This window comes from Saccopteryx bilineata, chromosome 4, assembly GCF_036850765.1.
Source record: "Saccopteryx bilineata isolate mSacBil1 chromosome 4, mSacBil1_pri_phased_curated, whole genome shotgun sequence".
Taxonomy (NCBI): Eukaryota; Metazoa; Chordata; class Mammalia; order Chiroptera; family Emballonuridae; genus Saccopteryx; species Saccopteryx bilineata.
Window position 1 is genome coordinate 262,188,564 of NC_089493.1, and position 144,179 is coordinate 262,332,742.

Genomic DNA, 144,179 nt, shown 5'->3' on the forward strand with positions numbered 1-144,179 from the left:
TTTGGTATGGGCCTCTCTGGGCTCACCTTTTTGGGATTCTCTATGCTTCCTGGATATGTGTATTATTTTCTTTCACCAGATTACGGAAGATTTTAAAAAAAATTATTATTATTTTTTTGCTCTGATTGGGTGTTTTCTGCTCTCTTGTCTTCCAAATCATTGAATTTTCTGCTTCTTTTAGCTTGCTGTTGATTCCTTCTAGTGTATCCTTCATGTTAAATATTGTATTCTACATTTCTGACTGGTTCTTTTAATGATTACTATATATTTTTTATGCTTTCTATCTCTTTGTTGAAGTTCTCACTAAGATCCTTGAACTTCCTTATAACCATTGTTTTAAACTCTGTCTGATAGCTTGTTTGCCTTCATTTCATTTAGTTCTTCTTCTCAGGATTTTTCCTGTTCTTTCCTTTGGAGCATGTTTCTTTCTTTTTTTTTACCTCTTTTTTTTTTTTTAAGATTTTATTTATTCATTTTAGAGAAGGGGGAAGAGAGAGGAGGGGGAGGAGCAGGAAGCATCAACTCCCATATGTGCCTTGACTGGGCAAGCCCAGGGTTTCGAACCGGTGACCTCAGCGTTCCAGGTCAACGCTTTATCCACTGCTCCACCACAAGTCAGGCTGGAGCATGTTCCTTTTTATCCACATTTTGGCTGTCTCTCTGTATCCGTGTTTTGTATTACATTTATCTGCTATGCCTTGATATGGTTGCCTATGTAGTAGATGTCCTGTTGAGCTCAGAGGTGAAGTCACCCTGATTGTCTGATCTAGGTGCTCCAGTAATGTCTCTTGTGTGGATTATATGAGCAGTCTTGTTGTAGCTGAGTCTTGATTGCTGTTGGCCCATCATGGTGGGGTTGCCCCTCTGGTTGGTATGAGAGTCACCCCTGAGTACAATGTATAATTTGTTGAAGGACTGACTCCACAAAGCTGAATTAGCCCAAAGAGGGTCTTTTGTCTATCAAGATCTCCATTTTAGTGTGCTATTTGTGGAGCTAATTGGGTTGTGTTCTGATGTAATCTGAACCACTGGGTATGTTGGTTCTTTGGCCACTTAGGAGGAGACTCAGTTGCTTGTCAATGTCAGGCACTGCCTGTGACCAGCCTTGGGCTACTGGTTTGGAGCTACAAAATGATCCACAGTTTGTAGCTGCCTCTGCTAGACTTGTGCTTAGGAGGAATGTAGGTGCATATCAAAGCTGGTTTATATCATCTTTGAGCCTGGGGACAGATTAGCAAAGAGTCCAAGGCTCCCCAAGATATACCCTCACCTGTTAGTTTCCTATTAGCCTCAGTTACTGGAAGAGCCTCTGTGGTACTTGAATTGCATGAGGGAAGCTTTCAATGAGTCACAAGGTAGGGGTGAGTGGTGTTCACTAGACTGATATAGATTCAAATTTGGTGCCAGTGCTGGGTTTGAGGCCACTCAGCAAGTGTCTAAGGGTATACCACGGTCAGCTGCTACCAATCAGGTGCTAAAGCATTTGTGATGGGACAGGGTCTTAAGTATTCATTGGGTAAGGCCAGCAGTGCTTATCAGGCCCAAATAGACCAAGATTTGGCCATTTGAAAGCAGGGCTCTGTATAGGAATGGTAGCATCAATCTGGCATGCAAGAGAAAAATGGCCTTGCCCAAGAGCCACAAAACTCAGTTTTCCCCAGAGTCTGGCCTTATCTCCTGGACAGTCTTTTGCACTCGGGGACCAGGTTGGCCACATCCTGCTGACAATATTGCCATGCATAAGCTCAGCAGGGTAGGGCCACCAAGATTCAGGAGGGTGTAGCTATTGGTTCTCCTTTGGTGGGCTAGTGCATCTCTAGATAGGGGCAAGGTGAACCCTGCTCTAGCCCATGAGGGACTGGGAGTGCTTCTCTGGCACTTCTGGTGCTGTGTGCAGAAGCTCTGGCCTATGGTAAGTGGGGTGCAACTTCTTAGGCACTCTGAGTGGGCATGGTGCAGCTACTCTGGTCCATGCAGGGAGAAGGGGTGCTGTGTGTGGTGTTTCTGCTCTAGTATGTTATGGGGAAGAAGGGGGGAAACATCTTCCACCCCAGAGCCACACAACTCTGTCTTTGATTCTCCTTAGTTTGCCCTCAAGATCCCTACAGAAACATCTATACCATACGATTAGGAAGCAGATTTGTCTGTAGGGCATTAGCTCATCAGAGCAAGGGAAAAGGGGTCAGGAAGGTAGGATTTGTGCAGTCCTTCCAGGCCAATGTAGTTTTAAGGGGAGTGCTTGATTGAGGAAAGATGGCTTTTGTGAGTGGCACAGGAGAGGGACTCAGCACAGGGACCCTTGTGGTTGTCCCTCAGCTCTCTCAGAGCCACACAACCCACACCAGCTGTCTACCTGGGATTCCAGTCTGCTACTAGTCAATACTTCTTTTTTTGGAGCCCAGAGTGAGTGGCTGCAGATGAGATATTGTATACTGACCACTTAAGAGGGCACCTGGGTTTCTAGCAGACTCTCATCTCTCCTAGCATACAGAATCCCCACTGATTTGTACAGCCAGATGTTATGTGGGTTTCTCTTCCTGGCTCTGTTGCTCAGGGCATGGCAACTAGGCATAGAGTTGGGACCCCATGTTCCTCAGTGGGGACCTTTGCAGCTGAGGTATATCCCTCTGAGTTCTCAGTCACTGTATGTGGGAGCAGTGCTAGCCCTTTTCACATCTCTGCACTTTCTTCCAGTCTGGATGTGTTTTTTCTGAAGATCCTTGGTTATAAGGCTTCTGTTCAGATACTCTTCAGTTAGTTATGAGGTTAATTGGTCTACAATTTAGTTGTCATTCCATTTTGGGCCTGGGACGAGGTGATTGATTCTACCTACTCTGCTGCCATCTTCTCACTCAAAAATAGCAACTTCTTAAATAAATAAAATCCCATCAATGAATTTATTTTTGCTGTTAATAGAAATAACATCATTACTTGGTTTTGTCAGAAATCCTGCTTATGAAATCCTAAATGAAAAGTATAAAATTACTGAAAAAAATTAATTATTTTTATCCCTATGAGACTGCATGAACTGACCAGATTTAGTGGCAGCAAGGGGAGTGGGGAAGGGAGAAAGCTGGGTTCACAAGCTGGAGTTCTTGACCTTTAGTCAGAACGTGGGTTCCTTTGATAATCAGTTAAAAGTAATGAACAATCTCCCCAGAAGATAAACAAACACTCATTTTCTGTGCAGATCATAATGGTTCCCGAGGAGATATGTCACCACGCTGCCTGCCAAACCCACTGACTTTTGCCAGGGGTCAGCCAAGTTCAGTCCTCTCCTGAGGTCCGGCACAAGATGCCCTGTTTCAGTCAGTCACAGGTTATCCCCAGAGCCACGGGCCTTGCTTATCAGTTTAAATGGGGTTGTCGCTGTGCCTGGTGTTATGATGTACATGGGACAAAGAGCAAACAAGAACGTCACAAAGGTGTTTATGCAGAGGACCTAGGTGGAGTGCTCCACTGCAAGTAGATACCTCCAAAGGCATTGGGAGATTGAGGAAAGCAGAGTTAAGGGGGATCTGGAGCAACCTGGGTGAGGGACTTCCCAGAGGAGGTGACACTCTGGTTGTACTACCACAGATAGAGGAGTTTTCAGACAGAAAAAGAAAAAGAGAGAGAGCACTTCAGGTTGTGAGAAAGACTTAGCTTACCATCTTTATCATTGTTGATCGTGTTTACCTTTTGTTAACTGAAAAGTACAGTGTCTGAGTCATGCCAACTTTTATTACTGCTAATAAGAAACTAGTCAGTTCACAGGCAAAGCTGAGGATCATCTGTTTCTAGGGTCAAGGGTCAACCCTGGATCAGACAGTAGGGTGCTGAAGGCTGAGCAGATCCTCTGGAAATAGCTAATGGGCTTGGCAGGCCCCATGTTGATGTGTATTATACTTATTAGGGTGCATTTCTGGGATTGAAAAAAAATGACCGAGGTAAAATCCACATAACATAAAATTAGTCATTTTAGAATAAACAGTTCATTGTCTTTTAGTGCATTCACAATGCTGCACTGCCACCACATCCCTGTAGTTACAGAACGTTTCCATTGTACTGAAGATCAAATCCTGTGCCAATTGAGCAGTGCCTTTTGCTTTCTGCTCTCCCAAGCCCCTCACTACTAGCAATGTACATACTGGCTTTATGGATTTACCCCTTTTAGATCAATGTAATTATGTATATGTGGCTTCTATATCTTGTTTCTTTTATTTATGGTAAAATTTTCAAGGTTCATTCTTATTGTAGCACATATCAGTACTTCATTTCCTTTATGACTAAATACTACTAAGTTGTACATATATACCACAATTTGCTTATCTAGTAATTCACAGTTTTATGCTGTTTTCACCTTTTGGCTTCTTTAAACAAGTGAGTACATGTATTTGCCTGAGAAATCATTTTCAGTTCTCTTTAGGTCTATACCTGTAAGTGAAATTGTTGGCTTGTCTGGTAATTCTAACTTTTTGAAGAACTACCAAACTATTTTTCACACTGGTTACACCAATTTACATTTCCACAAACAACGTACAAGGGTTTCAGTATTTCCAAACTCTGACCAACACTTGTGGGGGTTTTTTCTTTATAGCCACCTTAGTTGTTGTGAAGTCATAGTTCTTCTGGGATTTTAACTTTGCACAACACATTGGGTAAGAAACTCTGAGAACATACCAGATAGAGGGAGACAAGGAAAAAGTGTGGTGAGAACCTGGCCTGGTTGGCCCCTGAGCTTTGTATGGACTGCAGGAACATGTATGATGTGTGTTCTCTGTTATTTAAACAGATGGCTAGTAGGCATCCACCAAATGTGACTGATATGCAGTACGATAGGGGTTAAACAGCTTAGCTTCATAAAATAAGCATTAATAATTATGTCTTTCCTTTGCAAAGGAGCTCTTACCAGGAATGATCCTGATTTGTGAGCTGCAGCAGCTTCAGGCCTAGATATTAAGTTTGGCTCATGAAGGCTGTGACCGAAGAGAATATATCACAATGTTCAGCCAGATATCTGACTGCTGCAGGATCATCTAGAAATATCCACCCAGGTGAACTCATAAACAGTTCAACTAGTGTCAGCAAGGGACAAAAGTTAAAGAGTAATCCCAAATTGTGTAATATATTTTCTTTTAGCAAGAAGAGGAGACATAAGTTCAAATATTAGTAGAAAAAAATTATTAGAATGTTGGGAGTTTGCTGAACATGAACTGTTTGCCTTTCCCCACATCATTCATTATAGTTCAATGGCTCTTTTTGGCACAGAGTAATGGGTTCGATTAAAAACGAAGACACAACTATATACTACCTTCAGGAGACTTATTTCAGATACAAAGACAAAAGGAGGCTTTAAAAGAAGGGGTGGAAGATAATATTTCAAGCTAATGAAATCAATTTTGTTTTATATAAGTACTGTTACAAAAAGGTAATAAAAGACAAAGATAGACATTGATGAAAAAATTTAAGATAACCAGGCAAGAGGCTCAAAATATTGTTAGAAAATGTTTTTTAGTGCAGTAGTATAAACACTCCTCCATTACCAAGATGAACAAAGGCAAGAGATTAGGACAGCACAGTAATGACCTATGATAAATAGATGTTACTAATATTTCTACTTTTAGAAAACTATCTTCAGAGAATGACGTCACAGTGATGGCGCGGTAGGAAGCGATACCGAAAATCTCCCCATAAACTCAACAAGTACTTCAACCAGAAACAGAAAAACCTATCCTTGGAGTCTTCAGATGCTTCACAACACACCCGAAGGTAGGATCAAGCGAAAGATTGGCTAAATATATGGTCAAACTTCGGGGGAAATAAGGAGTAAGAAATGCTCCGCCTTCCTCTCTAATCCAAACAGGATGGCTTTCACTGAGAACTGAGAATATAGAAACTAAGGCGGGCGTAGGGAGTGAATAGTTCCAGGCTGCGGTACAGCCAAATCAGGCTGTGGCACAGAGATCCAAGCCGTGGAAAAACCTGGGCAATTCAAGCTAACACGCGCGCGCCAAACCCAGACAAAGAAAGACAAGTGGGGCAGCCATTTTCCGCATCTCCTGGTTGGCATGGTTAGTGGGCAAAAGATTCCTACGAACACTTCAGGGGTGGGCGCCGCCTGTGCTAACCCACAGAGAAGCAAAGTCAGAGGCCTCTGTGTGGGCAAAAAGCAGCATCTCCTAGGAGCCCCAGCACCCTGAGGGGACCGGGCACAGGGAGGGAGCTGGAGCCAACTCCAACGGCGGAACTTTTCTGTGCGGGAGGAGGGCTTTCGCGGAGCGAGAGGCGTCCCGTGTGAACCTCATAATCTGGTCAGTGCGCACGCACGCAAAGTGGGCAGGAGATTCCTCCGAACTCCTCAGGGGTGGGTGCTCGTGTTTTCTCTCAGAGGAGCAGAATCAGAGGCCCGTGAGCGGGCCAGGAGCAGAAGCCCCAGCGCCCTGGGAAAGCCGAACGGGGACAGAGCGAAAGCCAATTCCAACCCAGTAACTTTTCCGTGTGGGCAGAGGGCTTTCTTGGAGTGAGAGGCGTCCCGGACGCCTAAGCCTCAAAATCTGGTCAGTGCGCACGCAGGAAGAGTGAACAGGAGATTCCTCCGAACTCCTCAGAGGTGGGCACCCGTGTTTTTCCCACAGAGGAGCAGGTCTGTGAGCGGGCCAGGAGCGGAATCTCAGGCAGCCCTAGCCCCTTGGGAAAGCCGCACGAGGATAGAGCGAAAGCCAATTCCAAAGCTCGATCTTTTCCATGTGGGTAGGGATTTCACTCGAAGTGTGACCTGTCTGGCTAGAGATTCCTCCGAATGCCTCAGGAGTGGGCACTCGAGTTATCCCACAGAGGGGCAGAGCCAGAGATCTTTGAGTGAGAGGAAGCCACGCCTGATTATGCTGGCAGATCTGACTGACTGAGCCTTACTCAGAGCCCTGTGCTGAGTGGGAGCAGAGTGGGGAGTTGCCAGCTCTTTGAGACTCTTACTATCCAGGCAGAGGCAGCAGCAACCCCATAGCTGGATTATCAGGCTTCTAATTGTGGAAGGAACGACTAGGAGAGAGGCTCCAGGAACACTCTCACAGTGAGAGATCCTCTCTGTTGGAGCCTATAAACACTAATGAACCTTGGCTGCCAACGAGACTGAAGCCCAATACATGACATTGCCATAGAGAATTATCAACTGCAAACCTCTTCCAGAGCGTGCCACAAGGGCAGAACCCGGGGTACAAAGTCACCGACCAGAAAGACAGAAAAGGAAAAGCAAGACGACAACCTCTCAAAATCAAGAATAATCTCCAGATTTTATAACCTATCCCATCTTATTATATTTGTTCGTCTGTGTCTCTTTTCTTCATTCTTGATTTTTTTTTCTACTCCAATTTGGTCATTTAATTCTCTCTCAGTCTTACTCTCACCTCTCTTTGAACTACACTACCCATAAGTGTTACATCTCACATTATCTTTTCTTTCCTCCTCCTTTCTCTCTTTGAGGGTTGCAATCCAAAACCCCTAACTCTCTCTTTCTCTCTCCTCCTTTTTCTTTTTTCTTCTTTAAGTGGTTCCATCTTTTCTCTCTCTCTCTCTCTTTTCTCCCTCTATATTAGTCTCTTCCTCTCTCCTTTACGTCTTCTCTCATTCAAACTTCAATAACGAACAAATTATCTTATCTGGGACTCAAACTTAAGTTTGTGGCATTTTGGAGGGTTTTTACTTCACCTTTTTAACACATTAGCAGTGCTCCCATCCCTGGCTCTCCATTTTATCTAGTTCTTATTCCACTAAATACAATAGTAATTTTTTAATTTTCCACCCTTTTTTCCTGTTTCCCTCTTATTCCTCTCATCATATCTCTGAGTCAGCCAACACCTAAAAGCAAAACATTTTATTCTTGACCCAAATTTTTTCCTAATTTGCTTTTTGTGGGTCTATACTGCTCCCCCCTTTTTTATATATAAATATTTTTTTCTTGTATTTTTTTTTCTTTTTTTTTTTTTTTGTTTTTTCTTTTTTTTTTTTTTCCTTTACCCCTATATTACTTCTCCCCAATTCAGGCCCTCCACTACAGGTATTGTTTGTTCTATTTAGTATAATATAATTCAGAGGTCATCACAAGATTTTCTCAAAAAAGAGGGGAGAGGAGAGGAGAGGAAAAAAGGAGGGGAAGGAATTATTCCCTTTTTTTCCCCTCAAATTTTTATCTTATTTTATTTTTCTTTATTTAATGATTAATTTTTAAAAAACGTGCAATTTTTTATTTTTATTTTTATTTTTTTATCCTTTTATTCCTTATAAAATCTCATTAATACTATCAAGAAAATCACCCTCAGATGCCATTAAAGAAGAGAAAATCAAATATCATGGATACAAAAGATAGAGAGGTAACACAGAGAGATGAGGAAAAATCTATGGAGAAAAAATTTAAGATATTGGAAACCTTGGAGTTAAACGACAGAGAATTTAAAATAGAAATTCTAAAAATACTCAGAGATATACAAGAAAACACAGAAAGGCAATTTAGGGAGCTCAGAAAACAACTCGATGAACACAAAGAGTATATCTCCAAGGAAATTGAAACTATAAAAATAAATCAAACAGAGATGAAAAACTCAATTCATGAACTGAAAAATGAGGTAACAAGCTTAGCTAATAGAACAGGCCAGATAGAAGAGAGGATCAGCGAAATAGAAGACAAGCAACTTGAGGCTCAACAAAGAGAAGAAGAAAGAGATTCAAAAATTTAAAAAAATGAAATAGCCCTACAGGAATTATCTGACTCCATCAAAAGAATAACATAAGAATAATAGGTATATCAGAGGGAGAAGAGAGAGAAAATGGAATGGAGAACATACTCAAACAAATAATAGATGAGAATTTCCCAAGCCTCTGGAAAGAACTAAACCTCAAATTCTAGAAGCAAACAGAACTCCAAGTTTTCTTAACCCCAACAAACCTACTTCAAGGCACATCATAATAAAATTGGCACAAACCAACTGCAAAGAAAAAATTCTCAAGGCAGCCAGGGAAAAGAAGAATACAACATATAAAGGAAGGCCCATTAGATTATCATCAGATTTCTCAACAGAAACTCTACAAGCTAGAAGAGAGTGGACCCCAATATTTAAAGTCCTTGAAAGAGAGGAACTTTCAGCCACGAATACTATACCCATCAAAGCTAACCTTCAAATATGAAGGAGAAATAAAAACATTCACAGATACAGAAAAGATGAGAGAATTTATCACCAGAAAACCCCCACTCCAGGAAATACTAAAGGGGGTTCTCCAATCAGATACAAAGAATTAAAAACAACAACAACAAGCCACAAGTAACAGCTCCAAGAAGAACATAACAAAACCAACTTAAACTGTGACAACAATAAGAAAAGGGGAGGAGAGGATGAAGATTAACAGTAGCAAAGGCATGATGAGTGCAGAAAGTACTTATAAGATAGGGTACTACAATGAACATGGTAGGAACCCTTTTATTACTTAATGGTAACCACCCTTAAAAAAACCACCACAGAAAACACTTGACTTAAAAAAGGTAGCAACAGAGGAAAGATGTATGGAACACAAACAAACAAAAACAAATGATAGAAAAACGAAAGAGAAGAATCAAACTAGATACAAAACTAACAGAAAGCAATCTTATAAAATGGCAGTAGGGAACTCACAAGTGTCAATAATTACACTAAATGTAACAGGATTAAACTTACCAATAAAAAGACACAGAGTAGCAGAATGGATAAAAAAGAAAATCCAACTATATGCTGCCTACAAGAAACTCATCTAAGTAACAAGGATAAAAACAAATTCAAAGTGAAAGGCTGGAAAACAATACTCCAAGCAAATAACATCCAAAAAAAAAGCAGGTGTAGCAATACTCATATCGAATAATGCTGACTACAAGACAGGAAAAGTACTCAGAGACAAAAATGGCCATTTCATAATGGCTAAGGGGACACTGAATCAAGAAGACATAACAATTCTTAATATATATGCACCAAACCAAGGAGCACCAAAATATATAAGACAGCTACTTATTGACCTTAAAACAAAAACTGACAAAAATACAATCATACTTGGAGACCTCAATACACCGCTGACGGCTCTAGATCGGCCATCCAAACAGAGAATCAACAAAGACATAGTGGCCTTAAACAAAACACTAGAGCACCTGGATATGATAGACATCTACAGGACATTTCATCCCAAAGTGACTGAGTATACATTTTTCTCCAGTGTACATGGATCATTCTCAAGAATTGACCATATGCTGGGCCACAAAAACAACATCAGCAAATTCAGAAAAATTGAAGTTGTACCAAGCATATTTTCTGATCATAAAGCCTTGAAACTAGAATTCAACAGCAAAAAAAGGGAAAAAATCCCACAAAAATGTGGAAACTAAACAACATACTTTTAAAGAATGAATGGGTCAAAGAAGAAATAAGTGCAGAGATCAAAAGATATATACAGACAAATGAAAATGATAATACGACATATCAGAATCTCTGGGATGCAGCAAAAGCAGTAATAAGAGGAAAGTTCATATCACTTCAGGCCTATATGAACAAACAAGAGAGAGCCCAAGTGAAACCACTTAACTTCACACATTAAGGAACTAGAAAATGAAGAACAAAGACAACCCAAAACCAGGCGAAGAAAGGAGATAATAAAAATCAGAGCAGAAATAAATGAAATAGAGAACAGAAAAACTATAGAAAAAATTAATAAAACAAGGAGCTGGTTCTTTGAAAAGATCAACAAAATTGACAAACCCTTGGCAAGACTCACCAAGGAAAAAAGACACAGGACTCATATAAATAAAATCCAAAATGAAAGAGGAGAGATCACCACAGACATCATAGATATACAAAGAATTATTGTAGAATACTATGAAAAACTTATATGCCACCAAATACAACAACCTAGAAGAAATGGATAAATTCCTAGAACAATACAACCTTCCTAGACTGAGTCATGAAGAAGCAGAAAGCCTAAACAGACCAATCAGCAGGGAGGAAATAGAAAAAACCTATTAAAAATCTCCCCAAAAATAAAAGTCCAGGCCCAGACGGTTATACTAGTGAATTCTATCAAACATTCAAAGAAGACTTGGTTCCTATTCTACTCAAAGTCTTCCAAAAAATTGAAGAAGAAGCAATACTTCCAAACACATTTTATGAGGCCAACATAACCCTCATACCAAAACCTGGCAAGGATGGCACAAAGAAAGACAACTACAGACCAATATCTCTAATGAATACAGATGCTAAAATACTAAACAAAATACTAGCAAATCGAATACAACAACATATTAAAAAAATAATACATCATGATCAAGTGGGATTCATCCCAGAATCTCAAGGATGGTTCAACATACGTAAAACGGTTAACGTAATACACCATATCAACAAAACAAAGAACAAGAACCACATGATCTTATCAATAGATGCAGAAAAGGCTTTTGATAAAATACAACACAATTTTATGTTTAAGACTCTCAACAAAATGGGTATAGAAGGAAAATATCTCAACATGATAAAGGCCATATATGATAAACCATCAGCTAACATCCTACTAAATGGCACAAAACTGAAGGACTTTCCCCTTAAATCAGGAACAAGACAGGGTTGTCCACTCTCTCCACTCTTATTCAATGTGGTACTAGAGGTTCTGGCCACAGCAATCAGACAAGACAAAGAAATAAAAGGCATCCATATCGGAAAAGAAGAAGTAAAGGCTATCACTTTTTGCAGATGATATGATCCTATACATCGAAAACCCAAAGGAATCCACAAAAAGACTTCTAGAAAAAATAAAGCCAATACAGTAAGGTCGCAGGATACAAAATTAACATACAGAAGTCCATAGCCTTTCTATATGCAACAATGAAATATTGAGAATGAACTCAAAAGAATAATCCCCTTCACGATTGCAACAAAAAAATAAAATACCTAGGAATAAACATAACAAAGAATGTAAAGGACCTTATACAATGAAAACTATAAACCATTGTTAAGGGAAATCGAAAAAGACATATGAGATGGAAGAATATTCCTTGTTCTTGGATAGGTAGAATAAATATAATCAAGATGGCCATATTACCCAAAGCTATATACAAATTTAATGCAATTCCCATCAAAATCCCTATGACATTTTTAAAGAAATGGAGCAAAAAATAATCAGATTTATATGGAACTATAAAAAGCCCCGAATAGCCAAAGCAATCCTAAGAAAAGGAATGAAGCTGGGGGCATTACAATACCTGACTTCAAACTCTATTATAGGGCCACGACAATCAAAACAACATGGTATTGGCAGAAAAATAGACACTCAGACCAATGGAACAGAATAGAAAGTCCAGAAATAAAACCACATATATATAGTCAAATAATCTTTTGATAAAGGGGCCAACAACACACAATGGAGAAAAGAAAGCCTCTTCAACAAATGGTGTTGGGAAAACTGGAAAGCCACATGCAAAAGAATGAAACTCGACTACAGCCTGTCCCCGTGTACTAAAATTAATTCAAAATGGATCAAAGTCCTAAATATAAGACCTGAAACAATAAAGTACATAGAAGAAGACATAGGTACTAAAATCATGGACCTGGGTTTTAAAGAACATTTTATGAACTTGACTCCAATGGCAAGAGAAGTGAAGGCAAAGATAAATGAATGGGACTACATCAGAATTAAAAGTTTTTGCTCAGCAAGAGAAACTGATATCAAAATAAACAGACAGCCAACTAAATGGGAAATGATATTTTCAAACGACAGCTCAGATAAGGGCCTAATATCCAAAATTTACAAAGAACTCATAAAACTCAACAACAAACAAACAAACAATCCAATAAAAAAATGGGAAGAGGACATGAACAGACACTTCTCCCAGGAAGAGATACAAATGGCCAACAGATATATGAAAAGATGCTCAGCTTCATTAGTTATTAGAGAAATGCAAATCAAAACTACAATGAGATACCACCTCACCCCTGTTAGATTAGCTATTATCAACAAGACGGGTAATAGCAAATGTTGGAGAGGCTGTGGAGAAAAAGGAACCCTCATTCACTGTTGGTGGGACTGTAAAGTAGTACAACCATTATGGAGGAAAGTATGGTGGTTCCTCAAAAAACTGCAAATAGAACTACCTTATGACCCAGCAATCCCTCTACTGGGTATATACCCCAAAACCTCAGAAACATTGATATGTGAAGACACATGTAGCCCCATGTTCATTGCAGCACTGTTCACAGTGGCCAAGACATGGAAACAACCAAAAAGTCCTTCAATAGAAGACTGGATAAAGAAGATGTGGCACATATACACTATGGAATACTACTCAGCCATAAGAAATGATGACATCAGATCATTTACAGCAAAATGGTGGGATCTTGATAACATTATAAGGAGTGAAATAAGCAAATCAGAAAAAAACAAGAACTACATGATTCCATACATTGGTGGAACATAAAAATGAGACTAAGAGACATGGACAAGAGTGTGGTGGTTACCAAGGGTGGGGGGGGAGGGAGGACATGGGAGGGAGGGAGGGAGAGAGTTAGGGGGAGGGGGAGGGGCACAGAGAACTAGATAGAGGGTGACGGAGGACAATCTGAGAGTTGGGCGAGGGGTTTGCAACATAATTTGATGACAAAATAACCTAGACATGTTTTCTTTGAATATATGTACCCTGATTTATTAATGTCATCCCATTACCATTAATAAAAATTTATTTAAAAAAAAATATGTTACTTAAACAAAAGGGGGGAGAAGGAAGGAGATTACCTCCTAGAATTATGTTACATAAAGCTTTATTTACTTTAAATTTTTTAAATACAGGAGAAGATAATTTAACTGCTGCAGATAGACACTGGACAAAAAAATAATAGTTCTAAAATTAATCAACCTGTGCTTTATAAAGATGAGTTGGATCAATGGGTACCTGGTGTAGTGCAACACTGGGGAAGAGGGTTTGCTTGTGTCATTGCAGAATCCGGTGAAGTCCTTTGGATTCCTGCTTGCAGAATTAAACTAACTATATGAATAAGAGAAATAGATTCTATCCATATTCGCCCACTGTCGAGATGAAAACATTGAACTTCAGAAGAAGAACCGTAAAGATGCTGTTGCTTAGTATTGAAATGGCTAAAATACCAAGTTGCGGTCAACTTAAAAAGCTGACCTTTGAGGGTAAAAAGATGCTACAAGCTACTAGAGAAGAACAAAATGCTACTAATCTAATTTTAGCAGTGATTGCTTTGGCAATGATTCGAGTAAGTAGAGCTGAAAATTTTAGTTATTGGGCATATATCCCTAATCTTCCATTAAGCAGAGCTATTCATTAGGAAGATAGTACCGTTCCTATTTTTGTTAATGACTCTAATTGGCTTCCACAGGGGTCCCCAAACTTTTTATATAGGGGGCCAGTTCACTGTCCCTCAGACCATTGGAGGGCTGGACTATAAAAAAAACTATGAACAAATCCCTATGCACACTGCACATATCTTATTTTAAAGTAAAAACAACAAAATGGGAACAAATACAATATTTAAAATAAAGAACAAGTAAATTTAAATCAACAAACTGACCAGTATTTCAATGGGAATTATGGGCCTGCTTTTGGCTAATAAGATGGTCAATGTCCGGTTCCATATTTGTCACTGCTAGCCTTAACAAGTGATATGACGCACGTGTATCACCAGAAGTAGTACTGTACGTGAGCAACGCCATGCTTTGTAGCACCGCCACATACAGTACTCACTGACCACCAATGAAAGAGGTGCTCCTTCTGGAAGTGTGGCGGGGGCCGGATAAATGGCCTCAGGGGGCCGCATGCAGCCCGAGGGCTGTAGTTTGGGGATCCCTGGGCTTCCAGGACCTTTTGGTGATAGAGGTCCCTTAGTACCTTCAGAAGAAGGCATGAGATTAGAAAATTATACAACAGGAGTTGAGGGATTACCTATATGCATAGGATATGAGCCACATTGTTTAAAAATAGCTCAAGCTTGGCTCTCTATCATATGGCATGGAGGAGGGATGTCACCTCAAGCTCCTCATATAAAATTTGGTTCTATACAATATCCTTTGTGGAAAGTAGCCACGGCACTTAAACATATGTCAGCATGGAAAGGAGAAATCATCCTTCTAATCATACTATTTTAACCTTTAAGAAGAATGAGACACATTTTATATCTGCTTGTGTTAGATTGCCTTATATGTTTATAATAGGTGAAACCAAATAGTTGAAAATTATTCTATAACTTGCAATAAGTGTGCTTTTATACATGTATTAACTCTTCTATTCTTTTTAATAAAAATAGTCAAAGTCTATACATTTTAAGAGCCCGAACAGGAGTCTGGATTCCAGTACAGATGCATCAGATGTGGCAAGATTCCCCTTCTATGATGCTGTTACAACATCTTCTTAAGTCTTTGAAGCGAACCAAGAGACTGGTTGCACTGATCATCACCATCATTATAGGATTAATAGCTGTAAGCACCACAGCTGCTATATCTGGAATTGCATTACATCAAAGCACAGACTGTGGACTTTGTTCAAAAATAGCATGAAGATTCTGAACAACTATGGACTTCTCAACGACGTATAGATAGTAACATTAATGCTAAAGTTAATGATTTAGAACAGACTGTGATTATGTTAGGAGATCAAATAGCCTGCAAAGACAAATTAAACTAAAATGTGATTGGAATGTAACTACTTTTTGTGTTACCCCTAGTCCTTGGAATCATACTTATTTCCCTTGGAAAAATGTTAAAAAGCATTTGTTAAATCATAGAAACTTAACTATGGAAATATTAGATTTGCAAAAGCATATTGATGCTACTTTTAAGGATCAGTTGAAATTAATTGATAGAGAAAATTTACTAACTGTTATTTCTGATGGAATCAGTAACTTGTATCCTCTGAAACAACTTAAGATTTTTGGAGGAACTTTAGGCAGCATTATACTAATCATTTGTTTTATATTTCTTTTATATAGTTAGAAGAGACAATTGACATCAAAGCAAAATAGCCTTTATATAGCATTCAGCTCTAGAAACTAGAAAAGAAATGTATTATAAGTTTTTTAATAGGTAGAAACATCAGCTGCTAAAACTAAATATTTCAGAAGGGATGTTGCTCCTCCCTCATTCACATAACTATAACTAACTAACTCTGTTTGGCCCCTATGATGGCTGGTTAGTCAATGATGGGTAAGATTCCTGAAGGCAGGAACAACCTAAGACAGGCACAGTCAAAAGGGGCCATCAGCAGAAGACTTAAGAACTAGCAAAGGTGAGGCTCAAACCCTCACCCCGGAGTATAGAGGAGACTGCTCTCCTGAAGTACTGGTCATCATCCACTGTCCAGGGCATCTAAAGAGGAGGACTCCATGGAAACTAGAAAAACCAAGCAGCTGATGATAATACCAATAAGATAGCCCTAAAAACCAGTAGGGTTTTTGGGAAATTTTAGTAAGTTTACTAGAACCCTTGTTGCCAAAGGTTTTTTTGCAACCAATTAGAAAAATATTTTGCCAGCAAGAAAGGGATGACTAAGAATAAGTAGAAGTAGTTAGAAAAGTCAGTGTGGGCTAAATAAAAAAGAAAAAAGGAGGATATGTAGGAGACAACTCTGCACCAATATAAATGGTAGTTAACTGCAGAGCAAGGGTTAATTGGAGACAAGAGATCTTGGAGTATATTGGCCATAAAAAGACATTGGCCAGGGTTTCTTGAATGCATGTATGCAGGATTCTTGAAGGAATGCCTCCAAGAACCAGATGTCCTTTGTGATTGATAAGCTCTGGGACTCTGACTCTTCTTGTGTCCTTGTTCATGAAAAGAAACAGTAGACATGCAGGATTGGGGATGAAACAGATGGAAAAAAAGGCTTGTGTAACTTTCTAGTTTTATCTGCTGAGCTATGGCTTTTGGAACTCAATAAATATGCAGTGGCGCAGTTTCTCGGGGCTGATTCCGCCTAAGAGTTTCAGCCCTCTGCCCACTTATTTGAATCTAGTGTGTTTTTTGCCTCGTGAGTCTGAACCGTAAAGAAATTCGTAACAGTTTGGTGGTATTTCATACTTCTTCGAACTATGTGTTTCAGTATTTTTTTTTCATGGGGGGTTACCAGTAAGTTATTAACAGAAGAGTTTTTATATATACAAAAGTCCTTTTGTCTTATGAGTGCTTCTGTACTCCATCCTCCTTTGCTACTGCAGATTTTTATCCTATCCCTTTTTATGTTATTGTTGTCACAGATTATCCCTGTTTTTATTTTAACCTTGTTGGAGCTTTTACTTGTAGTTTTATTTTGTTTTGTTCTTTGTATTCAGTTGAATAACCTCCTTGAGCATTTTTAGTAGTAGGGGTTTTCTAGTAATAAATTTCCTCAGCTTCTGTATGTCTGCAAAAGTTGTTATTTCTCCTTCATATTTGAGAGTAATTCGATGGATATAGTATAATTGGCTGGTAATTCCTCCCTTTCAGTTCTATGAATGTTTGGGTCCACCATCTTCTGGCTTGTAGAGTTTCTTCAGAGAAGTTTGATAATAACCTAATAGGGCTTCCTTTATATATAGGTTCTTCTTCTATATATAATAGGTTCTTCTTTTCCTTAGGTGCTTTGAGGATTCTTTGTCATTGATTTTTGACAATTTTATTATGATGTACCTTGGAGAAGGTCTGCTTGGGTTGAGGTAACTCAGTATTCTGTTTGCTTCTTGGCTATAAGAATTTAACTCTTTCTATAGGCATAGGAAGTTCTCATCAATTACTTGTTTGAATAGGCTCTCCATTCTCTTCTCTCTCTTCTTCTTCAGATACACCCATTGTTCTTACTTATATTGTTCTTTCTGATGGAGTCAGATAATTCTTGTAGAGCTCTATCACTTTTTTTAAATTCATGAGCTTCTCTCTTCTCCTCTCTGTAGCACCTCTAGTTGCCTGTCTTTGATGTCACTGTTTCTCTCCTCTATCTGGCCTGTTCTATTAACTAAAGTTGCTACTCATTGTTCACTTCATGTATTGAGTTCTTCATTTCTGTTTTTTAAGTTTTAATCTCCTTGGTGAAGTACTCATTTTATTCATTACTTTGTTTTTTGAGCTCATTAAATTTTCTATCACTATTTTCTCACATCTCATTGAGCATTTTAAGAACTTCAATTTTGAATTCTCTATTGTTTAACTCCAAGGTTTCCATGTGATTGAGATTGCTTTCTTGAGATTTTTCATTTTATGAACTATGTCTCTTTCTTGTGTAGCCATAGTATTTGTTTTCTTCTTCCTTGATGACATTTGAAGGTAATATTGTTAATAAATCTAACAAAAAACAACTAAAAAGTTAAAAATTAAAATAAAAATACAATGAAAAATTGAAAAAGTTTAAAAATAATAAAAAGAAAAAAGGAAAACTACAAAAAAACAAAGAATGAAAACCAAAAACATAATTTAAAAAAATCACAAAATACCCACAAAAAAAGTAAGAATGAAAAATATATAAATGAAAGAAAATGAAGTTCAAAAGAAAAATGAGATTTCAGTTTTAAGAGGTTTTTGTTTTCTTCCAGTAGGCAGCACTATATTACAAGTTTTAGCTTGGTGAAATTCCTGAGCTGACCTTTGTTAAGATGTTGCTGTCATAATGATGTGGGTGCGGCTGCAGTCCTTATGGTGCATGAGTCATGTTGAGGGCTTTACAACTTTTGTAATGGTGATCTCAGTCTTCTAAGGGCTCCTCCACACATCTCAACAGACCAGGACACCCAGACACAGCACACCTCTGTCCTTCAGGAGATAGAGTAGCTCTGTAGAACTAGCTGTGGGGTAAGTCTCTACCCCTCTCTGTACCCGTGAGGTGAGGGAGAGGGATCTGGGAGGCTGGGGGGAGGGCACACTTTGTTTTTCTGTCCTGAGTACAGGCTGCCTGTGGTAACACTGGCCAAGATTTCATTCTGCCGTGCTTTAATTTAGTATTCTCTGCACTGCCCCTACATCTCCCAGCTTCTCCCAGCAGAAGAAAACCCACTCACTTCTGGTTTCTCCCCTCTCTGGAGATGAATGTGTTTATCTTACCTTTTGCCTCATGTCTCAACCCTTCCCACCTTTAGTTGATTCCACATGCAGATCTTTTTAGGCAAGCCTGTGTGTGATTCAAGCTGGCATTCTTTTACTCTGTTATAGCTAATCAATTCATTGAAATTCAAGGGGAGAGATCAAGGGTATCTCTCATGTCACTATTACTCTAATGTTACCCTTCAGATTTCTTTCTTTTTTTATGACCCTGTAGTATTCCACTATGTAAATGTACCACAGCTTTTTATCCATTCATCTATTGATGGGCTTGGGCTGTTTCCAGTTCTTGGCTATTGTAAATAACACTACAATAAACATAGAGGTTCACATAGTGTTTCAAATTAGTGTTTTGGGATTCTTAGGATATATTTCCAGAAGTGGGACTGCTAAGTCAAAAGACAATTCCATTTTTAATTTTTTTCAAGCAAACTCCATACTTTTTCCACAGTGGCTGCACCAGTCTGCATTACCACCAAAAATGTACCAGGGTTTTCTTTTCTCTACATTCTCACTAGCACTTGTTTGTTGATTTATTTATAACAGCCACTTTGAAAGGTGTGAGGTAATATCTTATTGTGGTTTTAATTTGCATCTCTCTAATAATCAGTGACATTGGGTATTTTTTTTAATATTAATTTTTTTAATTAAATTTAATGCAGTGACATTGATAAATCAGGGTACATATGTTGAGAGAAAATATCTCTAGATTATTTTGACATTTGATTGTGCTGTATACCCCTCCCGCAAAGTTAAATTGTCCTCTGTCACCTTCTATCTGGTTTTCTTTGTGCCCCTCCACTCCCCTAACCCCTCTCTCCTTCTTCACCCCCTCCCCCCTCCCCCAACCCCCCCGCCCCTGTTGCCATCACATTCTTGTTCATGTCTCTGAGTCTCATTTTTATGTCCCTTCTATGTATGGATTCAAATCAAGTATTTTTTCTGATTTACTTATTTCACTCCGTATAATGTTATCAAGGTCCATCCATGTTATTGTAAATGATCCAATGTCATCATTTCTTATGGCTGAGTAGTATTCCATAGTATATATGTACCAAAGTTTTTTAATCCACTCGTCCTCTGACAGACACTTGGGCTGTTTCCAGATCTTCGCTATTGTGAACAATGCTGCCACAAACATGCGAGTGCATTTCTTCTTTTCGAGCCGTTCTATGGTGTCCTTGGGGTATATTCCTAAAAGTGGGATAGCTGGGTCAAAAGGCGGTTCGATTTTCAGTTTTTTGAGGAATCTCCATACTGTTTTCCACAGTGGCTGCACCAGTCTGCATTCCCACCAGCAGTGCAGGAGGGTTCCCTTTTCTCCACATCCTCGCCAGCACTTATTCTGTGTTGTTTTTGTTGATAAGCGCCATTCTGACTGGTGTGAGGTGATATCTCATTGTGGTTTTAATTTGCATTCTCTAATGATTAGTGATGTTGAGCATTTTTTCATATGCCTATTGGCCATCTGTATGTCCTCTTTGGAGAAGTGTCTATTCATCTCTTTTGCCCATTTTTGGATTGGGTTGTTTGTCTTCCTGGTGTTGAGTTTTACAAGTTCTTTATAAATTTTGGTTATTAACCCCTTATCAGACGTATTGTCAAATATGTTCTCCCATTGTGTAGTTTGTCTTTTTATTCTGTTCTTGTTGTCTTTAGCTGTGCAAAAGCTTTTGAGTTTGATATAGTCCCATTTGTTTATCCTGTCTTTTATTTCACTTCTCCGTGGAGATAAATCAGCAAATATATTGCTCGGAGAGATGTCCGAGAGCTTACTGCCTATGTTTTCTTCTAAGATGCTTATGGTTTCACGGCCTACATTCAAGTCTTTTATCCATTTTGAGTTTATTTTTGTGAGTGGTGTAAGCTGGTGATCTAGTTTCATTTTTTTGCAGGTAGCTGTCCAATTTTCCCAACACCATTTGTTAAAGAGGCTGTCTTTACTCCATTGTATTTCCTTACCTCCTTTGTCAAATATCAGTTGTCCATAGAACTGTGGGTTTATTTCTGGGTTCTCTGTTCTATTCCATTGATCTATATGCCTGTTCTTATGCCAGTACCAGGCTGTTTTGAGTACAATGGCCTTGTAGTATAACTTGATATCAGGAAGTGTAATACCTCCCACTTTATTCTTCTTTTTTAAGATTGCTGAGGCTATTCATGTCCTTTTTTGGTTCCATATAAATTTTTGGAATATGTGTTCTATATCTTTGAAGTATGTCATTGGTATTTTAATTGGTATTGCATTGAATTTATAAATTGCTTTGGGTAATATAGACATTTTAATGATGTTTATTCTTCCTAACCATGAGCACGATATATGCTTTCACTTGTTAGTATCTTCCTTGATTTCTTTTATCAATGTTTTGTAATTTTCCGAGTACAAGTCTTTAGGGTCCTTGGTTAAGTTTACTCCTAGGTACTTTATTTTTTTGGTTGTAATTGTGAAGGGGATTGTTTCCTTAATTTCTCTTTCTGACTGTTCATTGTTGGTGTATAAAAATGCTTCTGAGAGTGACGTCACGGAAATGGCGCCGTGAGCAGCGCGTCCGACAGCTCTCCCCTAAATCACAACAAATTTATCAACTAGAAACAGAAAAATTTATCCTCGGAGCATTCCGGAGTTCCACACAAACTGATAGCGAAAGGACTGTTATCACTTGAATCTGAGAGACGAGGGTGTGGAGAAATCTACCACAGGGACGTTCTTTCAAACCGCAAGGAAGTGCGCCTGTGGTGAGTCAGCCCATATACTTGGGAACCGCGAGCCGCCACCGCGAGCCGCTGCAAGCCGCCGCGAGCAACCGCGCGCGCGCCCGGTCCGGTTGAGCACCGCTGACGTTCCCAGCGGCCCGCACACTGCGAGTGGGGGTCGCCGGCCACCGGTGCCCGGAGCGCCCCATTCGCGTGCGTGCCTTGGGCATTCCCCGCGCCCAGGGCGCCCTGCTGGCCCGCACAGCCAGGGGGCTCCATTATCCTGCACCTGGTGCGGTCCAGCCGCCAGCGGCGGGGCGAACGGGAGAGGCTTGGGAGATTCTCTCCGTGGGCGGGGCACCTCACCCAGCCATTCAAGCTAACAATCAAGCATTGGGGGAGGGGCGCGCGCAGGCAGCCTAAAATACCTTCGGAAACACAGCTGCGACCCAATCACTGAAATTAGCCTAACCCATGAAATCTGCGCACCCTCGGTTCTAATTGATAAGATCTCTCTCAGTTCAGCGATCCAAGACAAGGGCGTGATATTTTTTAGTGCCTCTCGCTAAAGGGGCGGGGGCAACTTCTGATTGATAGAGCCTCCATATTCAGGGATAAACGCTAACAAGAAGGACTTGGCAGATAATAAGGTCTATACTACACTAGTCGTAAGCAGAGACTAGTGCCTCTTCTTCCCAAAAACAGGCTACAAAGTGTGGAAAGCCTGGGTTGAGAGGTCCAACTAAATGATAGGCGCTGATCAGTCACCTTGACAACAATTGACTCCCACCCCCGCCTGATTACACTGGAGGCCCTGACTGTCAGAGCCTTTCCCAAAGCCTTGCACTGAGTGGGGATAGAGTGGGGATTTCCCAGCTCTTTGAGCCTCTTACTCCCCAGGCAGAAGCAGTTGCAGCCTTATAGCTGGATCACCAGGCTGCTAATTCAGAAAGGGGGACTAGGAGAGAGAATCCAGGAAAGCAAACTCTCTCATCGTTGAACCTTGCAAACGCCAACAAGCCTTTACTTCCAGCAAGACTAAAGCCAATTATATGACATTGCCATAGAATCCCATCAACTGCAAATCCCTACCTAAGAGTGACACAGGGGCAGAGCCTGGGGTACAGAGTCACTGACCAGGAAGAGGGAGAGAAAAGAAAAAGGAAGAAGTTAACCTCTCAAAATCAAGAAAAACCCACAGACTTTACAACTTGATCCACTAATTTTTTTTTTGTTGTTGTTGTTTGTTTCTTCTATCTTTTTGCCTTTATTTCCTCCACCTCGGTCCTTCTATTCTCTGCCCATCTTATACTTCCCCTTTCTTAAACTACACTACTCATGAGTGTTGCATTTTATTTTTCTTCTTCATCCTCACCCTCCTTTAAGGTTATACTCCAAAACACTTAACTTCACTCTCTCCTCTTTTGTTTGTTTTTTTTTGTCTTGCTTTATTTTGTTTTTTTCTCTTCCTATTTTATTTCTTCCTTCGTTTTTCTCTTTTTCTTATTTTTTCCTTTCTATTCGTTTTTTCTTTTCTCATTTTACTTTCCTCCCATATAATCCTCACTCACGAACAAATTAGTTAATTTGGGACTCAAGGCTTTTTTTTGGCTTTATTTCTCTTTTTTGCTTTTGTTTTTATTTTTTTTTCTTGTTTGTTTATTTTTGTGGCATTTTGGGTCCTCCCAACCCAAGGTCTCCATTGTATTTAGTCTTCGCTCCACTTAATACAACAGATTTTTACTTATTATTTTTATTTTTTCTTCTTTATTATTCTTTTTGGTCCTTTTTTCTGGTTCTCTCTTATCCCTCTCATTATATCTCTTAGTTGACCATCACTTACAAGCAAATCATCTTATGCTTGTCTAAGATTTTCTTCCTTTTATTTATTTTTATTTTTTTATTTTTTTGCATTTAGTAGGTCCCTACTCCCTATTTTTTTGCCCCTTGAACTCTTCACCTCAAATAAGGCCCTCCATTATAGGCACGATATTTCCCTGAGGAGGGGAGAGGAGGGAAAGAGAAGAGAGAAAAAAAGGGGGAAATAATAAATTATTACTGTTTTTTTTTGTGGGGTGTTTTACCCTTTTTTTTTCTTTTTTCTTTTTTTTTTTTACTTTTTACTCTTTATTAATTCTAATTAGTGCTATCAATAAGACCACCCTCAGATGCCGATAAGAAAGAGGAAATCGAATATTATGGATACAAAAGAAAGAGAGGTAACACAAATAGATGTGGAAAAATCTATGGAGAAAAGACTTAACATATTGGAAGCCTTGGAGCTAAATGACAGAGAATTTAAAATAGAAATCTTAAAAATACTCAGAGATATACAAGAAAACACAGAAAGGCAATATAGGGAGATCAGAAAACAACTCAATGAACACAAAGAATATATTACCAAGGAAATCGAAACTATAAAAACAAATCAAACAGAAATGAAAAACTCAATTCACGAGCTGAAAAACGAGGTAACAAGCTTAGCTAACAGAACAGCCCAGATTGAAGATAGGATTAGTGAAATAGAAGACAAACAACTTGAGGCACAACAGAGAGAAGAAGAAAGAGACTCAAAAATAATAAAAAATGAGAAAGCCCTACAGGAATTGTCTGACTCCATCAGAAAGAATAACATAAGAATAATAGGTATATCAGAGGAGAAGAGAAAGAAAATGGAATGGAGAATATACTCAAACAAATAATAGACGAGAACTTCCAAGCCTGTGGAAGGAACTAAAGCCTCAAATTCAAGAAGCAAACAGAACACCAAGTTTTCTTAACCCCAACAAACCCACTCCAAGGCACATCATAATAAAGATGACACAAACCAATGACAAAGAAAAAATTCTCAAGGCAGCCAGGGAAAAGAAGAGTACAACATATAAAGGAAGGCCTATTAGATTATCATCAGATTTCTCAGCAGAAACTCTACAAGCTAGAAGAGAGTGGACCCCAATATTTAAAGCCCTGAAAGAGAGGAACTTTCAGCCAAGAATACTATACCCATCAAAGCTATCCTTCAAGTATGAAGGAGATATAAAAACATTCACAAATACAGAAAAGATGAGAGAATTTATCAACAGAAAGCCCCAACTCCAGGAAATACTAAAGGGGGTTTTCCAACCAGATTCAAAGAACAAAAGAAAACAACACCACAAGTAACAGCTCCACCAAGAACACAATAAAACCAAACTTAAACTGTGACAACAAAGGAAAAAAAGGGGGGAGAGGATGGAGATTAACAGTAGCAAAGGATGATGAAGTGCAGAAATACTTATAAGATAGGGTACTACAATGAATATGGTAGGTACCCTTTTCATTACTTAATGGTAACCACCCTTGAAAAAACCACCACAAAAACACTTGACTTAAAAAAGGTAGCAACAGAGGAAAGAAGTATGGAACACAAACAAACAAAAACAAATGATAGAAAAAAAAAAAAGAAGAATCAAACTAGATACAAAACTAACAGAAAGCAATTTATAAAATGGCAGTAGGGAACCCACAAGTGTCAATAATTACACTAAATGTAAATGGATTAAATTTACCAATAAAAAGACACAGAGTAGCAGAATGGATTAAAAAAGAAAATCCAACTATATGCTGCCTACAAGAAACACATCTAAGCAACAAGGATAAAAACAAAATCAAAGTTAAAGGCTGGAAAACAATACTCCAAGCAAACAACACCCAAAAAAAAAGCAGGCGTAGCAATACTCATATCTAATAATGCTGACTACAAGACAGAAAAAGTACTCAGAGAAAAAATGGTCATTTCATAATGATTAAGGGGAAGTTGAATCAAGAAGACATAACAATCCTTAATATATAGCACCAAACCAAGGAGCACCAAAATATATAAGACAGCTACTTATTGACCTTAAAACAAAAACTAACAAAAATACAATCATACTTGGAGACCTCAATACACCGCTGACGGCTCTAGATCGGTCATCCAAACAGAGAATCAATAAAGATATAGTGGCCTTAAATGAAATACTAGAACACCTGGATATGATAGACATCTACAGGACATTTCATCCCAAAGTGACAGAGTATACATTTTTCTCTAGTGTACATGGAACATTCTCAAGAATTGACCATATGTTGGGCCACAAAGACAATATCAGCAAATTTAGAAAAATTGAAATTGTACCTAGCATATTTTCTGATCATAAAGCCTTGAAACTAGAATTCAACTGCAAAAAAGAGGGGGAAAACCCCACAAAAATGTGGAAACTAAACAACATACTTCTAAAAAATGAATGGGTCAAAGAAGAAATAAGCGCAGATAAAAAGATATATACAGACAAATGAAAATGAAAATACAACATATCAGAATCTCTGGGATGCAGCAAAAGCAGTAATAAGAGGAAAGTTCATATCACTTCAGGCCTATATGAACAAACAAGAGAGAGCCGAAGTAAACCACTTAACTTCACACCTTAAGGAACTAGAATAAGAAGAACAAAGACAACCCAAAACCAGGCGAAGAAAGGAGATAATAAAAATCAGAGCAGAAATAAATGAAATAGAGAACAGAAAAAGTATAGAAAAAAATCAATAAAACAAGGAGCTGGTTCTTTGAAAAGATCAACAAAATTGACAACCCTTGGCAAGACTCACCAAGGAAAAAAGACACAGGACTCAAATAAATAAAATCCAAAATGAAAGAGGAGAGATCACCACAGACATCATAGATATACAAAGAATTATTGTAGAATACTATGAAAAATTATATGCCACCAAATACAACAATCTAGAAGAAATGGATAAATTCCTCGAACAATACAACCTTCCTAGACTGAGTCATGAAGAAGCAGAAAGCCTAAACAGACCAATCAGCAGGGAGGAAATAGAAAAAAACTATTAAAAATCTCCCCAAAAATAAAAGTCCAGGCCCAGACAGTTATGCTAGTGAATTCTATCAAACATTCAAAGAAGACTTGGTTCCTATTCTACTCAAAGTCTTCCAAAAAATTGAAGAAGAAGCAATACTTCCAAACACATTTTATGAGGCAAACATAACCCTCATACCAAAACCAGGCAAGGATGGCACAAAGAAAGAAAACTACAGACCAATATCTCTAATGAATACAGATGCTAAAATACTAAACAAAATACTGGCAAACCGAATACAAAACATATTAAAAAAATAATACATCATGATCAAGTGGATTCATCCCAGAATCTCAAGGATGGTTCAACATACGCAAAACGGTTAACGTAATACACCATATCAACAAAACAAAGAACAAAAACCACATGATCTTATCAATAGATGCAGAAAAGGCTTTTGATAAAATACAACACAATTTTATGTTTAAGACTCTCACAAAATGGGTATAGAAGGAAAATATCTCAACATGATAAAGGCCATATATGATAAACCATCAGCCAACATCCTATTAAACGGCATAAAACTGAGGACTTTCTACCTTAAATCAGGAACAAGACAGGGTTGTCCACTTTCTCCACTCTTATTCAAGTGGTGCTAGAAGTTCTGGCCAGAGCAATCAGACAAGACAAAGAAATAAAAGGCATCCATATCAGAAAAGAAGAAGTAAAGCTATCACTTTTTGCTGATGATATGATCCTATACATCAAAAATCCGAAGGACTCCACAAAAAGATTATTAGAAACAATAAACCAATACAGTAAGGTCGCAGGATACAAAATTAACATACAAAAGTCCATAGCCTTTGTATATGCAACAATGAAATATTAGAAAACGAACTCAAAAAAATAATCCCCTTCACGATTGCAACAAAAAAAAAAAATACCTAGGAATAAACATAACAAAGAATGTAAAGGACCTATATAATGAAAATTACAAGCATTGTTAAGGGAAATCGAAAAAGATACAATGAGATGGAAAAATATTCCTTGTTCTTGGATAGGAAGAATAAATATAATCAAAATGGCCATATTACCCAAAGCAATATACAAATTTAATGCAATTCCCATCAAAATCCCTATGATTTTTTTAAAGAAATGGAACAAAAAATCATCAGATTTATATGGAACTATAAAAAACCCCGAATAGCCAAAACAATCCTAAGGAAAAAGAATGAAGCTGGGGGCATTACAATACCTGACTTTAAACTATATTATAGGGCCACGATAATCAAAACAGCATGGTATTGGCAAAAAAATAGACACTCAGACAATGGAACAGAATAGAAAGCCAGAAATAAAAACCACATATATATGGTCAAATAATCTTTGATAAAGGGGCCAACAACACACAATGGAGAAAAGAAAGCCTCTTCAACAAATGGTGTTGGGAAAACTGGAAAGCCACATGCAAAAGAATGAAACTCGACTACAGCCTGTCCCCGTGTACTAAAATTAATTCAAAATGGATCAAAGACCTAAATATAAGACCTGAAACAATAAAGTACATAGAAGAAGACATAGGTACTAAAATCATGGACCTGGGTTTTAAAGAACATTTTATGAACTTGACTCCAATGGCAAGAGAAGTGAAGGCAAAGATAAATGAATGGGACTACATCAGAATTAAAAGTTTTTGCTCAGCAAGAGAAACTGATATCAAAATAACAGACAGCCAACTATATGGGAACTGATATTTTCAAACGACAGCTCAGATAAGGGCCTAATATCCAAAATTTACAAAGAACTCATAAAACTCAACAACAAACAAACAAGCAATCCATAAAAAATGGGAAGAGGACATGAACAGACACTTCTCCCAGGAAGAGATACAAATGGCCAACAGATATATGAAAAGATGCTCAGCTTCATTAGTTATTAGAGAAATGCAAATCAAAACTACAATGAGATACCACCTCACTCCTGTTATATTAGCTATTATCAACAAGACGGGTAATAGCAAATGTTGGAGAGGCTGTGGAGAAAAAGGAACACTCATTCACTGTTGGTGGGACTGTAAAGTAGTACAACCATTATGGAGGAAAGTATGGTGGTTCCTCAAAAAACTGCAAATAGAACTACCTTATGACCCAGCAATCCCTCTACTGGGTATATACCCCAAAACCTCAGAAACATTGATACGTGAAGACACATGTAGCCCCATGTTCATTGCAGCACTGTTCACAGTGGCCAAGACATGGAAACAACCAAAAGCCTTCAATAGAAGACTGGATAAAGAAGATGTGGCACATATACACTATGGAATACTACTCAGCCATAGGAAATGATGACATCAGATCATTTACAGCAAAATGGTGGATCTTGATAACATTATAAGGAGTGAAATAAGTAAATCAGAAAAAAAACAAGAACTACATGATTCCATACATTGGTGGAACATAAAAATGAGACTAAGAGACATGGACAAGAGTGTGGTGGTTACCAAGGGTGGGGGGGGAGGGAGTACATGTGAGGGAGGGAGGGAGAGAGTTAGGGGGAGGGGGGAGGGGCACAGAGAACTAGATAGAGGGTGACGGAGGACAATCTGACTTGGGCGAGAGGGTTTGCAACATAATTTGATGACAAAATAACCTAGACATGTTTTCTTTGAATATATGTACCCTGATTTATTAATGTCATCCCATTACCATTAATAAAAATTTATTTAAAAAAATGCTTCTGATTTCTGAGTATTGATTTTATATCCTGCCACTTTGCTGAATTTATTTATCAGGTCCAGTAGTTTTTTGACTGAGACTTTAGGGTTTTCTATATACAATATCATATCATCTGCAAATAATGATAGTTTTACTTCTTCTTTTCCAACTTGAATGCCTTTTATTTCTTCTTCTTGTCTGATTGCTGTGGCTAGGACTTCCAGGACTATGTTAAATAAGAGTGGTGAAAGGGGGCACCCCTGCCTTGTTCCTGATCTTAAGGGTATTGTTTTAATTTTTGCCCATTGAGTATGATGTTGGTGTGGGTTTCTCATAGATGGCTTTTATCATGTTGAGGTATGTTCCTGTATTTTCCACTTTGCTGAGAGTTTTGATCATGAATGGGTGCTGAATTTTATCAAATGCTTTTTCTGCATCTATTGAAATTATCATATGGTTTTTCTCCTTCTTTTTGTTTATGTGATGAATCACATTGATTGATTTACGAATATTGTACCAGCCTTGCCTCCCAGAATAAATCCCACTTGATCATGGTGTATGATTTTTTCCATATATTGTTGGATCCGGTTTGCTATTATTTTGTTGAGGATTTTAGCATCTATATTCATCAGAGATATTGGCCTATAATTTTCTTTCTTTGTGTTGTCTTTGCCTGGTTTTGGAATCAGAATTATGCTCGCCTCATAAAAGGAGTTTGGAAGTCTTCCTTCCTCTTGAATTTTTTGAAATAGTTTCAGAAGGATAGGAGTTAGTTCTTCTTTGAATATTTGGTAGAATTCCGTTGTGAAGCCATCGGGCCCCGGACTTTTCTTTGTTGGGAGTTTTTTGATAACTGTTTCGATCTCCTTTGGTGTAATTGGTCTGTTTAAGTTTTCTGATTCTTCCAGATTGATTTTTGGAAGATTGTACGTTTCAAGGAATTTGTCCATTTCATCTAGGTTGTCTAGTTTTTTGGCATACAGTTCTTCATAGTATTTTCTTACAATATTTTGTATTTCTGTTGTGTCAGTAGTTATTTCTCCTCTCTCATTTCTAATTTTATTTATTTGAGTCCTCTCTCTCTTTTTCTTGGTGAGTCTGCTTAAAGGTGCATCAATCTTGTTTACCTTTTCAAAGAACCAGCTCCTAGTTTCATTGATCTCTGTATTGTTTCTTAGCCTCTATGTCATTTATTTCTGCTCTGATCTTTATTATTTCCTTCCTTCTACTACATTTGGGCTTTACTTGCTGTTCTTTTTCTAATTCTTTAGATGCAGGGTTAAGTTGTTTATTTGAGCTTTTCTAGCTTCTGAAAGTGTGCCTGTAGTGCTATGAACTTCCCTCTCAGCACTGCTTTCGCTGTGTCCCATAAATTTTGAGTTGTTGTATGCTCATTGTCATTCGTTCTAGCAATGTCTTTATTTCTTTTTGATCTCATTCTTAATCCATTCATTATTTAACACCCTGCTATTTAGTTTCCATGTGTTTGAGAATTTTTGAGCTTTTCTGCTGTGATTCATTTCTAGTTTCATGCCGTTGTGATCGGAGAAAGTGCTTGATATGATTTCAGTCTTCTTAAATTTGTTGAGAGCACTTTTGTGCCCTAACATGTGGTCTATCCTAGAGAATGTACCATGAGCACTTGAAAAGAATGTATATTCTGCTGCTTTAGGGTGAAAGGTTCTGAAGATATCTATTAAATCGAGTTGATCTAGTGTTTCCAATAAGTCTGTGTTTCTTTGTTAATTTTCTTTCTGAGGATCTATCTAGTGATGTTAGTGGGGTATTGGAATTCCCTACTATTATAGTATTGCTGTTGATCTCGCCCTTTAAATCCATCAAAGTCTGTTTTAATATTTGGGTGCTCCTATATTAGGTGCATAGATATTTATAATAGTTATATCTTCCTGTTGGATTATCCCTTTATCATTATGTAGTGGCCTTCTTTATCTTACTATATCCTTTGTTTAAAGTCCAATTTGTCTGATATAAGTATTGCTACCCCAGCTTTTTTTTCATTTCCATTTGCATGAAACATTTTTTTCCATCCTTTTACCTTCAATCTGTGTGTGTCTTTTGTTCTAAGGTGTGTCTCTTGTAGACAGCATATGTATGGGTCCTGTTTGCTTATCCACGCAGCTACCTTATGTCTTTTGATTGGATCATTTAATCCATTTACATTTAAGGTTATTATTGATATGTAGTTGTTTATTGCCATTTTCTTCTTTAAAGGTGTATTCCTTTTTCTTTTTTTTTTTTCTGTATTCTTTTCCCACTTTATCTGTTTACACCAGGCCCTTAATATTTCCTGCAGCATTGGTTTGGTTGTAATGAATTCCTTGAGTTGTTTTTTGTCTGGGAAGCTTTTTATTCCTCCTTCAATTTTAAACTATAGCCTTGCTGGATAAAGTAGTCTTGGTTGTAGGTTCTTGTTCTGCATTACTTTGAATATTTCTTGCCATTCCCTTCTGGCCTCAAGTGTTTCTGTTGAGAAGTCAGATGTCATCCTTATGGGGGCTCCTTTGTAGGTGATAACTTTTTTTCTCTTGCAGCTTTTAATATTTTCTCTTTATCGCTTAGCTTTGGTATTTTAATTATGATGTGTCTTGGTGTAGGTTTCTTTGGGTTTCTCTTTAATGGAGTCCTCTGTGCTTCTTGGATTTGTGAGAGTTTTCTCTTGCATTAATTTAGGGAAGTTTTCAGCTATGATATGATTGAACAAAGTCTCTATCCCTTGTTCTTTTTCTTCTTCATTCAGGAACCCCTATGATGCGGATGTTTTTCTCTTCATGTTGTCACAGAGCTCTCTAAGATTTCCTCTGACTTTTTGAGTCTTTTTTCTCTTTTCTTCTCTGCTTTCATGCCTTCATTCCAGTTGTCTTCTAACTCGCTGATTCGATCCTCTGCTCTTTCTATCCTGTTTTAATTCCTTCCATTGTGGTCTTTATTTCTGATATTGTATTTGTCGTCTCCAACTGATTCTTTTTATACTTGCTATTTCTTTATTTAGGTTTTCAAACTCCCCCTCCATTGTTGTTCTAAGATCCCTAAGCATCCTTACAATCATTATTTTGAACTCCGCATCTGGAAGTTTGATTATTTCCATATCACTCAGTTCATCTCTCGAAAGTGTCTCTTGTGGTTTCATTTGGATTGCACTCCTTTGTTTTCTCATCTTCTTCTTCTTTTTTTTTTATTTGTAGAGTTGATTGAGTCTAGGCTTGGTGTTGTCTGCCTCCAGTTTTCAGTTGTGTTATTTTTAGGTCTTTGTGGGTTGGTATCAGCTATTATTTGTAATCCACTTTCGGATTTGGGCAGCTTTGAAGTCTTTAATTGTTTGTTTTCTTAACAGGTGATATTCTTGTTAACTGATCTCAGCAGGGGGCTTCCTTGAAACTGTATCCAGGAATGCTGTGGGTGTAACCTGAGATGCTGAAGGTCTCTTCCTCCAACTAATCTCACTGGGGGCAGGGTTTTTTCTCTCAGCTTCAGTAGGGGGAGGTGTATCTCAGATCTCCATGGAGACCTGAGTTACTGCCCTCCTCCCACTTTTGTTTTCAGCTGTGTCTTGTTGTGCTGATTGGAGCTGGATAGATGTCCGGAGATCTCTGATCCGGAAGCACTTCAGCTCTGTTTTGTGAAGGTTCAGTCCCTCCCCCAGCTATGGCCACCTCCAGCACGAATGAGTCAGCTTTTTTATTTTGTTTCTTGCATACCTTAGCCCCTCACAGTCTGTCCCTCTCCCTGTCTTTTCCACTTGGGAGATAAGCTGGTCTTTTCAACCCATCTTGCTCCCTGGTTGCCAGGTAAGTGGCTGTGAGCAGTAGTTTCTGCTCTTTTTCCTCTGTGAAATCCTCTCTGGGCTCTCAGCCTCACCCCCCTCCTTCCCTTCCTGTAAGCAGAGGAGATTCAGGCACTCCTTACCAGGATTATTGTGGCTTCCTCTTTGTTCCTTGGTTTTTGAGAGCTGTTCTTGCAGTTCAGTGTTGGATTTTCATGCTGATTTTTTCTAAATTGATTTGTATTCCAGTTTGGTGTTGAGAGCTGGGTGTCTGTGCATCCACCTACTCCGCTGCCATCTTCTCTCTCCCCTGGGTATTTTTTTTTTTATACATCCACTCACCATCTTTATACCTACTTTGGAGAGTGTCTATTCAGGTTTTTTGCCCATTTTTAAATTGAATTGTTTGTCTTCCTGGTGTTGAGTTTTATAAGTTCTTTATAAATTTTGGATATTAACCCCTTATCAGATGTATCTGCAAATACGTTCTCTCATTAAATGGGTTGTCTTTCCCTTTGTTGACAGTTTCTTTTACTGTGCAAAAGATTTTTAGTTTGATGTAGACCTATTTGTTTATATTTTCCTGTTTCCCTTGCCTGAGGAAAAATATCTGAAAAAACATTGTTAAAAGAAAATGTCTGAAATTTTACTGCCTATATTTTCTTGTAGGATTTCTATAATTTCAAAACTTACATTTAAGTCTTTTATCCATTTTGAGTTTATTCTTGTGTATGGTGTCAGATGGTGCCTTGGTTTCATTTCTTGGCATGTATCTGTCCAATTTTTCCAAATCCGTTTATTGAAAATTCTGTTTTTCTCCATTATGTTCTTGCCTTCTTTGTCAAATTTAATTGACCATAAATGTATGAGTTTATTTCTAGGGTCTCTTTTGTTCCATTGATTTATAGGTCTGTTTTATGCCAGTACCATGGTATCTTGAATACACTTTACTTCATTACAAATTTTGATGCCTTTTATTTTTATTTTTATTTTTTTCATTTTTCTGAAGCTGGAAACAGGGAGAGACAGTCAGACAGACTCCCGCATGCGTCCGACCGGGATCCACCCGGGACGCCCACCATGGGGCGACGCTCTGCCCACCAGGGGGCGATGCTCTGCCCATCCTGGGCGTCGCCATGTTGCGATCAGAGCCACTCTAGCGCCTGAGGCAGAGGCCACAGAGCCATCCCCAGCGCCCGGGCCATCTTTGCTCCAATGGAGCCTTGGCTGCGGGAGGGGAAGAGAGAGACAGAGAGGAAGGTGCGGCGGAGGGGTGGAGAAGCAAATGGGCACTTCTCCTGTGTGCCCTGGCCGAGAATCGAACCCGGGTCCTCCGCACGCTAGGCCGACGCTCTACCGCTGAGCCAACCGGCCAGGGCTTTGATGTCTTTTATATCTTTCTCTTGTCTGATTGTAATGGCTAGAACTTTCAAATACTATGTTAGATAAAAGTGATGAGAATTTTTCACTATTGAATGTGATATTAGGTAAGGGTTTGTCATATACGGTCTTTATTATGTTGATGTACTTTCTATACCCATTTTATTGAGTGTTTTAATCATAAATGGATGATATATCTTATCAAATGCTTTTTCTGTATTATTGATAAGATCATATGGGTTTTTTTGTTTTTTTATAATTATTAAATTTAATGTAGTGAAATTGATAAATCAGGGTACATATGTTGAGAGAAAACATCTCCAGATTATTTTGACATTTAATTGTGCTGTATACCCCTCCCCCAAGGACAAATTGTCTTCTGTCACCTTCTATCTGGTTTTCTTAGTGCCCCTTCCCTCCCCCACCCCCTCTCTCCTTCCTCGCCCCATCCCCCCTACTCCTACCCCCCCACCCCCATTGCCATCACATTTTTGTTCATGTCTCTGAGTCTCATTTTTATATCCCACCTATGTGTGGATTCATATAGTTCTTAGTTTTTTCTGATTTACTTATTTCACTCCGTATAATGTTATCAAGGTCCATCCATGTTATTGTAAATGATCCGATGTCATCATTTCTTATGGCTGAGCGGTATTCCATAGTATATATGTACCAAAGCTTTTTAATCCACTCGTCCTCTGATGGACACTTGGGCTGTTTCCAGATCTTCGCTATTGTGAACAATGCTGCCACAAACATGGGGGTGCATTTCTCCTTTTCGAGCCGTTCTATGGTATTCTTGGGGTATATTCTTAAAAGTGGGAAGCTGGGTTAAAAGGCAGTTCGATTTTCAGATTTTTGAGGAATCTCTATACTGTTTTCCACAGTGGCTGCACCAGTCTGCATTCCCACCAGCAGTGCAGGAGGGTTCCCTTTTCTCCACATTCTCGCCAGCACTTATTCTGTGTTGTTTTGTTGATAAGCGCCATTCTGACTGGTGTGAGGTGATATCTCATTGTGGTTTTAATTTGCATTTCTCTAATGATTAGTGATGCTGAGCACTTTTTCATATGCCTATTGGCCATCTGTATGTCCTCTTTGGAGAAGTGTCTATTCATCTCTTTTGCCCATTTTTGGATTGGGTTGTTTGTCTTCCTGGTGTTGAGTTTTACAAGTTCTTTATAAATTTTGGTTATTAACCCCTTATCAGACGTATTGTCAAATATGTTCTCCCATTGTGTAGTTTGTCTTTTTATTCTGTTCTTGTTGTCTTTAGCTGTGCAGAAGCTATTTAGTTTGATATAGTCCCATTTGTTTATCCTGTCTTTTATTTCACTTCCCCGTGGAGATAAATCAGCAAATATATTGCTCCGAGAGATGTCCGAGAGCTTACTGCCTATGTTTTCTTCTAAGATGCTTATGGTTTCACGGCCTACATTTAAGTCTTTTATCCATTTTGCATTTACTTTTGTGAGTGGTGTAAGCTGGTGATCTAGTTTCATTGTTTGGCAGGTAGCTGTCCAATTTTTCCAACACCATTTGTTAAAGAGGCTTTACTCCATTGTATTTCCTTACCTCCTTTGTCAAATATCAGTTGTCCATAGAGCTGTGGGTTTATTTCTGGGTTCTCTGTTCTGTTCCATTGATCTATATGCCTGTTCTTACGCCAGTACCAGGCTGTTTTGAGTACAATGGCCTTGTAGTATAGCTCGATATCAGGAAGTGTGATACCTCCCACTTTATTCTTCTTTTTTAAGATTGCTGAGGCTATTCGTGTTCTTTATTGGTTCCATATAAATTTTTGAAATATGTGATCTATATCTTTGAAGTATGTCATTGGTATTTTAATTGGTATTGCATTGAATTTATAGATTACTTTGGGTAATATAGACATTTTAATGATGTTTATTCTTCCTAACCATGAGCACGGTATATGCTTTCACTTGTTTGTATCTTCCTTGATTTCTTTTATCAATGCTTTGTAATTTTGCGAGTACAAGTCTTTAATCTCCGTGGTTAAATTTATTCCTAGGTACTTTATTTTTTTGGTTGTAATAGTGAAGGGGATTGTTTCCTTAATTTCTCTTTCTGACTGTTCATTGTTGGCATATAAAAATGCCTCTCATTTCTGAGTATTGATTTTATATCCTGCTACCTTGCTGAATTCATTTATCAGGTCCGGTAGGTTTTTGACTGAGACTTTAGGGTTTTCTATATACAATATTATATCATCTGCAAATAATGATGTTTTACTTTTTATTTTCCAACTTGAATTCCTTTTATTTCTTCTTTTTGTCTGATTGCTGTGGCTAGGATTTCCAGGACTATGTTGAATAAGAGTGGTGAAAGGGGGCACCCCTGCCTTGTTCCTGATCTTAAGGGTATTGTTTTTAATTTTTGCCCATTGAGTATGATGTTGGCTGTGGGTTTCTCATAGATGGCATTTATCATGTTGAGGTATGTTCCCTGTATTCCCACTTTGCTGAAAGTTTTGATCATGAATGAGTGCTGAATTTTATCAAATGCTTTTTCTGCATCTATTGAAATTATCATATATGGTTTTTCTTCTTCTTTTTGTTTATGTGATGAATCACATTGATTGATTTACGAATATTGTACCAGCCTTTCCTCCCCAGAATAAATCCCACTTGATCATGGTGTACGATTTTTTCCATATATTGTTGGATCCAGTTTGCTAATATTTTGTTGAGGATTTTAGCATCTATATTCACCAGAGATATTGGCCTATAATTTTCTTTCTTTGTGTTGTCTTTGCCTGGTTTTGGAATCAGAATTATGCTTGCCTCATAAAAGGAGCTTGGAAGTCTTCCTTCCTCTTGAATTTTTTGAAATAGCTTGAGAAGGATAGGAGTTAGTTCTTCTTTGAATATTTGGTAGAATTCATTTGTGAAGCCATCAGGCCTAGGACTTTTCTTTGTTGGGAGTTTTTTGATAACTGGTTCAATCTCATTTGGTGTAATTGGTCTGTTTAGGTTTTCTGATTCTTCCAGATTGATTTTTGGAAGATTGTATGTTTCAAGAAATTTGTCCATTTCATCTAGGTTGTCTAGTTTTTTGGCATACAGTTCTTCATAGTATTTTCTTACAATATTTTGTATTTCTGTTGTGTCAGTTGTTATTTCTCCACTCTCATTTCTAATTTTATTTATTTGAGTCCTCTCTCTCTTTTTCTTGGTGATTCTAGTTAAAGGTTCATCAATCTTGTTTACCTTTTCAAAGAACCAGCTCCTAGTTTCATTGATCCTCTGTATTGTTTCTTTAGTCTCTATGTCATTTATTTCTGCTCTGATCTTTACTATTTCCTTCCTTCTACTACATTTGGACTTTACTTGCTGTTCTTTTTCTAGTTCTTTTGGATGCAGGGTTGTTTATTTGAGCTTTTTCTAGCTTCTTAAAATGTGTCTGTAGTGCTATGAACTTCCCTCTCAGTACTGCTTTTGCTGTGTCCCATAAATTTTGAGTTGTTGTATGCTCATTCTCATTCATTTCTAGGAATATTTTTATTTCTTCTTTGATCTCATTCTTAATCCATTTGTTATTTAACAACCTGCTATTTAGTTTCCGTGTGTTTGAGAATTTTTGAGCTTTTCTGTTGTGGTTGATTTCTAGTTTCATGCCGTTGTGATTGGAGAAAGTGCTTGATATGATTTCAATCTTCTTAAATTTGTTGAGACCACTATTGTGCCCTAACATGTGGTCTATCCTAGAGAATGTACCATGAGCACTTGAATAGAATGTATATTCTGCTGATTTAGGGTGAAAGATTCTGAAGATATCTATTAAATCAAGTTGATCTAGTATATCCTTTAAGTCTGCTGTTTCTTTGTTAATTTTCTTTCTTGAGGATCTATCTAGTGATGTTAGTGGGGTATTGAAATCCCCTACTATTATAGTATTGCTGTTGATCTCGCCCTTTAAATCCATCATAGTCTGCTTTATATATTTGGGTGCTCCTATATTAGGTGTGTAGATATTTATAATGGTTATATCTTCCTGTTGGATTGCTCCCTTTATCATTATGTAGTGGCCTTCTTTATCTTTTACTATATCCTTTGTTTTAAAGTCCAATTTGTCTGATATAAGTATTGCTACCCCAGCTTTTTTTTCATTTCCATTTGCATGAAATGTTTTTTTCCATCCTTTTACCTTCAATCTATGTGTATCTTTTGTTCTAAGGTGTGTCTCTTGTAGACAGCATATGTACGGGTCCTGATTTCTTATCCATACAGCTACCCTATGTCTTTTGATTGGATCATTTAATCCATTTACATTTAAGGTTATTATTGATATGTAGTTGTTTATTGCCATTTTATTCTTTAAAGGTGTATTCCTTTTTTGCTATATTTTTTCCCCACTTTGATCTGTTTACAACAGGCCCCTTAACATTTCCTGCAGCATTGGTTTGGTTGTAATGAATTCCTTGAGTTGATTTTTTTCTGGGAAGCTTTTTATTTCTCCTTCGATTTTAAACGATAGCCTTGCTGGATAAAGTAGTCTTAGTTGTAGGTTCTTGCTCTGCATTTCTTTGATATTTCTTGCCATTCCCTTCTGGCCTCAAGTGTTTCTGTTGAGAAGTCAGATGTCATCCTAATGGGGGCTCCTTTGTAGGTGATAACTTTTTTTTCTCTTGCAGCTTTTAATATTTTCTCTTTATCGCTTAGCTTCGGTATTTTAATTATGATGTGTCTTGGTGTAGGTTTCTTTGGGTTTCTCTTTAATGGAGTCCTCTGTCTTTCTTTTTTTCTTTTTTTTTTTAAGAGTATATATGAGGATCCAATGAGATTTTTTTTTTTTCATTTTTCTGAAGCTGGAAACAGGGAGAGACAGTCAGACAGACTCCCGCATGCGTCCGACCGGGATCCACCCGGGACGCCCACCATGGGGCGACGCTCTGCCCACCAGGGGGCGATGCTCTGCCCATCCTGGGCATCGCCATGTTGCAACCAGAGCCACTCCAGCGCCTGGGGCAGAGGCCACAGAGCCATCCCCAGCGCCCGGGCCATCTTTGCTCCAATGGAGCCTTGGCTGCGGGAGGGGAAGAGAGAGACAGAGAGGAAAGCGCGGCGGAGGGGTGGAGAAGCAAATGGGTGCTTCTCCTGTGTGCCCTGGCCAGGAATTGAACCCGGGTCCTCCGCACGCTAGGCCAACGCTCTACCGCTGAGCCAACTGGCCAGGGCTCCTCTGTCTTTCTTGAACTTGTGAGAGTTTCTCCTGCATTAATTTAAGGAAGTTTTCAGCTATGATATGATTGAACAAAGTCTCTATCCCTTGTTCTTTTTCTTCTTCTTCAGGAACCCCTCTAATGTGGATGTTATTTCTCTTCATGTTGTCACAGAGCTCTCTAAGAGTTTCCTCAGACTTTTGAGTCTCTTTTCTTTTTTCTTCTCTGCTTTCATGCCTTCATTCCAGTTGTCCTCCAACTCGCTGATTCGATCCTCTGCTCTATCTATCCTGTTTTTAATTTCTTCCATTGTGGTCTCTATTTCTGATATTGTATTTGTCATCTCCGACTGATTCTTTTTTATACTTGCTATTTCTCTATTTAGGTGTTCATAATGACCATCCATTGTTGTTCTAAGATCCCTAAGCATCCTTACAATCATTTTTTTGAACTCTGCACCTGGAAGTTTGATTATTTCCATATCACTCAGTTCATCTCCTGAAGGTTTCTCTTGTGGTTTCGTTTGGATTGCACTTTTTTGTCTTCTCATTGTCTGTGTTTGGGTGTTTTGTTTGTAGAGTTGGTTGAGTCTAGGCTTGGTGTTGTCTGCCTCCAGTTTTCAGTTGTGTTATTTCTAGGTCTTCTTGGGTTGATATCAGCTATTATTTGTAATCCACATTCGGATTTGGGCAGCTTTGAAGTCTTGATTTGTTTGTTTTCTTAACAGGTGATAGTCTTGTTTACTGATCTCAGCAGGAGGCTTCCTTGAAACTGTATCCAGGAATGCGGTGGGTGTAACCTGAGACTCTGAAGGCCTTTTCCACCAACTTATCTCTCTGGGGGCAGGGTGTTTTCTCAGCTTCAGTAGGGGGAGGTGTATCTCAGATCTTTATGGAGACCTGAGTTACTGCCCCTCCTCCCCACTTCTTGTTTTCAGCTGTGTCTTGTTGTGCTGATTGGAGCTGGAGAGATGTCTGGAGAGCTCTGATCCAGAAGCAATTCAGTACTGTTTTGTGGGGAAAGATCAGACCCTCCCCCAGCTATGGCTGCCTCCAGCACGGATGAGTCAGCTTTTTTTAGGTCGTCTCCTGCATTCCTTAGCCCCTCACAGTCTGTCCCTCTCTCTTTCCTTTCCACTTGGGAGATAAGCTGGTCTTTTCAACACACCTTGCTCCCTGGTTGCCAGGCAAGTTGCTGTGAGCAGTATTTTCTGCTCTTTTCCCTGGAGTGAGATTCCCCCCCACCCCGTTCCTGTAAGCAGGGGAGATTCAGGCACTCCTTACCAGGTTTGTTGTGGCTTCTTTGCTCCTTGCTTTTTGAGAGCTGTTCTTGTAGTCCAGAGTTGGTTTTTCATGCTGATTTTTCCTAAATTGATTTGTATTCCAGTTTGGTGGTGAGAGCTGGGTGTCTGTGCATCTGCCTACTCCACTGCCATCTTCAGGTCTTCGATCATATGGTTTTTATCCTTTATTTTTAATGTAGTATATATTACAGTGGTCAATTTGTGTATGTTGAACTATTTATGCCTCTGAAATGGACCCCATTTGATCATGATGTATTCCTTTTTTTAATATATCATTGTATTCAATTTGCTATTATTTTGTCTAGGATTTTTGCATCTGTATTCATCAGGTCTGTAGTTTTCTTTTTTGTGTGTTATTCATTCCAGGTTTTGGTGTGAGGCTTATGTTGACCTAATAAAATGTGCTAGAAAGTACTACCTCTTCTTCAAAGTATCAAATCTTTGAATGTTTGGTAGACTTCACTAGTGAATTTATCTGTCCTTATGGGAGGTTTTTGATACTTGTTTCTATCTTTTCATTGTTGACTGGTCTACTTAGATTTTCCAATCTTTTATGATTCAGTTTAGGAAGGATATATATTTCTAGGAACATATTTATTATTGAATTTGGTGACATAAAGCCTTTCATAAGTTCTGGCTGGTTGGCTCAGTGGTAGATCATCAGCCTGGTTTGTGGATGTCCCAGATTCGATTCTCAGTCAGGACACACAGGAGAATTGACCATTTGCTTCTCCACCCTTGCCCCTTCCTCTTCTCTTTCTCTTTCTTCCCCTCCCATAGCCTTGGCTCAAATTTCAATACATGGTGCTGAGGATGGCTCCAGGGCCTCTGCCTCAGGTACTAAGAAGAGCTTGATTGCTGAGCAACAGAGGAACACCCCAGATGGGCAGAGCATCACCCTCTAGTGAGATTTTCAAGTGGATACCAGTTAGGGCACATGTGGGAATCTGTCTCTGCTTCCCTTCCTCTCACTGAATAAAAAAGGACAAAGAATTATTTATTGTCAATATGATGGGTACAGTACCAGAAAAAAATGTTTTTCTCAGTAAAAGCTCTTTGCAGTTAGTAAAGTAACCCAAATGTGTCACCCCAAAACATTCCCGACATGTTATTTTGAGCTAAAGGCAATTAAGAACCAGGAAATCTAGGAAAAGACCTCCCCTGTTGGGCAAACAAGTGTGTTACGCTTGCTTGCTTGTACTTTGACTGATTGGTGCATGAGCACGAGGCAGAACCACATGTGTATAGTCTATGTAAGGCTGCAGATGCTTGCCCTCAGGGTGGCAGACTGTAGATTGCAGATTGCCTGCCACCATTGGAAGGGGCCATTTTTTGCTATTGTTTGCTGGAGAAGGGTTTTTTTTTTATCCCAGCCTATTTGCTTATCAGCAGAGAGAGAGAAACCGTTTTCCCTGCCTGCTTGCTTGTCCACTGTTGTGAGACTAGTAAACTGAATGGCCCACCATTTTCCAGCTCCACAGTTCTATTACAGTCTGTCCAAATCCAGTGTGAACCTGCATGGCTATGACCACCATCCTTACATCTGGAGTAGTTGACAGGATTTGGATTCAGATTGGTATGGAGCCGCCAACACCCTTGAAGGGTGGAATAGAGGAGTGGCTGTGCCCTATGGCTCTCCTTTTGGGGACTGTGGGCTGGGTGATTTTACAACCCTGTGAGAGGAAACCAAGAGTTCTGTGTGTAAGGCTGCCCAAGGTAGAAAGTTCCAGGACGAGTTGCAGACTAAGCGGCAACAATGGCTTGAATTGGAGCAAGTGCTGCAGAAGGAGGCCGACTGCTCTCAAAAGCTGCCATGTGAGATGCAGGCTGAATACCAATGCTGCCTGGAACTGGAGCAATCCCTGGAGGAGTTACAGGCTCATGAGATCCAGTTTGCCCTGGAAGCAGAATGCTGACACTGACAGTTGGTGGAGAAACAACTCTGGGTTCAAAAGCTAGAGTCTTAGCTTTAGGCTGAGAGCTGGCAGTCACAGAAGCCAAAGCAGACACTGAGGATGGAACTGCATCTGAGCCAGCGGAGTGGCTCTGAGCCAGTGGGAGCAGACATTTCTGACTCTTCTGAGTTGGAGGTTTGGGGTAAAGCTGCCATCCAGTCTCAGAGGCCAGCCAGTGGTAGGCCAGAAGGTAAAAACCCAGCAGCCAAGAGTCTTTCAGGGGCAGGTACAACCCTCTCCGCAGGTGTTGGGCCACTATGTGGTCTGCCCTTATACTCAGACAGAGCTGATTGAGTTGGGGGTGCAATTTAGGCAGAAACCTACCAAGCCCCTGGTAGCCTGGTTGCTGCAGTTGGGGGACATAGAGATGGATGGCATCATGCTCTCCAGAACAGAGATGGAGATACTGGCTGCCATTACCATGCACTCTTTCTTAAAGCAGCATCTTCAGAACTGCCATGACAACCCAGGAAATCATACCCTATTAGAATGGGTGATGGCTGCCATTCATACAGTCTGGCAGAATGCTGGAGATTTGCCAGGAGCAGAGGGGAGGTGTCATTGCTATAGTGAGCTAGTAAAGTTCCTTTAGGAACTAGGTATGAAGAATTCTGCTTTCAACCCAAGCAAGGTCCTGTGGGTCAGATGAGGAAGTATTTACAGCAGGGATGAGGGGGCTTATTCTCTGCAGTGCCCCATCAGACCCTTTTTTCATTACTAGTGGCTATCTTGGGCCCCTATGTGGGGCAGCCCATCAACATGGTTACACCAATGGTAGCAGATTTGGGGGAGCTGGAGGCACTACAAGATCATAAAGCAGTGAGGGCTGCTGCCCATGCTGCTCTTCCCGACTAACAAGGGAACTGGGCCTATAAAGGTTACCCAAACACAGATGTGGGTAGATTTTATTGCAGCTGGGGCATATAGGGAGAAATTAGATGGCAAATCTAAAAAAGTTCTTTTGGAGCTTTGGCAGCAGCTTAAACCAGAAAAGAGGTTGCATCCACTGAGATGAAAGGCCCCAGCAGCTACCAATAAAACGGTTGCTGCGCAGGCAACACAGTTGCAGGATTATATGGTGGAGACAGCTGTGGGAGGGGAGGCTTGTCCCCAAGACCCATTGTTCCAGTTTGAACTGGGAAAAGGTTGAGAGACCCGCCTAACAGGAGTGGGCAAGGAGGCCTGAGACCCCATGTGAAATTGATAATCCATTGATCACCTTCAAATGTGCAGCAGGTATTGGCATTAGAAGATAATAGGTGCTTTATTTATTTTTTTTTTATTTTGTAATGACAGCAGCAACAGATAAGAGAACTATCAAGGTGGTACAGGCCTTATACGTGTTTGACTCCACCAGGCCCTGTAAGCTTGCTGAGGGGTTTAGGTGAGGCTTGTGGCAATGGACCGAGCACATATGGGAAGGCACTGAGGTCTGTTAATGAAGAGCTATATGCCTAGTTGCCTGTAATGGACCTTTACCTTGGTGATTTGCACAGACAGCTGGGATGTCTATCATGGACTGATCATTAAGCGGTGTAATGGACTTTTGGACTGCAACCAGAGGGATGCACTGGCTCCCTTGTTTAATGGACATGCTGCTTTCGGACAGTATGAGAGACCCTGATGGAGGGGCCAGCTCTGGTGGAGGCCCTCCTGCACCAGAAAGCTACTCTCATCCAATTGCACAGAAGCACCAAGGACAGTTTACAGTTTCATGGACACAGGCCTGGACTATACAGGTCCTCCCACCTACCACGGGGTAGGGGGCTAGAGATGGGCCTACAGTTAGCACCTTGGGCAGAGTGTTCGGGGCGACATTGTGAATGGCACCTTTATAATTGTAATTGTATAACTTGTGTTGTTGCTAGTCTATTTCTTTATGTAATGTACCTCACTCCTTGCACAGGGACCATCATGGAAAATACCTAGCATTGTAGACTGTTTAGCGAGCAACCATAAAGGGGTGGAATGTTGGGCAAACAAGTGTGTTAGGCTTGCTCACTTGTACTTTGCTGATTGGTGCAGCAGCACAAGGCAGCACCATGTGTGTATAATCTATATAAGGCTGCAGGTGCTTGCCCTCAGGGCAGCAAATTATAGATTGTGCATTGCCTACTGCCATTGGGTGGGGCCATTTTTTGCTATTGTTTGCTGGAGAAGGGGTTTTTCCCAGGGTCTGCTTGTCAGCAGAGAGGGAAGCAGTTTTCCCTGCCTGCTTGCTTGGCTTCTGTTGCGAGACTCTAATAAATGGAATGGCCCACTGTTCTCTGGCTCCACAGTTCCTATACCATCTGCCTGAATCCAGGGTGAACTTGCATGGCCACATCCACTGGCTTACTGCCCCCCAGCCCCTTTTTGCCTAAAGGCAGGATATAAATTCCCTTTACTGGAGACAGACTTTTGGCCAGACACAGCACCAGAGGAATGTGCAGACAAACTACTCCATTAGTTTCCTCACATATATTTACCTTCCCACAATCTGCTGCCCTGTCAAGGTAAAACTGCTTTCCTTTGTCCTGTCATTTCTCCACAAACTTATTGTTCTTTGTTGAAGACACTATGTAAACTAGAATACTAATCCTCCAATTGAAGCTACTCTTCATTTTGTTTTCCCAAGTGGTCGGTGCTGCTTGTTAATAAACTTTTTCTCTTGTTGAAAAATATTTCTTTCTTAGAATCCCATCTGAAACCATAATATCAGTAAAGTTTTACCTCTCCTAGAGTGGTACAAAAGGCAGCTCATGAAAGCTTGGGAAAAGAGGAGGAAAGTTTGGAATCAAAGGAAGTCAAAGGATGAAAAATAAGTTTGTTTACCAAGCAACTGACAGAGCCCTCTTGATGTCAGAGCAAGACCTTGCAGCAAAACCAATCAGCCCGGTTCAACAGCCCAAGTTGTGGAGGAAAGGTATATAAAGTTCCCCAAAACTGGATATTAACAAGGTGGACACTTTAAGTCCTGATGGGACCTATAATTTTCTAGGGTTGCCATTAAAAAGTACCACAAATTGGTTGGCTTAAAACCACAGAAATTTGTCTCTCAGTTCTGGAGGCCAGAAGTCCAAAATTAAGGTGTTGGCCGGCCACACTCTCAGCTTCTGGGGTTGGACCCTTCCTTACCTTTCCCAGCAACTAGCAGCCCCAGGCATTCCTTGGCTGTGCTAGCATAACTCCAATTTCTCTTATAGCCATCTTCCATGTCTTCACATGGCATTTCCATGTGTGTGTCTATATATACATATTTCCCTGTAATTGTAAGAATATCAGTCATTTTGAATTAGTCCCACCCTAATGATCTCATCTTAATTTCCCAGAAAGGTCGTATTCAGTTAGAACTTCAAGCGATCTTTTTGGAGAGCACATTCAACTCATAACAGCAAGTACCATATCCCCCATGTATAAGATAAACCTTTTCCCCCCAAAATGAGATTTAAAGAGTGGGTGCAGCTTATACAGAGGTTGTAGATTTTTTTTACTTGCATTTGCCATTTTGCGCTTGTTTTTGCACTCATTGTTGAAGACAGTGATTTGTCATCAGACACAGATGAGGACAAGCTAATGGATGGGAGTTTTGACAGTGGTGAGGAGTTGTATGAATTTTATGATGAATAAAACGAGTTCAATAACTTTATGTAATACATTTCTTTCAAATTTCAGGCCCCAGCCTGACCGGGCGATGGCGAGTTGATAAGAGCATCGGACTGGGATGCGCAAATTTTGGGCCCCAAAATTAAGGTGTGTTTTATACATGGGAGCACCTTTACATGGGGAAATACAGTACCTTGGAGAGTTAGAGAACTCAGCAGAAATCACCGCATGAGGGGGCTGCTCTGGCTGACTAGGAAGACAAGCCAGAAGGGCTGGGACCCAGGAAGGGGAAGTAGGGTTTGGGAGGGTGCTGGAAGGTTTGAAATAAGCTTGTTAAATCACTGCCAGAACATCTACTGCAAGTCTGGGCGGAAACATGAAAATGTTAGTAATGGAGAGATCACTGATGACTTTAATTTTCTTTACACTTTTTGTACATCCCAAATTTTCTACAATAAGTACACAACTTTTATAATGAGAGAAACAAATCATTACTTTTTTTTTTAACAAATCATTATTTTTAAGATATCCAGTGACCTTGACAGTCCTCTTGAGTGCATACAATCAATAGTAGAAAGGAAAAGTTGAAAAACCATATATAGGATAAGAACATGTAAGAAAGGTAGAAACAAAGATGATACTGACCTACAATCTGTATTCACTGAATGCTTACAAATAAATGTAGAGGAGAAAAAGTGTAGGCTTTCATCCCAAACCGAGTTGGATTTTTATCCCAACACTCCCATTTGCCGGCCAAGTAATAATGAGTTATTTTGTTTTCTCACTTGTAAAAATAGGATTTTAATTTCAATCTTATGAAGCTGTTATAAGAGTCATAAATACTGCTCACAAAAATTAGATATTTCAAAATGAGTATGAAGCTATAAAATATCCCCTAATTTTTGTGAGAGTTAAAAAGCATTATGTGAAGATGTTAGCAGTGTAAATACTTATTTTTCAACATTTTCAATATATTAATAAACCTGTCTGTACAATATATGAATTTGGCAAATAGCATAATGAACACTGGAAGGCTGAGACCTGGTCAGTGAAGAGGAGTGACAGCATGGGCCCAGTAAGGGAAGAGCCTCTAAATTAGTCAAGTTTCAGAAAAGGTGAGATAAGCCTAAAGCGGGGGTGTCCGTGCCATGTGCCCGTAGCACCGGTTAGGATGCTTCAGACTGCAAGTGACCAAAAAGCATCTAAAATTGCCTTATACAAAAACAGTGAAATAATCCCAGCTGATGAGAGGTATGGGATTGGGGAAATTCCAACAGTTTGGCTATGCTGACAAAGACCATTTTCTTCTTCCTTTCCACTGTTACTGTACTCTCCTCAGTTCTAATTCAGCTGCTAACATCAGAAAGGGGGCTGTCTTCCCAAATACCGCTTTTTAGAAGCTACAAATACATTCCCCAGAAAGTTTCCCCAGTTGAAAAATTTCCCAACCTATCTCGTTGGCCAGACTTATCTCACGTGGGACTGCTTCTCCAGAAGCACATGGAGGGACATACCAAACAGTTCAGTTAGAAAGGACCAGAGGAGCAGCACAGAAATGGGGCAAATGGCTACTGGAAATGCAACTATCAAGGTCTGCCCATCTGTCTACGCACAGGACGTACAGGGAGTTGAACAAAGCATGAAACTGGAGTCTGAATGGATAGTCTGAGGTACTACCAAGAGTCAATATGACTGAGGCCAAAGAAAAGGATCAAGAAATGGATGTCCCTGGGCTGGGATAGACACAAGGATTCTTGGGCAGGGAAAGAACGGCCTCATTTCCCACCAGTGACTGCTGGGATGACTAAAGATGCTAATGGGCTCAACCAAAAAAACGGCCGGAGACGTGAGTCAGAAGAACAAGAAAAAGTGTGTAGGTGCATTCCATCCACAGCACTGTAGAATGAGATCTCCCCAGCCCGCTGATCTAGGAGAACTCCTACCCGCTGAAGAGCTGGCTCTGGCTTAGTAGGATTTACAGGGAAGCCTGTTAGGGGCCAATAACCATCAGAACTCCAACAAACAGCCCAGATGCCCACATTGGGGGACATTTTTGAACCAACGGCAATCCCCATGATGTCCTCCTGACATACACCCACAGCAATCTCCAGTTTATCTCGGTTCTCAACTTCCCAGTAATGTATCCCTGAAGTGAAAATGTTTTTTCCCAAAACACAAGGTACGTGTTGAAATCTCTCTACAAAGTGCGTGGGCTTCTGAGGATTCCTCCATCCAGCAAAGTAGTTCCATGCTGTAGAAACTAATGGCCACGAACTGGCTGGTGCTGCATTTTTCACGTACTTCCCTTCCTGGGCGAACACAAGTTTGGGATGAGCCGTGCCTTCAGCTAAACGAACAGCCACTGCAGAGAGAATGAAAGCCGAGATAAATAATGCAATAGTTGACACCAGCCATCTTCCAGAAATACCCATCCTTTCCAGCTTCAGTTCCACCCCTCTCCTCCGAACAATTTACTGAGACTCCTCGTTGCCTCTCAGCTGTTTCTCAGGTGGGCCTAGTGGACCATAGTATGGCCTGTAGCAACTTGAAACCCTCATTTCCCTTCTCTAAAAGACTAAGATATAGAAATTGGGGAGCTAATTATTTCATAGCTCCAAGTTTTCAAAATCAGCATGAAATCTGGAGAAATATTAACAAGTTCTAACTTGTTGAATCAGAACTAGGCCAAGGCTGTTGACTGGTTCTTTTGTACAGTACACATGGATGTCATCATTAAGGTTTCTCTTCACTGGTTCCAGTTGTTCACTGGGCATCTCCACATGTCCCCAACAGGTAACTTATCCACTGTGCCACTGCCTGGTCAGGCATCCAACAGGTAACTTAAAACAGAACTCATTATCCTAAGTCCCCTTCTACCCACTTGGGACTAGTCTCCCCACAAACACACAGACATCACTGTCTTCTGTTTTCTAAGGTATAGAGCATTACTTCTACCAAAACACTCACACTTTGAAATCTTGAGGGTTTTCTTCTTTTTTAGGTTTTATTTATTGATTTTAGAGAGGGGAGAGAGAGAAAGGCAGGGGTTGAGGGGAGGGGAGCAGGGAGCATCAACTCATAGTTGCTTCTCCTATGTATCTTGACTGGGCAAGCCTGAGGCTTTGAACCTGAGACCTCAGCATTCCAGGTCGACCCTTTGTACACTGCACCACCACAGGTCAGGAGAAGTCTTGAGGTTTTTGGACTCTTCTTTCCCTCTGACCTTCAATGACTAATTAGTCATCTATCAACTCTACCTCTGAAATAGAAGTCAGGTTCTTTTCCCCCTTTCCATTCCCACTGCGACTGTCTGCACTCAGACCTTCAGCATCATCTCACTTGAACTCTGTCTGTAACACCCTCCCTGGACTCCCTGCCTCCAAATTCTCTTCCTTCCCACTCTGTGTATCCCTGGTTTGTTTTCTTTTCTTTCTTTCTTTTTTAAGTCAGGAATGGATACTAGGTGTTGACAAATGCTTTTTCTGTATCTACTGAATTGATCATAGTTTTTGTTTTTTAGTTTGCTAATGTGGTGAATGAATTTGTATTTCAAATGTCAAACCAACCCTGTTTTTCTGGGATAAATCCCATTTGGTTGTGACGTATTACCCTATTAATATGTTGTTTGATTCAAACTGCTTAAGACTTTAGAATTATTCTATATTTATGGGAAACATTGATCTATAATTCTCTTCTCTTGTAATGTCTTTGATTTTGGTATCAAGGTAATGCAGGCCTCATAGAATGAATTGGGAAATATTCTTTCCTCTTTAAATTTTTTCTAAGAGTTCAGGTAGAATAGATACTTACTTCTTTTCTTTTCTTTTTTTTTACAGGGACAGAGAGTCAGAGAAAGGGATAGATAGGGACAGACAGGAACGAAGAGAGATGAGAAGCATCAATCATCAGTTTTTCATTGAGACACCTTAGTTGTTCATTGATTGCTTTCTCATATGTGCCTTGACCGCGGGCCTTCAGCAGACCGAGTAACCCCTTGCTCAAGCCAGCGACTTTGGGTCCAAGCTGGTGAGCTTTTGTTAAAATCAGATGAGCCCGTGCTCAAGCTGGTGACCTTGGGGTCTTGAACCTGGGTCCTACACATCCCAGTCTGACGCTCTATCCACTGCGCCACCGCCTGGTCAGGCTAGATACTTATTTCTTAAAAACATTTGGTAAATTCACCATTGAGGCCATTTGAGAAGGTTTTTAACTACTACACCAATATTTTTAATAGAAATTAAGTTATTTCAGTTATCTAGTTTTTTAATATAATTTTATTTAGAAAATTAAATTTAATGGGGTGAAATTGATCAGTAAGAGTACATAGGTTTCAGGTAAATATTTCTATAGCATTTGAACTGTTGATTATGTTGTGTGCCTGTTGGGGACTGAAAAGCCACAGGGTTTTTGCAGTTTAGAGTTTTGGGAGACAGAGGTGTGGGGAACTGGCAGTAAGCTGACAGTCTGCCAGCCCTGTTCTTCAGTTGATCTGTGAAGTTACTAAACGCTGTTAAGCTGTGGTGCCGAATTGCTTATACTCATCCTACTCCCTGTCTTCTGGAAAGACTGGAGGCAAGTTTCTTCTATTCTTTATTTTGTGTGAAGTTAAGATGTTATGTATGGTGAGGGTTTCTGCACTTGGTAAAATTCTTGGATTGCCTTGGAAAGGTGATTAGAAGTCTCATTGATTTGCTAATGGCCCACTTTGCCCTATAAATAAAGCAAGAAATGGGCATAGAGCACTCTCTCTTCTTGCTAGCAGCAATTGCAGAGCCTTCCCGAACCCATCCTTTTATTTCTTTAAGCATATTTTCTTAATTTTCAACCGTTCCCACTCAAGGCTTGGAATTACTAGCCGCGCTGGTTCGTGGCATGTGTCCATCACCCAAGGTCAAATTATTTCCCATCATGTATACTTGTCCCTCTTTACTCCTCCCTCCTCGCTCCCCTTCCCCACCCCCTCCCTCTAGTAATATCCAAACCACTTTACTTTTATCTATGTCCATGAATCCCATTTTATATCCCACCTATGTTTGAAATCATATAGTTCTTAGCTTTTTCTGATTTACTTATTTCACTTTGTATAATGTTCTCAAGGTCCATCCATGTTATCATTAATGGCAATGTCATAATTTCTTATGGCTGAGTAGTATTCCATTGTATTTGCTCTTCTTTTTCCAGTGTCTTAACACAGAAGCTGGTCACTGATTTAAGAACTTTCTTCTTGCCTGACCAGGCGATAGTGCAGTAGATATAGCGTTGGACTGGGATGTCGAGGACCCAGGTTCGAGACCCCGAGGTTGCCAGCTTGAGCGCGGGCTCATCTGGTTTGAGCAAAGCTCACCAGCTTGGACCCAAGGTCACTGGCTTGAGCAAGGGATTACTCAAGTCTGCTGAAGGCCCACTGTCAAGGCACATATGAGAAAGCAATCAATGAACAATTAAGGTGTCACAACGAAAAACTAATGATTGTTGCTTCTCATCTCTCTGCGTTCCTGTCTGCCCCTATCTATCCCTCTCTGACTCTCTCTCTGTCTCTAAAAAAAAAATATATCTTTCTTCTTTTTTAATTGACAAGGTTAGTGCTATAAATTTCTCCTTAAGGATTACTTTAGCTGCACCCCATATATTCTGATATGTTGTTTTCCTTTTCATTCAGTTCAAAGTACTTCCTGTTTCCCTTTTGATTTCTCCTTTAATTCATGGGTCATCAAGAAGTGTTATTTAGTTTCCTAAGATTTGGAAACTTTCCAAGGATATTTGTTACTAATATCTAATGCATTATAAAAGACATACTTTGTATAACTTGAATTCTTCTGAATTTAATGAGATTTGTTTATGGCCCACTTTGGTCTATCTAGTGAAAATGTTCCATCTACACTTTTTTAAAAATGTGACTTATGAGGTAAAGTTGATTAGTGGTCTTCAAGCCTATTATATTCTTCCTGATTTTCTTGTTCTAAAAATTATTTTAAAAATCATTATTAAAAATTGCAACTATAATTGTGGTAAACTATTCCTACTTGTAGCTCTATTCATTTTTGCTTAATACATTTTGAAGGAATTATTAAGTATAGAAATGTTTAGAATTGTTATGTCCTTTTGATTATCCCCTTTATCATTAGGAAATAACCTTCATCTCTGACAATATTCTTTGCTCTGAAATCTTTGATATTAACATAGCAACTCCAGATTTCTTTTAACTAATGTTAGCGTGGTATATCTTTTTCCATTGTTTTACTTTTAACATATATGGGTCTTTATATTTAATGTATTTCTTGCAGCATAAAGTTGAGTCTTACTTTCCTATCCAATCTAATTAGTCTCCATCTTTTAATTAGGATGTTCAGACAATTTATATTTAATATGCTTAATAATATGATTGGGTTTGTATCTATCATCTTGTTATATGTTTTCCTTTTTAATTTTACTTTTCAATTACAGTTTGCATTAAATATACTTCTCACAAAAATTACGGGATATTTCAAAATGAATATGAAGCAATACAATATCCCCTAATTTCTGTGAGCGGTATATTATTTTGTATTAGTTTCAGGTGTATAGCATAGTGGTCAAATAATAATCTACTTCACGAAGTGTTCGCCTTGGTATTCTAGTACCCACCTGGCACCGTTCATAGTTATTACAATATTATTGACCATAATCCCTATGCTGTACTTTACATCCCCATGACATTTTGTAACTATCAATATATACTTCTCAATCCCTTCACCTTTTCGCCCAGTACCCCAACCCTCTCCTTCTGGCAACCATCAGTCTGTTCTGTGTTTATGACTCTGTTTCAATTTTGGTGTTTTTCTTCTTTAGATTCCACATATGAGTAAAATTACAAGGTATTTGTCTTTCTCTGTCTCACTTATTTCACCTAGCAGAACACCCTCTAGTTCAATCCATACTGTTGCAAATAATTAAGATTTTATTCTTTTTATGACCAAATAATATCCATTGTATACATGTACCACTATTTTTTTTATCGACTTATCTACTGATGGGCACCTGGACTGCTTCCATATATTGGTTATTGTAAATAATGTTGCAATGAACAGAGGGGTGCCTATGTCCTTTTGAATTTGTTTTGGGTTTCCTGGAATATACACCCAATAGTGGAATTACTGGATCATAAGACAGTTCCATTTTTAATTTTTGAAGTTTCTCCATATTGTTTTCCACAGTGGCTGCACCAGTCTACATTCCCACCAGCAGTGCAGAAAGGTTCCCTTTTCTCCACATCTTCACCAACACTTGTCATTTGTTGATTTATTAATGATGGCTTTTATGACAGGTGTGAGAGGGTAGCTATTGAGGGTTTAATTTGCATTCCTTGGACAATTAGTGCTGCTGAGCATTTTTTTATGTTTATTGGACATTTGTACAATATGTTTTCTTTGGAGAAGTGTCTATTTGTGTCCTCTGCCCACTTTTTAATTGGATCATTTGGGTTTTGTTTTTATGGTGAGTTATATGAGTTCCTTATAAATTTTGGGTATTAACCCCTTATTATATGTATCATTGGCTAATATTTTTTTCTATTCAATAGACTGTGTTTTTGTTTTGTTGATGGTTTCCTTTATTGTACAAATATTCTTTAGTTTGATATAGTCCCATTAGTTCCTTTTTTTTGTTTTCCTTGTCCACAGAGATATATCAGAAAAACTATTGTTGAGATATCAGAGATTTTACTGCCTATTTTTCTTCTTGGAGTTTTATGGTATAATCTTATATTTGAATCTTTAATCCATTTTAGTTTATCCTTTTATATGGTATTAGGTGACCCAGTTTCATTTTTTTATCATGTATCTGTCCAATCTTCCCAGCACCATTTACTGAATAGACTGTCTGTATCCGATTATATGGATCTTACCTCCTTTCTGAAATTTTAATTGCCCATATAAGTGTGGGTTTATATCTGGGCTCTCTATTCTGTTCCATTGTGCTATAGGGATGTGTACAAGAATTGCCTGCATAACTTTTACAATATGTACATGCCTCGGTACTTCCCTAGTGATCCAGTAAGTTTATCTTCAACCTTTCTCACACTCATCTTCTCAGCCTCAGTTCCTGCCTTTCTCCACAATGCACCTTATGGCTTATTTACACTGGCTACCCTCTCCTCCATACCTTTAGCTCATATTGCTGTCTCTGCTTGGAAGAGTAGACTCCATTTTCCCATGTATTTTCCCATGTTGCAAGCTCCTACTCATTCCTCAAATCCCAGAACCATCACCTCTGCTGTGAAAACTTCCCTACTTCTCTCCAACAAAGCTAGCTCTTCCTCTGTACTTCTGTAATATTTTATTCATACCACTAATAAACACTGAATCCTATAATATTACAGTGATATGTGTCTCTCTAATTTGCTTATGAATTCTTAGAAGGAATAGGTCCTTTTTTTGTATCACTAGTGCCTTATAACACATACTGTGTTAAATAAATGTTTCTTCAATGAAGCCTATATCCAATTACAGGTACTGATCGACTTACGACCTATGCAACCTACGACCATTCGACTTTACGACCACAATCGCTAGCCACGATTGCTCTGCGTCTGGCAGTGCAAGCGTTGCCCAGCTGGGCGAACGACAGTGCGACTCAGCTCCCGGCAGCACTACCATCTCCACGTGCACCATTTCAACTGTTATCCCAGACTTGGTACAGCAATTTGTGTTTTGTTTCTTGGATATTTTTCATCAAACCCCTCCCAAGATATCTACCAAGAGGAAATTGTCTTTGTCTACGCCTCAGCCTGCCAAGAAGGAAAGAAAGGCCTTCGATCTCATCACGAAAATGAAGGTAATTAAGCAGTATGAAGGAGGAAAGAAAGTGAATGTGATTGCACGTGATACGAAGTTATCACACTCAACTGTGTTGACGATTTTGAAAGATAAAGAATTCGTGAAGCTGTGAAAGGTTCTGCATCCATGCAATCAACAGTTATAACAAAGCAACGAAGCGGGCCCATCCACAAAATGGAGAAATTGCTATATATTTGGATGAAAGATCAAATGCAAAAACGGACACATTAAGTCTTTTTACTGTGCAGAAGAAGGCGAGAAGTCTATTTCAGACTCTGAAGGAGCGTGCTAGATAAGATTACAGTCAAGAATTTGTAGCAAGCACTGGCTGGTTCCAGAGATTGAAGAAAAGATTCCAAATACATAGCGTTCGAGTGACTGGAGAAGCAGCAAGTGTGGATGAGGAAAGAGTACGTAAGTTTGTTGATAGTCTGGATGAATTAATTACAGATGAGGGATATCTAGCAGAACAGATTTTCAATGTTGATGAAACTGGTATTTTTTACATCTGTATTTTGTATTTTTGTATGCACCTGTATTTTGTAATTTTGTATGTTTTGCAAATATTAAACCAGTTGTACTGGTAATGCAGTATTTTACTTAAACCTGACGAATGTAAAAATAAGAAACAAAATGGTGTAGAGATGATAAAAATGGCATAAAATGAACAAAGAAAATTATGATATATAACAATAATGAAAGAAAATTATGATAAAATATGACTTCAAGGTTTTTATAACATCATTTCACAGTACTGTACATATAGCCTACTCAACTTATGACCAAATTGTGTTACGACCAGTCTGTCGGAACCAATCATGGTCGTAAGGTGAGCACTAACTGTATTCCTAAGTAGTTACCATTTTTCCTGACCCTCCTATTAGCTACAGACGCTATTTCCTCATTGTTTTCCAGACTTCGTTCTGTTTATTCTCTTATTTTAAAGACTTGTAGGGAGCTCCAACCCCTAGAAATTCTGCTCACCTTGGAATGACTTCAGCATTTCCTTCATCACTGGCATATGGCACACAGTCTTCACCTTTAGAACCTCAAGGGAATAGCTTACATCCTGGTTCTCACTCCTAAAAAAAAGTACAAAAGGCTGTTCTTCTTAGGAGACAACTAAGCCAGCTAAGACCCCAACTCCCATGTGAAGGTTCCAAGCCCAAAGCTCAGACTTCTCTCCTATTCCTCCTTGAAAAGTGAACAGAATTCTTCCTCCACAATCCCTTCAGGATATGCCCAGAATGATCTATGGATCCCCTCTGCTCAAGACATATCTTTACCATTCTATTCAGGCCCCCATAAGAAAGAAAGAGTTCATACCTGGTCAAAAGATCTTTTGGATTCTGTGAAGAGAAGAAAGAGGTAAGTTACATACCTTCCTCCTGATATCTGACACTAACTTTGTGAGCAGCTATTTTTCTGTCAGTTGATTTTATGTCACACATGGTCTCCTGCTGCCAAAGCCAATGAACTAACACAATGTAGTCATTTTTTAATGTGATCCCTCTGTACTATTTGACAATGTCAATCAGTGTCTTTCTTGAAACCCTATTCTTTCTCCTTTAGCACTATGACATTAACTCTCTCCTGGCTGTTTGCCAATTTCTTCATCTATTCTCTTTCAATCACAGCTAGTAATAAATCTTGGTGAGGACATGGTGGGAATATAAAATGGCTCAGCCAATTTGGAAAACACTTTAGCAGTTTCTTAGAAAGTTAAATATAAATATACCATACAGCTCAGCAATTCTGCTCCTATATCTACTCAAGAGAAATAAAAACATGTATGTCCACACAAAGAATGGAAGACAAACCTTCATAGCAACATCATTCATAATAGCCAAAAAGATGGAAAAACCCAAATGCCCATCAACTGGTGAAAATATAAAATGTGGTATACACTACAATGGAAGAGTATTTAGGAATTTAAAAAGGAATGCAAATGCAATACTAATATATGCTACAAAACATTTACATTAGATAAAAGACTACATACACAAAACACCACATATTGTATGATTGAATGATAGATTCAAAAAAGAAAAATCTGTACAGTCAGAAAGTAGGTTGTCTGAGGCTGAGGGTAGGAACAGAGATGAACTATAAACAAACATAAAGGGATCTTATGGAAATGCTCTAAAACTAGATTGTGATAAGGACTGCACAAATTAAAATTATAAATATCATTCAATTGTACACTTAAAATGGGTGAATTATATCTCAAGAAAGCTGTTTTTACTTTTTTCTTCTTCTTCTTCTTCTTTCTTTGTATTTTTCTGAAGTTGGAAACGGGGAGGCAGTCAGACAGATTCCCGCATGCGCCTGACCAGGATCCACCCGGCTCGCCCACCAGGGGGCGACGCTCTGCCCATCTGGGGCGTCACTCTGTTGCGACCAGAGCTATTCTAGCTCCTGAGGCAGAGGCCATGGACCCATCCTCAGCGCCCGGGCCAACTTTGCTCCAGTGGAGCCTTGGCTGCAGGAGGGGAAGAGACAGAGAGGAAGGAGAGGGGGAGGGGTGGAGAAGCATATGGACGCTTCTCCTGTGTGCCCTGGCCAGGAATTAAACCCAGAACTCCTGCATGCCAGGCCAACGCTCTACCACTGAGCCAACTGGCCAGGACCCCGTTTTTACTTTTTAAAAAAGGAATATATCAAAAGGGTACTCACTCTACCTCTTTGGTCATTAAATGCCATCTACCTTTCAGGAGGAGGGATGAGGTGCCGATTGAGGACATGAGATAACATTATACATCATTGAGGATGGCTGAAATGAAAGAACTGACAATTCTAAGTGTTGATGAGGATATAGAGCAACAGGATCTCTCACACATTGGAGCCATGTTGTAAACTGGTACAACTATTCTAATCAGGAATTGCTCTCATTGATACATAACTGACAGAAGATGTATACATATGTGCACCAAAAAAAAATCATGTTAGAGCATCGGCCTGGCGTGCAGGAGTCCCAGGTTTGATTCCCGGCCAGGGCACACAGGAGAAGTGCCCATCTGCTTCTCCACCCCTCCCCCTCTCCTTCCTCTCTGTCTCTCTCTTCCCCTCCCGCAGCCAAGGCTCCACTGGAGCAAAGATGGCCCGGGCACTGAGGATGGCTCTGTGGCCTCTGCCTCAGGTGCTAGAATGGCTCTGGATGCAACAGAGTGATGCCCCAGAGGGGCAGAGCATCGCCCCCTGGTGGGCATGCCGGGTGGATCCCGGTCAGGCACATGCGGGAGTCTGACAGCCTCCTAGTTTCCAGCTTTGGAAAAATGAAAAAAACAAAACAAAACATGTTTATAACTGTTTTGTAACAGTTAACACTAGAAACAACCAAATTTTGCTAACAGTAAAATGAATACTGTGTTTCCGTATATTGATACAATGGGATACTGTTACCCCCTCCATACCCAAAATTCTGCATCTATAGATTTAACCAACTGCAGATCAAAAAGATTTAAAAATATGTGACATTGTTGCTGACTGTGTAGTTAAGCCTACCATGGTCACATCTGTACTAACCCTTTACATTTTTTTTCTTGTCATTATTCCCTAAAAATAAATGGCATGACAATTACTTACATTGTATTAGATATATAAAGTAATCTAGAAATGGTTTAAAGTATACAAGAGGATATACATGTCATATACATATACCATGTCATTTTATAATAGGGACTTGAGCATCCACACACTTTGGTATCCATGTGGGAAGGGGGGCACGCCTGGAACCAATCTCCTATGGACACCAAAGGATAATGTACTGTACAGCAGTTTTCAAGTTCAGTACTTAGGGCTGGAGGAGTCTGTGCTAGGAGCTGAAGGGGAGGCATGTTCTGCACATTACAGGATGTTTAGCAGTATCCATGGCCTCTACACACTTGATGCTAGTAGTAACCATCTCTGAGTTGTGACATCCAAAAAAGTATTCAGACTTTGCTTGCTGGGGGAGCAAAATCATTGAAAATTACTGCTATGCAGTGATGAAAACAAATTATTCACTGCTACCTACAACATGGATTAATCTCACAAACGTAATGTTAAGCAAAAGAAGCCAGACACACAGAAAAGTGCACATTGAAAGAATCTTATTCAAAACAGCCAATACAAAACAATGTGAGAAGCCTGAAAGGAGACTAGCTTTAAGGAGGAGAGAAGGGATACTGACTGGGAGGATGAGAGGGGCTTCTGGGATGCTATTCCTCTCTCCTAGACTGGAGTGATAGCTACATGGGTGGGTCACTTGGTAATAATTTGTCAAGCTTATGATTTATATATTTTTCTCCATGGATTTTATACTTAAAATGTTTCTAAACATGTTTATTTTACTATAACAATAAAATATTGTCAAAATCTGTGAACACAATTAAGCAATACTTAAAGTTGAAAGTACAGCTTAAATATATGTACAGTATCTAAATGTAATGATTTCCAAGAATTGTCTAGAACTTTGACAACTTGCTTGAGCAATGCAAGTTCCAATTACATATCCAAACATTTACTCTAGCAGGATTTTTGAAATAACACATTTAAACACTTTTTAAAATATAGATTTAACATCTAGTTAGAGTCTGAAAATTCAAAGATACACACATGAGCTAGCAGAGTGCTTATAAAAAATGTATCAACCAATATAAGTGTGTGTGATGTTAGGCAAATGAGTAAAGAAGATGAAATTGGATATTAGAATCTCAGAGCCTCAGAGAACTTATTTTACTGATCTATCCATCCTTCCACCCTTCTATGTTTTTCATTTATTCCTTCACTTTTAGCTCATGATTCATGTCCATTCTTCTTAGAAACACAGGAACATTGAAAATAAAAATATTCTATTGTTTAATTTTTATTTCTTTTAATTCTTTTAATTCGAATGTGTTCTTGCAAAATACAGTGTATTCCTTAGGTTTATGTATCTTTAATTTATGCAATGAATTAAAGAGTCCTTGATGTATTCTGTTTCTTGCTTTTTTTTCCTTAGGCATTATGTTTTTAAGATCCATTCCATGTGCCTGCTTTTTGCCAGTTCCCTCTTTCGGTAATGGATAGCGGAACTGTCCCCAACACCATTACCAGTACAAATAATGCTACAGTGAAATCACTACCTCCTCGTATCGTTATTCTTTTCCTTACTAGTTCTTGAGTTTGCTCTGTAGCTCTCTCCTCATCCTCTTGAGTTGGCATGCTTAGCTCATTTAGATTTACCCTTTTGTTTGCTGGCAAATACAGGGTGTATTTGTAAACCTACAAAGTAGGTTTACAGTTATGAGTATGTGAAAAACAGAATTTATTCTTGTATTATTATTTATTCATTATTGTATTTTTTCCACATGAACTGTAAACCTACTTTTGCCCCACACTGTATAAACATAAATAAAACAAATAGAAAAGTTTTCAGATCCTAGATAAACTATTAGACCAAGTGAAACATACCTACATTTTACATTTATTTCTTTTAAATAGGAAATCTGTGACTCTTTAATTGTGTAATGACAGTAGTAATGCATAATCAACAACAGAAAACATTCTTCTCTCAAACCCACTCACTAAGAAAGACATTCACCACTAAAGACGAGTTCAGTTACTGATGTTACATAACTCCTCCCTCACCTGTCTCACCTGAAGCAACTCTAGGTTGGGGCTCTGGCTCTTCTTCTCAACTTCTAAGATGAGCTTCTTCAAGGAAATGATTATTTGATGGAGCCTTAATGTATTCTCAGTTCTTTTCTTCTTTGTCTCTTCTTCTTCTTCGCTCAGCCTCTGAAGAAGCAGTTGCTCTTCTTCTTCTAGGAAGCGGTGCATCTTTGCAAACTCTGCACTCACTGTCAATCGCTGCTTCTTCATCTTGTCCTAGAGCCACAGGAGATGTTCAGTCTTGGGTTCTGCTTAGCCCATACACCTAAACTCCTTGCACATAACTGCCCAATAATCCACGGTCCTTCCATGTTGATAACCACCTCCAGAAAAGCTCCTGCTCACCCCCCACAAATTTCTACTACTCTGTTTACATTTACTTGATATATTTATACTAGTCTTTGTAATATTCTTTGTAACATCTGAGTCTCTACTATTGCTAGCAATACCTTGCTTGTATACTGTTTAAACTGAAGAACACTTTCACATCTACTGTTTAGTTTAGCTCTCAGAACATCCACTGTTTAGTTTTGTTAAATCTTCAGGTACGTGTGCACATACACATCATGCCTCCCAAATAGATCAACATCACAGAAAGCAAATTCCATTTACTTTCTATGATGCCATGGATGCAAACCTACTCCAATCTTAGGGAAAAGTGGGAAAGAAATGGACACTACTTTAGCCCTTTGAGTAGTATACATACAAATGTTCATGTACGTCCTCGTACCTCCTGACCATCCAGAGTACGACTGTACAAAAATTTTTGTTTTAAAAATGTGTAGGCAACATTAAAAAAAGGCAAATGTATGTTCTTCTTGTTTCCGTAAATTGGTTATCAAACAAACATGATTTTAAGTTAATAAAACTGGAACTGGAACTAATTTCATTTTTTGAAAAAAAAAAACCAACTCACTCCTGGGGGTCGTGAGCGTGAAAAAAAACTCACTACTCAAAGGGTTAAAGTAGAGATGGGGAAGAAGTGTATGGAACTCACAGGTCAGTAGGGGCAGATATGTTCTTCCTGTTCTATCACCTTGTCTGCAAGGGACCTGACAGCTGAGCTGATGGCATCCGACAAGCTCATCCCAGCCAAACTACATAAGCAGCCTCAACTTAAAGGGCCACAGAGGCAAGAAATGTCCAACCATTTCTGCTGTTACCTTCCACTCTGTAAAATTTTTCATTTCGATTTCCTGTAAATTCATGGCTGTCTTCATCTTGTCCGTTAGACTACATTGAGTGTTAAGAAGTTTTTCCTGCCAGAAGAAACATATTGTCAGATATAAGTCATCTCTCTAAGCACTTTTCTTGTTCAAGAGCTAAAAGTCACCTAATCCCAATAGGAAATGATATTCAAAAAATGCTGAAGATGGTCACAGGCCATTTTCAGAATAAGAACTATTCTGGTTTTAAATTGTCACAACACCATATAGAATCTGCTTATTAAGTTGGCAAAAACTAAAAATTGTTAGAGGATTAATAAATACCCAGTATTAGCAGGGGAAAGTCTCTGGCACCATAATATGATAATAAGAAAATATAGAGTTGCCATCTTTTTAAAAGCAATAACAAAATTTAACAAAAGTTAAAATGTGTAAAACCTGCCCTGGCTGATTGGCTCAGTGGTAGAGCATCAGCCCAGCGTGCAGATGTCCTGGATTTGATCCCCAGAGCACACAGGGGAAGCGACCATCTGCTTCTCCACCGCTCTCACCCCCATCCATCTCTCTCTCTCTCTCTTTCTCTCTTCCCCTCCTGCAGCCATGGCTCGACTGGTTCAAGCAAGTTGGCCCCTGGCACTGAGGATGGCTCTGTGGCCTCCACCTCAGGCACTAAAATTGCTTGGTTGCCACGCAACAGAGCAAGGCCCCAGATGGGCAGAGAGCATCATCCCATAGGGGGTTTGCCGGGTAGATCCCAGTAAGGGCACATACGAGAGTCTGTCTCTCTGCCACACCTCCTCTCACTTAATTAAATAAATAAATAAATAAATAAAATGTGCATAATCCTAATTCTAATAATTATTAGATTATAATCTGTACAACAAAACACTAGCTAAAATAATCAGTATACATGAGAAAGTTAACTGTGGCATTAGTCATCATCCATCAATGACAAATTATTAAATAAATTATGCATTCATACTCTATATATATTTCAGGTAGCTCTCTATATATTGATGTTATATTAAGTTAAAACTAAGCTGTAAAACAATGATATTTTGCTTTGCAAAGAATGTGTATGTTTGAATAGAAGGAAAATATGAGAGGATGAGAGGATAGACACCAAAGTATTATTAACACTGGTTATTTCTGGAGGATAGAAATGGCTTCAGAGTTGGAAGAAGGGGAGGCTAGCTGTTTTGTTTGAATTTCTATAAGAGGCATATATACCATTTTTGTCATTTAAAAACCTAAATAAGCTATTAAAAAATAAAACAAGGGAGGAGGTTTGGTGGAAGAGAGTATGGGGGAATAAATGGTGATGGATAAAGACTTGACTGGGACGGTGAACACATATTAGTACAGATGGTGTGCTGTAGAATTGTGTGCCTAAGACCTGTGTAATTGTTAACCAGTGTCACCCCAATAAATTCAATGAAAAAGAGAATAAAAAAGTGGGCTGCAGAAGAGAAGCTCTGATAGCAGAATGTCAGGCATGACCTTAGAGACAGAAGCAGGGAGGTTAGAGACACACACAGAGGAAAGCCAATAAGAACTGATCACCAAATATCTGCAGAAAGGAGTCAAGATTTAGCCCCTGGGTTCTGGCTTGAGTAACTAGATGGACTATAGATTATTATTTACCAAATTAGAAAATATAGGAAGGCCTTGGCCAGTTGGCTCAGTGGTAGAGCATAGGCCAGGCATGTGGGTGTCCCAGGTTCAGTTCCTGGTCAGGGCACACAGGAGAAGCAACCATCTACTTCTCCACCCTACCCTCCCTTCTCTTTATCTCTCTCTCCCCATCCCGTAGCCATAACTCCCTTGAGGCAAGATGGCCTCGGGCACTGAGAATGGCTCCATGGCTTCGCCTCAGGCACTAAAACAGCTTGGTTGCCAAACAATGGAGCAAACGCTCCAGATGGGCAGAGCATCATCCCCGTCACCCCAGTAGTGGGGCTTGCCAGGTGGACCCCAGTGGGGGCAAATGTGGGAACCGTGTCTCTGTCTCCTTACTTTTCACTTAAGGAAAAAGAAAAAAAAAAGAAAGAAAATATGGAATATGAACGGTATGTAAATGAAATAAAAGAAATTCAACTTGAATAAACTGAATTTGAGATAAGTGTGGGACATCCAAGTGGATACAGTGAGCAGTTCCAGAATCAGGCAAGCCCTGGCCAAAGAGCTCAATAGGGTAAAGCATTCTCCCAAAGTGCAGAGATTGCCAGTTCGATCCCCGATCAGGGCACATACAGGAACAGATCCATGTTCCTGCCTCTCTCTCTCCCCCTTCTTTTCTAAAATCAGTAAATTGGGGGGGGGGGGGAGTCAAGAAAGAGATCTGAGCTGCAGAAGCAGATTTAGGTGTCAGAGCACAGGGAGCAGCTGAAGCCCTGCGTGTAAGTAAAATCAACCAGTAGGATTCTAGAAAGTAAAAAAAAAAAAAAAAAGATCGAGGCTAAAACTGGAAACAACTACAGGGATCTGCAGGGAATGGAAATCATGCAAAGAAGCTGCAACGAGTGATGGGTGCAAAACCATGAGATAGTGGTTTCTTATACATAAAGGAAGAGAATATTTAAATTAAAAACCAGCTAAACTGTCAAATACTGAAGATTGGTAGGGCAACTTTCTGTAAGTCTGCATGTTTGTCAAAATAAAAAGCTTAGAAGAAAAAAAATAAACAGAACAAAGAAATAAGCAGTATAATTAATTTTTTAATTCTTCTCTAGGAGAATAAAAACTAATAGGTATCACTTTTCTTCCAATCATTTATAAATGACAATGCTTAAAGTTAGATAATTTTAAACACAACACCCAAGTTGGCAGGGATGTGAAGCAATCAGAACTCTACATCTGTGGTGGGTGTATGAAATGATACAACCACTTCAGAAAAAGTTCTAGCATAAAACTAAACATACATCAATCCCAGAGTCCAGCAAGTCTACTCCTCATCCCAGGAAAAACTGAAAGATGTCTACAAAAAGAGCTGTATCAGAATAGTCTTAGATTTAACTCAGAAGATTCAAAAACTAGAAACAGCCCAGGTATCCATTAATAGGAAGATGGAGAAACAAACAGGTATGGTCATATGAGGAATACTATTCATCAGTAAAAAGTAACAGACTACTGATATGCACAAAAGGATGAATTTCAAAATCAATATGCTTAGCAAAAGGAGCCTACATGGTAGAGCACAGACTATATGATCCCATTTAAATGAAGTTCTAAAACAGGCAAAACTAATCTGTGATGGAAAAAACAGAACAGTGGTTGCATGGAGTGGGGGAGGAAGCAGGGACTGACTGGGAAAGTACAGAGAGGGCTTTCTGGGGTGATGACAATGTTCTTTATCTTGAGAAGCTTTGTCAAAGCTCAGCAAATGTACACTTAAGATGTGTGTATTTAATTGTATTAAATTTTACTGCAAAAGATACCATAAACACACGTTAATTGTGATTAATAATAAGTATGCTAAAATACAGGAGGAAGTATATTGTCTGCAATTATCTTTAAAATGATTCAAAAAGAAGTAGGAATAGATGGATACAGAGAGGATAGACATAAATAGGTGATAAATAAAATAAAATGTTAATGGCAGAATCTAGATGTGGGTATACTGGTGTTATTATAAAATTGTTCCAACTTTGATGTATGCTTGAAAATTGCAGAGTAAAATGTTGGGGAAAAGTAACATTAGGTTATAAAGGGATTTGTATAGTACTGTTATATGCCACAAAACCACCTGTGCTGTTTTCGCATTATAAAATCTATTTATTACCCTGAGTTGTTCACTTAAATAGGTATATAATCCTGCTGTTCAGGAAGCTAAGTATTTATTTCAAGTAATTTTATTCCTTTATTCAATTATATAATGGTCACTTTGTGATCACTGTCAAATTTCATGTATATGTGAGGCTTGTTAATGAGATAAACAGCTAGCTCCTTTGAAGATTTTTTTAAGGTTTCACTTTCGCTTGATAATTTAAAAAAATTAGATAATCTTTTTAACGCATTTAACAATTCTAGTAAGCATGAGTTATCCTGTATTGTTGGTTCTATTACCCAAGACTGACTCTTTCTGAATCTTGCCACGGTGGGTATATAAACAGGGTCCCGGAGTAAACTTGGGAACCCTTTGGGGAGATGAGAAAACTCCTTCTTTTCAAAAACAGAAACTGCCAGGAGGTGGCAAGAGAGCGATATCAAGCATTTTAAAGCAGGCTAGTTTTTTAAAAAATCATTTTCTCTTCATTTAACATCATAAAATTGTATGTATAGAAAGCAATATGTATAATAAAGGTGCATACACTTAGAGAACGAAGATATTTGCGGCTTGTGGTCATGTATTTCAAATAACATTAGACTTCAAATCAGATATGAATTTCAGTCCAGACCTTCCCAAACTATACTGCTCACAAAAATTAGGGGATATGTCAAAATGAATATGAAGCGATTAAAAAAAGAAGCATTTGATTTTTTTTTATTAAACAGGAATAAAAGTACATCAGAAAAGCAAATGACAAGTCAAAGAAAGTTGTGCTTTTACACAAATGAGATGCAAAACCAACTTTTATTTCATTGGTGAAAATGCACTATACAAAAGGCTGAAAGTACTGGAGTATCAGCATGTGTCCTGATCCCTAATTTTTATGAGCAGTGTATTTACATATCTGATGAAGTCAGCCTCACACGTGTCCTGGATCTCAGCTGCAGACAATTGGATTAGAAGGTCTCTTAAATACCAGCGCAGCTCTTAGGGTCTGTGCATTTCAGTCAGTGACCTCTGCATTCAGTCTAAGCAGGTAGATGTACCTCCAAAATATACATCAAATCAGCCCACTTACTGTCCCCACTGCCACCCTCTAGTTGAAGTTACCATTGGCTCTTGTCTGGATATCTGTAATAACTCCATGACTGGCTTCCTACCAATCTTGTCCTTCTCTTATCTGATATCCACAAAGCAGCCAGAATAATCTTTTTAAAAACAACCAGCTCATGCAGAGGATTCCAGGTTCGAAACCCCGAGGTCACAGACTTGAGCACCGGCTCATTTGGCTTGAGAATGGGCTCACCAGCTTGAGTGCAGGGTCACTGACTTGAGCATGGGATCATAGACATGAACCATGGTCACTGGCTTGAGCCCAAAGGTTGCTGGCTTGAAGCCCAAGGTTGCTGGCTTGAGCAAGGGGTCACTCGTTCTGCTGACAAGGCACATGTGAGGAAGCAATCAATAAACAACTAAGATGTCACACACAAAAAAACTAAAAACAGCTCATGTCACTACCCTCCTTAAGATTCTTCACTGGCTTTCTTCAGTACTAGCAAAATTCGAACACCTTATGATGACCTGATATTAGCCACCCTTGCCTACCTCTCCCAACTCATCTTATGCTCCTTTCCGCTTGCTCATGACACTCCAGGGGCCTAGACCTCCTTTCAGCTCCAGAAATATGTCCAGCTCTTCCCAGCCTCAGGATCGCTGCATTTGCTGTCCACTGCCTGGAGTGTTCTTCCCACCATTCCTCAGATGGCTGGCTCCTTCTCATCCATCCAGTCTCAACTGAAATGTCATCTCCTCAGAGAAAGCTACTCTGTTACTTCTCTGGCATGGTGTATTAGTTCTTTCAAAGCGTACCACAATGTTTCTTTCACCACATATCACAATCTGGGATTATTTCCTTTAGTTGTCTATCTATTCTCCACTTCCGCCCCCAGCCCAACTAGACTATGTGCTCCATGGAAACAGACTTTACCTGTTCACCACTGTGTCCACAGTGCTATGTCTGGTACTGCAGTACAGTGTCTGACACAAAACAGATGATTAAGAAACATTTATAAAATGAATTAATAGCAATGGAGGGATTAGCTCTGGGAATCAGCAGACGAAATACCGGCATGAGGTTAAGTAAAGCAGTGCTTGGACACCATTTCCGTGCAAATAATCTGCTCCCTCGAGTTTATAAAGCTTTTCCTTTCTGTTTTCTCCACTACCACCAATGACTCTCTTAAAAACAACTTGTGTTCTACAAGACTTTTTGAGATTTCTCTCTGGGAGAGCACTAAGAAAATGTAGGTCTATGGTTCTCTATCCTACATGAACATTAGAATCACCCAGAGAACTTTTTGATGCCACCCTGGCCAGATGCCTCAGTTGGTTGGAGCACTGTCCCAAAGCACAGAGGTCCGATTCCTGGTCAGGGCACATACAGGAACAGATGTTCCTGTCTCTCTCTCTCTCCCTTCCTCTCTCTCTAAAAACCAAATAAAATTTTTAAAAAACCCAATGATACCAAGAGCCATACCAAGTGAATCAAAATGCTTGGGGCAGGAGGGTAGGGAGAGGAGCCTGGCTTGGGTACTTCTTTTAAATGCTCCCAAGTCATCCTATTGTGTATCCTGAGTCACTAGTATGGCTCAAGAGCAAGCAGAATGGACTACGACTTCATCAAAGCCAGGTTCCTGACTGCAATGCTCAGAGCTTAGATCCGGAGAGGAAGCATCTGGCACACTGTTTGTAGGGCTCAGGTGTAGGCATGGGATGGAGATATTTTCCATGGATTAAGGAACTCCAACTTTTTTTTTTTTTTTTTTTTTTTAGGAACTCCAACTTTTAAAACACAGTCCACCCATCTGAGTACATGCTGGAAATGGTATGCTTGGAAACTGGGTAGCTCCACCCATGAGCAACTTAATGTTTTCTAACTCGAGGTAAAGATGGAGCTGTAGATGGCTAAATGGAGCAGTGGCTAAGCAAAGGGTGCAGAGTAGGACAGATACCAGGGAATTCCACCTAATAATGTGACTTCTGAACACCCACCCAAGTCAACCTTGTGATAGGCCATCCCAATGTTACTCTTACCTACTCACTAGCCATCTGTTGAACATATTTAATCCTGAAATCCCACCTCTTCTGAGAACTCTTCTTGGCTAGATTAGATGTGGCAGGGTGAAAAGTGCAGTGGACTAGGAGTTAGAGAACCTCATTTAAACTTTCCTACTTCATAGCTCTGTAACCTTGGGCAAGAAACCACACATCTCTGTGCCTCAGCTGCCTCATCTGCAAAATGGGGACAATAATATCCATCTAATAGGTTTGCTATACGGATTAAGAATTACTGTATGGAAAATGCTTAGAACTGTGGGTGGTATATAATCAATAACTGATAGCTACTACTAATAATTATTATTGCTGAAGATTTAAGATTTGCGGGCTATATCCCCCTTTCATACCTATCCTCTTTATTTGCCTCAGCCCTCACCTACAAATGTATCTTCCCTCCCATTTCTCTGATGGGTCCTTTCAATCTCTTTTGCTGGCTACTAAGCACTGGTATTTCCCAAGCTTCTCTTTATGCCCCCTTTTTCTTACTCTCTATGTGGTTACCGTAGGGAATCTCATCTGCTTATTTTTGTGACTTCAAGGATAGGCTTACAATCCTGAAATAGCATGTTTCAATGCTCTGAAGCCCCCTGCCTCCTGTCCCTCTTCCTTGGACTTCCTGTCACAGTTACTTCACACTCAACATGTCCCAAAATGAGCACTAGAAACCTGGACTGACGGAAGACAATTGGACTTTGGGTGATGGGAATGCAGCATAATCAAATGTCAGAATAACCTAGAGATGTTTTCTCTGAACATATGTACCCTGATCTATCAATGTCACCCCATTAAAATTAATAATAATTAAAAAAAAAGAAACCTGGACTGCCACGCTAGACTCCTCTCTCTCCCTTACCCCCCAAACCCAATTAGTCATCAAGTCATTCAACTCCATCATCTCTTCTACACTAATTCCCTTACTGCCTCCTGCTTGAAATGGTGCATCAGCAGTAATTGGTCTTCTCCATCCACATAGATAGCAAAGCGACTTTTCTAAAACAAAAAACTGATGGCGTCATTCCCTGTCTTGAAATCCTTCAATGACTCCCCACTGCCTCAAAGAGAAAGCTGTGAACAAGATCCTTCATGACATGGTCCTTGACTCTCTCTTCAAACTCAACTCTCACCATCCTCCCTCCCATGTTCTACACGCCAGTAGTACCAATGATATTCCATGCTGCTACACTGAATATGCGGTTCCTTTGGCTTGAATATCCTCTCCCCTCTCAGACTGAACTCATGTTTACCACCTCTGTGAAGCCATTCCTCACTCCTCACTGATCACTCTGACCTCAGACCTTCTGTGTAGTTGGTACAAACTTGGTTAATTCTCACACACTGAAATTACTGGTGTACACACTTATCTACCCTACCAGACAAGGCCTATGTCTTTCTCATTTGTTTATGTCCAGATCCTAGAACACTGCCTGGAAAATAGTAAGCATCAATAAATGTTACTGAATGAAGGAATTAATGTATACTTCATTGTCCAACTTCACATCTGTTGTTTCCTGTTTGTAGTCAGTTGATAAAACTGTTCAGCATTTAATAGTTTACAAAAACACTTTTACTTGTATATTAAATTAGTGCAATCAACCAGTACTTACTAGATACCAATTCTGTTGGAGACCACTGGAGCTACACCATCAGTAATGGAAGGGGGTAGGGCTATTCTGGAAAGGATGGTCAAGGAAGGTCTTCAAGCTAAAAGTAAATGAGATCTAAAGGACGGAAGGTGTGAGTAGAGAAAGAGAACAGCCTTGAAACAAAAGCAAGAAGGCCAGTGTGTTCGTGTTGGTGGCAGAGTAGGATAAACTGATTAACTCAACTGAAGCTTCGTTAATGCGTGATAGAACCTACATTCAAACATTAAGTGACTTCCCAACTGATGACGGAAGTTAGTAACAAAACCCAGCCTCCTCACTTCAAAGCATGCATTTCCTAAACCATCAGTTGTCTATGACATCTATAGCAGTGGTCCCCAACCCTGGGCCACGGACTGGTACCTGTCCGTAGGTCATTTGGTATCAGTCCGCAGAGAAAGAATAAGCAACTTACATTATTTCCATTTTATTTATATTTAAGTCTGAAAGATGTTTTATTTTTTAAAAATGACCAGATTCCCTCTGTTACATCTGTCTAAGACTCACTCTTGACGCTTGTCTCTGTCACGTGATACATTTATCCATCCCACCCTAAAGGCCGGTCCGTGAAAATATTTTCTGACATTAAACCGGTCAGTGGCACAAAAAAAGGTTGGGGACCACTGATCTATAGGATAGACCTGCACTGTCCAATATAACATCCATTAGCCACATGAGCAACTAAAATGTGGCTAATTCGAATCAATATGTGCTGTAAATAAAGTACACAGTTTTTAAAGACCTACTGTGAAGAAGAAAAAAAAAGTAATGTATCTCAGTGATAATTCTTCATGACAATGTTACACAGTATTTTGGATAATCAGGTTCAATAAAATATATTATTAAAATTAAATCACTTGTTCTCTTTTACCATTATAAAAATGTTTAATTATATATGCGGCTTGCCTTATGTTTCTATTGGACAGCACTGGTGATGCAAACACCCTCTCCGAGTGTTTCTCTTAAACTAGAAGTTCCCCAGGGCCAGTTCCTCGAAAATTCTGCGGCGATGATGACCCTGGCGCCGCCCCTCCCCACTCCCCGTTTTAACTTCCGCTCTAAGATCCGCCCGTAACTTCATAAGAGCCTCAAGGGGTCTCCAGGGTCTTTTAGGAAAGATAAGTAAACGGTAGACGTTCCCGGGCAACACCGGCGGCCCCTACCCGCCGGCTCACCCGGTAGCTCTCGAGGGCCTCGTCGATGGGCGCCATGGTGTGGCCCTGGTGCTCCCGGGACTCCCGACACACCAGGCACACGGGCCGCTGGTCGTCCTCGCAGAAGAGCCGCAGCGACTCCAGGTGGCGGCTGCACAGGCCGGGGGGCACGGGGCCCTGGTGCCGGCGCCGCGCCTTGTCGGTCAGCCGGGCCAGGGCCCAGTTGGGCCGCAGGGCGGAGAGCGACGACAGCTGCCGGCACTCGGGGCAGGGGAACCGGCGGCCGGGCACCGTGCTGCTGCGCAGGCAGCCGCGGCAGAAGTTGTGACCGCACTCGATGGACACCGGATCATCGAAATAATCCAGACAGATGGGGCAGCTCAGCTCCTCCTGGTAGTTCTCGGCTTCCATGGCGCTTCCCTTCCGCAGCCCCGGTCGGTCTGCAGGAGTGGCCCGCAGGCTGCGGTCAGGAAGGGGAAAGCGCGTCTCACTTCCTGGGCGGGGGCCTCAGGGCGGCGGCCCGTCTCCCCGCGGGTGCGGCGCGGCAGCGGCACGTGGTCGCCGGAGGCGGGGGTTTCGTGCAGCCACCCGGCCTGCACAGCTGGCACGACCCGACTGCTCCTCTGATCAGCAGTACGGATGAGGAAGCCGCCCCCTCCGCCCCAAGCCTAGATCTGGGAGGCCTGCCTGGCATGCTCACAAACTCAGAGGCCAATCAGAACCACTTAGGATGTGCTAAAATGAAAACTTTCTAATTAAAAGCAGTTCATGCTGGCAGGTGGGTATTCTTCCCTAACAAAGGCCAATCTTCACTTTAACTGAGCCCGTGGGAACCTGCATGGCCACACCTACCACCCGTACACTGAGGAACATCCACTGAAGCTTTCAACAGATAATGTGCTTGTCTGTTTCAAGGAATTATCTGTTTCTCTTCAATGGGTTTTTGATCTTGTGTTCCTAAGGTGCTTTATTTTTTTATTCTTCTCCCTTTGTTTCTTTACGCATGAATGAAGTCTTTAATTTTTCTGTGTCCCAATATCAAACACTGCCTTTCCCATAATAGGCTCAATGAGCATTTACTGAATGTATGATTAAATGATTTGGAAAGGAGGTTTCAGCAATTTTTGTTTTGGGGTTTTCTATAAAAGTCCCACAGAATATCCAACTTTAAAATGTTTAAATTATACAACTAAGATATGCTTTCTTTGTAAGTTGAGATCCTATACTGAGAAGGAATCAGTCTTAACATGGACCAGGGAGGAAGAAGTGGTCTTATCAGTTACTAATGGTTGCCCTGAGTGTTTGTGGTGTATGTGTCTGTTTGTCTGCATATGTATTGAGTGACAGAAATGAGGTCCTATGTCTCATTAAGTTCATCATGTCTTCAATCCTGCCATATTCCTAAGATGAATGTCCTTTACTGAAAACACTGAGGCTCCCCATTTCCCAATTTTATTCACCTGGAGGAATTTCAGGGATCACAAATAGCCAAACAATCTTGAAAAAGAATAACAAAGTAGGAGGATTCTCACTTCTCGATTTCAAACCTGTTACAAAGCTACAGTAATCAGAACATATATAGTATTGGTATAAGGATAGACATATGTATCAGTTAAATAGTGTTAGGAAAATTTCCTGGGGCCAAGAGGCTGGAGAAAGAGGCAGAAAACTCCAGCATTACAAAAACAGCTTATTAAGGGAACTTACATGTGAGACTTGTCTTGGGCAGCAGTGAGACAACATGGATATCATCCATGCCACATGGCAAGTACTAAAGGGTCATAAAGCACAGGGCAGGATGGATAGTGGTACAGGTGTGTGACCAGCCCCAGATAAGGGAAAAATACTTGCATAGGGCAGAGCAAAGACCTGTTTCAGGAACCAGCACACCTGGGGCTTGATAGAATCAATCGGAGTCCGAAAGACCACGGAAACAGGCTTTAATGAAAGGAAACCTGCCCAACTGTCTCGTAAGGGAGAGCAGCCCTCGGTTCTCTAATAGGTAGGGTTAAATAGGGAATTTGAGGGTGGGGGCTGGTAATCATTAAGGAAAAATGTATCTTTCACCGATTTATGTAAGATTAACCATAAATAAGCTAGGGGACTTTCCACACCTGGGTTAGTCTCCCGGATACCTAGTTGGGAAGGTTATCTGGAACATCCAGTTTGTCAATGTCCCTTTGTCCTCGAGGAGGGGGTCATGGCCCCCACTTGAAATCCTATCAGGGTTTAGGGTAGCAGATGATCAGACATTCGGGGGGGGGGCGGGGAATTTATGGGAAGCAATCTCTGTTCTGGCCCAATCTAGCTGGATCTAGCTTAAGGGTCCACAGCAGTCACATCATGGGACAGTCTCTCCTCCACAAATAAAATGGACTGTCCAGAAAAAGTGCCATACGTCGAAAAGCAGTTGATTTTCAACAAGGGTGCTAAAGCAAAGTTTGGGGGCTATAGGGTTTGGGGGTAATAACTGAGGGTCATAGGGTTTCTTTTTGAGTTGATGAAAATGTTCTAAAATTATTTGTGTTAATGGATGCACATCTCTGACTACTAAAGAGCATTGGAATGTAGATTTTAAATGGGTGATTACATGGTACATGAAATATATATATATCAATAAAGCTATTTTAAAAGGGATGTTATAAAGGAGGAATTTTGAATGATGACATTTGCTTTTGTCTGTCCTTATCTCTTGGCTCTGGCTATAGCAGATAAGGGATTCTTTATGAAACACTTTAGTAGAAAAAAATTTTATTATTTTACTAGTTGTTGCCAAGGTGTCTCTTGGGGAACCAAATATCTTTCCTTAGGGATATACTTTCTTAATATTCGGGAGTAATTTGGAATTCAGAAAGAAAAAACAAGACTAGGTCACTGTTCTTTGTTTAGAATTTGAGGGCAAGAAAGAACTGGGGAGAAAGGTGTTTCTGCAAAATGGGGGAGGCTAGACTTCTCTTGGATGGAAATGACTAAGAGACTCAGGAAAAGGGAAACTGATACTCAGCTTTAAACGATCTCCCCAATCACACTTAAATAAATGCCCCTTATGGTTACCCCTGCATCAGCAATACAACTCTACTGTCATTTCTGTGGTATTGAGGGCTATGAGTTTAAAAAGTAGGGACTTAGCCCACGTCCTGCAGCAGTGCCGGAGCCAATGGAGCAGCTGCCGTGAACCAAGAAGATGATGAGAATTGAACAGAAATCAGAGCTGTCGGTGGTCCAGGGATATAAGCCTCTGAATTCACAGTAATCTTCCTAAAGGATATGGTCGGGTGTTTGAATAAATCTAATCTATGTATTAAAGGACACTGGATTATATAACTTGGAAGGCCAGAATTTCTGAATAAGATATACTGCAATGCTGGGGGTATTCAGGGTTATAGGACTTTGAAGTTGGGGAAGCAGAGAATGTGGAACAGGAGAGAAAGAAGTAGAGTCACTGAGACAGGTAGGAGGACTGTCTTTAGCAGCAAGAATGCCACAACAGTAGTTGATCTTTATTGCGCAGGACAAGGGTGAAGCATGGTTTTATGGAGGTTTCTGCTGGCTGACTCTGGAACCAAGCCCATGAAGACTGTGATGCTTTCACCAGAGAATTCTAGTGAGGACACATGCAGGAGTTCTTCAAGGCAATGCTTTAGGCAGCACGGCCCTTAGAGATGTTCCAACAGCCTCTAACTTGTCATGGAGATTAATCCCCCCCCACTCATTGGATGTTGGGGAGAAGATCCAGGCATATGGTTTCCTTCAAGTTGAGCCAGGTGTCTTTATAACTCTGCAAAGTAGAGAATCAAGCAGAAGCTGAGACTTTTTTTAAATGGGAAAATCTCAATAGAAGGACAAGGAGGTATAAATGACTGAGCATTCTGATCCTGGTTATTGGAAGGAGTCATCAACTTGATGGGGATGGGGGTTAGGTTGGGAGCAGTGGTCAGAACATCTACCTAGAACCTGGTTTTCTACTTTGTAACACGTGGGCGTTGTACTTCCCAGAGAGTAAGGGACCTGTCAACAGGGGATCATCAGGACAAAGACATCAGGCAAAGAAGATGGACATCAGTGTCCTCACCTGCTTCTCGGAACTGCTCTTTTGACTCCACCACTGGAAAGTTATCGTTTGGTTCCTTGTGTTTTCTGGTTCTCTCTGAAGTTGAGAAGCAGTTAGAAAAGGAAGATTTTTGCTTCCAGGTCCGCCACCATCTCACGATGCTCAGGAGCACAAGCTCCAAAAGAGTAAAGAAGAGACAAAACCCACTGACCCCAAACATGGTCTTTAGGAAGATGGTCTTCTCAGAGGGGCGGGACAGATTACAGGTTATACTACCAGGGCAAGGCTCTCGGCGACATGCAAAGGAGCTGGGCACCTTGAACCCATACAGATAGTACTGCCCTCCCAAGGCTGCCCCCTCAAGGACCAGTCGAACCCCTAGCTGTGCCACATAGGCCCAGAGCAGCCTGGGACTTTTAGCTCCTGAGGCACCTGTGCTGCCCTGTCCTTGTTGGACCAGGGTCTCCTCTTCCTTCTTTACCTTTCCTGGCTCTTCCCAATGCAAGATGCCATGATATATGGTGAAACCCATGTAGAGGGCACTGGGCACAGCCACCAACATGACCTGGAAAGCCCAGAAGCGCAGTGGGGAGAGAGCGTGTAAGGCATCATAGCAGGCAGCCTTGCAGCCTGGCTGCTGAGTGTGACACACAAATTCACTCTGCTCATCATTGTAGACCCCTTTCCCACCGGCAGCCAGCAGCACGAGGCGGAATCCCAGGAGCACCGGAAGAAGGAGACGCCCTACGGGGGTGGAGTACCGGCTCTCTTCAGCCATCAGCCACCTCAGGAACCTGCCACACATCCTGTTACAGAGCAGAGGACAATAATGAGCATAGGTGTGTGCTCCTTTAGGGGGAGCTGTAGGCCATCTCTTTGCTCCTAATCCAAAAATGGGTAAAACAAACCTTGTTCCTCTCCAAGGTTCTGGTTGATCAAATACTAAGAGTCTGATTGCACCTATTTATATAGTTAATGGAATCATCTATGTAAAATAATATTAGTAACTGTAAGTGTGCCTCTTCTGTCCCCTGCAGCAGAGAGAAACTCCTAGCATTGGGTAGAGAGTAGTGTCTGTCTTTGTCTTTCTTTCCCTCCCTCCCTCTCACTCTAAATAGCTAAATAGTAAGAAACCAGGGTCCTCTCAAAACTGATACTTCCCCAAGTGATGGCTGCCAGCTCTGGTGCTGCCGTCAGCATCATCTGAATGAAATCAGTGCTGACCTGGGAGTATGAGCATTCTTTTGCTGCTTTCCTCTGGCTCCATGCCCTTGGGTGCTTCCAGGTGTGTCCGGCTGGCCTCTGCTCCCATCACAAAGTAAAACTGAGATGTGGTTACATTAGGGGCCTCCGTGGGGATCAAGTGAAGAGAGTGAGTGGCAAGTCTTGCTTTAGTGTAATGTTCTTTAGGCCCAGGAAAAGGAGAACTTTCTTTTTTTTTGTAAGAAAACACAGCAGAATCTCCTAGTTAAGTGTAATGGTTTTTGCGGTGAAAGCCAGAACTGGCTTGAAAAAAATTTAAACTTTGACTCTCCTTTGCTATTGTCCTTGGTCACCTCTCCCTCACAGTGAGAGGTGACCATGGCCAGGAACAGATTTCAGCAGTTCCTCAAATCCCTGGGCAAAATATCATGCTCTCAGCCCAGTTTGTCATCTTTATCTTTGTCCCAAGTAGCAGCCTTCCTCAATGCCCAGTCACTGTTTCTAACCATCACCATTAAATCCAAACTCTTACACTCCTGCTTCCCCTCATTCTTAGAAGACCACACAATTCTCTTTATTTATTTTTAATTAAGTGAGAGCAGGGGAGGCAGAGAGACAGACTCCCACAATCTCCCCTACCAGGATCCACATGATAACCGCCCTATGGGGGGGATGCTCTGCCCCATCTGGGACGTTGCTTCATTGCTCAGCAACCAAGCTATTTATAACATCTGAGGAAGAGGCCAGGGAACCATCCTCAGCGCTGGGGAGCCAACTTGCTAGAGCCAATCAAGCCAGGGCTGCAGGAGGGGAAGAGAGAGGAAGAGAGAGGGGGAAGAGGTGTAGAAGCAGTTGGTCACTTCTCCTATGTGCCCTGACCAGGAATCGAACCCGGGACATCCACACACGAGCCAATGCTCTACCACTGCGCCAACCAGCCAAGGTGCAATCCTCTTATTCTACAAAGAAAATAGAGACTGTTTGATGTGAAACCTTACAGCTACTACTCTCTTATCTTCAGAGGTACTTCCTTCTACAGCATCTTGGAAAAAGAAGTGGCCCTACACTGTCCAAGGCCCCTCTCCCTTCCAAATCGTATCCTTGGATCTCTCTTTTCTGGCTTTTTCAAAGATTTGATCCCTAGATTCTCTTTCTTGTAATTCAGACCACCCTTATTTCCTCTCTATGAACTTGCTTAGGTTTCTCTCTTTTAACTCTAATAATAATAACCTGAATTTCTAAATTAATATGGCAGCAAACAAAACATGCTTAATTTGTCTCATATCAGCTTCCCAATTATAATACCCATAAAGATACATAAAACAATTTAAAATAGGTATTAGTGTCATAAACTATAGATATCAACAGGCCATATGCCAAAATTAAGCAGAATGGTCACTTCTGTACATTTGGAAGGGATGAATTAAAACACTTCCAAAGGTTTCAATTGACCAGAGAAATATGTTTCCATCCACCAACTGTAAGAAACCATATTTTGAGGCACTGGGAATCAAAAGTTTGAACCTCTGCTTGCTCCTCAGTCCCTATCTTTCTTTCTTTTTAATTCTTTCTTTTTTCTTTTCTTTTTATTTCTATTTTTTGAGAGTGAATTTATTAAAGCTGGGAAGAGCAAAACACATAAGGGCATAGGATAGAAGAAGCAACAGGAGAGAGAGCAGGTGGGGCTGCTTTGGCTCACTGGGAAGTCAGAGAAAAGGCGGCCCTAGGGACAGTTTCAGGGGTTAGCCTGAGACCGCCACCCACTGCTCCCCTGATTACTAGTCTCATGGGGACCCTTAGAGTTCAGGAGATGCATGCCTGTGAGGGAAGAAAGGGGTGGGTGTGCACCCAGGAGGGAAAGTGCTCTGTCCCTGTCTTTCTGCCTTCATCATAGATTGTGAAGACACAGAAGACCCAATGTTATAAATTGAATTAAAATTTTTAGAAGAAACCTATTTTCAGTTTCTAGAAAGATGCAAAATTGCCTTTATAAATAAAGATGGCAAGTTAAAGATATTTATCTCTTCTCATTCCCAGGACTGCTGAAATCTGAAAATAAATGAATCTTTAAGTGTATAAACCCACTACAAATAGAATAGGAGAAAGATGTCAGTAGCCCAACTAAAACTTACTTTGAAGGCAACAGGAGAGATTCTGAGGAAAATCAGATCGCAGTGCTAATGATACATTGGGTAATTCTTCAGAAATAAGGAGAAATGCAAATAGATAAGGAAGCAAAATCTGTTTTCTAATTTGGTAATCAAGACAACAAAAATACAAACTCACTAGCTTATTGGATGAAAAAAAAAACACTTGGTGAAGTGCCTAAGGGGAAAAAAACAGTTTCTCAATCAATGTTTATTAAATTTTGTTTGGAGACATATTGAGCTCCATAGAGGACCAAAAAGAAGGTCAAGTTCCAATGCTAGTTCTGGGTTTCTCAACCTTGGCACTGTGACAGTTGGGGCCTGGTCATTTTAGTTTGGGGCAAGGGAGAGGCTATCTTGTGTGTTGTAGGATGTTTAGCGGCATTCCTGGTCTCTATCCACTAGATGCCAGTAGCACACTTCTCCCCAACACACAAATGTCTCTAGATCAGGGGTCGGGAACCTATGGCTCGCGAGGCAGATGTGGCTCTTTTGATGGCTGCATCTGGCTCTCAGACAAATCTTTAATAAAAAATAATAATAACATTAAAAATATAAAACATTCTCATATATTACCATCCATTCATTTCCTACTGTTCATGTTCATGGTTGTGGGTGGCTGGAGCCAATCACAGCTGTCCTCCGGGACAACACCAAATTTTTATTGGATAATGCATAACGTACACAAGCCATTGTATGGCTCTCACGGAATTACATTTTAAAATATGTGGCGTTTATGGCTCTCTCAGCCAAAAGGGTTCCTGACCCCTGCTGTAGAGATTGCTAAATGTCCCCTGGGGTCAAATTCCCTCTGTTGAGAACCACTGCTTTCAGTAGCACTGGTCCATCACCTTTCCACCCTCGGCTTCAGTCACCAGCCCTATAAAGCAAGACAGCTGTACCAGAGCATCTCAAAGGGCTTTTATTGGGTGGGACATGATAATCTACCCATTTCCAAGCTGGCTGCAAATCCTTCCTCAACCAGCCCCATCTGTGAGGATGCCTGCAGCTCCTCCCTGCCAGCAAATCTAGGGCATCCCTGCTCTGGGGAGGCAGCCCCAGGGCTCTGAGGGTTACTGCCCTGGCTCTCTGCTGAAAAGTAATCGGAATAAATGCTAATTTGGTAAATTCTCAAGTCTTGCTCTCATTCTCCTCATTTCAAAGTGTAGGCCCAGCATCATCTAGAAAGGCTTCTAGCACACTCCCAGCAGAACTGCAATTTAACACAGAGCAGGCCCGGCATATTCAAGTGTTGGAAATTTGAGGAGTTTCCAGAGGCCCTGTCTCTGTTCTCTCTCTGTCCTGTGCTCGCCCCAGACCCACAGCCAGACATCCAAATGTCCTCTGAGAGGCTCAAGGAAGAGAACTGAGAGCTCACCACAGAGGTTTAGTGGTTTGGTATATGTGCTGCCGAAGCGAGTACAAGGTTTAGTGGTTTGGAAGGGAAATCAGAAAAAGGAGGACAAGAGGACTTGCTTGAACACCCCTTGGTTTAGAGCCCCCATATCAAATTCTGAGTCCCCTTCCTGTCCCTTGCCAGATGGCTGTTATCACCAAAACAATGCTTATTCCACACACATTCCGCAGCCTAGTTTTCAGACAAAATTGTGCTTCATCTCCCAAAGTCTGCAGACCAGAGGGAGTTTTCTATAGGTCAGAGTCTAAACACAGTCATCCCTCCTCCCTCCTCCCCTGCTTTCCTGAGACTCTGTGGTCACCCCCCATCTGTTTCAGCCATGCTCAGCCCATCTCTCTCTTTCTCTGAGACCTACATCCTCCTCCTATATACATGTCTGCAGGTTTGCCCACAAGGAACAGACCCCCAGGCAGAGAATTTCAGGACCTGGGGAACTGAGGGCTCGGCATGGCTGATATAGCTCAGCTCAAGGGACACCACTCTGTTTCTAGGACCAGAGAAATAGTTTGCAGGTAAATCTATGTGGAAGAGAATTGGTAGACTCTGAACCCTGTTAAGATTTTCACCAGTGGAGCAATAATTATGAGCTCAACAGTTGGAAAAGAGAGGAAAGCCCAGAGTTTAAGGGATTTTAAAATATGTAAATTTATTTAAAATATATAAATAGATATTTTTAAAATTCCATTATGATTGCCTGACCTGTGGTGACACAGTGGATAAATGTCAACCTGGAACACTGAGGTCACCGGTTCAAAACCCTGGGCTTGCCTGGTCAAGGCACATACGAGAAGCAACTATGAGATGATGCTTCCCACTCCTACCCCCAACACCCTCTCTTTCTCCTCCCTCTAAAATCAATAAATAAAACCTTTAAAAATAAATAAAATAATAATAAAATTCTATCATGATTTTGCTAAGAATTTTTCTAAGCATCTCTAGTCTTTTGGAGAAAAATTTCAGGATTCCATTGGAGGCAGAATCTATTTCAGACAGGTGTGAGTGAAGGGTGTCCACTGAGGACAACTGAGGACAGCGCTGGACCTGGCTCACTACTCCCATCTCACCACACCTGGCCTGGAAAACGTTCTAGATTCTTTTATTCAAAGTATGGTAACAGAACTGGCATTGCCAGGTATGCAGAATCTCAGGCCACACCCCAGTTTAGCTAGCCAAATCTGAACTCTAATAATATCCCCAGGTCATTGGTGTGCACATTAGAGTTGTGAAAGGCAGTTTAGAGCCCCAGGCAGCCCCACCAGCTCAGCCCCAGCCCTGTGCCAGCATGAGCACTCACCTGGCAGCTTTCAGCAGAAGCACCAACAACAGGAGACAGAGAGAAGTGGCCTTAGACTGAAGCCAGCAGGGTCCCTGCTCTCCCCTAGCCCTGCATCTTGCCACCCACTTCCCCCCCTCCCCTTTTCATTCCTGGCAGCCTTAGTGAAGGGTAAAAGAATTGCAGCTGGAGCAAGCAGCCCTGCTGTTAAAGAATGAGCTGTGGAGAATAACCCTCTGTTGTTGAGGGTGAGCAGTATGCCTCCTAAGTGAACTGAAACAGGGATTTTCAGATTTTCGGAAGGGGAGCAATGACTTCAACATGTTTACAACGTGCGGGATTGCCGGCAACAACAATAGAATTTCCTTAAGCTTATCTCAGGATATCCTCTCGTCTTGGCTGGGAAGAATAGTTCAGACTTCTCTCCACAGCACAATGGGCATCTGCTCCAGGTCCCCTCAGCAACTCTGGAGCCCACCTCCTCTCCACCAGGCCCAATGAGTACTGTGACACCTGCTCTCATACCCATTCCTGCCCCCTTTGCTAGAGCCAGGATCCCCTCCAAAGGCATGGTGGAGAATGGGAAGGGGCGGGGCTGGGAGAGCAGGAAGGGCAGAGTAGCTCCCGAGCGCAGAGTGAGAGAAATTTACTCTCTTCTAGTTCCCAGAGCCACCACTGCACTCTCCGAGGAGGGAGGTGGAAGGAAGCCCAGTTCCAGATACCGCCCCTGTGAATATCGGGGCGTCATTCCACTGTTTTCTACATTTAACATTATGGAGAAATCTAAGTCCAGCTGGATAGTCTTCACCGTTTTGTTTGTTTGTTTGTTTTTAACCTTTGAATCCTATTCACTACTCCAGGTGATTCTATTAAGCTCAACATAAAACAACCTCACACTGGCTCTCTCCTGGGCACGATCACATCGGGCCCACAGGAAATAGTTATGATCCTTAGGGCCAACAAACTTTGGGCACGCAGGCCGATTGCGATGCAGCCACAGCTCCTCTGTTCACTTGCTGGGTATCCTATTTTTTGATATTTTGATGTATTAAGCAGGAGTCAATGGACACGTTGGAGCTCCTCTCACTAGACTTGAGATGCAGGAGGCAGCACCCTCATTCCTTTCTCTTGGGGAGAACTAACAGCACATCTCTTTCAAAGATACCCTCTCTCCCAAGTTAATCTTTTTGCCCTCTAATTCCCAACAACTCTGTCACTTTATACGTTGAAGAGGGTGTAGAGTTTAAGAGTGACATAATTTACTTGTTTTTACTCTGAAGTAGTACATCTCAGACTAGCAAATCACTCTAGAATGTCATGTGTTGTATATTCTTAAAACATTGCATCTCAAAATCCAAGTCAGAAATTCCAGTACTTAATAAATGAGAGATATTGTAGTGCTCTGTGGCTATTAACTCATTAATCCCTCATAACAACCTTTTGATTTAAGTACTGTTACAAAGGAGAGATATGAAAAGTAGAAAAAAAGTAACCTGAACAAGCAATCTGACTGCAGGTGACAAACCCTGAACATCACTATACTATTAGCTTCCCATTACCCAAATGACCGGTCTTTAAGAGCTTTAAAAAAAATGTAGATTTACTGTTCCACCCATTTATGCATTCATTCGTTGATTCTTGTATTGGTTGATCAATGACTGGGGATTGAACTCTCAACCTATTGGGATGACACTTTTGATTGTAAACCCATTGTAATTTCATACCCTCAAGAAAATAAAAATTCTCTGCTTACATGTTCCAAATTTAAATGACTAACTCCATCATCCAGCCAAAAACTTAGGTGTCATCACTGACATCTCCTTCATTGACCACATCTTGTCAATCTACTCATTGTACAAATACTGTCCCTTGAATTTAGAAAGTGCCTTAGTTCAAGACTGAATTAATGAAACATTATCTTAACATCCACCTCTAATTCATTCTCTGCATTTCAAAAAGAATATTTAACTCAATTCTTATTTAGATTCTCCAACATGTCTCCCAGTTTCTTTGCTCAGTGCTGCTTCTTTTTCTTTATCGAACTTATTAGGGTGACACTAGTTAACATAATTATACAAGTTTCAGGTACCCAGTTTTATAATACATCTGTGTACACCATATTGTGTGCTCACCACCCCACCCCAAGTCAAGTCTTCATCCATCATCAGTGCTGCTTATTGAATCCCATACCTTCCTTCCAGATTAAATTTTCTTCTTCTTTTATTAATTTTTAAAATTTATTGTGTTAATGTGGATTTAAGTGTCCTACTCAATATAATACCCTTACCCCAACAACATGCCCCCCATTACGCACCCTCTGCCCCATCCCCATGACTTCCTCTCCCACTTCCCTCTGGAGAATTTGCTGTCCTATTATCTGTATCTACGTGTTATGTATATATAATTTGGCTAATCCCTTCACCTTCTCTGATCCTGTCCCCTTTTCCTCTGACAGCTGTCCCTCTGCTTCCCATGACCCCGCCTCTGCCTCTATTCCATTCCTCAGTTCATCATGTTCATTAGATTCCTCATATAAATGAGATCATATGATATTTGTCCTTCTCTGCCTGGCTTATTTCACTTAGCATAATAATCTCCAGGTCCATCTATGCCAGCATAAAAAGTAAGATTTTTGTATTTTTCATGGCTGTGTAGTATTCCATTGTGTATATATATATACCACTGCTTTTTTATCCACTCATCCACTGATAAACACTTGGGCTGTTTCCAGATCTTGGCTATTGTAAACAATGCTGAAATAAACATGTGGGTGCATATCTTCTTTTGAATTAGTGTTTTGGATTCTTAGGATATATTCCAAAAAGTGGGATAGCTTAGTCAAAAGGCAGTTCCATTTTTAACCATTTTTAATTTTTTGAGGTAAAGCCATACCGTTTCCACAGTGGCTGCACAAGTCTGCATTCCCACCAGCAGTGTAGGAGGGTTCCCTTTTCTCCACATCCTCATCAGCACTTGTGTGTTGATGTATTAAGAGTCATTCTGACAGGTGTGAGGTGGTATCTCATTGTGGTTTTATTTTTTTTTATTTTTTTATTTTTTTTAAATTTTTTTTAAATTTATTTATTCATTTTAGAGAGGAGAGGAGAGGGAGAGAGAGAGAGAGAGAGAGAGAGAGAGGAGAAACAGAGGAGAGACAGAGAGAGAGAAGGAGGGGAGGAGCTGGAAGCATCAACTCCCATATGTGCCTTGACCAGGCAAGCCCAGGGTTTCGAACCGGTGACCTCAGCATTTCCAGGTCGACGCTTTATCCACTGCGCCACCACAGGTCAGGCCTCATTGTGGTTTTAATTTGCATTTCTCTGATGGTTCGTGACATTAAACATTTTTTCATATGCCTATTGGCTAACTGTATGTTCTCTTTGGGGAAGTGTCTATTCAGTTCCTTTGCCCATTTTTATTTTTTTAATATTTTATTTTATTGATTTTTAGAGAGGAGAGAGAGAGAGAGAGAGAGAGAAGAGGGAGGAGCAGGAAGCATCAACTCCCCATATGTGCCTTGACCAGGCAAGCCCAAGGTTTTGAACCGGCAATCTCAGTGTTCCAGGTCAACGCTTTATCCCACTGCGCCACCACAGATCAGGCCCTTTGTCCATTTTTAAATTGGATTGTTTACCTTCCTGATGTTGAGTTTTACAAGTTCTTTATAAATTTTGGTTATTAACCCCTTATCAGATGTATTGGCAAATATGTCTCTCATTATGTGAGCTGTCTTGTTTCGTTAATAGTGTCTTTTGATGTGCAAAAGCTTTTTAGTTTGATGTAGTCCCATTTGTTTATTTTGTCCTTTATTTTACTTGCCCATGGAGATATATTGGCAAAAATATTGCTATGAGAGATATTGTAGAGTGTACTGCCTGTTTCCTTCCAAAGTTTTTATAGTTTCGTGTCTTACATTTAAGTCTTTTATCCATTTTGAATTTGCTTTTTGTGAATAGTGTAAGTTGGTGGTCCAGTTTTATTTTTTTGCATGTGCCAGTTTTCCCAACACCATTTATTAAAGATACTATCTTTATTCCATTTTATACTCTTGCCTCCATTGTCAAATATCAATTGACCATAAAGGCATGGGTTTATTTCTAAGTTCTCTGTTCTATTCCATTGAGTTGTATGCCTGTTCTTATGTCAATACCAAGCTGTTTTGATTACGTGGCCTTGTAGTATAACTTGATATCAGGAAGTGTGATATTTCCCACTTTGTTCTTCATTTTCAAGATTGCTAAAGCTATTCAGGTTCTTTTTTGGTTCCATATAAATTTTTGGAATATTTGTTCTAGATCTGTGAAATATGCCATTGGTATTTTAATAGGAATTGCATTGACTCTATAGATTACTTTGGGTAGTATAGACAATTTTTTTGTGTGACAGAGACAGAGAGAGTCAGAGAGAAGGACTGATAAGGACAAACAGACAGGAAGGGAGAGAGATGAAAAGCATCAATTCTTCATTGCGGCACTTTAGTTGTTCATTAATTGCTTTCTCATATGTGCCTTGACCGGGGCTATAGCAGACCAAGTGACCCCTTGTTCAAGCCAGTGACCTTGGGCTCAAGCTGATGAGCCTTGCTTAAACCAGATGAGCCCATGCTCAAGCCGACAACCTCAGGGTTTCAAACCTAGGTCCTCCACATTCCAGTCTGATGCTCTATCCACTGTGCCACTGCTTGGTCAGGCTGGATAGTATAGACCAGGGGTCTCAAACTCAACTCAGCATGTGGGCTGCAGAGCAAGATCACAGCCATTTGGCGGGCCGCACTAGGTCTACAAAAGGCAACTGTTACGCAACACTTTTCTCACTGCAGTTGAAAACAAAAAAAAATCAGTACAACAAGCACAATCGTACATGCAGTTTACTCAGTGTCACAAAACGACCAGAAACTGTAGTTCGCATCACAACTGCTGTTAACTAAGCTAATATCTAGCTAGGATGCTAGAGAAATGAAAAATACAAGTAGGCCCCTAGGTTTACTTAATTTTATCCAAAATATTTTGAACTTCGTGGATTAGTCTGCGGGCCGCACAAAATTGTTCGGCGGGCCGCGAGTTTGAGACCCCTGGTATAGACATTTTAATGATGTTTATTCTTCTTATCCATGAACATGGTATGTGCTTCCACTTGTTTGTATCTTCCTTGATTTTTTTCAGTGTCTTATAATTTTCTGAGTGCAAATTTTTTTAGGTCCTTGGTTAAATTTATTTCTAGATACTTCATTTTTTTGTTGTAATAGTGAAGGGGGTTGTTTCTTTCATTTCTCTTTCTGACAGTTTATTGTTGGTATATAAGAATGCCACTTATTTCTGAATATTAATTTTATATCCTGCCACCTTGCCAAATTTATTTATCAGATCTAGTAGTTTTTTGACTGAGACTTTAGGGTTTTTATGTATAGTATGTAATCAGCAAATAATGACAGTTTTACTTCTTCTTTTCCAATTTGGATGCCTTTTATTTCTTCTACTTGGCTGATTGCTGTGGCTAGGACTTCCAGAACTATGTTGAAAAAGAGTAGTGAAAGGGGGCACCCCTGTCTTGTTCCTGATATTAAGGGTTTGCTTTTCATTTTTGCTTATTAGTTGGCTGTTGGTTTGTCATAGATAGCCTTTATTATGTTGAGGTATGTTCTGTCTATTCCCACTTTGCTAAGTTTTTATCATAAATGGGTATTGGACTTCAGCAAATATTTTTTCTGTATCTATTGATATAATCATGTGATTTTTATCCTTCATTTTGTTTATATGATGGATCACATTTATTGATTTGTGAATATTGTACCAACCTTGCCTCCCCAGAATAAATCTCATTTGATCATGATGTATGATCTTTTTAATGTGTTGCTAGATCTGGTTTTTCTAATATTCTGTTGAGAATTTTAGCATCTATGTTTATCAGGTATATTGACCAATAATTTTCTTTCTTTGTGTTGTCTTTACCTGGTTTTGGAATGAGGATTGTGCTTGCCTCATAAAATAAGCTTGGAAGTCTTCCCTCCTCTTGAATTTTTTGGAATAGCTTGAGAAGGATAGGTGTTAGTTCTTCTTTGATTGTTTGGTAAAATTCACCTATGAAGTCATCTGGTTCAGGACTTTTGTTTGCTGGGAGTTTTTTGATAACTGTTTCAATTTCATTTGTTGTAATCGATCTGTTTAGGTTTTCTGATTCTTCCAGATTGAGTTTTTGAAGATTATGTGTTTCTAGAAATTTCTGTTTCACTTAGATTATAAAATTTTTAGGCATATAGATCTTCTTAGTATTTTCTTACAATTCTTTGTATTTCTGTGGTGTCAGTTGTTACTTCTCCACTTTCATTTCTAATTTTATTTATTTGGGTCCTGTCTCTTTTTGTCTTGAGTCTGGTTAAAGGTTTGTCTATCTTGTTTATCTTTCGAAGAACCAGCTCATGGTTTCATTGACATTTTGTATTTTTTTTTTAGCCTCTATGTAATTTATTTCCACTCTGATCTTTATTATTTTCTTCCTTCTACTTCCTCTGGGCTTTATTTGTTATTTTTATTCTAGTTCTTTTAGGTGCAGGGTAAGGTTATTTATTTGAACTTTCTCTTGCTTCTTGAAGTATGCCTGTAATGCTATGAACATCCCTTTCAGGACTGTTTTTGCTGTGTCCTATAAATTTTGGGTAGCTGTATGTTCATTTTCATTTGTTTCAAGGAAATTTTTTATTTCTTCCTTGATCTCGTTGTTAACCCAATTGTTATTTGATAATGTGCTATTTAGCATTCAAGTGTTTGAATGTTTTTTAGTTTTTCTATTGCAGTTGTTTTCCAGTTTCACGCCATTGCGGTCAGAGAAGATGCTTGATGTGATATCAGTCTTCTTAAATTTATTGAGACTTGTTTTGTGTCATAACATATGGTCTATCATAGAAAATGTACCATGAGCACTTGAAAAGAATGTATATTCTGCTAGTTTGGGGTGAAATGTTCTAAAGATATCAATTAAATCCAGTTGATCTAGTGTGTCATTTAAGGCCACTGTTTCTTTGTTAATTTTCTGTCTGGGAGGATTTATTCATTGGTGTTAAAAGAGTGGTAAAATACCCTAATATTATAGTACTGCTGTCAATCTCACCCTTTATGTCCATCAAAATCTGCTTTGTATAGTTCAGTGCTCCTATATTAGGTACATAAATATTTACAATGGTTATGTCCTCCTATTATATTGCTACCTTTACCATTATATAATGACTCTTTTTTGGTCCCTTACTATAGCCTTTGTTTTAAAGGCTATTTTGTCAGATATAAGTATTGCTACCCCAGCTTTTTTTTTCTCATTTCCATTTGCATGAAATATTTTTTTGCATCCCTTCACTTTCAGTCTATGTGTATCTTTTGTTTTGAGATGGGTCTCTTGTAGATAGGATATATCTAGTCCTGTTTTCTTATCCATGCAGCTACCCTATGTCTTTTTTTTTTTTTTTTTTTTATTTATTCATTTTAGTGAGGAGAGGGAGAGACAGAGAGAGAGAGAGAGAGAGAGGAGAGACAGAGAGAGAGAAGGGGGGAGGAGCTGGAAGCATCAACTCCCATATGTGCCTTGACCAGGCAAGCCCAGGGTTTCGAACTGGCGACCTCAGCATTTCCAGGTCGACGCTTTATCCACTGCGCCACCACAGGTCACCCTATGTCTTTTGATTGGAGCATTTAATCCATTTACACTTAAGGTTATTATTGACATATACTTATTTATTGCCATTTTATTCTTTACAATCCTTTTTCTCTTGATTTCTTTTTTCCTTTGCTCCTTTTATAGCAAGCCCTTTAACATTTCTTGCAGTACTGGTTTTGTTGTAATGAATTCCTTGAGTTTTGGGGGGTTTTTTGGTCTAGGAAGCTTTTTATTTCTTCAATTTTAAATGATTACATTTTCTTTTTTTTATTTTTTAAACCATCAACTACTTTTTTATAGGTTCAGTAGTGTTAAGTATTCGCATTGTGCAGCAGACTTCAGCAAATCTTTCATCTTGCAAAACTGAAACTTTGTACCCATTTCTCTCTCCTCTTAACTCCTAGAAACTACCCTTCTGCTTTCTGTTTCTATGACATTGGCTATTTATATACCTCATATCAGTGGAATCATACACCATTTGTTCTTTTGTGACTGGCTTATTTTACTTAGCATAATGTCTTCAAGGTTCATCCATGTTGCAGCATATATCAGAACTTTCTTTTTAAGGTTACATGATATTCTGTTGTATGTATATATGTATGCATGTATCACATATTGTTTATCCATTCATCCATTGATGGTCATTTACTTCTTTAACTTCTTGGATATTGTGAGAAATGCTGCTATTAGCATGGGTGTGCTAAATTTTCTTCTTGGAGTACAACCTTTAGTAGTTCCTCTACTAGGGAACTGTTAGGGGTAAACTCTTGATCCTCTTGGTCTTAAAAAAGCTTTCATTTTATCCTCAATCTTACATTGTTATATAGTTAGGCACAAAACTCTAGATGGACAGCTATTTTCCCTCCTAAGTTTAAGATATTATTTAATTGCTTCCTACTATCTGTTAGGTCTATAAGTCTGATTTACAATTCTTTATGCAAATGCCAGCAGACTGTAAGAAAATTCCTACAAATATAGTTGATAAAATTATTGAGTGTATATTTGTGAAACTGCTGGATAAAAATGGAGAATAATTAATGATATGTGCTCTTTACCAATGCTTGTTGGTTGTGTTGTGGGAAGAGTTTTGCTAAGATTTCCTGTACTGATAACTCCAAGGCAAGATTTTCTTTAAGTGTTCAATAATCAAAGACCCCAAAAATTTGCAATGTGATTTACAATTCCTCACTAATAACACACTGTAAATGAACAAAGTAAATTTGAAGCTCTAAAGAAAAGAATTTGTTTATAAACTAGCCAGATGGATATGAAAATTAATGTTAAAATTTAAATTTTTTTAAAGAGAAAAATGGACTTTGTCACATTTTTAGGCACAAGGAAGTGTGGATTTTTAAAAAGATTTTATTTACTGAGCCTGACCAGGTGGTGGTGCAGTGGATAAAGCATCATCCTGGGACACTGAGGACCCAGGTTTGAAACCCCAAAGTCACTGGCTTGAGCGCAAGCTCACCAGGTTGAGTGTGGGGTCGCTGGCCTGAGCATGAGATCATAGAAATGACTCCATGGTCGTTGGCTTAAGCCTAAGGTTGCTGGCTTGAGCAAAGGGTCACTAGCTAGGCAGGAACCCCTCAATCAAGGCACATATGAGAAAGCAATCAGTGAATAACTAAGGTGCTGCAACTATGAGTTGATGCTTCTCATTTCTCTCCCATCCTGTCTGTCTGTCCCTGTCTATCCCTCTCTGTCTCTCTCTTGCTTAAAAAAAAAGTATTTACTGAATTACAGAGAGAGGGGAGAGAGTGAGATGGGGGGGGGGGGAGAAGAGTATCAATTCATGGTTGCCTCACTTTAGCTGTTTATTGATTACTTATTTTATGTGCCTTGACCAGGCAAGCCATGGTTTTGAACCAGCAACCTCAGCATTCCAGGTCAGCACTCTATCCACTGCACCACCACAGGCCAGGCAAAATTTAAACTTTTTGAAATACAAAGGAGTAATAATGATTTTACACATTGTTCTAACAATGACTCAGTATGCACATCAATCAGATCAATAGCTACTTACCATATAACAAAGGCTGTGTTATCTTGCTCTACTAATATACTACATCTGGTCCCTGGGGCTCCTACTTGGTTAATTCTTCAGTAATCCATCTGCCATGATCCACTGTGTTTTATAAAGCCTAGACCGGTGAATTAAACGGGTATAGGATGGAGACCACTGCCATGTGTTCTTTAATTTTTAGAAGATGCCACTGTTTCTGCCATTTTTCCTAGGGTGCAATAAAGTTTTCTATTTATTCTCTTGGCCTAGTGGAGAGTGGAGGTGAACTCACTTGCCCTTTGCTATGTAATAACTTTACTTCAGTAGTCAAAGATTCAGCCACCTGTCAAGTTCATCCATTCTGACTATACATTCTAGAACATGAGAAATGAATACCAGATGGGTCTGGTATTCAGAGGCAGTGTCTGTATGCTGTAACTGTAAGAGGGAGTTATTACCAAATCTCCACATGTGCTATGATGGAGTTTTGAATCCTCAGAGTTCTCAGTGCCAGCTCAAATCATGTATGCAACCACAAAAGATCTTAGTATTCCCCTTCCCCATTGTATGGTTATTTGAGTAAATGGCTGTTGGTTACTTCGAGAAAGAACTCTGGGAATCACTACTGCATCCACCTCACATGAGGTTGCAGGGTACTTCCAGATAGAGACCCAACCCTTTAATTGATGTGTTCTCAGTCTAATTCACTTACAAGTAACTTACAGTTCTCTTTGGAAGCTGAGAGCTCTGACCCCACTGTTTGTGGCTATATAGACAGTCCAGCCAGAGTGACCAAACTCCTTGTCTAGATATCTAAAGTGGGGGTGGAAAGTGGGGAAAGGCACAGGGCCCAAGGAATAGGGATACTTTTCAAAGTTGCATGAATTTCTTCTGATTCCTCAATGGCCCCATTTATAAATGTCCACAGTGCCCGAGTCAGTGTGGGTATCAGGGAAGGAGGCCAAGGTTGCTGCTGGGGGTTGGGGTGGGGGGGTTCTGCCTAATTATTTCTAAGCTTCTGATAGGACCGTAAAGCACTAAGACAAATTTCTCTTTCACAATAAGTTTCTGAGGATTGGTGCCAGGAAAGAAGCCCCCAAGGGTAAAGAGAACTCCCATCCCACTTCTTTAGTCCACCAAACAATATCTTCTTTGTCCTTCTTCTTCCCACCAGATGGGACCAGCCTCCTCCCACAGCCATATGGTTGACAACATGTGCCAAGACCTGGATTAGCAGGACACCCAGGGTGCAGGGATCACCAAAGGTTAGGGAGTAGAAAGAAGTACAGAGGCCTGGCCTCTCTGTACCCCACAATGATAGGAAGAAATATCTTTCTTCTCTTCCTCACTCCCTCCCTCTTTTCCAGATGGATATATCTACCTGGTTTTGGGGGAATAAGATAGACACCACCAGAAACAAGGTTGAAGAGGAGTTAGCAGAAGGAAAGTATTAGAACAAGAAGAAAAACATCACCCCAGAGAATTGGAAATAATGTCACTGGGCCTGGGATACTACATGACCTGGAGAGCAGGGAGCTAAGTTAATCCTGAGCCCATTTTCACATGAAAATCTGGAGGAAACAAAAATATAAGATAATTTTTAAAGATTTTGTGGGTTTAAAATCTATAAAATTTACAAATAGTCAGCAAATTAATTTCTCATGGGTATGGCAAGGATCCAGCTTAGCAACAGTTTGACTCAAAGAACTGGTGATAAAGAGATAGCATCTGGTTTTATCCAATGCTGATCCTATCCGGTTCATTACCTGACTTTCTAGAAAATTCTCCTTCCTGCACTTTTTTTGAAGGGGGGGGTATTTTTCTGAAGTGAGAACCAGGGAGGCAGAGACAGATTTCTGCAAGCACCTGACTGGAATCCACCCGGCAAGCCCACAAGGAGGTGATGCTCTGCCCATCTGGAACATTGCTCCATTGCAACTGGAACCATTCTAGCACCTGAGGTGGAGGCCATGGAGCCATCCTCAGTGCCAGGGCCAACTTTGCTCCAATGGAGCCTTGGCTGTGGGAGGGGAAGAGAGAGATAGAGAGAAAGGAGAGGGGTAAGGGGGGAAGGATGGAGAAGCAGATGGGTGCTTCTCTTGTATGCCCTGGCTGGGAATCGAACCCAGGACTTCCACACTCCAGCCAATGCTCTACTACTGAGCCAACCAGCCAGGGTCCTGCACTTTTTACCAAATAAAAGCAAGTCCTTCTTCCCTTGTAGCATGCAATGCTGTGAAGCAGCTATTGATCTCAGTGCCCGGGTCTTTCTTCTTGACCTTCTGCTGCCCCATGATGGGACTCACAGTCCTACTCCTCATAGTCCTCTTTTCTTTTGCAGGTCCTTGCTCTGTCATGCCCAGATTTTCCATGCCCAGTGAAGTCTTCCCCAAGTTTAGGCCACTGCCCATCCCAGGAACCAAGCATTCTTTCTCTATGACTATGAAGGCAGTAAGTCCCTGAGACCCTATAGCCCACTGATGGGGATAGAGGATAGGAGGAAAGCCAAGTTCAGAAGACCAGGTAGCACATCTTTAGCCACTGCACCACCACAGGTCAGGCCCCAATGAGGAATTATTGAAAATGGGTGTGAGAGTTGGGGATTATCAAGAATTCAGGATAGGAGTAATAAAAGCAAAATGAAAGAGCAGACAATCACGCTACAGTCACTCCACTAGGCAGTTGAACTCTTGATGGAAAGAAAAGCTGCAAATATACATAATAAAAAGATTAAAAATAATTTTCATTTGGTTTTGGAATAGTTAGGAATGTTGGTGTGTCTGTTTCCTCAGTATTTACAAGATATCCAAATAATTAAACTATTCTACTGACTCTGGTGAGTCAGCAGATCTGGTTTTCCTCTCCCAGCCCATTGATAGGCTCCCTCTTGTGGCACATGGGATATTACTGCTTAGACTCAAGAAACACCAACACAAATGTAAATGGCCGGCTTGGACCTTACTGAAGAGAGGACATTAAATGATGAAGTTTGAGGAGGCTGGCAGCGAGAACTGAATCATCCTGTCTTCCCTGAAGTTGTTGATCAGGTTTCCCAAATTTGCACCAGCACTTCTATACAAGAGGGGTCTACTCAACGCTTTTTCCCCATGGCTGGTTGATCAGCAGGCGAGTTGATCAGCTTGACACACAAAGTTCCCTTTGCCAGCAGGGATACAAATACAGATAGAAGCAGTGCAGATACTTGTCTAGAATTTAACCGTACTTTCCAACCAATAAATTAGTCTGTTACTGTTTCATGGATGCTGGCAGAAAACAGTAGAGCTCTGGGATAGAGACAAAAGACTGGTGATCATGACACAGTAAGCAGCATGAGTATCATGTTGGCCAGGGTTGTCCTGGACCCCTAACTTCAAGATAGTAACTCCACAGGACCCAGATGGATACTCTACAGGCAGTAGGCTTGCAGTGTATTCAGAGAACACTGAGCCTGAGCAATGCATGCACTGTCACAAGCCTGATCTTTTTCCAAAGGGGATCAGTACCTCATTCCTTGAGGGTTCTTACTACAAACACTTCCCTGAAAAATAGCCTAGGTAAAAATCAAACAGAAAATTGCATACTTAATATGCCCAGTACAAATGTGCCAAAACCTCAAGGCCCATGGCTGATTGCCCTTCCCAAGAGCACTATCTGCAGCTCCTTCCCTCACCCCTACTTCTGTGTTCCATCAACTGGTTGTTCCCTGACTCACAAGCTGATTGCTCCTACTCAGTGGTAGTCAACCTGGTCCCTACTGCCTACTAGTGGGAGTTCCAGCTTTCATGGTGGGCGGTAGCGGAGCAACCAAAGTATAAATAAAAAGGTAGATTTAACTACAGTATGTTGTTTAATAAAAATTTATTATGCCAAACTTAGCAAAAATTTGACATAAAGTACTTGTTAAGTAATTATTATTATATGCTTTCACTTGCTGTGACTCTGCTTTATAAATTTTATAAAGTAAAGTTACTTCCCTACTTTATAAATCACCATTTACTGTGGAACCGGTTGGCAGTTAGAAAATTTTACTACTGACAGAGATACAAAAGTGGGCGGTAGGTATAAAAAGGTTGACTTCCCCTGCTCCTACTGATGAGGTAGAATTGCCTCAGAATGGTGCTAACATACTAACCATTGTCAACTCTCATGGATATGGGACATAAGAAAGGTTCGGGATTCTGGGCTACAACAGCCCGTTGTCCTACCCCTCTGTGTGTGTTTGGAGGTGTGGAGAGAGTCTGTTCAGTGCCCCTCCAATCTACAGCACCCCAAGGCAGTGGGGTGGCAGCCGGTGTTCTTCACCCCCTACTCCTCTCACAACCATCACGTGGGATGCCCCCTCTGGTTCTCAGGCCAATCATGGAGGAAAGGGAAAGCACCTTCCAAAGGAATAAGGCAGAATAACATTTTCACTTGTGATCAATGCCATAACTCAGTTCTCTCCTGGCAGGGCATAGCCGTGAAGAATTGATGCCCTTCTTGCTGACCCTCCTTGGCTCTTCTCCCCTTCAGCCATGAATGGTTGGTTGAGGCGAAGCTCAGGTTCACCTCCCCTCCCCCAGGTTTCTCTGTCTCTTATGATAGCCCTCTCTTCCAAGGGAAGGGAGAGTCCTCTTGTCATTATGGGTCCCTCTCCAGCCCTTTAGCTGGCCCTGGAAAATTTCAGGTTTTTTATTAGTTGTGGGAGCAGAGGGATGAGTCATTCTGTTTATGGAGCCCTCAGCCAAGACAGATATGGTTTTTTCAGTTGAGGAAATCTTCCTGAAACAATAGTAAAAAGAAAAGGGATAATAGGAGAAAATGGATGAGAAAATGAACAACCAGGAGGTCCAACAGCTATGCAATAGAAGTTCCATAAAGAAAGAATTGAGAAGGAATAAACTCATACCAAAGCATATTGTTATGAATTTATTTTCTCTCTCTCTCTTTCTTTTTTTATTAAGTGAGAGATAGGAAGCAGAGACAGACTCCCGCATGTGCCCCAACCAGGATCCACCCAGCAAGCCCCCTACCAAGCGATGCTCTGCCTGTCTGGGCCGCTGCTCCATTGCTCAGCAGCCAAGCTATTGTAGAGCGTGAGGAGCACATGAGGAAAGGCTATGAAGCCATCCTCAGCACCCAGGGCCAACTTTGCTTGAAACATTTGAGCCATGGCTGTGGGAGAGAAAGAGAGAGAGAGGTGGGGAGAGGGGTGGAGAAGCAGATGTGCCCTGACCAGAATACGAACGCAGGACTTCCACATGCCAGGCTGACATTTTACTGCTAAACAAACCTGCCAGGGCTAAAATTTCTAAAAACTAGAGAAAAAGATAAAATGTTTACAAGCTTCTAGATGGGACAAAAAAGAGCAGATCACACACAAAAGATTCAGAAATCAGAATAGCTCTAGACATTTCAAATGTATCAATGAAAACAGAAAAAATGCCTTCAACCTCTGAAAAAAAGTATTTCTTTTTTTTTTTAAAATAAATTTTTATTAATGTTAATGGGATGACATTAATATTTCAGGGTACATATATTCAAAGAAAACATGTCTAGGTTATCTTGTCATTAAATTATGTTGCATACCCCTCACCCAGAGTCAGATTGTCCTCCGTCACCCTCTGTCTAGTTTTCTCTGTGCCCCTCCCCCTCCCCCTAACTCTCTCCCTCCCTCCCTCCTGCATCCTCCCTCCCCCCACCCCTGGTAACCACCACTCTCTTGTCCATGTCTCTTAGTCTCGTTTTTATGTTCCACCAATGTATGGAATCATGTAGTTCTTGTTTTTTTCTGATTTACTTATTTCACTCCGTTTAATGTTATCAAGATCCCACCATTTTGCTGTAAATGATCTGATGTCATCATTTCTTATGGCTGAGTAGTATTCCATAGTGTATATGTGCCACATCTTCTTTATCCAGTCTTCTATTGAAGGGCTTTTTGGTTGTTTCCATGTCTTGGCCACTGTGAACAGTGCTGCAATGAACATAGGGCTACATGTGTCTTTACGTATCAATGATTCTGAGGTTGAAAAAAAGTATTTCTAACCTAAAATTCTATGCCTAGCCAAACTGTCAATCAAGTGTGAAGGTATAAAAAGACATTTTCAGATATATAAGCACTCAAAAATTTACTTCTAGAAGCTTCTTGATTATATGCTCCATTGAAATGAAAAATAAACTAACAGAGAAAGATATATCTATATATCTATATATATGTGTATAGATAGATAGATAGATAGATAGATAGATAGATGAAATGGAACATGCCACACAAGTAAGAGACAGAAGTTCCAGGGTGATGATAAGTAAAGGAGGTCCCAGGTGTGGAGAGCAAACGGTCTAAACCCACCCAAGAATTCTGACTATTGTGATGAGATGAATATGTTAGTTGAGTTTGCAGTTGAATAAGAACATAAAAAAGGTAATAACTATTAACTTCACTGAAAACAAAAAGTTATGTGGAAAAGTAAGTTTACTACATAGCAGAGCTGTAAGGTATTACATAGTCATAATAATGAAAAGCAGCTTCTGATGTGCAGAAGTTGTGGATTTGATCCCCATTCAGAACACAGACAGAAACAGAATGACGGTTCTGTCTCTCTCTCTTTCCATTCCTCTCTCTCTGAAAAATCAATAAATAACCTACCTAACATCTCATGCATTATATTTATATCAAGAGGATGGATAATGGGAAATGGGTCTTTGCGGTGGAGGTTGGGAAAAGAAAGTAAATCATCTTCCAGAATATTGGCTTTATAATAATGCCTGGCATTGAAACATTCAGTAACATTTTATTTGGAGACATGGAGGCAAATAGCTCAAAGATAACCAGCTAATAGATGTAAAAATATAAAGTAAAAGTAGTTCAAAAACCATATTACTTTGCATAAACCAGGCATTGGAAAAAAAATACTTATTGTCTAAAGCAAAAAAGTTTCATTGGGAAATTGATTTACATAAAAGGGAGGAGGAGCTGCAAAAAGATTGTATATGTGATAGTCTTTTTAAAATTTTACTTATTGATTTCTAGATAGAAAGGAAGGGAGACAGAGAGAGAGAGAGACAGAAACATTGATCTGTTCTTGTATGTGCCCTAAATGGGAATCAAACCCACAACCCCTGCATATCAGATGCTGCTCCAACGAACTGAGCTATCTGACCAGGGCCTAATTGTCTTTTCTAAAATTGTTTGTTTATTGATTTTAGAGAGAGTGGAAGGAAGAAAGAGAGAAAGAAACATTTATTGTTGTACCATTTATTTATACATTCGTTGCTTGGTTCTTGTATGTGCCCTGACCAGAGATTGGACCCACAACCTAAGTTATTGGGATGACACCCTAATCAACTGAGCTACCTGGCAAGGGCTGATTATGTAGGTAATTGGAATTAACAATGTGTAAGTTTATCTAAAACAGAAAAAATTTTTGACTTAATGCTCAACTGCTTTACATGATAAAATAAATTCTAAGAATAAAACATTAAAATTAACAACAACAAAAAAATAGAGATGGAAACAATGCCATGAACAAAGCAGAAAATAAACCCAGACCAACTTATTGCGTATGGGGTCTGGGAGGCCATACCTCCATTGTCTCATAGTCTCACACCTTACAGGGACTGTTGGGTTGGGAGCTTTTGAGTGAAACACACACATACACACACACACACACACACACACACACATAGCAGGGTATCATTCTGGAGGTATGTTTACAATGAACAAATTCGTCAAATTCAACAAAACAGTCCCAGCCTGAGTCCCCTTGGACCCTGCAATCTTGAACACCAATCAGAAGTCAGAAGCAGAGAGCATCTCAATGAAGTATCTGAAGCCAGTCTGGAAGAGGGGTGTTCAGAGATGCTCAGAGGGACCGTCTACCACCTAGACTAAGTGTTCTCAGCTTCTTATGTTCTACTCACCAGTACTGAGCAGGAGGAAGGCCAAGCCTCTTTGAGGAAAGGGGTAGATGAGCTAGCGGAAGAGAAACAGGAGGGTTTAGAGGAATGGTACATCTCAGAATCCTACTTAATTCATTAAACAACTCTCAAAAGCTCTGGGTTTGGGACAAGAATGGGGACAGATAAGGACATTGTCAGCCCACTCTGAGACTCAAGAAAGGAACCTAAGTTTAACTTCTGTTCTTATCCTGATCTTCCCAGGGAGAAAGTGGCCTGAATAAGGCACATGGTCCTTTAATTCTCTGTCACATGAGTATTTTTAATTATGCTGTATTTGATGGAAAGTATGTGGAAATGTTGTCTTTGATATTGAGTAATAGAAGAAACACCAAACAACTCAGAAGGAAATAAACCAGCCAGTGGTATTTCAAAAGAAACTTTAAATCCTTTGAACAAATAAGGAAAAGTATGTCACAAGAGAACATTTTCAGATCAATTTTCAGAACAGAAGTCCAGCTGAACAGCCGAAGGCTAAAGTAGATTTGAATGTGAGATCTCAGCACACTTATGAGAGGAGAAACAAGGCAGACATGGATGAGAAGGAGGAAATCGCAAAAGACTGGAGACCCAGCAGGCTGTGGGGGAGAGGAAGGAGGCACAGAGCCACCCACACCCAGAGAAACTTTCTGGAAGGATTCGGATTTCAGAGGAAGTGTGAAGGCCTAAGATAGTTTGCCGAGAAGAGAGAGAAAGATGGCTACTGACCAGGCGGGTGTGAGGCATCTCTGAGAGGGGAGTGTCACAAGGTTCTGACAAGGATGCAACCTGAATTTGGGACAGGGCCATGGGGATCAACTGGTCACACCAGGGAGGATAAAGGGGTCCAGAGAACCGAATGTGGTCACCTCCTCCCCACTCAAAGAACACCAACAGTTTCCTCTGAGAGCAGGACCAACAGGAAGTGCAATATCAGGAAGCTCCACCTCAGGAGGACCTCCTTGCCACAAATTACCTCCAAAACAACTGCTCAGTCACTTTAGGATAGCATGTTACTCTGTATCTGGGGAGCCTTCTGCAAACAACTCATCAGGCCACTAAGATGCATGGAAAAAACTGCATTTCCATATAACTGGCTTCCTCTTAATTCTATGTGTTTATTTATAATGCATTAAAAATCACCTTGAATGGAAAAAGTAAATAAATACATTTTAAAAATTAAGGAAAAATAAAATTTGTCTTAACAAGGGAGTAGATGGCACAAAAGGCTAAGAACTTTTGACCTAGAGGGATGGGGTATACAGAGAAGACAGGCTGTGAGGGGAAAGACTCAATAGTAAAATGTGCCTCATTCATTGGAAGACAGCAGATGTTCTGTGGATGGGGGCACTCTAGAATCTAACTCCAACCTCCCTTTTTGGTTATATCACCCCCACTGCCATGCCCTCAATCTTCCTCCTGAAATCTGTTTCCACCAAATTGGCCACCAACCTCAGATAGGTCTGGTACTATCCTTTTTGGTTGCTGCTCATTTATCCATTGACTGCTTTTGTAAGTATTTATCCAGTGTCTTCTATCTGCCAGTAAACGGACTATCACTAGGGACAGAGAAATTAACATAACACACACCATCCATATCCTTACAAAATTTGTCCCCTGCTGTCAACAGAAATTCTATCTCTGTTCAATATCTTGCCCAACAACAACATCTCTCATGAAGCCCTTCCAGATGCCATTACACATTAACCTCCTTCTCTGATGAAGCTCTTATTATCCACCGTTAGTAGCAATTGTACACGATTTGTAGGAATGTCTTGACCACACACAGCTATTAAAATTCATTCTTTGTTCTTAGGTCTAAATAATTTAGCACTATTAGATTTTTGGTCCATTTTATCCTTAAAACTAGAAATCACAAAAGATTCTCTCAGCACTTTTGTAAAAATCTCTTGCTTTTCAGACTTTGCTTTGAGTTAATTCTTTGTGCTATCAAGTTGATCCTCTTTCATGTTAAGCTTTTGACCCTGTGGATTCGATCATAACAGAGTTGGTCTTTGAATTTCTCAAGTCCTTCACCTACCTTATGGTAACGTCAGCTTAGCACCTAATATTTTGCCTTCACTGAGCATTTTATTCAGGTTGACCAAAATAGATGACTCAGTGAGCTGTTTGACCCTCTACTATTTATCACAGCCTGCAGGACCATGCACAACATGGGGCTTTAAACTGCCTTTAGCTCCAATCTCGTCCCATAACCAAGCCTGGTTCCCTTTCCTCCATTTCTCTGAGTGACTGTTGCCTGAAAACATCCTGTCCCTATTTCAGTAGCGGTCACATCATTAGTTGATGAAACAGATTCCTATTCTGACTTTAAGCAGAAAATGCATTTATTTACCAGCTATTTCTCAGAATCATTGGAGACAATCCAAATTAGGCATGAGAAGCACAGGTCCAACCACACCATAGACCTACTCCTATAAGCACATGCTGCTGCCAACAAGGTGACAAATGTGTGGGCCCATGACAAAGTCCAAAAACCAGATTGGCTGTCAGAGCTCCCCATTGGCAGACAGTCCATGGAATCACTGATTATAACATCCGCCAGCCTGGCCTGTGTAAACTGTTTTCTCACAGTTGGGAGAGGAGCCCATCCTGGCACTCTCATTGGCCTGTGCATTTACCTCACCAGGGCAGGGCTCAAAGTCAGCCATTCCCAAAAATATAACTGGAACTCTCTCAAGTAGTCCATTCCAGGACACAGTACCTTCCACTCCGACAAAATGAGCGCAATGGTGCCTGTCCTGCTGTCTCTGCTGCTTGTTCTGGGTCCTGCATTCTCCCAGAAGACCCAAAATGGTGAGTTGGGAAGCAAGGGCTGTGTATGGAGAAGAACAGAAGAGAGGTAATGAAGGAGATAGATGGGGAGAGGGCCCAGGATGAAGCCAAGATTCCCAGAGTACAGGAGGAATGGCTGTTTGAGGTTGTCAACTAACTCAGATTATACACTTGTAGAAGCATATAGGGAGTTTTTGGACTCATGCTAAATAAGGCCTTAAAGAATTAGAACCTAAAATTCTTATTAGACAAATGAACAAAACTAAGACCGGGACAAGTGAAGTGACCTGTCCTGGGCCATGCAGCCAGGACAGAGCAAGGCCCACACAGGTGGAATTCTTTGTTCCTCCCTCCTTTCAATGGCTGGACATACCTGTCTGACTCTCAGGAAGAAAGACACAACTCCATAGAGCACTTGTAAAACATATTAATTGGAGGATGCTTTTAGAAACAGACCCATTCCCTCACTCCACAGTGAGATGCCACAATAGTGGGGCTGGGAGGCCAGCTGGAGCTCGGGCAGAACCAGAGTCAATTTTAGGACAGAGTACTGAGGACATTTTTAGTATATAAAGTTTCAGGATGAGGAATGTAAACACAACTGTGTAAGTTTAAAATTTATAACATTTTCTGAAATTATTAAGAATATGTTCTATAACAACTGATCATATTTTGATTGTTAATCACATCCTACACTGTAGTAGAATTTAGTCAGCATTCTCCAGAGAGAAAGCATGAATCTCATGCATATGCCAGAAAAAGAGATTTATTATAAAAATACAACTCAAAATCTGCGGGGTAGGTCAGCACACTGGAGACCAGAGAAGAGATTACGCTGCCATCTCGGGCCCAAAGGCAGTCTGGAGGCAGAGTTCCTGCTTCCTGTGGAGAACTCAGCCTCTTCTCTGTGGCCTTCAACTGATTAGTGTACGCCCAGTCACATTACAGAGGGTAATCTGCTTCACTCAGCATCCACTGAGTAAAATGGTAATCACATGTATAAACTAATTACTGAGAGTAACTTCAGTACTGAAACTAGAAACCTGCTATATGGCCTAACATTAGAAACATCCATGAGAGTTAGATCAGGATTCCATTTTGAAATTATTTATGAAAATGCCCCACCTTCTACCACTCCCTACCTCCCACTAAAGTGCAAGGACAGGCATGGCCATGCAGAGGTCCATTCTGGTCTTACCTTATGCTCATCCATTCTAAGTCATTACCTAAGGTTTCTAGTCGATTTCTCTCTATGATATGCCTGTTGGCTTGGCGGTAGAAAGAAGGCAGGTGTATAAAATGTCTGCCCAGAAAGGATGAAGATGAGTAAGTGTGAGCAGGATTGCTTGAAACAACTGAGACCTTGGTTGAAATATTAAGCAGAGCCTGACCTGTGGTGATGCAGTGGAAAAAGCCACAACCTGGAGTGCTGAGGTTGCTGGTTCCAAACCCCAGGCTTGCCTGGTCAAGGCATATACGGAGAGCAATTATGAGTTGATGCTTCCCTCTCCTTCTATCTCTCTCTAATAACAATAAAAACTTTATTTTTTTAAGTTTAAAAAAGAGAATTAATCAGAAAAAAGTTCTTGTGGGAGGAGCAGAGAAAGATCTGAATCACAGCAGCAGGCAGAATCTAGGGACAAGGCTCAGACTAGGGGAGGCAGGAACCATAAAGCCCACTGGAGGTTTGGGAAAAAACAAAACAATGCATGGCATTCACATTTCTCAGTTGCAGTAGTCAGTGCATGAGGGTGGGCAGGGGGTGCTGGGAGGCAAGAAAGTATCCACGGATATTCCACTATCCAGCAAGGAAGGCTCATGGAATGCCTCAAGTTCTCTGCTCTGGAAGTTTCCTTGGTGAGGCAGGTAAAAGCTGAGAGCTCTGCTCATCCCTGACTCCAGGGCTGGGGGAGACATGAGCAGGGAACCAGCCCCCTTAGAACCTCAACCTCCATGCTGTGTCTCTCCACAGGTCGTCCCTCTGTGTCAATCACCAGCAAGGTGGGCCCTCGAAACATCAGGCACTCAAGTGCCAGGCCAACAACTTCTACCCACGGTCAATTAATATGTACTGGACTCGGGGAAGCAATGTAATGGATGCTGATTTCCAGAATGAGGGTCTTATCATTAAAGATGGCACTTACATGTACTGGGTGTTGGTGGTAGTCCCCGCTTTGGACAGAAGCCTCTACTCTTGCCACGTGGAGCACAGCAGCCTGGCCCAGCCCCTTGTTGTCCCACGGAATGAGAGGCAGAAATCTGGAGGCCAGTAGTCACCCTTTCACTGGGACATGACAAAGGAGAGCTCAGAATGACCATCACCACCAACAGCAAGGCCTGGAGAAGCTGTGAAGAGAACAGACAGGTGGTGCATTTGGAGACACAGGCTTGAGTGCTGGTCACTGAGCTGACTCACTGTTGTTTTTCCCCTTAGTGTTTCCCATGATCTCATCTGTGATATCTAATCAACAGTAATCACTTTGCCTGACAAACATAGTAAGTCAGATTATTAAACTTTAGATGCTATAGAAATGTCACTCGATTTTATCATTCATCCTGCCCCCAAGCATTTGAATCATTTTTAAATCTTGGTACCCACTGGAAGCAATGTTCACTGCCCATCTTTTCCTGGGGTCCCCACTGTTGTGTGGCATGACCACCTGGTATCTGGAGTGTTGTTCAGGCACCCTCTCCTGATGTCCCCTCTAGTTATGAGGCCATGGAACTCTGCAACTCCTTTAATTCAATCTGAAGCCTCTTCTGTACCTCAGTGTCCCCAGAATTCCCTTACCCCCGTGAGACACTGCCTTTTCCTCCAGCTACTCGAGCTCTCCCACACCAAGCTGGCCTTCGGGTCCACACACAGCTATAGGCTACTTGAGAGGCTTCATCCCTCCAGGATGCACTCCCTGGCAGGCAAAAATCATCTGATGTTCTTGGACGAACCCAAATTCTTTTAATTGGAAGTTTTTTTGACATGAAAAACTTGTATAATTTTATTTATTTATTTTTAATTGAATTTCTTGTGGTCAGTAGGTTTTTGAATTGTCTCCCACCACCATACACAGGTTTGTCCATGTAAAAACTATTTATACCTATAGAGAATTTTTATAACAGTTTATTTGAGACAAACTGATGACATATGCACAGAGCAAGATCTCAAATGCTCTGGAGAATAAAAGTTTTGCAGATTCTTCTATTCATCTGAAAATAAGAAAGGGCCTGACCTGTGGTGGTACAGTGGATAGAACATCAATTTGGGATGCGGAGGTCCCAGGTTGGAAATCCTGAGGTCACTAGCTTGAGCATGGGATCATCCACATGATCCCATGGTCACTGGCTTGAAGCCCAAGGTCTCTGGCTTGAGCAAGGGGTCACTGGCTCAATTAGACCCCCACCCCTCATCAAAACACATATGGAGAGCAATCAATGAACAATTAAAGTGACGAAACTACGAGGTGATGCTTCTCATCTCTCACTGTTCCTATTCCTCTCTCTCTCTCTCTCTCTCTCTCTCTCTCTCTCTCTCCCTTTCTTGCTAAAATAAAAAGAAAGAAAAAGAAAGTAAGAATGGAATGTAAGCAGGTGAGAGAAAGAAAGGCAGGGATAATATTGCAGGATAATTAACAAGATTACGTGCTTTCTTGAGAGTTAATATCCCCTTTGAAGGTTATTACTTCTGATATTTCAAGGTGTGTTAACCTAGATGCATAAGAACAATGAACAAGGCTGGCTTATAACCTTTCACCAAAGAAGTTATAGGCATTGGGCATGACTACTCACCATGACCTGCCCTGTCAGGAACTTATAAACAGGTCATCCTATGACATTATTTTCTTTGAAATTTCCCCCCCTTTTTTTTTTCATTCACATTTCTCATCTATGGTCATAAATCAACACAAAGGATGCATGGATGACCAAACTTGCTTGGATGGTGTGATCTCACAGTACTAGGAAGCTCAATCCTAGGAAGTCTCAGTGTTGAAGTTGTCTTGTTGACCATTGGACATGGGGTAATACTACAACCGTGGACCTGAGTTGAGGTTGAATTTTTCCCAACAGGGAAGGGAAGGAGTGGAAGAGAGTCAGGTCTTATGGCCTTCATTACAAAAACAAAACCAAACAAACAAAAACAAAATTCTGCATCATTTCTATTCTGAGAACTATCATGATATGAGCTCTGCCTTCTGTCTCATTTTTTCAGTATTTGGCATTCAGTATAACACTTACCTAAGCCACAGAAAGAATATTAATAGTTATATTATACATGTTTAGTAACCATAAACAGTTGGACTATATAGAAAAATTCAAGCACATGTACAACTATTACAATGACTAATATCATTATCAGAGAGGTAAAGATAACCAAACTAAGGCCCTGACCAGTTTTCTCAGTGGTAGAGCAGCGGCCTGGAGTGTGGATGTCCTGGATTTGATTCCCGGTCATGGCACACAGGAGAAGCGACCATCTGCCTCTTCACCCCTTTCCTTCCCCCTTTCTCTCTCTCTCTACTTACTCTCCTACAACCAAAACTTGCTTAGTTTGAGCACAGCGCCCCGGACCCTGAGGATGGCTCTGTGCAGCCACTGCTTCAGGCACTAAAAATGGCTCAGTTGCAAGCATGGCCCCAAATGGGCAGAGCAATGTCCCCAGACGGGGGTCACCAGGTGATTCACAATCAGGGCACATGTCGGAGTCTGTCTCTCTATCTCCTGTCCTCTCATTTGGAAAACAAGAAGAAAAGAAGGATAACTAAACCAAATAGACTGAGTTCAATATCAAAGAGTAGGCATAAAAGCCTTGTTGATGTCTAGTGCCTGATAAGGTCCTTTCCAATGATACTGTTTTTTATTAGATATCCTTTCCAATGAACAAAATCTCTAGGTGGCAGTCAGATGATTTTTAATGTCATTGTCTCCTGAATGCTGACTGTGAAAGAAAGTGATTACCAACCTGGTATTTTCTTGTAGTGACTCTATCAAACTTTGACAATAGTGTAAGATGTCTCCTTGTCAGAATGTCAGCTGAGAAATTTCTTCAACTAGGTCTCGCTTAAATGCACTGTGATGCATGAAAAAATGCAAAATCTGAAAAATGAGGAAGCAGGGAGCCAGGAAAAACCAAGTGGCTGTCTTGGGTTTCCATAGCACTGACTATTCATTTAATTATAACCATTGTTTATTTGCACAATATAACCTAGATGTTTACATCACTTTTTTGACAATGCTACCCATGAGTTTTCAAATCTTTTGAGGAATTCCAGGGACCCTTCTGAAACACTACAAAGTTATTTCTACATATGTTATAATTTTTGTTTTGGATTTTTTTTTTTTTTTTTGTATTTTTCTTAAGTAAGAACCAGGGAGGAAAAGAGACGGACTCCTGCATGTGCTTGGCTGGATTCCACCTGGCAAGCCAACTAGAGGGCAATGCTCTGCCCATCTGGGGCCATCTGCTCCATTGTAACTGGAGCCATTTAATGCCTGAGGCTAGGCCATGGTGCCATCCTTAGCACTTGGGCCAACTTCCTCCAGTGGAGCATTGGCTATGAGAGGGGAAGAGAGAGACAGAGAAGGGAGAAGGGGAAGGGTGGAGAAGCAGATGGTCACTGCTCCTGTGTGCCCTGACTGGGAATCAAACCCGGGACATCCACACGCCGGGCCTACAATCTACTAGTGAGCCAACTGGCCAGGGTCATATATTAAAATTTTAATCCTTAAAACTTCAATATGAATTGTAGCCTGTGTTGGCACAGTGAATAGAGCACCAGCCTGGAACGCTGAGGTCACCAATTAGAAACCCTGGATTTACTGGGTCAAGGCACATATGACAAGTAACCAATAAACAGCTACAGTGAAGCAACTACTTCTTGTAGCTACTCCCATCTCCTCTCTCTGTAAAACCAATACCTAAGACCTTTTTTAAAAATCCCAATGTCTAATGAAAAGTAAGAAGCCAAAAGCATATTTTAACTTGAACATTTTATAACCTTAAGAAACATTGTTCAGGCCATGGCCAAAAGGCTCAGTGGTAGAGCGTCGGCCTTGCATGCAGGAGTCCTGGGTTCGATTCCCGGCCAGGGCATACAGGAGAAGTGCCCATCTGCTTCTCCACCCCTCCCCCTCTCCTTCCTGTCTGTCTCTCTCTTACCCTCACGCAGCCAAGGCTCTATTGGAGCAAAGTTGACCCCTGTGCTGAGGATGGCTCTGTGGCCTCTGCCTCAGGCGCTAGAATGCCTTTGGATGCAACAGAGCAACGCCCCAGATTGGCAGAACATCGCCCCCTGGTGGGCATGCCAGGTGGATCCCGGTCGGGCACATGCAGGAGTCTGTCTGACTGCCTCCCCTTTTCCAATTTCAGAAAAATACAAAAAAAAAAAAAAAAAAAAAGAAAGAAAGAAAATTTTCACATATATAAAAGCAAATTATCAACATAAACTTATTTTTGTAAAACCCAGGCAAAATGACATGTCTGTTCTACTTAAACCAACAAACTTAAGCTAGCTTACTAAGTAAGGATTAATCTTAGATCACATGACCTTGAAAAACAATTAGGTTAGTGCCTATATTACTGCGAATTTTAGAATATCCAATTCTTATAAGCAAGCATTGCCTTTAAATCAAGTTTTACAGAACTATCAGGAGGTAGAAAGGTATCTCACATATACAGTATACATATATATAGATACACATACACAGACACAAACAAAGACCATTTAGTCATGAGACAATCTCACTAGTTATAAAAGAACAATTAGATCTGACTTCTTCCTGGAGGTATTTACAATTTATAATTCTCTTTGACAAGTTAAATTCCAAATGACCTTTCTCCTTTTAAAATAAGGGCAGCCATTTATTAATTCTTCAAAGAATTGGATTGACACCTAAATACATCATAGGTGGATCTATTTATCTAAATCTTCATCTTGAAGTTTCAAGAGACCAATTAAATATGATTTCCATTCATACTGCCTAGTTTTATACATGGCTTTCTCTAATTGTGCATGCGAAAGATTAATTTAGAAGTAGCAAAGGATCCTCATGTTGGCCACGGTAGTTATGTTAGCAGTGCAAAAGAGGCAGCAGGCATTAGTGATCAGTGGACTCAGGCCAGACCTCAGTTCAACAACCTCAGTACTTGAGTTCTAGACAAGAAAGAATTAAGAACCAAGACTCAAACCATATGAGAAAGTTTATTTAGAGAGTCACAGAGTAAAAAGCATGAGCCTTAGAATAAATGGGCTCAAGAAACAAGTTACAGAAGCAAAAGAAGGGCCTTGGAGCTTAGGAGAGAGAGAGGCAAGGAAAACACCCAAGAGGAAGGGGGAGGGGGAGAGCAGGCATGTTTTGTAGAGACCTGTGTCCTCCATCCTGAGGGCTTTAATCTGAGGTCTCAGGCGAGGACCTCAGTAGAATACTCATCAGCTTCCTCAGTGTGTTTCCTCAGGGTTGTGGTCTCCACTGATTGGTCAGCACCAGGGGAAGGGGTCATCAGTCATTGCAGCTGATCCTGATGTTCATGGCATTTCTCCCAGTAGCGTAGCAGGGGAGGGAGGGAAGACAAGGGGGTCTATCATGCCCCGGTCACCCCTTGCAGAGGGGCCACAAATGGTCTCCAAAACAAACAAGAAAAGCCTAGTAGAAGGGGAGGGAGGCACCAGTTATGTTCGCTACGCCACTGATCTCTCCTTCTAGTTTTGCTGCTTTTCTGGGCCTGGAACTGAAACACAGGTGAGGACTAGCTCCAGGTGTTAATGTCAAGGGAAAAGTCTGTTCAAGAACTTGTAGTTGTGCCCATTACTAGGCACCTGGGGCTCTCTGCCCTGGTGACCCTCTGCACCTGACCTATCATTCTTACTCCGCTCATGCCTGTCTAACTGCCTGCTACACTTACAAATGGGAGCCTGACAGTGCTGGGCCTTGTTGACCTGGAAGGTAGAATTTCCCATGTTTATTTTGAGATCTGTAGAGTCTGAACACACTTCTAGGGGATAACATAACCTACACGCACGTCTCCAGATGAGCCAAATGCAGTGATATCCCTGTAGGGATGACTTATGCACTAGAGAAAATTTTTTCTCAGGCACCTAAGAATACCCGAACAAGGGTGGGGAAATTTGCCAGATGCCACCCAAATCTCAACACTCCAATGCATGGGCCCCTCTTTCGAGGTGCACCCATTCCAGGGTGCCCTGCCCTTCTTCCCTGGATTCCCACTGGCTTCTCCAAGATCATGTGTTACTGAATTGAAGGAGTCAGCATCCATCTCCACCACGCCAGATTCGGGATCTCAAAAACTATAATGATCTCACCGGATATTCCGGTAGGGGATGCAAGAGTCCTCTCTCTTTCCAAGCTAAGGAAAGTATAGGCTCTTGTTTAATCAGCAAAATTTTTTTCAGATCCTCAGCAACCAATACAATTAAAAAGACAAAATTAAAGCAGCAACCCATTTTTTTCTTTTCCTGTGTTACTACAATCCTTATTCACCTCAAGGATCCTCTAAAAACAGCTCAGATAAACTCAGGGCCTGCTACTTAAGGCCAGGGGGCCCAGAATTTTGAGAAAAACTCAAGTTCCCTCAATGCAAAATGGGAAGCCTGTGGGTAAAATGGGCCCTTGATTGTAACTCGCACTGGGTCCAGGTCTGCAGGGAGGTCTTGTGTGGGCTTTTTCAGAATCCCACTGATTCTGTCAAGTAAATGCCAATATAAAAAATGTGTAAACCTGTAGGAAACCCTTCTAAGAGTTTATTTGAGCCAATCTGCTGGTATATGCCAGAAGCAAGATCTCAAATCTCCACAAAATAACAGGTTTGCAGCTTCTCTTATGCATTTGAAATTAAGGAGGAAAGGTGAGGAGCATTATGTGAGGAAGAGAAAGAAAGACAGGGATTGGCTTATAGAATAGTTAACAAGATTTTCTGCTCTTTTGAAGGTTAATACCCCCTTCCAGGGATATTACTTCTGATATTTCAAAGGTGTGTTAACCTGGATGTACAGGAACAATAATAAACCAGGCTGTAACTGAAGAACGTATGGGTCTGGGGCATGGCTACTTACCCTGCCTACTTAGGAATTTATGATCAGCTCACTGTATGAAGACACTTTTCACAGAACCCCTTTTGGTCACAGGATTACACCCAAAACAGAGCAGAACTTTCATGCCTGACTTTTTATTAACCCTCAACTGGACAAGACAGTTTTTTTTCCTTTTTGTGTGACAAGATCTTCTTATCCTACACCTTTCATCCTAGTAGCCCTCACATTCCATATTATTCCAGAGTCCCCTCTAAGCACAGCCACTTAACGAAATCATTCCCAGACTTCAAAATTCTGAGCTGACTCTCTTTTAAGTCATGAAATCCACATCCTCTCCCCTGGGGCAAAATAATGTCCTGCCTGAATAAACATTAGGAAGACTGCAAGGAAAAATATTCAAATACCAAAGGGAACAATGTAGTCATAGATCACCAATTTAAAAATGTCAATTTAAAAAAAATAAAAATAAAAAGCACGAGACAAAAAAAAAAATCTCAGATCAATGAGGAAACCCAAAGTCCACATGAATATGCCAGGATCCAGGCAGACTGGAATATGAGATCCCACCCCCACCCCCGTGACAAGAGTGATGGGGCCCAGGTGGACAAGAGGGAGGAAATCTCAGAAAACGTGAGGCCAGGTCGGATGTAGGGAGGCTGGGGGGGGGGGGGGAGCAAAGAGGTACTCAGCACATCCAGAGAAATTTCCTGGAGGGATTCAGATTGCAGAGGAGGAATGAAAGGCTCAGAGAGCTTGGCAAGAAGTGGTAGAAAGTGTTCATGAGGAGGTGGATAGGAGACAACTGAGAAGGGGGGGTCACAGGACTCAGGTGACCTGAGGGTGGGGCTTAGCTACACGCACCAACAAGTCACATCAGGGAAGATGAAGGAGTGCTTCGAAGGTCGCTTCTGCCCAGCCAACAGTCATCACCAACATCTTCCTCTGGCAGGCACACCAACTTCAAGTGCAATTTCAGGACACCCCAGGAGGGCGCCCTTGTCACAAATTATCTCCTTCTTAACAATTCCTCAGTTACTTTAGGATAGCATGTGGCTCTGTATCAAGGAACCCCTCTGCAAAGAGCCCATCACAGCATGGAAACGCCTGTGTTTCATGTCACTGACTTCCTCTTTATTCTGTTTTATATAATGCATGAAAAATTATCTTGATGCTGAGGTCACCAGTTTGAAACACTAGTTTGCCTGGTCAAGGCACATAAGGGAGTTGATGCTTCCTGCTCCTTCTTCCTTCTCTCTCTCTCTCTCTCTCTTCTCTCTCATTCTCTCTCCCTCTCTCCCCTCTAAAATGAATAAATAAAATGGTTTAAAATATTATCTTTAAAAAAATAGTGAATAAATAAATAATTTCTAAGAAAAAATAAAAAATAAAATTTGTCTTAGCAAGGGAGTAGATGGCGCCAAAGGTTAAGAACTACTGAACTAGCCTGACCAGGTGGTGGTGCAGTGGATAGAGCGTTGAACTGGGATGTGGAGGATTCAGGTTGGAGACCCCGAAGTTGCCAGTTTGAGTGCGCGCTCAACGGGTTTGAGCAAAGCTCACCAGCTTTGACCCAAAGCAGACTCAGTCTGCTGTAGCCCCACAGTCAAGGCAAATATGAGAAAGCAATCAATGAACAACTGAGGTGTCACAACAAAAAACTGATGATTGATACTTCTCATTTTTTTCCTGTCTGTCTGTCCCTATCTATCCCTCTCTCTGACTCTCCCTCTGTTTCTGTAAAAACAAAAAACAAACAAAAAAAACCTGAACTAGAGGAAGGAGATATTGAGAAAATACCAGCTGTTAGGGAAAAGATGCAATAGCAGGATGTGCCTCATTCATTGGAAGACATGGGATGTTCATTGTATTAGGGGGGTGCCTCCAGAATTTGACTTCTGTATCCCTTCTGAATATATACCATGCCAACTGCCCAACCCCTCAATCTTCTCACTGAACTCTATTTCCACTAAGTTGGAAATAGACTCTCAGATAGGTCTGGTGCTGTCCCTTTTGGTCTTTGTTCATTTACCCATTGATCTATTTTTGTAAGTGTTTATTCATTGTCTTCTTTCTGCCAGGAAACGGACTATTGCTAGGGACAGAGAAATGAACATGGCACACACCAGCTCTGTTCTTATAAAGTTTGTTCTTTAGGTACCAAAAGAAATTCTATCCCTGTTTACACTCTTCTGAAGCCTTTCCCAATGCCATTTCACACTTGACTTCCTTCTCTAACGAAGCTCTTGTCAACACCCATCATATTAGCATTGTATAAGATAGGTAAGAGTGTCTTGGTCAGAGTTGGTTATTGATTTTTTTAGGTTTTTGTATATAAGTTATGAAAGCTCATTTTTTGTTTTTAGGTTTTAATTATTAGGCATTATTAAATTTCATCTGTTTTATCCTCACAACTAGAAAAGATAAAATATTCTTTCTGTACCATCATAGAAATTGCCTGGAGTTCAGACTCTGCTTGAGTCAATAATTTCTGTTTTTGATTTTGTTTTTTTTTTCTTTAATCTTTCCAGCACTTGTAGACTTAACTATTCCAGAATTTTTTTTCTGACAGAGAGAAAGAGAGATGAGAAGCATCATCTCATACCTGTAGCACCTTAGTTGTTCATTAATTGCTTCTCATATGTGCCTTGACTGGAGGGCTCAAGGTGAGCTGTGACCCCTTGCTCAAGACAGCAACATTGGGTTCAAGCCAGTAACCTTGGGTTTTAAGCCAGCAACCTTTGGGCTCAAACTAGTGACCATAAGATATTGTTGATGATCCCACACTCAAGCTGGCAAGCCCAGGCTCAAGCAGGCAAGCTTTCATTCAAGACGGTAACCTCAGTGTTTCAAACCTGGGTCCTCAGCATACGAGGTCAATGCTCTATGTACTATGCCACCACTGATCAAACAACCATCCTAGACTTAGTCCTTCAATGCTCAAGCGCTTCACACTGTCTGATGGTAGCAGCCCTTGGAAACTAAAATTTTGCCTTCAAGGAGCATTATGTTTTAGTTAACAAGGCCTAACTAAATCAGCTGTTTCTCCCTCCAGTCATTCATTGGAAGACATGAGATGTTCATTGGATTAGAGGGGTGCCTCCAGAATTTGACTTCTATATCCCTTCTATTTTTTTTATAAATAAAATTTTATTAATTTTAATAGGGTGACATCAATGAATCAGGGTTCATATATTCAAAGAAAACATGTCCAGGTTATCTTTTCTTTCAATTATGTTGCATACCCATCACCCTAAGTCAGATTGTCCTCTGTCACCTTCTATCTAGTATTCTATGTGCCCCTCCCCCCCCCCCTCCCCCTCTCCCGCCTTCCCTTCCCCCCCTCATAACCACCACACTCTTATCCATGTCTCTTAGTCTCATTTTTATGTAACACCAATGTATGGAATCATGCAGTTCTTGGTTTTTTTCTGATTTACTTATTTCACTCCATATAATATTATCAAGATCCTACCATTTTGTTGTAAATGATCCAATGTCATCATTTTTTATGGCTGAGTAGTTACCATGGTGTATATGTGTCACATCTTCTTTATCTAGTCTTCTATATATATATATGTATTTTTTTACACTGATTAAAGCCTTTAAGCAATCTCTTGGCCTATACAACAAGAATCCATAAAAGAATAGTGCCCTTAACATGTTCACCAAGTCCAAGTTGGCACCAAAACCATTCCAAATCCCTGAGAATGCAACCCAACCCCAGTTCAGTCCGTGAGGAGCTATCACAAGGAGCAGAAGTCCAGAAAAAGTCCACATCCAGGAAAAGTCCACATGGCACTGGAATTGTTGTCACAATTCTATACTTTGCAGCTCACGTCTAAGTCCCAATGACCACTGCTTCTAGCTGGTAGACTGAAAAAGCCATCTGCAGCATGTGTTGCGATGGAGCTTCTGTTCTTCTCTGCCTGCAGAGATGAGACCAGGGTGCTTTTCCCTGGAGCTCTGCAACTGTGGCATAGTAAAGAGAACCTTGGGATACACTAAGCTGGGTGGCAAAGGTAAATTCACAATAGCAGTTGGCAAAAGGGGGAGAGGGAACTCCAAATTAGGAGTAGGTCCCAGCCTGGAATATAAGTGGGTCCATTGAGGTAGGAGGAATAAAGGAAACACTATATATTAAACAAAGCAGCAGAAAATAGGACTATCAACACCCACAACAGAGATCTTTGAGGGAAGAATAAGAAAGCTGACTATTCAGGCAAGACATAGTTAAGTGGCCCTTGTGCAAATGAGATCAGTTTGCCTACTTCTTGGAATAAATATCCTACGCTCGTCCACAGCATCGTACATGGGGCCGATGGCCCTGGGCACCTTCAGCCTTCAGTGGCAAACCCCAGCATTATGGGCAAGGTTAGGTCATAGGTGGTTGGAGCAGGGCTGGAAGAGACTGAACCCTCCCTTAGAGGAGCGAGGGGGAAGCCTACCTTCCAGTGTCCCTTTTTCCTCATAGTAAAGGCATGTAAGCCTGGCAGTCTTAGCTCAATGACTCCTTTTCACTATTGAAGCAGGACCCAGATGGATTCCTATGAGACTCCTTTGGGGCATTGGAGCCTTTAAGGGCATATCCTAAAAGCTGGTAGTTCAACTGATCTCTATTGGGCTTTTTCTGCCTCTTGGTACCTTAAAAGCCATACTCAGAAGATCTCGCAGAGGGGTTTGAGGATCCCCATTTGCCTATATAAATCTTTTCTGTATATCTGGAGCTATTTGAGAAAAGACAAAACAGTGTTATTAGCTGGATCAAATAAAAGAAGGTAGAAGTTTGCAGGAGAAGAAGATGTGGCGTCTCCTGTTCATCAGCATTCAAAAGAAATTAAAAATTTTTAAAGTAAAAAGCATGATATGGTAGACCTGTAGGAGTTCCAGGATATGACTCCTCCCTTTAAATTTTTTTGAATTGACCTTAAAATATTTGCTGGGTATGCTTTAATAATACCTTGACTTTAAAGATTGTAAGATATACCCATAATTCGAAAGGTTTGACAAAATACAGTAAATGCTTTTGCTACAGATGCAGGAGCATTGTCAGTTTTAACCAGTTTAGGAAATCCAATAATAGAAAAATGCATACAGACAATGAGCTATAACCTGCTTAGCAGCCTCTCCTGTTCTGGCAGAGGTTACTATGTATATAAATCCAGAATAACTATCCACTGTAATGTGGACATAGGGTTGTTTGCCAAATGAAGGTATATGAGTAAACTCCATTTGCCAAAGTTGTCCTGGTAGGAGTCCTTGAGGGTTAACTCCAAATGAAGGGACAGATTGTAGTATAGGACACCTTGGACAGGACTTACCAATCTGCCATGCTGCTTCCCGAGAAAGTTGAAGCTCTTTACACAAGGCTGCAGCGTTCTGGTTATGAATAGTATGAGACTAAGTTGTTCGATCTGTCATGGTTGCTCCAAATAATTTTCTTTTGGGTAGCTTGATCAACAGAGCATTCCCTTGTGCTAAAGCTGCAGGAAGCATGGAGTGAGCTTGAGTATGTCCTATAAAACATAGAGCTCTGTGTTGACATACAAATCTTTGAAGAAGGAGGAACTGCTGAAATAGTTCATCCACAGTTGTCCCTAAGACAGCAGTCTTTATAATGGAAACAACCATAAGTAAATATTTGCTGTCTGTATATAGATTAAAGGAGGAATATGGCAAATGCTGAAAAGCCATGATAATGGCATATAATTCTAGTCTTTGAGCTGATTTTAAGTTGACTGTTTCAGGATAAAGTTGTCCATTGATTTGCAAAAGCAATTTGTCATTTAGTGGAAGTTTCCCAGAGCCATTGTTGTTGATCCTTTGAAAAAAGGAACAATAATAATTTTGAGGCTTAAAACCTATAAGCTGTAAGGGTCGCCTATGCCCCCTGATAATCAAGGAGGCAACAAGATCAAAATATGAAAGTGTATATTCCATGGGCTCTTAGATGGTTCAATGCGCCCAAGCCGTAGCTGCTGCTCTTGTACCAATCTAGCAGCTGCCCCAAATTTCTCCTGAGAAAGGGGCCATTGGTCTACCCATACAGGATTATCTCATTTGCAAGTAATTGGGTCTGCACAATGCATTATTGGGGTAGCAGGAGCTACAAAGGCCCCTATGCTAAATTTTGATATCCTAATCCACACCTTCTGGTATTGGGTGGCATTTCTATGGGGGTGAGAATTCCTCACTGTTCTTTCCCTAGTCCCTTAGTGGGCAAATATTCCCAATCAAGCATCTGAGTACTGACTAAACCACTAAGACTGACAAGCAATGATCCCGTATTATTCAAAACATCTCTACCCCACAAATTCACTGGCCATCCAGGGAGCACATAAGGCTTAAAAAATCCAGAATGACCTTCTTAATCTTCCCAGTGTAAAAAACTAGAATTTTGTTGAGGGGATTTACTCTGCCCTATACCTTGTAATTCTGTAGCTGCTGCATAAGTGGGCCATGAAGGAGGCCAATGTAGCTTAGCAATAATAGATACATCAGCTCCACTATCTAAAAATCCTTTAAATTTATGCCCTTGTATTGTTAGATCCATTTAAGGGCGTTCCTGAACTATTAATATTTTTAAAAATCAAATTGGCAAAATCAGAGGAGCCAAATCGCCAATTTTCTTAAGGCCCCTTTTGCAGGATGTGGATTGAGAAGCAGACTTAGCATCCTTATACAATTCTTCTAACTGCCTGAATTACCACTGACACAAATTCTTTTTTTTATTATTAATTTAAATGGGGTAAAATTGATAAATCAGGGTACATATGTTCAAAGAAAACAGCTCAAGGTTATTTTGACATTTGCTTATGCTGCATTCCCATCACCCAAAGTCCAATTGTCTTCCATCAACTTCTAACTGGTTTTCTTTGTGCCCCTCTCCTCCCCCAAACCCCTCCCTCTCCTCCCCCCTACCCCATAACCCACAAACTCTTGTCCATGTCTCTGAGTCTCATTTTTATGTCCCACCTATGTATGGAATCATATAGTTCTTAGTTTTTTCTGATTTACTTATTTTGCTCAGTATAATGTTATCAAGGTTCATCCATGTTGTTGTAAATGATACAATGTCATCATTTCTTATGGCTGAGTAGTATTCCATAGTATATATGTACCAAAGCTTTTTAATCCACTCATCCTCTGACAGACACTTAGGCTGTTTCCAGATCTTCGCTATTGTGAACAATGCTGCCATAAACATGGGGGTGCATTTCTTCTTTTCAAACAGTGCTATAGTGTTCTTGGGGTATATTCCTAACAGTGGGATAGCTGGGTCAAAAGGCAGTTTGATTTTTAATTTTTTGAGGAATCTCCATACTGTTTTTTCCACAGTGGCTGCACCAGTCTGCATTCCCACCAGCAGTGCAGGAGGGTTCCCTTTTCTCCACATTCTCGCCAGCACTTATTCTGTGTTGTTTTGTTGGTGAGCGCCATTCTGACTGGTGTGAGGTGATATCTCATTGTGGTTTTAATTTGCATTTCTCTAATCATTAGTGCTGTTGAGCATTTTTTCATATGCCTATTGGCCATCTGTATGTCCTCTTTGGAGAAGTGTCTATTCATTTCTTTTGCCTATTTTTGGATTGGATTGTTTGTCTTCCTGGTATTGAGTTTTACAACTTCTTTATAAATTTTGGTTATTAACCCCTTATCAGACACATTGTCAAAAAATTCTGCCATTGTGTAGTTTGTCTTTTTATTCTGTTCTTATTGTCTTTAGCTGTGCAGAAGCTTTTTAGTTTGATATAGTCCCATTTGTTTATCCTGTCTTTTATTTCACTTGCCTGTAGAGACAAATCAGCAAATATATTGCTGCGAGAAATGTCAGAGAGCTTACTACCTATGTTTTCTTCTAAGATGCATATGGTTTTATGGCTCAAATTAAGTCTTTTATCCATTTTGAGTTGATTTGTGAATGGTGTAAGTTGGTGGTCTAGTTTCATTTTTTTGCAGTAGCTGTCCAATTTTCCCAACACCATTTGTTGAAGAGGTTGTCTTTACTCCAATGTATGCTCTTACCTCCTTTGTCAAATATCAATTGTCCATAGAGCTGTGGGTTTATTTCTGGGTTCTCATTGATCTATATGCCTGTTCTTATGCCAGTACTAGGCTGTTTTGAGTACAATGGCCTTATAGTAGAACTTGATATCTGGAAGTGTGATACCTCCCACTTTATTCTTCCTTTTCAAGATTGCTGAGGCTATTCGTGTTCTCTTTTGGTTCTATATAAATTTTTGGAATATGTGTTCTATATCTTTGATGTAAGTCATTGGTATTTTAATCAGAATTGCATTGAATTTATAAATTTCTTTGGGTAATATAGACATTTTTTTAAATAAATTTTTATTAATGGTAATGGGATGACATTAATAAATTAGGGTACATATATTCAAAGAAAACATGTCTAGGTTATTTTGTCATCAAATTATTTTGCAAACCCCTCGCCCAAAGTCAGATTGTCCTCCGTCACCCTCTATCTAGTTCTCTGTGCCCCTCCCCCTCCTCCTAACTCTCTCCCTCCCTCCCTCCCATGTCCTCCCTCCCCCCCCACCCTTGGTAACCACCACACTCTTGTCCATGTCTCTTAGTCTCATTTTTATGTTCCACCAATGTATGGAATCATGTAGTTCTTGTTTTTTTCTGATTTACTTATTTCACTCCTTATAATGTTATCAAGATCCCACCATTTTGCTGTAAATGATCTGATGTCATCATTTCTTATGGCTGAGTAGTATTCCATAGTGTATATGTGCCACATCTTCTTTATCCAGTCTTCTATTGAAGGGCTTTTTGGTTGTTTCCATGTCTTGGCCACTGTGAACAGTGCTGCAATGAACATGGGGCTACATGTGTCTTCACGTATCAATGTTTCTGAGGTTTTGGGGTATATACCCAGTAGAGGGATTGCTGGGTCATAAGGTAGTTCTATTTGCAGTTTTTTGAGGAACCACCATACTTTCCTCCATAATGGTTGTACTACTTTACAGTCTCACCAACAGTGAATGAGGGTTCCTTTTTCTCCACAGCCTCTCCAACATTTGCTATTACCCGTCTTGTTGATAATAGCTAATCTAACAGGAGTGAGGTGGTATCTCATTGTAGTTTTGATTTGCATTTCTCTAATAACTAATGAAGCTGAGCATCTTTTCATATATCTGTTGGCCATTTGTATCTCTTCCTGGGAGAAGTGTCTGTTCATGTACTCTTCCCATTTTTTTATTGGATTGTTTGTTTGTTTGTTGTTGAGTTTTATGAGTTCTTTGTAAATTTTGGATATTAGGCCCTTATCTGAGCTGTCGTTTGAAAATATCAGTTCCCATATAGTTGGCTGTCTGTTTATTTTGATATCAGTTTCTCTTGCTGAGCAAAAACTTTTAATTCTGATGTAGTCCCATTCATTTATCTTTGCCTTCACTTCTCTTGCCATTGGAGTCAAGTTCATAAAATGTTCTTTAAAACCCAGGTCCATGATTTTAGTACCTATGTCTTCTTCTATGTACTTTATTGTTTCAGGTCTTATATTTAGGTCTTTGATCCATTTTGAATTAATTTTAGTACACGGGGACAGGCTGTAGTCGAGTTTCATTCTTTTGCATGTGGCTTTCCAGTTTTCCCAACACCATTTGTTGAAGAGGCTTTCTTTTCTCCATTGTGTGTTGTTGGCCCCTTTATCAAAGATTATTTGACCATATATATGTGGTTTTATTTCTGGGCTTTCTATTCTGTTCCATTGGTCTGAGTGTCTATTTTTTTGCCAATACCATGCTGTTTTGATTATCGTGGCCCTATAATATAGTTTAAAGTCAGGTATTGTAATGCCCCCAGCTTCATTCTTTTTCCTTAGGATTGTTTTGGCTATTCGGGGTTTTTTATAGTTCCATATAAATCTGATGATTTTTTGTTCCATTTCTTTAAAAAATCTCATAGGGATTTTGATGGGAATTGCATTAAATTTGTATATTGCTTTGGGTAATATGGCCATCTTGATTATATTTATTCTTCCTATCCAAGAACAAGGAATATTTTTCCATCTCATTGTATCTTTTTCGATTTCCCTTAACAATGCTTTGTAATTTTCATTATATAGGTCCTTTACATTCTTTGTTATGTTTATTCCTAGGTATTTTATTTTTTTTGTTGCAATCGTGAAGGGGATTATTTTTTTGAGTTCATTTTCTAATATTTCATTGTTGGCATATAGAAAGGCTATGGACTTTTGTATGTTAATTTTGTATCCTGCAACCTTACTGTATTGGTTTATTGTTTCTAATAATCTTTTTGTGGAGTCCTTCGGGTTTTTGATGTATAGGATCATATCATCAGCAAAAAGTGATAGCTTTACTTCTTCTTTTCCAATATGGATGCCTTTTATTTCTTTGTCTTGTCTGATTGCTCTGGCCAGAACTTCTAGCACCACGTTGAATAAGAGTGGAGAGAGTGGACAACCCTGTCTTGTTCCTGATTTAAGGTAGAAAGTCCTCAGTTTTATGCCGTTTAATAGGATGTTGGCTGATGGTTTATCATATATGGCCTTTATCATGTTGAGATATTTTTCTTCTATACCCATTTTGTTGAGAGTCTTAAACATAAAATTGTGTTGTATTTTATCAAAAGCCTTTTCTGCATCTATTGATAAGATCATGTGGTTTTTGTTCTTTGTTTTGTTGATATGGTGTATTACGTTAACCGTTTTGCGTATGTTGAACCATCCTTGAGATTCTGGGATGAATCCCACTTGATCATGATGTATTATTTTTTGAATATGTTGTTGTATTCGGTTTGCCAGTATTTTGTTTAGTATTTTAGCATCTGTATTCATTAGAGATATTGGTCTGTAGTTTTCTTTTTTTGTGCAGTCCTTGCCAGGTTTTGGTATGAGGGTTATGTTGGCCTCATAAAATGTGTTTGGAAGTATAGCTTCTTCTTCAATTTTTTGGAAGACTTTGAGTAGAATAGGAACCAAGTCTTCTTTGAATATTTGATAGAATTCACTAGTATAACCGTCTGGGCCTGGACTTTTATTTTTGGGGAGATTTTTAATAGTTTTTTCTATTTCCTCCCTGCTGATTGGTCTGTTTAGGCTTTCTGCTTCTTCATGACTCAGTCTAGGAAGGTTGTATTGTTCTAGGAATTTATCCATTTCTTCTAGATTGTTGTATTTGGTGGCATATAATTTTTCATAGTATTCTACAATAATTCTTTGTATATCTATGATGTCTGTGGTGATCTCTCCTCTTTCATTTTGGATTTTATTTATTTGAGTCCTGTGTCTTTTTTCCTTGGTGAGTCTTGCCAAGGGTTTGTCAATTTTGTTGATCTTTTCAAAGAACCAGCTCCTTGTTTTATTGATTTTTTCTATAGTTTTTCTATTCTCTATTTCATTTATTTCTGCTCTGATTTTTATTATCTCCTTTCTTCGGCTGGTTTTGGGTTGTCTTTGTTCTTCTTTTTCTATTTCCTTAAGGTGTGAAGTTAAGTGGTTCACGTGGGCTCTCTCTTGTTTGTTCATATAGGCCTGAAGTGATATGAAGTTTCCTCTTATTACTGCTTTTGCTGCATCCCAGAGATTCTGATATGTCGTATTTTCATTTTCATTTGTCTGTATATATCTTTTGATTTCTGCGCTTATTTCTTCTTTGACCCATTCATTTTTTAGAAGTATGTTGTTTAGTTTCCACATTTTTGTGGGTTTTCCCCCCTCTTTTTTGCAGTTGAATTCTAGTTTCAAGGCTTTATGATCAGAAAATATGCTTGGTACAATTTCAATTTTTCTAAATTTGCTGATATTGTCTTTGTGGCCCAACATATGGTCAATTCTTGAGAATGTTCCATGTACACTAGAGAAAAATGTATACTCTGTCGCTTTGGGATGAAGTGTCCTGTAGATGTCTATCATATCCAGGTGTTCTAGTATTTCGTTTAAGGCCACTATATCTTTATTGATTCTCTGTTTGGATGACCGATCTAGAGCCGTCAGCGGTGTATTGAGGTCTCCAAGTATGATTGTATTTTTGTTAGTTTTTGTTTTAAGGTCAATAAGTAGCTGTCTTATATATTTTGGTGCTCCTTGGTTTGGTGCATATATATTAAGGATTGTTATGTCTTCTTGATTCAACTTCCCCTTAATCATTATGAAATGACCATTTTTGTCTCTGAGTACTTTTTCTGTCTTGTAGTCAGCATTATTAGATATGAGTATTGCTACGCCTGCTTTTTTTTGGGTGTTGTTTGCTTGGAGTATTGTTTTCCAGCCTTTCACTTTGAATTTGTTTTTATCCTTGTTGCTTAGATGTGTTTCTTGTAGGCAGCATATAGTTGGATTTTCTTTTTTAATCCATTCTGCTACTCTGTGTCTTTTTATTGGTAAGTTTAATCCATTTACATTTAGTGTAATTATTGACACTTGTGGGTTCCCTACTGCCATTTTATAAATTGCTTTCTGTTAGTTTTGTATCTAGTTTGATTCTTCTCTTTTGTTTTTCTATCATTTGTTTTTGTTTGTTTGTATTCCATACTTCTTTTCTCTGTTGCTACCTTTTTTAAGTCAAGTGTTTTTGTGGTGGTTTTTTTAAGGGTGGTTACCATTAAGTAATGAAAAGGGTACCTACCATATTCATTGTAGTACCCTATCTTATAAGTATTTCTGCACTTCATCATCCTTTGCTACTGTTAATCTCCATCCTCTCCCCCCTTTTTTTCCTTTGTTGTCACAGTTTAAGTTTGGTTTTATTGTGTTCTTGGTGGAGCTGTTACTTGTGGTGTTGTGTTCTTTTGTTCTTTGAATCTGGTTGGAAAACCCCCTTTAGTATTTCCTGGAGTGGGGGCTTTCTGTTGATAAATTCTCTCATCTTTTCTGTATTTGTGAATGTTTTTATATCTCCTTCATACTTGAAGGATAGCTTTGATGGGTATAGTATTCTTGGCTGAAAGTTCCTCTCTTTCAGGGCTTTAAATATTGGGGTCCACTCTCTTCTAGCTTGTAGAGTTTCTGCTGAGAAATCTGATGATAATCTAATAGGCCTTCCTTTATATGTTGTACTCTTCTTTTCCCTGGCTGCCTTGAGAATTTTTTCTTTGTCATTGGTTTGTGTCATCTTTATTATGATGTGCCTTGGAGTGGGTTTGTTGGGGTTAAGAAAACTTGGTGTTCTGTTTGCTTCTTGAATTTGAGGCTTTAGTTCCTTCCACAGGCTTGGGAAGTTCTCGTCTACTATTTGTTTGAGTATATTCTCCATTCCATTTTCTTTCTCTTCTCCCTCTGATATACCTATTATTCTTATGTTATTCTTTCTGATGGAGTCAGACAATTCCTGTAGGGCTTTCTCATTTTTTATTATTTTTGAGTCTCTTTCTTCTTCTCTCTGTTGTGCCTCAAGTTGTTTGTCTTCTATTTCACTAATCCTATCTTCAATCTGGGCTGTTCTGTTAGCTAAGCTTGTTACCTCGTTTTTCAGCTCGTGAATTGAGTTTTTCATTTCTGTTTGATTTGTTTTTATAGTTTCGATTTCCTTGGTAATATATTCTTTGTGTTCATTGAGTTGTTTTCTTATCTCCCTATATTGCCTTTCTGTGTTTTCTTGTATATCTCTGAGTATTTTTAAGATTTCTATTTTAAATTCTCTGTCATTTAGCTCCAAGGCTTCCAATATGTTAAGTCTTTTCTCCATAGATTTTTCCACATCTATTTGTGTTACCTCTCTTTCTTTTGTATCCATAATATTCGATATCCTCTTTCTTATCGGCATCTGAGGGTGGTCTTATTGATAGCACTAATTAGAATTAATAAAGGGTAAAAAGAAAAAAAAAAAGGTAAAACGCCCCACAAAAAAAAACTGTAATAATTTATTATTTCCCCCTTTTTTTCTCTCTTCTCTTTCCCTCCTCTCCCCTCCTCAGGGAAATATCGTGCCTATAATGGAGGGCCTGATTTGGGGTGTAGAGTTCAAGGGGCAAAAAAAAAGGGAGTAGGGACCTACTAAACGCAAAAAAAAAAAAAAAAAAAAGGAAGAAAATCTTAGACAAGCATAAGATGATTTGCTTGTAAGTGATGGTCAACTAAGAGATATAATGAGAGGGATAAGAGGGAACCAGAAAAAGGGACCAAAAAAGAATAATAAAGAAGAAAAAATAAAAATAATAAGTAAAAATCTGTTGTATTAAATGGAGCGAATACTAAATACAATGGAGACCTTGGGTTGGGATGACCCAAATGCCACAAAAATAAACAAACAAGAAAAAAAAATAAAAACAAAAGCAAAAAAGAGAAATAAAGCCAAAAAAAAAAGCCTTGAGTCCCAAATTAACTAATTTGTTCGTGATTGAGGATTATATGGGAGGAAAGTAAAATGAGAAAAGAAAAAACGAATAGAAAGGAAAAAATAAGAAAAAGAGAAAAATGAAGGAAGAAATAAAATAGGAAGAGAAAAAAAACAAAATAAAGCAAGACAAAAAAAAAACAACAAAAGAGGAGAGAGTGAGAGTTAAGTGTTTTGGAGTATAACCTTAAAGGAGGGTGAGGATGAAGAAGAAAAATAAAATGCAACACTCATGGGTAATGTAGTTTAAGAAAGAGGAAGCATAAGATGGGCAGAGAATAGAAGGACCGAGGTGGAGGAAATAAAGGCAAAAAGATAGAAGAAACAAACAACAACAAAAAAAAATTAGTGGATCAAGTTGTAAAGTCTGTGGGTTTTTCTTGATTTTGAGAGGTTAACTTCTTCCTTTTTCTTTTCTCTCCCTCTTCCTGGTCGGTGACTCTGTACCCCAGGCTCTGCCCCTGTGTCACTCTTAGGTAGGGATTTGCAGTTGATGGGATTCTATGGCAATGTCATATAATTGGCTTTAGTCTTGCTGGAAGTAAAGGCTTGTTGGCGTTTGCAGGGTCCAACGATGAGAGAGTTTGCTTTCCTGGATTCTCTCTCCTAGTCCCCCCTTTCTGAATTAGCAGTCTGGTGATCCAGCTATAAGGCTGCAACTGCTTCTGCCTGGGGAGTAAGAGGCTCAAAGAGCTGGGAAATCCCCACTCTATCCCCACTCAGTGCAAGGCTTTGGGAAAGGCTCTGACAGTCAGGGCCTCCAGTGTAATCAGGCGGGGGTGGGAGTCAATTGTTGTCAAGGTGACTGTTCAGCGCCTATCATTTAGTTGGACCTCTCAACCCAGGCTTTCCACGCTTTGTAGCCTGTTTTTGCAGGGAAGAAGAGGCACTAGTCTCTGCTTACGACTAGTGTAGTATAGACCTTATTATCTGCCAAGTCCTTCTTGTTAGCGTTTATCCCTGAATATGGAGGCTCTATCAATCAGAAGTTGGCCCCGCCCCTTTAGCGAGAGGCACTAAAAAATATCACACCTCTTGTCTTGGATTGCTGAATAGAGAGATCTTATCAATTAGAACCGAGGGTGCGCAGATTTTATGGGTTAAGCTAATTTCAGTGATTGGGTCGCAGCTGTGCTTCCGAAGGTATTTTAGGCTGCCTGCACGCGCCCCTCCCCCAACGCTTGATTGTTAGCTTGAATGGCTGGGTGAGGTGCCCCGCCCACGGAGAGAATCTCCCAAGCCTCTCCCGCTCGCCTCGCCGCTGGTGGCTGGACCGCACCAGGCGCAGGATAATGGAGCCCCCTGGGTGTGCGGGCCAGCAGGGCGCCCTGGGCACGTGGAATGCCCAAAGCACGCGCGCGAATGGGGCGCTCCGGGCACCGGTGGCCGGCGACCCCCACTCGCAGTGTGCGGGCTGCTGGGAACGTCAGCGGTGCTCAGCCGGACCGGGCGCGCGTGCGGCTGCTCGCGGCGGCTCGCGGTGGCTCGAGGTGGCGGCTCGCGTCGGCCGCTCGCGGCGGCTCACGGTTCCCAAGTATATGGTCTGACTCACCACAGGCGCACTTCCTTGTGGTTTGAAAGAACGTCCCTGTGGTAGATTCCTCCACACTCTCATCTCTCAGATTCAAGTGATAACAGTCCTTTCGCTATCAGTTTGTGTGGAACTCCGGAATGCTCCGAGGATAAATTTTTCTGTTTCTAGTTGATAAATTTGTTGTGATTTAGGGGAGAGCTGTCGGACGCGCTGCTCACGGCGCCATTTCCGTGACGTCACTAATATAGACATTTTAATGATGTTAATTCTTCCGAACCATGAGCACAGTATATGCTTTCACTTGTTTGTATCTTCCCTAATTTCTTTTATCAATGTTTTATACTTTTCTGAGTACAAGTCTTTAATCTCTGTGGTTAAATTTATTCCTAGGTTCTTTATTTTTTTGGTTGCAATGGTAAAGGGTATTGCTTCCTTAATTTCTCTTTCTGACAGTTCATTGTTAGTGTATAAAAATGCCTCTGATTTCTGAGTATTAATTTTATATCCTGCCGTCTTGCTGAATTCATTTATCAGGTCTAGTAGTTTTTTTTTACTGCGACTTTAGGGTTTTCTATATACAATATCATATCATCTGCAAATAATGATAGTTTTACTATTTCTTTTCAAATTTGGATGCCTTTTATTTCTTTTTCTTGTCTGATTGCTGTGGCTAGGACTTCCAGAACTATGTTGAAAAAGAGTGGTGAAAGGGGGCACCCCTGCCTTCTTCCTGATCTTAAGGGGATTGCTTTTAAATTTTACCCATTGAGTATGACATTGGCTGTGGGTTTGTCATAGATGGCCTTTATCATGTTGAGGTATGTTCCCTGTATTCCCACTTTGCTGAGAATTTTGACCATGAATGGGTACTGGATTTTATCAAATGCTTTTTCTGCATCTATTAAAATTATCATGTGGTTTTTCTCCTTCCTTTTATTTATGTGATGAATCACATTGATTGATTTGCAAATATTGTCCAGCCTTGCCTCCCAAGAATAAATCCCACTTGATCATGGTGTATGATTTTTTTAACATATTGCTGGATCTGGTTTGCTAATATTTTGTTGAGAATTTTAGCATCTAAATTCATAAGGGATATTGGCTTATAATTTTCTTTGTTTGTGTTGTCTTTGCCTGGTTTTGGAATCAGAATTATGCTCGCCTCATGAAAGGAACTTAGAAGTCTTCCGTCCTCTTGAATTTTTTGAAATAGCTTGAGAAAGATAGGAGTTAGTTCTTTGAATATTTGGTAGAATTCACTTGTGAAACCATCAGGCCCAGGACTTTTCTTTGTTGGCAGTTTTTTGATAACTGTTTCAATCTCATTTGTTGTAATCGGTCTGTTTAGGTTTTCTGATTCTTCCAGATTAATTTTTGGAAGATGATATGTTTCAAGGAATTTGTCCATTTCATCTAGGTTGTCTAGTTTTTTGGCATACAGTTCTTCATAGTATTTTCTTACAATATTTTCTATTTCTGTTGTGTCAGTTGTTATTTCTCCACTCTCGTTTCTAATTTTATTTATTTGAGTCCTCTCTCTCTTTTTTGCTTGGTGAGTCTGGTTAAAGGTTCATTGATCTTGTTTACCTTTTCAAAGAACCAGCTCCTGGTTTCATTGATCCTCTGTATTGTTTCTTTAGCCTCTATGTCATTTATTTCTGCTCTGATCTTTATTATTTCCTTCCTTGTACTAGATCTGGGCTTTACTTGCTGTTCATTTTCTAGATCTTTTAGATGTAGGGTCAAGTTGTTTATTTGAGCTTTTTCTAGCTTCTTGAGGTATGCCTGTAATGCTATGAACTTCCCTCTCAAGACTGCTTTTGCTGTGTCTCATAAATTTTGAGTTGATGTATGTTTATTATCGTTCGTTTCTAGGAATTTTTTTATTTCTTCTTTGATCTAATTGTTTACCCATTCATTGCTTAATAATGTGCTATTTAGTTTCCAAGTGTTTGAGTATTTTCAGTTTTTCTGTTGTGGTTGATTTCTAGTTTCATGCCATTGTGATCAGAGAAAATGCTCGATATGATTTCAATCTTCTTAAATTTGTTGAGACCACTTTTGTGCCCTAACATGTGATCTATCCTGGAGAATGTACCATGAGCACTTGAAAAGAATGTATATTCTGCTGCTTTAGGGTGAAAGGTTCTGAATATATCTATTATATCAAGTTGATCTAGTATGTCCTTTAAGTCTGCTGTTTCTTTGTTAATTTTCTTTCTTGAGGATCTATCTAGTGATGTAAGTGGGGTATTGAAATTACCTACTATTATAGTATTGCTGTTGATCTCGCCCTTTAAATCCATCAAAGTGCTTTATATATTTAGGTGCTCCTGTATTAAGTGCATAGATATTTATAATGGTTATGTCTTCCTGTTGGATTGCTCCCTTTATCATTATGTAGTGACCTTCTTTATCTCTTACTATAGTCTTTGTTGTAAAGTCCATTTTGTCTGATATAAGTATTGCTACCCCAGCTTTTTTTTCATTTCCATTTGCGTGAAATATTTTTTTTCATCCTTTTATCTTCAGTCTATGTGCATCTTTTGTTTTAAGGTGTGTCACTTGTAGACAGCATGTGTACGGGTCCAGTTTTCTTTTTTTTTTTTTTTTTTTTTATTTTATTTTTTTAATGGGCGACATCAATAAATCAGGTTACATATATTCAAAGATCAACAAGTCCAGGTTATCTTGTCTTTCAATTATGTTGCATACCCATCACCCAAAGTCAGATTGTCCTCTGTCACCTTCTATCTAGTTTTCTTTGTGCCCCTCCCCCTCCTCCTTTCCCTCTCCCTTTCCCCTCTCCCCCTGTAACCACCACACTCTTATCAATGTCTCTTAGTTTCACTTTTATATCCCACCTACGTATGGAATAATGCAGATCCTGTTTTTTTTCTGATTTACTTATTTCACTTCGTATAATGTTATCAAGATCCCACCATTTTGCTGTAAATGATCCGATGTCATCATTTCTTATGGCTGAGTAGTATTCCATAGTGTATATGTGCCACATCTTCTTTATCCAGTCATCTATTGACGGGCTTTTTGGTTGTTTCCATGTCCTGGCCACTGTGAACAATGCTGCAATAAACATGGGGCTGCATGTGTCTTTACGTATCAATGTTTCTGAGTTTTTGAGGTATATACCCAGTAGAGGGATTGCTGGGTCATAAGGTAGTTCTATTTTCAGTTTTTTGAGGAACCACCATACTTTCTTCCATAATGGTTGTACTACTTTACATTCCCACCAACAGTGTATGAGGGTTCCTTTTTCTCCACAGCCTCTCCAGCATTTGCTATTACCTGTCTTGTTAATAATAGCTAATCTAACAGGTGTGAGGTGGTATCTCATTGCAGTTTTGATTTGCATTTCTCTAATAACTAAAGAAGATGAGCATCTTTTCATATATCTGTTGGCCATTTGTACTTTCTCCTGGGAGAAGTGTCTGTTCATGTCCTCTTCCCCTTTTTTTATTGGATTGTTTGTTTGTTTATTGTTGAGTTTTATGAGTTCTTTGTATATTTTGGATATTAGGCCCTTATCTGAGCTGTTGTTTGAAAATATCATTTCCCATTTAGTTGGCTTTCTGTTTATTTTGTTATCAGTTTCTCTTGCTGAGCAAAAACTTCTTAGTCTGATGTAGTCCCATTCATTAATTTTTGCCTTCACTTCTCTTGCCATTGGAGTCAAATTCATAAAATGCTCTTTAAAACCCAGGTCCATGAGTTTAGTACCTATGTCTTCTTCTATGTACTTTATTGTTTCAGGTCTTATGTTTAGATCTTTGATCCATTTTAAGTTAATTTTAGTACAGGAGGACAAACTGTAGTCCAGTTTCATTCTTTTGCATGTGGCTTTCCAGTTTTCCCAGCACCATTTATTGAAGAGGCTTTCTTTTCTCCATTGTATGTTCTTGGCCCCTTTATCAAAAATTATTTGACTATATACATGTGGTTTTATTTCTTGGGTCTCATTTTCTTATCCATGCAACTACCCTATGTCTTTTGATCGGATCATTTAATCCATTTACATTTAAGGTTATTTTTGATATGTAATTGTTTATTGCCATTTTATTCTTTAAAATTGTATTCCTGTTTTGCTATATTGTTTTTCTCCTTTGATCTGTTTACAACAGGCTCCTTAGCATTTCTTGCAGCCTTGGTTTGGCTATAGTGAATTCCTTGAGTTTTGGGGGGTTTTTTTTGTCTGAAAAGCTTTTTATTTCTCCTTCAATTTTAAATGATAGCCTTGCTGGATAAAGTAGTCTTGGTTGTAGGCTCTTAATCTGCATTACCTTGAATATTTCTTGCCGTTCCCTTCTGGCCTCAAGTGTTTCTGTTGAGAAGTCCGAAGTCATTCTTATGGGGGCTCCTTTGTAGGTAATAGTTTTTTTTTCTCTAGCAGGTTTTAATATTTTCTCTTTATCACTTAGCTTTGGTATTTTAATTATGATGTGTCTTGGTGTTGCTTTCTTTGGGTTTCTCTTTAATGGAGTTCTCTGTGCTTCCTGAACATGTGAGATGTTTTCCTGCCTTAATTGAGGGAAGTTTTCAGCTATGATATGCTTGAACATAGTCTCTATCCCTTGTTCTTTCTCTTCTTCTTCAGGATCCCCTATGATGCAGATGTTATTTCTCTTCATGTTGTCACAGAGCTCTCTTAGAGTTTCCTCAGGGTTTTTGAGTTTCTTTTCTTTTTTCTGCTCTACTTCTATGCCTTTATTTATCATGTCCTCTAACTCGCTGATTCGATTCTCAGCTTCATCCATCCTGCTTTAATTCCTTCCATTGTGTTCTTCATTTCTGATATTGTATTTGTCATTTCTGACTGTTTCGTTTTTATTATTTCAATGTCCGTTTTTATATTTGCTATCTCTTTATTTAGGTGTTCGTAATGACCATCTATTGTTGTTTAATATCTTTGAGCACCCTAACAATCGTAATTTTAAACTCTATATCTGGTAATTTGGTTATATCTGATTCATTCAGGTCCTTTTTTTGGGATTTCTCTTGATTCATTTGTGTTGCATTTCTCTGTCTTTTCATCTTCTTTGTGTAAAAGAATGTCTTGGCCACTGGAGTCCACTGGGTGTGGCCTCTGTTCCCTAGGTATAATCTCTCTGCAGGTCCGCCACCCACTCTGCTGTTGCTGCCTAGGGCATTTGGGTATGGGCATTGCTGATGCCTGCCATTGGGGCTGTTCCTCTTGTTTTCACCTCTCCTTCATGGGAGTGGCTGTGATCACATGCTCAGGTGTACAAGCCTTGGTGGCCTTGGCCTTGGCCTTGGCCCCAGCCCTGTGGGTGGCTTTATGCTTGGCCCTGAGGGCAGTGGCGAGCACCTTTACTCAGCTGCGGATCCCCGCCTCTTTCCAGGGTTCCGCCTTGCCCTTGCAGGAGAAGCTCGCTCATGGGATGGCTACAAACCTTGGCTCCACAGGCCAGGCGGAACTGCATGCCCACTCTCAGTAGCGGAACTCTGCCAGTTCTGGGGTTTTGGCTCCACCCCCACTGGAGGAGCCTGCTCCCAAGTCAGGCCACAAGCCTTGGTTCCATGGGAGGGACAAGGCTGTGCTCCTGCCCCCTTGCTCCAGGGCAGGTCTTCACCCCTTCCAGGGTTCCTGCCCTTCTCCCTCAGGCTGGATTACAGGTGGCCCACAGCTGGGCTTGACCACTTTTGCATGCCTACTCCTCCCCAGCCGGGCAAGACTGAGCTCACACCTGGGCCCAGTGGTGGCCAGCAGGCTTCCACTCCTGCCGACAGAACCACGTTTCCACATCCCACCACCACCCGCCCTCCCAGCAAGCCTTCAGCCATGTGTGTGGGGGCACTGCAGCTCAGGCCCTAACACTCACTATTGTAGTCCCGAAGCTTCTCCTTCTAAGTAACTCTGCTCTGAGTGCCACTGGAGAGCTTGTTTGGCTGGCGTCCTGCTTCCCTTTGCTGGTATTGCTGTTTCCAGGGGAAATATTTGCTTCAGATTTGGGGAGTGACTCGTCCTAGAGGTTAGGGTGGCTGTCTCTCAAAATGTTTCTCCCTGTACCTCCTAGATTACACTCTCTTCCTGCTATTCCGGTCTTCTCCTCTCTCCCTGTCCCCCAGAGCCCCGGGTGAGTGGTTGTGAGAGAGGTGTTCTGCACAGTCCCTTTAAGAAGAATCCTGGGTCTGAGAAATCTGTCTCTTTCTCACAAACAGTATCCTGTCTTGTTTCCAGCTAAATACTGTTCATATTCCTCTTCTAGTCTCTGGAGCTGCAGGCTGGGGCTTTGTACCTGGGGTTGAGGACCCTCCCCACTCTGCTAAACTCACAGACATGTGAGTCTCTTCCAGCTGCCATTAGCTCTGGGGAGCTGGGCAGCCCTCTCCGTGTTTCCGCTTTTTCTACCAGTCTCAGTGTGGCTTCTTCAGTGTTCCTTGGTTGAAGAGTCCTCTTAGTTTAGTTCAAAATTGGTTTTTCCAGATAATAGTTCTTAAAATTCTCTATATCCCTTCTGAATATATACCACGCAACCTGCCCAACACCTCAATCTTCTTACTGAACTCTATATCCACTAAGTTTGAAAGAGACTCTCAGATAGGTCTGGTGATGTCCTTTTTGGTTTTTGTTCATTCACCCATTGATCTATTTTTTTTTCTTCTGAAGCTGGAAACGGGGAGAGACAGTCAGACAGACTCCCGCATGCTCCCGACCAGGATCCACCGGGCACGCCCACCAGGGGCGACACTCTGCCCACCAGGGGGCGATGCTCTGCCCCTCCGGGGCGCCGCTCTGCCGTGACCAGAGCCACTCTAGCGCCTGGGGCAGAGGCCAAGGAGCCATCCCCAGCGCCCGGGCCATCTTTGCTCCAATGGAGCCTTGGCTGCGGGAGGGGAAGAGAGAGACAGAGAGGAAGGAGGGAGTGGGGGTGGAGAAGCAAATGGGCGTTTCTCCTATGTGCCCTGGCCGGGAATCGAACCCGGGTCCCCCGCACACCAGGTCGACGGTCTACCACTGAGCCAACCGGCCAGGGCCCCATTGATCTATTTTTGTAAATGTTTATTCATTGTCTTCTTTCTGCCAGGAAATGGACTATTGCTAGGGACAGAGAAATGAACATGGCACACACCAGCCCTATTCTTATAAAATTTGCCCTTAGGTGCAAACAGAAATTTTATCCCTGTTTACATTTCTTGTGAAGCCTTTGCCAATGCCATTTCACACTTGACTTCCTTCTCTAATGAAGCTCTTGCCTACACTCATCATATTACAATTGTATAAGATAGGTAAGAGTGTCTTGGTCATAGTTGCTTATTGATTTTTTTAGGTTTTTGTATATAAGTTATGAAAGCTCATTTTTTGTTCTTAGGTTTTAAACATTAGGCATTATTAAGTTTCATCCATTTTATTTGCACAACTAGAGAAGATAAAATATTCTTTCTGCACCATAATAGGAATTGCCTGGTGTTCAGACTCTGCTTGAGTCAATAACTTCTGGTTTTGATTTTGTTTGTTTTTTTTAATCTTTTCAGCACTTGTAGAATTAACTATCCTAGAATTTTTTTTTGAGAGAGAGAGAGTGAGAGAGAGAGAGAGATGGGAAGCATCAGCTCATAGCTGTGACACCTTAGTTGTTCATTGATTGCTTCTCATATGTGCCTTGACTGGAGGGATCAAGGTGAGCCAGTGACCCCTTGCTCAAATCAGCAATATTGGGTTCAAGACAGTAACCTTGGACTTTAAGCCAGCAACCTTTGAGCTCAAACTAGTGACCATGAGATGATGTTGATGATCCAACCCTCAAGCTGGCAAGACCATGCTCAAGCAGGCAAGCTTGCATTCAAGGCGGTAACCTCAGTGTTCAAACCTGGATGCTCAGCATCCCAGGTCAATGTTCTATCTACTATGCTTCCACTGATCAGACAACCATCCCAGATTTAGTCCTTGAATTGTCAAGGCCTTCACACTGTCTGATACTAGCAGCCTCTTAGAAACTAAAATTTTGCCTTCAACGACCATTATGTTTAGTTGACAAGGCCTAACTAAATGAGCAGTTTCTCCCTCCACTGCATATTCAGGTCTGTAAGAACATCCCCAAGATATTTGTGTTTTCATTGGCTTTAGCTCATATATGGTTCTATAATCAAATCTGGTTTTCATTCCTCCATTTCCCTTCTAGTATGTTGCTTTAAGACAGTCCTTTCCCCATTTCAGTAGAGTCACATCATTAAATCTGTTGTAGAAACAAATTCTTATTCCAACTTTAAGCAGAAAATAAATTTATTTACAGGTTTCTTCTTGAATCAGTGGAGAGCCTGAAGAACCCACACTCAAATTAGGCAGAAGAAATATAGGCCAAACCACACCATGGAACCCGTCCTATAATAACATGCTGCTGCCAACAGAAACAATAAAAGCCACAGCATGGAAGCGCTGGACAAGGTCACAACCCCAGATCACCTATCCCAGGTCTTAGACTCAATAAGCAGACATCTGCCCAGCTAGGACTAATATCTTGTTTTCTCAGTCAGGTGAGGAGCCCATCCTGGCACTCTCACCTGTGCATTCACCTCATCTGGCAGGGCTCAAAGCCAGCCATTCCCAAAACAACACCTGGCTCTGTCTCCAAATAGACTGCTCCATGCTCCTGGACCTCAGAAAGTTGAGAAACCTCTAGTCAAGAACCATGAGCACAATAGTGACTTTCCTACTGTCCCTGCTATTCCTCTGGGTCCTGAAGTGCCCTTGGAGACCCAAGCTGCTGAGTGTGGAAACAAAGGCTAGCTGTAGAGAAGAATGGAGGAGAGGTGATGAATGGGATGACGGGAGAAATGCCCCTAATGGAGCTATAACTCCCAGTGTACAGTGGGAAAGGCTGTTGAAGCCCTGAACTAACTCAGCTCACACTCTTCCAGAAGGATTCAAGAAGCCTCTGGACTTATTCTAAATCAGACCTCAAAGAATAATAATTTTAAAAAATTTTAGTATACAGATGAGCAAAACCAAGACCCAGAAAAACAAAGTGACCTTACCTAGGGTCACATTCCCAGGACAGAGTAAGAATCACACACGTGGAACTTTTTGTTTCTTCTTTTTTTCCAGTGACTAGATGTACCTGTCTGACCCCCAGGGAAAGAGACAGAAACCCTAAGGGGAAAGTGTGAAGGCAGGTTACCTGGAGGGATGATTCCTGAAGGACATCCATGCCCTCACCCCACAGGCTATGACAGTGGCCTGGAAGGCAAGTATCTGGGAGAGAAGCCCATGGGGAGCTTGGGAAGAACCAGTCAATTCTAAGACTGACAATGAGGCCCTTTTTGGGGGGTTGAGGGGCAAACAAAATGAAGAAAAATAAGCTAAACTATGCAGGTTTTGAATTCATTACATATGTAGACTGTCAAAATATGAGTTTTATAACAATTGATCACATTAATAACATTAATGACATGTACTCCAAATTATCCAAACTCTACCCCCTAAGCTGAGCCTTCAGAATGCTGAGCTAACTCTCTTATCTTTCTCAAAGCCTTAATTTAAGGATTATACTTTTTCATTTGGTACTTCAATTTCAAAATCAAAGCTAAGAAACAGCTTCTTGAAATGAAATCCACATCCCCCTTCCCTGGGGCAGAATAATGTCCTGTCTGAACATAAGGAGGCCTGCAGGGAAGAAAAATTAAAATAGTTAAGAGGCAACGATGTACAATTAATACTTCAAAATATTATGACACTTTGAAAAAAAATAAGAAAACTTCATCAGACAAAAATCTCAGATGAATGAGAAAACCCAGAATCCAAGTTAGTGGCCAGGGCCAGTAAAGATAGGAATGTTGGATCACACCCAGCCCATGACAGGAATGAGGGGCCCATCCGGATGAGAGGGAGGAAAGCTCAGAAGACCTGAGTCCTGGCCAGGTGTGGGGCAGGAGGAGAAGGCACAGAGAACACCCCCCACAGAGGGATTCTGATTTCAGAGGAGGTGTGAAGACTGAAGATAATTGGCCAAGAAAAGGTAGAAAGATTGTTATTGACCAGGAAGGCAGAGGCAGATGAGACGGGAGGGTCACAAGGCCTTGACAGGAAAGTGACCTGAATTTGGGATTGGGCCATAGGCATCGACTAGTCACATCAGAGAGGAGGCAGGGGCCTGGAGAACCAAATGTGGGTCCATCCTCGGTCACTTTCTGCCCACCCAAATAAAATCACCTACAGCTTCCTCTGCAGGCAGGACTACCTACCACTGTAACTTCAGGAAGCCCCACGCCAGGAGGACTTCATTGTCACAAATTACCTACTTCTTCACAATTCCTCAGACAGTCACTTTAAAATAGCATCCTGCTCTGTTTGAGGGGTAGAGGGGCTGCCAACAGTCCAATGGCCCATAGGGGCATGTGAAAAGACATGAATTTCCATAGGAGTAGCTTCCTCTGTATCTTCCATGTTTTTACTTATGCATTCAAAATTATCGTGAGCCTGACCAGGCAGTGGCGCAGTGAATAGAACATCAGACTGGGATGCGGAGGACCCAGGTTTGAAACCCCAGGGTAGCCAGCTTGAGCACACGCTCATCTGGTTTGAGCAAGGCTCACCACTTTAAGCCCAAGGTCGCTGGTGTGAGCAAGAGGTCACTCACTCTGCTGTAGACCCCCGGTCAAGACACATATGAAAAAGCAATCAATGAACAACTAAGGTGCCACAACAAAGAATTGATGCTTCTCATCTCTCTCCCTTCCAGACTGTCTGTCCCTCTCTGTCTCTCTCAGTCACAAAAAAATAAAATAAAAAATCATACAAAATTATCTTGAAAGAAAAAAAATGATTAAACAGTTTCTAAAAAATATTTAAATAAAATTTATCTTGAGAATAGCTGTCAAGGATGTAGATGTACAGAAGGCTAAGAACTGATGACCCTTAGAGGAATGGGGTATGCAGAGAAGACAGGCCATGAGGGAAAACGCACAGTAGTGAAATCTGCCTCATTAATCGAAGAGCGAGATACTCATTGAATGAGGGTCCTATAGATTCTACCTCCAACTTTCTTTTGATTTTTTCACTACACAACTCTTCCCCTCAGTCTGCTATCTAAAACCTGTTTCTATCAACTTGTCCTCCGTGACCTTATGAGAAGTCTGGCATTGTCTCTTTTTCAGTTTTGCTCATTTATCCATTCACCTATTTTTATAAGTGTTTACTGTCTCTACTTGACCAGGCTGTGGCGCAGTGAATAGAATGTCAGCCGGGGACACTGAGGACCCAGGTTCAAAATGCCAAGGTCAACGGTTTGAGTGCGGGCTCATTGGTGTGAGCACAAGCTCACCAGCTTGAGCATGGGGTCACTGGCTTCAGCATGGGATTATACACATGACCCCATGGTCTCTGGCTTGAGCCCAAAGTCCCTGGCTTGAGCTCAAGGTCGCTGGCTTGAGCCCAAAGTCACTTTCTTGAGCAAGGAATCACTGGCTCAGCTGTAGTTCCCCCGCCCACTGGTCAAGGCTCATATGAGAAAGCAATCAATGAACAACTAAAGTGAAGTAACTATGAGTTGATGCTTCTCATTTCTCTCCCTTCTTGTCTGTCTGCCCCTGTCTCTCCTCATTTGTATCTCTCATTAAAAAAATAAAGTAAAAATTTTAAAAAATGTATACTATCTCCTTTTACACCAGGCACTGGTATAAGTATAAGGGAAATAAAAAGGAACATGACAAATACCATAACTATTCCTTAGAAAATATTCTCCTCTGCCAGAAGAAATTCTATACCTGTTCGATCTCCTGCCCAAGCACAACATCTCTCATGTAGCCTTTCTTGATGCCATTCCACACTTTGGTTTGTTCTCCAGACCTCTTGTCCCCCATTGTAAGTAACAATTGTACAAGATTTGTAGGAATGTCTCGGTCACACTTGACTATTAGACGTTTTAGGCTTTTGTGAATGAGTTATGAAACCTTGTTTTAATCACTAGGCACTATTAGGTTTACATCTGTTTTGTCCTTAGAACTAGAAGAGACAAAAGAATTCTTCTGCTGTATGAGAAATTTCCTGGTTTTCAGGTTGTACTTTGAATTGATAATTTTACTTTTGATTTACTGTGTATTTCTTTAAGCTTTTCAGCACTTATGGACTCAAATATCCCAAACTCTTTTCCTGAATTCCTCAAGCCCATCACACTGTCCTATGGCAGCAGCTACTTGGGAACTAAAAATTTGCCTTCTGAGCATTTTATTCTAGTTGACCAAAATAGATGATTCAGGCAGCTGTTTGACCCTCCACTGTTTATCACAACCTGCAGGACCATGCCCAACATTGGGCTTTTAACTGCCTTTAGCTCCAATCTGGCCCCATAACCAAGCCTAGTTCCCTATCTTCCCTTTCTCTGAGTGACTGTTGCCTAAAAACATCCTGTCCCTATTTCAGTAGCAGTCACATCATTAGTTGATGAAACAGATTCCTAATCTGATTTTAAGCAGGAAATGCATTTATTTACCAGCTATTTTTCAGAATCATTGGAGACACTCAAAATTAGGCATGGGAAGCACAGGTCCAACCACACCATAGAACCATTCCTATAAGCACTTGCTGCTGCCAACAAGGGGACAAACCTGTGGACCCATGACAAACTCCAAACACCAGATTGGCTGTCGGAACTCCCCACTGGCAGACCGTCTGTAGACCCACTGATTACAGCATCCGCCCAACCTGGCCTGTGTATCCTGTTTTCTCACAGTTGGGAGAGGAGCCCATCCTGGCACTCTCATTGGCCTGTGCATTTAACTCACCAGAACAGGGCTCAAAGCCAGCCATTCCCAAAACTATAACTGGAACTCTCTCCAAGTAGTCTGCTCCAGGACACAGAGAAGCACAGTACCTTCCACTCCGACAAAATGAGCACAATGGTGCCTGTCCTGCTGTCTCTACTGCTTGTTCTGGGTCCTGCATTCTCCCAGAAGACCCAAAATGGTGAGTTGGGAAATAAGGGCTGCGTACAAAGAAGAAAAGAAGAGGTAATGAAAGAGATAGGTGGGCAGGGAGAGGGCCCCAGATGAAGCCAAGATTCCCAGTGTACAGGAGGAATGGCTATTTGAGGTTGTCAACTAACACAGATTATACACTTGTAGAAGAATTTAGGGAGTTTGTGGACTCATGCTAAATAAGGCCTTAAAGAATTAGAACCTAAATTTTTATTAGACAAATGAACAAAACTAAGACCCGGACAAGTGAAGTGACCTGTCCTGGGTCATGCAGCCAGGACAGAGCAAGGCCCACACAGGTGTAACTCTTTGTTCCTCCCTCCTTTCAGTGGCAGGACATACCTGTCTGACCCTCAGGGAGAAAGACACAACTCCAAAGAACACTTGTAAAACATATTAACTTGAGCAAGCTTTTAGAAACAGACCGATTCTGTCACTCCACAGTGAGATGCTACTACACTGGGCCTGGGAGGCCAGCTGGAGCTTGGGCAGAACCAAAGTAGATTTTAGGACAGAGTACTGAGGATTATTTTAGTATACAATATTTCAGGATGAAAAATGTAAACAGAACTGTGTAAGTTTAAAAATTATAGTATTTTCTAACAAACTATTAAGAATATGTTTTATAACAATTGATCACATTTTGATTGTTAATCACATCCTACATTGTAGTAGAATTTAGTCAGATTTCTCCAGAGAGAAAGCATGAATCTCATGCATATGCCAGAAAGAGAGGTTTATTTTAAGGATACGACTCAAAACCATTGTGGAGGCTGGGAAGTCTGAAATCTACAGGGTAGGTCAGCACACTGGAGACCAGAGAAGAGATTACGCTGCCATCTCGGGCCCAAAGGCAGTCTGCAGGCAGAGTTCCTGCTTCCTGTGGAGAACTCAGCCTCTTCTCTGTGGCCTTCAACTGATTAGTGGAGGCCCAGTCACATAACAGAGGGTAATCTGCTTCACTCAGCATCCACTGAGTAAAATGGTAATCACATGTATAAACTAATTACTGAGAGTAACTTCAGTACTGAAACTAGAAACCTGCTATATGGCCTAACATTAGTAACATCCATGAGAGTTAGATCAGGATTCCATTTCAAAATTAATTATGAAAATGCCCCACCCTCTAACACTTCCTACCTCCCACTAAAGTGCTGGGACAGGCTTGGCAATTCTAAGGTCCATTCTGGTCTTATCTTTTGCTGATCCATTCTAAGTCATAAACTGAGGATTCTAGTCAATTTCTCTCTATGATATGCCTGTTGGCTTGGCGGATGGGAGAAGGCAGGTGTATAAAATGTCTGCCCAGAAAGGATGAAGATGAGTAAGTGTGAGCAGGATTGCTTTAAACAACTGACACCTTGGTTGAAATATTAAGCAGAGCCTGACCTGTGGTGGTGCAGTGGGAAAAGCCACAACCTAGAGTGCTGAGGTTGCTGGTTCCAAACCTCAGGCTTGCCTGGTCAAGGCACATACGAGGAGAAACTATGAGTTGATGCTTCCCTCTCCTTCTATCTCCCTCTAATAACAATAAAATCTTTACTTTCTAAGTTGAAAAAAGAGAATTAATCAGAAACAAGTTCTTGTGAGAGGGGGCAGAGAAAGGTCTGAATCACAGCAGCAGGCAGAATCCAGGAGCAGGGCTCAGACTAGGTGAGGCAGGAGCCATCAAGCCCACTGGAGGTTTGGGAAAAAACAAAACAATGCATAGCATTCACATTTCTCAGTTGCAGTAGTCAGTGCACGAGGGTGGGCAGAGGGTGCTGGGAGGCAAGAAAGTAGACACGGGTATTCCACTATCCAGCAAGGAAGGCTCATGGAATGCCTCAAGTTCTCTGCTCTGGAAGTTTTCTTGATGAGGCAGGTAAAAGCTGAGAGCTCTGCTCATCCCAGACTCCGGGGCTGGGGGGAGATGTGAGCGAGAAACCAGCCACTTTAGACCCTCAACCTCCATGCTGTGTCTCTCCACAGGTCATCCCTCTGTGTCAATCACCAGCCAGGTGGGCCCAGGAGGACATAGCATGTACCTCAAGTGCACGGTCAACGGCTTTTACCCAGAGCCAATTAGTATGTACTGGACTCGAGGAAGCAATGTAGTTGAGACTGAGTTGGAGAATGACAGTCTTCTCACTGAAAATGGCAATTACCTGTACTGGGTGGTGGTGGAAGTCCCCTCTTCGGAAAGACCTCTCTACTCCTGCCACGTGGAACACAGCAGCCTGGCCCAGCCCCTCGTTGTCCCATGGAATGAGGGGCAGGAATCTGGAAACCAGTAGTCACCCTTTCACTAGGGCATGACAGAGGTGAGCTCAGAATGGCCATCACCACCATCGGCGAGACCCGGAGAAGCTGTGAAGAGAACAGACAGGTGGTGCATTTGGAGACACAGGCTTGAATGCTGGTCACTGAGCTGACTCACTGTTGTGTTTCCCCTTAGTGTTTCCCATGATCTAATCTGTGATATCTAATCAACACTAATCACTTTGCCTGACAAACATAGTAAGTCAGATTATTAAACTTTAGATGCTATAGAAATGTCACTCGATTTTATCAATCATCCTGTCCCCAAGCATTTGAATCATTTTTAAATCTTGGTACCCGTTGGAAGCAATGTTCACTGCCCGTCTTTTCCTGGGGTCCCCACTGTTGTTTGGTATGACCACCTGGTGTCTTGAGTGTTGTTCAGGCACCCACTTCTGATGTCCCCTCTAGTTATGAGGCCATGGAACTCTGCAACTCTTATAAATCAATCTGAAGCCTCTTCTGTACCTCAGTTTCCCCAGCATTCCCTTACCCCCGTGAGACACTGCCTTCTCCTCCAGCTACTCCAGCTCTCCCACACCAAGCTGGCCTTCGGGTCCACACACAGCTATAGGCTACTTGAGAGGCTTCATCCCTCCAGGATGCACTCCCTGGCAGGCAAGAATCATTTGAATTCTTGGATTCACCCAAATTCATTTAATTGGAAGTTTTTTTGACATGAAAAACTTGTATAATTTTATTTATTTATTTTTAATTGAATTTCTTGTGGTCAGTAGGTTTTTTAATTGAGTCTCTCACCACCATACACAGGTTTGTGCATGTAAAAACTATTCATACCTATAGAGAATTTTATACAGTTTATTTTAGACAAACTGTTGACAGATGCCATAGAGCAAGATCACAAATGCTCTGGAGAATAACAATTTTGAAGATACTTTTATTCATCTGAAAATAAGAAAGGTGCCTGACTTGTGGAGGTACAGTTGATAGAGCATCAATTTTGGACACTGAGGTCCCTGGTTGGAAACCCTAAGGTCACTAGCTTGAGCATGGGATTATACACATGATCCCATAATCACTGGCTTTAAGCTCAAGGTCTCTGGCTTGAGCAAGGGGTCACTGGCTCAATTAGACCCCCACCCCCCATCAAAACACATATGGAGAGCAATCAATGAACAATTAAAGTGACGAAACTACGAGGTGATACTTCTCATCTCTCTCCATTCCTGTTCCTCTCTCTATCTCTCTCTCTCTATTCTGGCTAAAATAAAAAGAAAGAAAAAGAAAATAAGAAAGAAATGTAAGCAGGTGAGAGAAAGCAAGGCAGGGATTAGATTAAAGGATCATTAACAAGATTATGTGCTTCCTTGAGAGTTAATATCCCCTTTGAAGGTTATTACTTCTGATATTTCGGAGGTGTGTTAACCTAGATGCATAAGAACAATGAACAAGGCTCACTTATAACTTTTCACCAAAGAAGTTTATAGGCATGGAGCATGACTACTCACCATGTCCTGCCCTGTGAGGAATTTATAAACAGGTCATCCTATGACATTATTTTCCTTGGAATCTCCCCCCTTTTTTTCATTCACAGTTTTCATTTTTGGTCATAAATCAACACAAAGTATGCATGGATGACCAAACTTGTTTGGATGGTGTGATCTCACAGTACCAGGAAGCTCAATCCTAGGAAGTCTCAGTGTTGAAGTTGTCTTGTTGACCATTGGATATGGGGTAATACTACAACCATGGACCTGAGTTGAGGTTGAATTTTTCCCAAAAAAAAGGGAAGGAAAGTGGGAAGCAGTAAGGTCTTATGGCCTTCATTACAAAAACAAAACAAAACA

At 40.5% G+C, this 144,179-nt stretch overlaps 4 protein-coding genes and 1 long non-coding RNA gene across 9 annotated transcripts; 3 read left to right on the forward strand and 2 right to left on the reverse strand.

Annotated features, from left to right (window-relative positions):
* The first annotated feature begins 18,696 nt into the window (after positions 1-18,696).
* Positions 18,697-55,951, forward strand: LOC136334307 (uncharacterized). Its single transcript, XR_010731141.1, has 3 exons — positions 18,697-18,807; positions 46,556-46,633; positions 54,973-55,951. It is a non-coding gene; the product is annotated as an uncharacterized lncRNA (long non-coding RNA).
* On the reverse strand, positions 46,876-72,399 carry TRIM4 (tripartite motif containing 4). Of its 2 annotated transcripts, none has more exons than XM_066274318.1 (6): positions 71,801-72,399; positions 62,097-62,192; positions 60,910-61,149; positions 56,626-56,648; positions 56,284-56,381; positions 46,876-48,848 (listed from the first exon to the last, which is right to left on the reverse strand). In XM_066274318.1, the coding sequence occupies exons 1-6, from the start codon at positions 72,188-72,190 to the stop codon at positions 48,262-48,264; spliced, it is 1,434 nt and encodes a 477-aa protein (XP_066130415.1). In that variant the 5' UTR covers positions 72,191-72,399; the 3' UTR covers positions 46,876-48,261. The 2 variants fall into 2 exon arrangements, with proteins under 2 accessions (XP_066130415.1, XP_066130416.1); XM_066274319.1 differs by having other exon boundaries at positions 60,919-61,149; positions 71,801-72,398.
* Positions 72,400-74,790: 2,391 nt separating this feature from the next.
* LOC136334295 (gap junction gamma-3 protein-like) lies at positions 74,791-82,214 on the reverse strand. Of its 3 annotated transcripts, none has more exons than XM_066274327.1 (4): positions 81,892-82,214; positions 76,312-76,636; positions 75,852-76,005; positions 74,791-75,557 (listed from the first exon to the last, which is right to left on the reverse strand). In XM_066274327.1, the coding sequence occupies exons 2-4, from the start codon at positions 76,633-76,635 to the stop codon at positions 75,550-75,552; spliced, it is 486 nt and encodes a 161-aa protein (XP_066130424.1). In that variant the 5' UTR covers position 76,636; positions 81,892-82,214; the 3' UTR covers positions 74,791-75,549. The 3 variants fall into 3 exon arrangements, with proteins under 3 accessions (XP_066130424.1, XP_066130423.1, XP_066130422.1); XM_066274326.1 differs by adding an exon at positions 77,055-77,132 and having other exon boundaries at positions 75,852-76,636; XM_066274325.1 differs by having other exon boundaries at positions 75,852-76,636.
* A 19,831-nt stretch (positions 82,215-102,045) lies between these two features.
* Positions 102,046-104,901, forward strand: LOC136334298 (zinc-alpha-2-glycoprotein-like). 2 transcript variants are annotated; one of them, XR_010731135.1, is made up of 2 exons: positions 102,046-102,250; positions 104,202-104,901. XR_010731135.1 is itself a non-coding variant. In XM_066274328.1 (2 exons), exons 1-2 carry the CDS (start codon positions 102,175-102,177, stop codon positions 104,500-104,502), a joined length of 423 nt encoding a protein of 140 aa, XP_066130425.1. In that variant the 5' UTR covers positions 102,046-102,174; the 3' UTR covers positions 104,503-104,901. The 2 variants fall into 2 exon arrangements, 1 of the variants encoding a protein (XP_066130425.1); XM_066274328.1 differs by having other exon boundaries at positions 102,046-102,296.
* A 34,919-nt stretch (positions 104,902-139,820) lies between these two features.
* On the forward strand, positions 139,821-142,622 carry LOC136334300 (zinc-alpha-2-glycoprotein-like). The gene is made up of 2 exons (XM_066274331.1): positions 139,821-140,059; positions 142,042-142,622. Exons 1-2 carry the CDS (start codon positions 139,984-139,986, stop codon positions 142,344-142,346), a joined length of 381 nt encoding a protein of 126 aa, XP_066130428.1. The 5' UTR covers positions 139,821-139,983; the 3' UTR covers positions 142,347-142,622.
* Positions 142,623-144,179: the final 1,557 nt, after the last annotated feature.

Coding starts and splice junctions, on each gene's coding strand:
- TRIM4 (XM_066274318.1), bottom strand. CDS start 72,190: ATGGAAGCCGAGAACTACCAGGAGGAGCTGAGCTGCCCCATCTGTCTG. Junction 62,193..71,800: donor AGGCCCTCGAGAGCTACCGG/GTGAGCCGGCGG, acceptor TTCTTCTGGCAG/GAAAAACTTCTTAACACTCA. Junction 61,150..62,096: donor AAAATTTTACAGAGTGGAAG/GTAACAGCAGAA, acceptor CTGTGGCTCTAG/GACAAGATGAAGAAGCAGCG.
- LOC136334295 (XM_066274325.1), bottom strand. CDS start 76,635: ATGTGTGGCAGGTTCCTGAGGTGGCTGATGGCTGAAGAGAGCCGGTAC.
- LOC136334298 (XM_066274328.1), top strand. CDS start 102,175: ATGAGCGCAATGGTGCCTGTCCTGCTGTCTCTGCTGCTTGTTCTGGGT. Junction 102,297..104,201: donor TGGAGAAGAACAGAAGAGAG/GTAATGAAGGAG, acceptor GTCTCTCCACAG/GTCGTCCCTCTGTGTCAATC.
- LOC136334300 (XM_066274331.1), top strand. CDS start 139,984: ATGAGCACAATGGTGCCTGTCCTGCTGTCTCTACTGCTTGTTCTGGGT. Junction 140,060..142,041: donor CTCCCAGAAGACCCAAAATG/GTGAGTTGGGAA, acceptor GTCTCTCCACAG/GTCATCCCTCTGTGTCAATC.